General features: G+C 46.6%; 1 protein-coding gene across 1 annotated transcript; it reads right to left on the bottom strand.

The window, feature by feature from the left end:
- Window positions 1-11041: 11041 nt before the first annotated feature.
- LOC119101589 (uncharacterized) lies at window positions 11042-97586 on the bottom strand. Its single transcript, XM_037224941.1, has 8 exons — window positions 97148-97586; window positions 53829-53960; window positions 20061-20188; window positions 19467-19716; window positions 18026-18079; window positions 16893-17008; window positions 16367-16434; window positions 11042-12487 (listed from the first exon to the last, which is right to left on the bottom strand). The coding sequence occupies exons 1-8, from the start codon at window positions 97584-97586 to the stop codon at window positions 12340-12342; spliced, it is 1335 nt and encodes a 444-aa protein (XP_037080836.1). The 3' UTR covers window positions 11042-12339.
- Window positions 97587-106377: the final 8791 nt, after the last annotated feature.

Below are 106377 nucleotides of genomic sequence, written 5' to 3' on the forward strand. Positions count from 1 at the left end.
ACTCAGCGCCGGCTTCAGGTTTCAAACCTCACCACCGCCCGCACACGGCCCAGGCCCAAGCGGGCATGGTCCACGAGAATCGGTCAACGCCGTGTCAAGGCATGGGCCTCGGCAGCCTGCGACCTCCACGTACCGTAACGATGATCAATAGTACTGCCTCGCTGGAAATTCCGGTTCTGCGTCCGGCTCTCATGTCAGATTCGGCCTTCCAGACGGCCTTCAGCTGGAAAACCGATCCGTGCTTTCAAGCGAAGGCTGAATACAATGTGCAGGATAATCTGGTTGCATATGAAGGCTCTTGATGGGAAAAGCGTCTGCATACGTGCCATCGTGATGCCCTTATGCCTGAAACAATTGCAGGTTTATGTACGCCATCAGATGACCATCGAGAAGTCTGTTCACGGCCGTGACATTATCCGCTGTATCCCAGAATGCATTGATTTATGCTTGTATAGGATGGGGGAGCACACCATGCGGAGGCCGTTAGGTCGACATCACTCCTTTATCAAAGGCTGGGAACCTTGGGCTTTGGAAAACGCCGAACGTAAAGGCACATCAATTGTGCGAACTTCATATTGCTCACGACAGCCGACACGTAATCGTAATCGTCACATCAATACAAACATTCATATAATTTGGTAAAGCTTCATTCAACACTTCCTCGTTCCTGATCCCTGTACTACTGTCTCCATCCGGACGGGAACACCTCTCTTAGTCTCGCTGTAAACCTGTTTCTGACCATGAAATAAACCCCCTGTTGGTCCGCATAGAGTCTCCTGCTTTCCACATTACGGCGATATCAGCGGCGAGGGCCCACTGGTGTGCCATGTGCCCTAACCATTCATCTCCCACTACCTCTAAACAAACAGAACACGGACACTCTCCTGGCCAGGACGGGGCTCCTTGCATGTTTTGACTCGCCACCGCACAATATGCTGGTCTCACTGAAATCTCCTATCGTTCTTGGCAGGACTTAATGATTCCAAAATGAAAAGAAACCTTGTCTCGGACGAAACGGAGGTGTTCCTGGCTGAGAGCGTGTCCGAACATCATGATCAAGGTCATAACAATAGCCATCAGTTGACCTCAGGCCATCGTATACAGGGTGTTGCGCCAGTTCTTGATCACCTTTCCATCATATTTAAAACGCATCGAGGTAATGTGACATTTTTTATTCACAGCTGACGAGCCGCTTTCATTTCTAGCCACCAGGAAGTCCTATTTAAATTGCCATTCACACTGGTTTCTGCAGCGAAGCCCTCAGCCCCGCGATGCTCTTGCAGGGGTGCTTTTCGCTGCGGCGTGCTGTCAGCATGTCCCGTCCGTTTCCGATGAAGTTCATGTCCAGAAGGCTCCCGGCTATGCCTTCTTTCCTAGAACCCCGGCAGGTGCGCCTGGCACCATTATTGCGCTCTCTGTGTCGTGTGAGCGAACGTGCTGTCTTGCATGAAAATAGCCTGGCGTGGCATGCACCATTTTCCTGATCTGCGGAGCCCATGCTCGATGTTCGTGGCATGGATTCAGTGAGATGCCTTTTGATTATCCCCTTGACGTGGAAGTCTGTGTTACCAGTCTGTTTAGCGGAATACACCATAGGGATGGATTCATATGTCTCTCAAAAAATTGGAGTTCCTAGAAGAAAGAGGCAAGAACTGCTAATTGATGAAGCAGTCCGTGGAGTACGTTGTAAGTAAACATAAGGCCATGTTTGTGAATAAGCGGCTTCTTATATAGCAATATTGCATTATGTGCCGACCATGGCATTCATCAATTCATTTCATAAAGTATTCCATGAGATGAGCCAGACAGCGGTGGTAAAACCTGTCGACTTGATGGATAAGTTTGGCGGATAAGACGGCCAAGACCAAAAAGTACAGCACACTATGCAAAACATGACATGAGATCCTCAAACATAGCTATTATGCCTCCATGGTAATACATTTCGTCACGCAACGCCCGCAAACGTTTGCTTTAAGGCTACAGACTCTGTGAAAGAAGTCTAGACATGGGGATTCATCTGGCCGCGAGGCCATGTTTTAATCGCTGCAATGCGACTGATATGAGGTGTGCGGTGACTTCAAGCGCACCGTAATTTTGCAGGTGACATTCACATTGCAGTGGCATGAATGCTTGCCTAGGGCTTAATTTTTGACCTTGCTTACTTCGTTGGCGATGCCGCGATTCAGCATCCTGTCCTCAGCGTAGAAAGGCGTTGGCAGTTCAGGGTGAGTCGGTGGGACGATCCGATCAAGGAATAAATTGACCTGTGATTATCCAAACCGCCTTTTTAAGACAACAAAAAGGTTGCTGACGCACTGAAGCCGTCACAAGCGACCAGTCTTCTTCCCTTTGACAAGGACCATTTCTTTTATGTCGAAGTCTGATGACACTCCTCATGAAGAGGAATAACAGGAGGTGAAAGTAGTTCTGAAATGCCAATTTATGGCATTTTTGCTCTTATTCTGATTGAGAATGGGTACCAGTCACACAGATATTCAAATCAGGGGTGTTCCTACTTCTTATTCAGTTCAGGGATGCAGCCCTTCCCCTTAAGTTTGTGGAGAAGTGCGCTAGTCTGGGAAACATCCATATTTTGGGGCTCATTGCATGATCATTCCCCGCTCCCAAACCTTTCTTAAGAAACTATGCCTCCCTTGAAATGCAATGATTTCATCGATTTTTTATGGCATTTAAACAATTTTTACACTTCTGAACATATGCTGCTGGAAATTTATACGAAAGCCAATGATGTAGGCCATCAGAAGGCAATGAAAGTGAGCAGTGGGATGGTGTAGCAAATGTAGGCAGTGAGGAGGGGGGGGGGGGGGGGGTTACAGGCTGCATTGCCATGTCCCCCTTCACCAACAGTTTTGCTTCAAATAGCAGGATGTTTTATGGTATTATAGTCCAACCGTCCTATGAGATCAGTGAAAGGCTGGCATTTGGTTGTCTCTGAGGACGATGTTTACTATTTCCTGATGATATTCACTGATCCTGTAAAAGGAAAGCTCTGGAAGTCATTCATTTTGCAGTCCTCATTCATGTGCATATTTTCTTTGCACTTGTGAGCATGGCATCGCATGGGTGCAAATATGGCATAAATAATATGGTGTTTGCTAACTATGAGCTGTGAAGTTGTCCTAATGGAGCTTTTAGCATCATCACTGTAGCATTCAAGTGCAGGTTGTGAATATCCAGCCTACACTGATAGGAGAAATCAATATAGTTTGCGTGGTGGTGGCGTAATGACAGGAGTGCCAATTTGTACGCATAATCAGGGGCAGGTAGCAGCCTACAATGGGCCATGGTCAATAGATAAAGTCTAGAGAAGATGATTTTGTGTTGCAGTTAGCTTTTTCTCTTACTTTTTTTTGTAACTTTCCAGCTGGTTTCCGGAATGCTGGTTGGTAGGGGGAGGGAATCATCATTAAGGGTGCCCAACCCGACATAAATATTGGGTAGTTCCCCAGAAATAAAGTGAATTGATGCTCCTGCATTATACATGACAAACATCACAGATAACCCTAGATTTGCATGTTACTTGCATGCGGAGGGCAATTTTGGATTCCTTGTTGAATTTCTCTCAATGTTTGGAGGCTGGTAATGAAATATGTAATTCATGCTGTAGCAGCTCATGATATGAAATGCAGATTTAAAGATTAGCGTATATGAAATAAATAAAGAGGGATGGCAGCCAACAATACTAACTCTCACCATAATACGCTGGTGTGTGTGTGGGGGGGGGGGGGGGCATTCCCTGACGCTTGCAAACCAAGACACCTCGCAAAAATCAAATAGTGAACTCATGAGACAGGTAAGACAAGACAGGACCACCCAGACAGAACGCAGGACCACCCAGAGAGGAAAATATGGGAATCTACTCTTACAAAAAGTCGGGAACCAAATCTTAACGTACAGGGCTCATTATGGCCGACAATCCGAACGTGCTGAGTGTCTTTATGTGTGATTGGTGCTAGCTTAAAATCGTTAATGTGCGTAAGTGATACCTGACGCGTGATGTGCGATGCCTATTCGGTTAAAATCGTTTGCACGTATAATTGATTCGCGATGTGTGATACCTGTCTACTTCAACTCGCTTGCATGCTTGAGTGAAGCGTGATGCGTGATGCCCATTTACTTGGATTCGTTTGCATGCACACGTATGTTCGCGCATTCTGATTCTTAGATAGGCACTTTAGTGTGATAATCGCTGGCAATCGCCCTCTGCTTAATCCCCTGAATTTTGGTTTCCTGTAAGAACTGTGGCTTGCTTAAAAAAACTGAACAATCGAGTAGGATCATCGGCAGACAAATTTGAATTCACTTCTGCTACTGTTTCGATAAAAGCATGCTGCCGAAATATCAACCCAACTATTTTTCCATTCTCCTGGTTTTTATCCGAGGAATAAGGCTAGTACTACTGTCTTATCTATGTGAATTATGTTCCTCGCTAATGCACTGAGCAAATTACGTAAACATTGATCTGTCTTTAACGAGATTTTTATTGATTGGTAAGAAGTTTCCTGTTATTATTTGACCCCACTATACCAAGTCGAAGGTCAAATTTTCATGAAAACCAAATATCAGCTCTATGTTCATATATATGAGATCATGCAGCGTTGTGACTTGGGACGTAAAGAGACGTGCCCCTTGTTTAATTATAAGTGCAATGGCATGTAGTTTCGTCTGTTTGGAGCCGATATTTGTAGAGTAGGGTTTCGTTCATGCAATAGTGCCAACCCTCCGCGCGCGGTCCGCTTTATCGTTGCTGGCCGCCCGCCACATCCGCCGGCTTCGAATCGTCTTGCATTGCTCGTTAAAAATATTGCTACTTTCAAACCAGAATTGCTACCCTTTTGAGTCCTTTTTGGTTTTAAAATGCGTGCAATGGATGCCCCAGAGGCTACCAAAGACTTGAGCGAGACTGCACAAGATGCCGCATTAGTATCCTCAGGAAACCGTGGGTGGGGGCGTCCTATCACCACCTCCTGTCAGGGCGAGTAACATGTTCAGAAAGAGCTAGCCGCTTGATGTGAAGTTATTGACAAATTTTGATGCAACTCACTTGTTGGGGCACGACGACAGGCTTCCCCCAGTCCATACCAGTCGCGCCAGGCTTGGAGCATGCCTAAGGTGTGGTGGATAGTTTGAAAACGGTTGAGATGGGGCTCGGAGCGCAAACGTGATTTTCATAAGGGGCTCGTGGAGGCCCCATGTGTGACGTCATTTCCAGTGCCGCTTTCCACTTGTTCGGAATCTGCCCTGCATTCTGCTGCCCTGGCTATCGAGGTCCTTTGTTGTTTTTTTCGGTCGAGGAAAGCAAATCCAGCCGTAGGTCGTGTTGAGACGTGGGGCCACGACAAGTCCCGAAGGTGAAATAATACTTCTGTTGTGATTGAGCTAACTCATTAGTCTAGGACAGGTGCGCCTGTTTTTCTAGCAGCAGCACTCATCTTGACATTTGTTGAAGGACAGTGTACAATTGAACGTTTCGATTATGTGCATGATATTGAAAATTGCAGTGATGAAAGAGACTTTCAGTGATAGGCTGGTTACTGATGACGTTACTGGGCATGGCCTTAGTTACCATGTTGCCTTATGATATCGCATTACGCCACTGGCGACAATTTTTCCTCCGCAAATTTGGTCGGCGAGAAAAAGTACACGTTTACCACCCCTGGATTCAGCGGTGTCGCTTTATAAAATTGGTTTAAGGGCTGAACCAATGAAGTGGACCCAGCCTACCGTCAAATCCTGAGTTCTTCTCTGACGTGAGCCACTTCGATTCGCGTCCTCAAGTCAAAAACACATTTGGGTGGATTCAGAATTGTTTAAAATTGGGCACTGACTTTTCTTTTGAAACCGATGTGCTTGTGGCAGTGATGATAGAGGATTCTAACTGCACTGATACAGATGACGACAATTGCATCGATAGTAGTTTGTTTAATTACCTAGTGTATTTGTGGCTCAGACACGTGCTGTATTTCATTGCCCAGTATTCTTTTTTTGTTCATGTGCAATGGCGGGCGCGGGAGGGGGGCAGAGTCTTCATTTAAGGGGTCATGCGGGTGTTCTCAAGCCACCCATAATGTGTTTGGACTGCCAATAGTCGGAGCCGCTTCCACATGATGCGTGCTAACATACGCATACAACATGCGAATGCAGGTTGCATGGCTGCGGTGTGCTCATCTTGGGCGGAACAGGTAGAACTTGGTTTGCCGTAGCTAATAAGAACCGGAATTCGTCTTTATCTGCAAACTGTCGCGCTCCCATCGCTGGCATAAGTGAGCTTGAATTTCAACTTGCTCATTGATCTTTCTTAAATTGCATTTTTCCCCACGATTTCTCAGTCCGACACGTCCGCGGTCTTCCAAAATGGCACTGTCTAACGCATATGCAGCGTCGTGACAAGGGAATTCCAAGGAGTGACGTTACATTTTGGTAAAAACAGCTTAAAATGAGGGGCACATGAGCCGTCAGAAATGTTGTTTGTGTCCTGCTGTAGTGTTCGCCAGTCAGCCAGGAAGCCAATGTGCTCAAACAGCTTAGCGTCGTCGGCGCACGCTGTTCACATGGTTTAGTACGGCGCAATGTTAGCTGTGAAGCTGCTCTTTGCTTTACTTTTATTGATTGAAGGTCCGCTACCCTTCACCATATTAAAGGAAGTGCCTAATCTTTCCATGGGGTTTTGAGCTGAAATAGCCATCTTGAAGATCATTCGGTGCTTTTCACAGCCCTGCCGTTCTTAAGACCTAAATCACTCTAGTTTTTGTGCTACAGGCACGCGAAGATGTGCAAACTTTTTCGGAGAGACTATTTCAAGGTCGCCAAGACATCGATGACGTTGCAATAACAGAATTCAAATTTTGCGTTCCCTTTAACCATGCGGCGATCAAGGCAGAAATATATCATTGTCTAGTTTCTCATACCTGGCCCTCGTGGTTCGTGAACACGATTTCCAGATATAGTGGTCGTCAATTGGTTCGCAATCAATGTTGTGCAAGTACGATGACGTGATGGTGAGATGATGTTCAGAACTTGGTGACCCCTGCCGAGGAGGTCGAGACATTGTGTGGGAAATAAAGCATCACGACGAGAACGACATTCTTATGAATCATACCATCCGTAAGAAAAGCTCGGCTCAATCGTTCATCAAAATATTTAAGTTTACGTAACAGCAGCTCGGGACATGCGATGAGATCCGATATATTCGCAATGTATAACGGGTGATCATTTTATTCTTGGTCAGAACCTGAGCCCTAATTTAGCTGATGTTCTGCGCCATAGAACTACATTTTATAGATACCCTGGTGTGCTCGATGCGTTCAGTGGTTCTTGGTTTACATTTTTATGTCATCAGGGCGTGCATACCTGTAAATGCATCCACCATCATTTTTCGAGCACTTTTTCCGCCTCGACTTAGCGAATTGTTCCGCTGATTCTATTCCGGAACTGGCTGTGAGAGCGAGTCCACCAGTCCAGCAGGTACATTTCTTTTCTCGATGGGCTAGCACACGTCATGTAACGAGTGAAGCTGGGACGAAGAGGAAGGGTCCACGTCGCGTGCGATGGGTACATCGGCCTCCTCCAGCAATGGTAGGGTCTCACGCACGCAACATGAGCTCACGAGATCTGGCCAGAAGGTGGACTGATCGTGGAGGTGGTGAACTTGCAAGAATAGCAGGATGGCTTGCAAGATGGTGGAGGCATTTAGTTCGTCCCGGTGGATCAGTTGGTTAAAGTGCCCGTATTCCGATCCATCCACCCATGGCAGGTTGGGTTCGAGTCGCTTTAAGGCGCTCGCTATTTGCCGTTGGCAGGTATGGCCTGCGGCCGGTGGCAGCGGTTGCGCTAAAGGTTAGTTGACGTCAGAGGGCAGGACGGATCGTGCCGAGCATTGCGGCACGTAAAGCTTTCGCCACTAAATTCTGCCGTTGCCTGGAATTGCGCAATCTGATTGTGGGGGTCAGGGCTCACGCAACAAGCACTGCTTAGCGTGCGCGCTGATACCCGAAATCCATCCATTCAAAGGGTTCGGATCGAATTTATAAAGAAGAAAATGGCAGTAGAATTTTTTCAGATAATTGCCGTGGAACGATGTGCCATGAATATTGTTCCTGCTGGGCACGGTCAGTGGCTGAACGGTCCCGTCGGGCTGACAGCCCTGTGGGACCACTGGTAGGAGAGATGCGTTGTTCCTGCGGCTCCCCAACGGAAAAGGTAGGTTTCAGCGGCCTGTGCGGAAACCTATCGTCCTCCAAAGCGCTTACTTCAGAGGGGGCCTCTCCTTCAGCATTCGCACAGTAACCCACGTTACCATACATTTTGACACTTATGCATGGAGAAAGATTTGGCATTTGTTATAGCATCCCTGCCATGTCCTTTGGACATTGCTTTCCAGGGCAGGCTCCAAATCTTTGTCCTATTTTGGCCTGCCTGAAGTTTCGTGACTTAAGCTTCGTCCCATGCTCTCGGGATACCTCCTCTACCCTACTTCCTCTGCCAAGACGATTCCGCATAGTGCAGTCACATGCAAATAAGGTGCTCTGGGAGCAGGGGGCAAGCATACCAGGTCCGGGTACTCAAGCAAACCACCAGATAACAAAGACTCGGAGCCTATCATGGGAATTAATGTCCAAAGTTCACGGCAGGGATGTCGTCATGGATGGCAAATCCTACTTCACATGTAACAGTTTTGAAATGTCTGGTGATGCGAGTTGCTACATCTGTATTGGAATAGATGCCCCTCTCAAGCCAAGAGTTACGGAGAAAAGTAGGTTACCGCGCCAGCCGCTGGTGTAGTGAACTGTACCGTGTTAGGCCATGAACCTTGGCATTTTCAGCCTGATGCAGATAGAGTTTAGCAAAACACAGCAATGGATTGGTCTCAACGAGATCTTACGACTGGTGCCAGTTTCAGTTTTTACGTGAAACTGGCACCAATGCTGTATATTTTCTTGTGTGCATGTTGCATGTTAGGCATGCATTGATGATATGTGACGTCATCAATATAACAACGTCGGTCCGCCGAGCGCGTTCCGCGGCATTGTCGGTTGCCGCCCGCCCGCCCGTTCAGGCCGTAGATCGCGGTTAAGTGCAAGGTTATGAACGACCATTGGTTGTGTTCTGTCGTGAGAAGCTGATTGGCTGGAAACATTGTCTGTCTTTTTTTTTAAGGCGCTGTGCGGCTTTTCGAAAGCTCTACTGTGGAGACGTCTATGGTACTAGCGTTAAAAAGCCCTGCCGATCTCGGTGACTCGTTGTTTGTGGATACCCGAACTGCAGCTTCGGATGTCAACGGAGAACGTTGGAGTGACACATGTCAATGATTCATCTGTGGTTTTCTGCTGCTAAGGGAAACAGCGGCTTTGAGGTAAGATTTCAAACATCGCTGGTAAAGGCTTCACACACCGCCCTCGTGCCTCAGGCTTAACATACTGGCTGGTGGACAGACGTGAGATAAAACGTTTTAAATGGTTACTTTATTGTATACAGAGCTAAGTAGGAGGTGGTAGAAGTTTTCAAAAATTGTATTTGTTTCTGTTAATACCACATTGTGTGGGTTTCACACGAACTTCCTGAATCATTTCAGGAAGTGCGAGTTTTGCACTGGAAATAATTAAGCAAAGATAATGAAGGTCGCCAACGCTTCCACCTTATTGTACGATGGCGTCACAAAACTCAAAGTGATATTGTTTTTGAGTGCTTGTAAAACCATGTTATCAGTAAATACACGACTTTAGGGAAGCATTTTTGCAAAATGCGTAGAGGTAAGGGAGGAGCAGCGCATGAAAGAAAATGGCTAAGCCGGCCTCCGAAATGCACTTAAAAGGTTTTCCCCAGATTGATCCGCTTTCTTTTCCGAGGTTGGAGCAGGGGTGTAGGTTCTCAAACTTAGGATGGGGGGGGGGGCTGAAACCCAAAGAATGATGATGAAAAAAACTGATTAATGAAAGAATGATACCTAAAATAGGAATCTACATCAATGGATAGGAGGCACAATTCCCCCTCCCCAAATGAATAGGAAACTACACGCCTCTAGGCTCGTTATGTTATACTAATTAAGTATTACTTTATTTGTAAGCTTACTATCTTGGTCTTGACCAGCATGCGATGTCTGATGGCCAGCAAATAATGCTTCAGTGCAAATGAAACGCCCGAAACGAAAACGTTCGATGGTTATGACGCATTTCAATTCAATCGTTTTCGTTTTTGCTGTTCATCGCGTTTAGAGTTATATTGCGACAATTTCTGACAGATTTGGCTCCTGGTGACAAGTGAGACGGCTCAAAATTTTGTCAATGACAGAAAAGACACTTTTCTACCTCTGCATACCGGCTGGCGTAATCCTTAACGCTTGTTCTAATTCAAAAGCGGCAACTTTATACATGGGGTGGGATGCACCCCACATTGCTTCCCAATCAAATGATGGTAGTTTGTTTTTTTTACTGAGAAACGTATTTTCGTTGCAAGGATTTTTTTTTTTGACCTTTCATCCATGGTACTACAGCAGCAAGCTGTGAGAACTGTTTGCTGCCGTGTACTAGGTTATACGAGTATGGGGGATGTCTCAGCCTTGAAGCTTAATGGAAGGTAATTAAAGTACCTACTAATTAATAGGAACATTTTGTGGCTACCTATCGCGACTCCATAAAGAGTTTTATATTCTGCTTACGTAAGCTGAACCAATATTTCAAACTAAGCCAGATTCTGATTGGGTTCTCGGAGGGCCCGCTGGATGATGGTATATGACATTTTTTTAGGGTCTTCTGACCATTGTTGGCCTGCATAACGTATGTGCTGAGCTACTCTAATAACAGCAGGATGATCAGTGGACATCTCAGCCATAAACACACTTTAGTGCTGTAACGGAGCCGTTTACCAAAACGGAGCCGTACATAACGTTACAGAACGTTACGGAGCCGTTCAGAGCCCTCCGAAAAGGCTGTCGTGAAAACACCGAAGCACCTGCTAATTGTCCTGCTTTTGTTAGAGCTGCCCATCACTATAAACGACTTACTGGCAATTAACCATAGGCCAACCATGCTTTAAATGTTTATAAAAGACAAATAAAACGTCGATATAGAAAACGGAACAACATTGAACAGGACCTTTCGCTGCCGTCGGTTCCAAGCAAGCACAAACTATTGCCCATTTTTTAAAGATCCATTTGGGCAAATGCACCAGTGTACATATGTATCACATTCATGTTTCACAAGTCTGTCGCCATACCCACCGCACCATATAGTTTAAATTCAGGGCCACTAGCTTCAAGTTCTTGTCGCCACCGATGATATTTAGACGTCGAGATGCATAAGAGCTTGACGAACAGCTGACAACACCGACCATCCGTAATTATGAGAGCCACAAGTACGGTTGGGCGCCTTTATTCACATTTAAGTACTTTACCAGCTGAAAGCCGCTATTTTGATCTGATGAACCAGCTGGTGCAGTGGCACAGTTCCCGATACATGAATATGTGCGGCACGCTGCTCGATTTTTTACAAGTAAACAGAGAAATCATTTCAGCTGAATTTACTATCTGGTGCGCTCCGGTAAAGGCCTAGCGACACAGGCACACGTGTTTGTCTAGGCATGCCAGACAGCAAAAAGAGAACTACACTCACTTAACTAACGTACTACCTGCTTAGTAGGAAATACTACCAATAATCATCTTACATTTAACGCGATGGAGGCGACTTAGACACCAAGTTTGGCTAAGTGCTTCGGAAAAGTAGCGTATCACAAACGGGAATCCTAACAATTCTCTTGCGCCCGTCAGGAGTCAGTTCACACAACGAGCTATAGTACGACGTGCATCCGCTCACACTGGGGTTGTCAGGCGACCACTCCCAGCAGGTACTCCCTCATCATCCAACTAGCCACACACATGCACGCAAGCTGGGCAGGACAGAATAGCTGTAACAAACACCTGCAATGTTCTTGAATCTCACGCATACGAAAACAAGCCATACCTAGCCGATGACATCCTCTATATGCGCTCAGCCTGCATGAACTAAACGCACGATCGCCACAAGCCATGCGGGCTCGAGATGCAAGCAAATAAGCCAAACGAGCCGTGCCAAAGCATCGGCTGTCGCCCGGCCGCCACCGCACGCGTGCCTGGTTGCCCAGCGCTGCCTCCTAAGCGGCCGGGTACGCGGCTGGACGCTGCTGTCGGCCGGAGCGAGTCCCCTGGATGAGTCCGGGTGCTGTCCAGTGGCACGAGCGAGCCCCTGGATGGGTCCGGGTGCTGTTCAGTGGCACGAGCGAGCCCCTGGATGGGTCCGGGTGTTGTTCAGTGGCACGAGCGAGCCCCTGGATGGGTCCTGGTGCTGTTCAGTGGCACGAGCAGCGGCCGATGCTGAGCAGGGCCCGCTCGTGGCCGTCCTGCGTGCGGTAGAAGTGCTGCTTGCTGTCTGACGCCACGCAGCCGAGGCTTTGGAACTGCAGCGACATCAGGCAGCTGGATGGGTCTGAGGGGTCGCTGAAACAAGCAGAGTGATGTTAGTGGGCCTACTATTGCTTACGGGCGAGCGCAATAAAGGCTGGCTATGTTGGGAATGAGCAAAACAGCTCGTAGCCAAGGCGTACAGCTGCTCGGCCAATTATTTTGTTCGGATTGCTAGCATGGCTCCTCTCCATGATTTAGGTGATACCGCACATTTCTGCATCTTCCAACTGACAATGACGATCTGAATGTGTACGTAGCCGGCTATGACCGCATGACTGTCGGCATTGTAGAGCAGCACTGTTGATATCTAGGCTTGCAGTCGACGGCGTCACGCAGACAACGACTACTTCATGCTTGCAATCTTGACATGTCGACGGCAACGTCCCAGATGGAGAGTGTTTCTCGGCCGACGACGGCCGACGGCAACGTCCGAGTGTTTCTCGGCCGAACTGACGCCCAAACCGGTGTCCTGCTGCAGACTCCACCCATGGCCTCCCAAAATTGAGCCGTCACGCTGGCGCCACCCAGGCGCCGTGTGAAGCGCGCACAAGGGACTCGTCGGACGGCGGGGCGCCGACCACCACCAAAAAAGGTCACCTCAGGTCACTGATGCAGCGGTGAGTCAGCGCGAGAAGCGCCGGCCTTCCCTCCGAACATGGCTGCGGCAGAGGAGCCCTAATTGCTGATGGCGGCCGGCTGTGGGGCCGCGCCGGCGCTGGCGTTGCTACCACTGGGGACGCGGCGGGATTTCCGAGCCGCGCCGCCTTTAAAGGTCTGCCGTCACCGGGGATTACGGCGTCCCCAGAGGTCGGCTGCAGCCGGCCTGCGCGCAGCAACATTCCTCGCCTTCTTGGGGATGGTGCGCGAGGTGGACTGTTGGACGGGAATCGTAAATATCGGGCTAGAAACCGGAGAGCAGATCTTATTGCTCACGGTAGCGTGCACGCCAAAAGAGGCGTTGGATTAGCGTGAGGCTATGTGCACCATTTCTTTCTCTTCAGAACTCGATGTGTAGCTTCCCAAGCTCATGCAGCATAGTAGCGGGCTGGGGAAACTCCAGTGCAGTAATTTGCGCCCGTCTATGGGCTGCCGTTGACTGCATGCTACTTTTCCCAGATCTTGAAGTGGCGATGACCCCGAATATTGCTCGTAGCTGCCATGTCCATGTTTGTATGTATTGCATGGCGATTGTTCTCGCTATTACACATTATACGCAATGTGCATGCTTGCAAAGCTGTACGATAAAGATCTGGGCCGTTATGTATCCTACGAGAATGCGCAATCTGGGCACGAACAAGGTGCCTCGTGACGAATAAAGATACCTGGAAGAATGCATAAGCCGTGAAGCAATTACCATAATCAACGCAATATTAGATCAATTTCATGTAACACTTCATCGGCTGGGACAGTTCGGATAACAAAATAGCAAGCTTATACAGCTAACAATCCATTTATCCATAGCTCAGAACTGGTGTAGTTTGATATGTTCGGCGAGGTATGGCATGTATGACGTATGTTGAGCGAGGTATGTCGAGGTACATTTGTTCGTACCCCATAAACAGGAAGCGTCTCACAACCACCCCGGTGTTCCTTTTAAATCATGTATTGTACCCAGAGGTTCTCATTTGAATTTGCACTCCTTTGTCTTAGAAATAAATTAATCGTATTGAGCTTAACGACAATAAAGGATTTCTCCTGCAATCCACGACAATACACAAAAACCTTGGTAGCGCGACAACAATTTAAAATAAACATTTATTTGCTGCAACTTAGATGCTTTACCATGAGGCCATTTCAATTTTACGTAGATTTTGCATAAAGAGGCTATTTCATAAAAACTTTACCCTTCAATGACACTCGACTGCAAAGCTGTGATCGCATCAAAAGAACGCAAAGCCAGGCTGTTCATTCCAAGACAAAGTTGTTAATGCCCACAAAATCTATACGGTCACAAGTTAAGGAAAATGTTCCATGCAAACGTTTCAAATGCTTCAAACTTGAAGAAAGTAAGACAAGTGCCAGCTGTGATGAAATAAGCTCATATTATTGGTGTGCTTTAAAGTGCAAAAAACTGCACTATACCTTGTATTTTCACCGTTAAGAAAATATGTTTACTAATACCTCAATGTTTGATTACGTCACGCAACGTTTGCATAACATCGGAGCCGTTGCCACACTAGCCGTGTCAGAACCGCCACTGTAGTGGACGGGCTGCCATAGTTGCAGCACTTCAACTTTCCGAGGGGTGGCTTGTTGATTTGAGCGCATTTGCTGAACTCCAGTATCTTTAGGTACGCGTGTTTGGCCCTTCCTCGTTGTGTTTTGGTACATTTGTCTTCGATTTTATGCTTTTTACTGGTGTTGTCACACCCGGTTATAACATTTTTATTATATTCCTTGATTTCAAGTATCATTTCTGTCATAACGAGCGCCGCCGCCTGTCTTCCTGTATTGTTTGTCTCAAGTAGTGGCTTGCGTTAAAAAAACATCAGGTTTCTTTCCAAGCATCCACACGTCGCAATCCTAACACCTCGATTTCATGATCCATGTACGTCAAAGTTCAGCCAGACACCACGCGGTGATATTCAAACTTCAGTGAAGTTTCCAAAAGAGCTTTGGGTGGCTGAGCCGCATGACAGTACAGCATCGCGAAATGTTTCCTTTCTAGAAACCGTTACTAGGCGACAGGCTTGAGCGCGCCAGGTTTAAGTGACATCACAGTGTTTAGTACTAAGACGACAACGCATCGAGAAATGGGCCAACAGGTAATAGAGGTACATGGGGTACCTGAAAACCTTCATTGTACTTTGCTTAAGAAATTACGTTCATGCGTAAAATATGTTTCAACGGAACGAACACGTTCTTTCTCCCACTTGAGGTTCGTCTGTGCCAGCAGTTCCCGTCCGATCCTCAACCCGCGATTAGCGTCTTTTTCGCTGCTCCCTCATTCCGCATCGCCAGCATTTACACCATTTGCAGCCCAACAGATATCGATGCACCGCTGCCAGAAAAGGCGCACTATTTCGCAATGTCTCGCGCTAGCACCCAATATTAGTACGCCCAGCCACCTTGGGAGCGATGACTAGCACGCCATTTCCATGAGCGGTATGACAGGCCGCCCACGGGCCCGTCGCCTGACTGATGTTTCCGGCCGCCGTCACAGAGCAGTGCCGCGCTGACGCGCGACTGCCTGTCGGCCGCTCCTGGGTTCACCGGGGTCACCGCTCATTACATCTGCTCACAAATTAAACGGCCGCAGCTGCGGCTGAAACACGGCTATTTATTAGCCAGCAAAACGGCACCGATCACCGCCCGGCCACTCCCCGCGCCTCGTGGGCTCCCTCGGCATGTCGAATGGTAATGAATCGGCTCCTCCGATGCTCGACAGGCCTCATAACCAGCCGGAAACGCGGCAGCGGCGGCGGCCACCATCCTAGCCGCCCAGCCCACCAGACCATCACCGAGCGCAGAACAGCGCCGGAGACTGCGACGCGGCACAAGGCAACCCCGGAGACTGCATGCCTGCAGCAGCGGCAGCCAACAACGCGAGGGTTTCCGCGCGTTAGGCAAATCCGGAATATGGGGTCCCTGTGCGGATTTACAATCGGTGCAAAGAACTTCAGGTGCGTTTGTATCTGGCACACCGATATCCCATCTATTTCATCCCATTGAGCTGTAGGCTGTGGCACTGCAGGATATGACTTTAAAGAGTAGCTGAAAGGGTTTCAGCAAGCGAGTCTGCGCAACGGCGTTTGATTAGACCGGCGCCACAGTCACACCGATGACAAGCCAGTCGGCGCCATCTCCCTGGCGCCGGTGAAGGCGAATGCATATGCGGAGAGGGTCTCGTGCTGTTCGCCTGGCGTCTGGGCTGGTGGCCCGATCCCGGACTGAGATAGGGGATAGCCTCACCTCCAGACGCAGTCGCGACCCATTTGGTCCGGCGTGCAGGCTCCCACGCACTGGCCGACGTCGACCTCCTGCAACAGGAGGCAGAGGAGCCCGCTGTTGACTCGTCCTGGCGGCGCCCTGGCGCGGGCCGCGGCGCCACCTCGCTCACAGGCGGCGTCGGCACGGCGCGATGCGACGCATTGTTCGTCGGGCGGCTGCTGTGCCGGTGCTATCGTTCAGACGATCGGGCGGCGCGTGCAACAGGCGCGTATGTTGATGGGGAGCAAACGCAGGCCGCGCGTCGTGTGTGGCAATGTCTGGGACATAAGTTACGGGCTGTTGAGCGTTTTTTTTTTCTTCAAGAGATTCAGGTGTCCGGGACAGCCAGATCGCAGTCATTTTGGTGATCAACTGGACTGTGGGCCGAGGAAATCATGTGGCACCAGTCCGCGGCACATTTGTGCTCGCCTTCGCTGCGCATCGTAATCTTCACGCAAAGTACAATACTTAGGTGCTCACTGGCTTTAAGCCAGTGCTTGGAATGTACCTTGATTCTGGGAGCAGCTGTGGAATCAGTATAGTCGTACACTTGCTCCATCAACGACATCCGGTAACATCCGTGAGTACAGATGCACTCCTCAATGGCGGATACAACTTCCGCGCCTGAAAACATCATTGTATTGTATTATGCATCAGAATGAAACCTTGTAAGCCTTAAAGTGTTAAAACGAAGCCTGATCACTTTTATGCAGAAGCGTAGCTGTGCAGGTCCGTCTGTAAAACAGCGTGACTGACTCGGGCTCAAAGCGAGCGGTATCAAATCCCTTACCAAGAACTTTCTTGATCTGTCATTTGAAATTGTAATGTTCTCGGACGTGCTCAATCAGAGCTCTAGCTTACGGTTGTCACAAAACATTTGGAGACAGGTGGTCTGGTATAATAGCAGACCGCTCCCATCTTACTGAACTTTGTTACATGAACAAACTATTTCAAATTTGTTCTGCAATGTTTTCGCACTTTTCTCGAAAATGTATTAATTTTTACTTGATATGCGAGAAAAGTTGGGAATATTAAGATGCTGTGTGAAATTCCTTTCGGGCCTTTGGTGACAAAAAACATGCTGTCTGGCAAATATTTAATGCAGCGCACGTTTACTGCTGGGCGTTCGCGGCTACACAGATCTCAAAGAAATATCACACAAAACCGCTGGTAAAACATTTTGTTTTTTGCTAAGACTGCTTCTTGCCAATTTATTCATGACGGACAGCAATGATGCGAGCGAGCTACTTTGCCGTACAGTCTTGGATTAGACATATCGTTTAAGCCCGCAAAGGATATGGGCCGCTACCAAACACTTAGTTGTATGAAACAGCCACTTGAAAGCTGAGACTCAGATGTTTTCCTGCAAATAATTCAAGGCGCATTATTACCTTTAGATGTTATTACACTGGCGAGGTCACATCTTGCCTTGCTGTAAGTAAATTAATTCCCACAACAATAATATCACAATATCAATAATCACAGTACATTCTGATGTGCAAGTAATGAAAAAGTTGGCGCCAGAGAAATATGAAATACGATAAAACCAAGGCGTTAAAGCTAAAGTGGAAGTGCCATGAAGTGACCACAACGAGGCACAAAGTGACTTCCAAAACATCTCAGGCGCAGGATTCCTCTCACCATTTGGCCCATCGATTGACACTGTTTTGTTCCGCAAAGGTTGACAGCTGTCATCTGAAAGAAAGAAGCAGTGAGGCGCGTACATTTCGGTGGCTTACATTCAACGCATTTTCAGCCATTTGTCCCACAGTTTATGCTGCTATTTAAGCACTGCAGTTGCTCAAGGGTTTGCGCTTGCTACATCGCGTTCTTATTTTTGTCGTTCCAAGAGCGGGTAAAACATCCTGAATTCCAAACGCGGTTCTAAACCTCGCGGGCAAACCCAGGCACAATTATGCCACCTTTGTACTTTTCTTCGCCCGTAATAGTACAGACTTAAAGGCTACAATGTCGGTGATACTATGTGACGCCCGTTTGCCAATTCGTCCGCGCTTAGCCCAAAACTTTACTGATAGTGATAAAGTGACGAGGGCTGATACACTGGTAAAGTGAAGTGGACACTACTAACAGAAGTCAACATGCCCAACGAATGGGGAGGGCATATCGTGGCGTTGTCAACATTCAGCTAGTGTGCAGGTGCCCGATCCCTTTTACATCGGGCCACTGAATACTGCTGCACAAGAAGATTTCACCCAAACGCTCAAAGCGTGGGATGATAATGAGATAGAAACAAAAAGAGAGCATGAGATAGAAGCAACTATTAAGTTACACACCTTCGCAATCAGATATTTTAATTTTCGGCTCTATATGCAAATCCAGGTATCAGCAGCACGAGTGTCCATAAAACGCCTCGATGGCCAGTATTGGCTGGCCATGACCTGGCTTTAGTCTCATAATTTGCGGTTTGCATATGACTGCGTGCACTGACTTTATCATGACAGCTGCTACGAACACACGGGAAAAACCTCTACGAATCGTGACCAAAGGTAATGAGACTTATTACCAGGCCTGCCAGGTGAACGAAAAGACCAATTGGCCAAAATTTGTGCGGTTTTGAAAGAAGGCATGAGTAGATAGCCATATTTTTATCAAGGAATGTTGGTAAACAACATTCGCCTGGCTGGCCTGCGAGAGTCGTCTTTTCCTGGCCGATAATTATTTTGTTTAACATGCCGGCTGGCTTTCTCATTAACAAATTATCCAATCTGGCACCATTAGACCCACAGGGTCCTTGACTCAACACATGCAGAACGAGTACGAAGCCTTGCAATACAATTATCCGACTCCGATTAGTTAATCGAGGGGATCAGACATTCCTTTGCCCGGCCCCCGAACACTGTAAGTGGCATGAGATGTTCTCTGCGGCGACCCCGGCAGAGCTATCAGCCACCCGACGTGATCGGCATCGCCACTGCGTCAGCCCCGCAACGCTCAGCCGAGGCGCGGGCCGGCGGCGCCGATGGGTGACGTCACGCAGCAGAGACGGTGAGCGATGGCGCCTCGTTTCCGGCGGCGGCCGGCCCATAAGCGGGGCCGCAGATCCGGGACGCGCGTCACTCACCGACGCCGGGGCAGTGGCCGGCGCACCCGCCCACGTCCAGCGTGCGCTCGTGAGGCGTGCCCGGGTGGAAGGTGACCAGGCGGCGGCGGCGGCGGCAGCCGGCCGGCCGGCGCACGCAGCCGCACCGGCGCGTCACCTCGCTGGTCACGGCGCCTTCCAGTGTATAGTGCCGCTGCATGGCCGTCTCCAATGGCTGGCAGTGGCTGGCCAGCCGGCACGAGGACTGACGCTGCTGAAGCCGCCGGTACAGCTGCGGCAAGACACAGGCGGGCGTGAAGCATGACTGACGGCAGCTGGTGGGGGCTGTCATTCTGATGTTGCCCACCTACGGGCACAGCCTGCCGCGCTGCGTCTGGTAGCCACATTGCCTATTTGTGTGTGTTTTTTGGCAGGGCTACAGCTCACCTCATAGTGAAAGCATTCGACGGCTGAACAGCATTGTGAGCATGTGAAGCCATTTAGGGAGTGTCGTGACATCACCAGCCCGGCACGGGTTGGTACGGACAGCACAGTCGGCGGCCGGCCATCGTGGGCTGGCGTCACAGTCGTTCGGCTGTCACCTTACCGGCGTTCCTGGCACCGCCCGTCACCCACCTGGATGGGATCAGTGTCGCTGTGCTCCTCCAAAAGCTGGAGGAACTCTTTCCTGGAAAGGCCCCCGATGTGGTGGCAGTGCCGCCGGCACTTGCCGACATCGACCACCAGGTCTTCGCCCGACGCGTCTGCAACGGCAAACAACGTCCGCGCTGTGACGGCTTCCTGCGCGAACAGCATACACGGTTTTGGAAGTGCTGAAGGCTTAGAACTTCTCCAATCAGCTACTTTCAGCCATAGATATTCGAGTCGAACATGCAGCTATTGGCAGATCGCGGGGCGGAGGACAGGAGAAGGTAGTTCCTTATTTTAGTTCAGGAGGCAAATGTTCATTTTGTGGATAAAGCTTGAGGTCAATTGCCCTGTGTTTTACAGCCCAGGAAACACAAGGCTGATGACATCAATATAAATTATGACGGCATAGGTCATGCCAGGCTACACGATTTTGGACAAGAAGTGAGAGGTTGTCAACCCCACCCGACAAGCTAGTCCGAATGCGAAAAGCTCATTTGAGAATTCATAGGTGGCTGGCTTAAGTACATAAGTAGAGTTCATCGGACAAGACAAGCATGGGTCGCAGCACCCTGATGCTAGGAATAGGTTAACTTGTCACAATAGCCACCATAAAAGTTTGTGCAATAGTATGTGCGTATATATATATATATATATATATATATATATATATACTAGAATGGCGGCAGAAAACAATAAAAACGTATTCATAACCACCTTTTAACCATGACCGATGATGACTTAAGACACAAAAACACGCATAAAATCCCGTTGAGATGTCTCAAATGTGCAATAGTTTTAGTCCCGCTTTGAATGCATGGTAAATGAAGCCGTACAGAATCGAAATAACATTGCAGGTAAAGCTGAAATTGTCCGATGTTCAGGAAAATCATCCGTGACTTTGCTTAGTAGAATAACTTATTTTTATAGCAGCATAAACGTTTCATTAATCGCGAGACAATATTGGCATCAACTTCCAGGTCTTTTTGGCAAGGCTTTATCTTTCTTAGTTTGAAAAGGGCAAGGACTCACATCAGCCCTTCTATCTGTCCGAGTTATTAGAAACGGTACACCAGGATGAGGGAAAAGGGGAGTGTTTCACAGTTGAAGATATTGATATAAGTATAATAATGATAAAAAGTTCACTTGTAGTTCTTGGTGTGCTTTTAAGTGCAAATATTGCTCTCAATCACACAACTTCAACATTTGACAGATCTGCTCCTCTCTAGGTCGTCGCTTAATAACGTCATGGAAAGGTTTTTATGAAGTCAGAGTCGCTGCCAGATTGATTGTGCAAGAATTGCCACTGCAGTGGACGGCGGACTTATTCGTGACACTTTGTCACATGATGGGGTTGGTGTTTTAATGAGTAAGCTTATCGGTATGTGCATTCGTTTTGGTGCTTTCCCGTGGCGTTCTTGGTTTTTGTTCTGCAACAATGTGATTTTCACTTTTTGTTGCATTCTCAGCTACCGCGCTTTTCTAGACCTCTGGAAAAGACAACTTTGTGTAATTTCACAACATAAAAGCCCGCGGTCACGTGGGCATTGATCTGCACCCGGCAGAGATGGGTGTCACCCCAAACGGTATTTCTGAGGCCACGGAAAATGACGAACGCAACACCTTAAAGTTTCGGTAGCCTTTTCCCACTGGTATTCGCAGTAGTAAGCTGTGAAATGGCCTAACCACGCGCCCACCATGGCTAGTTCTACCACATACGCAAGTGTTCAAGATGCTGACAAAAAACTGCATGATAAAACAGACATGCAAAAACCGAATTTGGCTAATTGTCAAGAAACGCCTTTGGTCGTCACCACACCAACCACATCTTTCTCGATCCGTGCATAAACAGCCACGTCGCCGAAACAACAAATGCAAAGTGATATAATAACTGTATTTTCACAATTGCTTGTGCCGCCTTTGACGAGTCAATCCTTTATGTGACTTAAGAAAGTGGATGTCAAGTAACAACTATCCTAATTGGCCGTATTCCACGAATCTGATCTGTGGTACGTTTCCGACACAAGGGAATGCTTTTGTTTGACGATAAGTAAACTTTCACAATCATCGGTCCCCATGTTTAAAAGAGCGTAATAGGATTAAAGAGAACTCAAGCGTTCGCATTTTTAAAGATTTTGTGAACGAAATCAGCGTAGTGTTTCGCTGAGTGAAATCACCAGTCGATTTTAATTGTACTTTACATTCCTCTGATCGGATTTTTAGACTCCAAGATAGGTAGTGGTTTATATATAATAGTGGTTTTGGTTACACACCAAGTGGTTTTGGATTAAGTGGTTTATTTTGGTTATGCATTCGGCCACACAACCATCATTACCAAAATGACTACCATGCATTACATGCAACCTTGACGTTCTTCGCGGCCAAGGTCAGGTCAAGTCAGATCAGAAACTTGAGAAGTGCGGGTTCTTTTAATTTCGATATTGGTTTATCACTTGGTCTACCACAATCATTCGATTACCTAAATAAGCTTATTCTAAGACCTATAGAACGCATACATAGATGCGTCAGCCAAGCTCTCGCTCAGTCAAGATTAGGAAAAACTGGCAGACCAATCCACCTTGGGAAAGCAGGTGACGACTTCTTACATGAATGTTGCAGAAAAATGGACGACGCGTATTGCTCGTGCGCAAAGAACACGAGCAGCAGTAGCAGCGGGGACTGACGTGAGCATGATTAGATGCAGTGAGCAGAACAAATGTTATAGCAGTAGTAGCGTGGTGGCATGTCAGTGTGCTCGTCCTGGCGTGGCGACGGCACCCAGACATCGTCATCGGTATTCAAAAATGTGAAGCTAGTGAATGTTCACAACTTACTTCTTTGAAAGACCAACATAAATCACATGGTGGTGTACAGATAGAATAAGCATTAAAGAAGGGTTTGGACATGCACTTTCTAGGACCTTTTCTTATTTGGGTACGTTTGGTTCTGACGTCGCACTGCCTCTACTGCAACCACGGTCTATACTTTTCAGACGCTGAATGCATCGTAACTCAAGTCCAGGAGTCTGAGGGTCCCAGTGGTAACCGAAACATGTGGTACGAATAAATGCGATACGAAGACTTGCGTACTCGAATTCCTGCGAATACGAAGATCTGCGGGAATAAAGTTTTGCGGATGAAAATATTTGTGTGCAAAAGTTTGCGTACATGAAGCTTTCCGAATGCATTTTTTGGGTACGCAACTTCGCCGATGCGAATATTTGCGTACAAATATTTGGGATATTTTGGCGAGAATTTACAATGCAAATATTTGTTTACGCAGGCTTGCCTACAAAGGTTTCAATATGAATATCTGAGAACAGAAGTTCCAGTACGAAGATCTGCATACAAAGCAATGCGGTATGAATATGTAAATGTGATGAGGGTTTAATGCACGTTTACGTACAAAGAAATGTCTCACAAATAAATGCGGTACGAAGCTTTTCTCAGTAATGTCTTAAGACATATCGGCCCATTTCAGACAGGTGAATGCGTTGGAAACTTTTAAAAACAAGCTTCAAAGCGTTTCCAGAGATTTCAGCGAATGCGAAGCACTTTGACAGAGAAATGATTGTTTGCCGCAATTTCATTGAAATCCGATGCTACGCCAGGTGCTTTCAACTGAGGTTGAGAAAATGGATTATTTAAAGACATGTTTACTTTATCCATACCTTTAGTTAACTCAACGTCCAGGAGAATGCCGGGTTTGGCAATCATTCACGTGGATCCATCCTGGGCGTTGGATAGTGACTGCGCCATTGATGTTTATATACGTGTGGAGTGGAGCGAGGCAGGCTTTGAGGAGCATTTAATTCGAGATTGATTTATCGTGGAGGTACGCAAATTCTGTACGCACTGCATGCCTATCAACAGGGACGCGACCAGGATATGTGAGTTCGTTTTGTCGCTCTACCTCAGACATGCTAACGAACTTTTTATTAAAGATTCGTTAAGAAGAGCTCTGCCATCGTGCATGGCCGCAAAGCATGCTCTTGCTTAAAGCCACTCAACCGCAGTAGCCAAGAATCGCTGATAAAAGTTGTGTACATTGAAAATAAAACATGAAAACTTTTTACAAAGCTTTTTAAAAATATTTTGCACTGTAATCCGCTGTGAAAAGGGCGGTCAGTTGTATTTACAATGAAAAAACGCACTGAAAAGCTTTTAAGAAGCCTTTTTAAATGCTTCTTTCAATTTTAGGTAGACACTTGATACGCTGACATGGGAAACGTTCTTTTCATGCAATTCTTTAAATATGCAATAAGTAAGCTACGTGCATCCAGCTAAAAAATAGTTGTATTAGGTGAGATTCTTCAAAAACATTTCTTCAGACCATGCCTATTTCACCCAAATTCTAGGAAAATACTAGGCCTGACAATCAGCAAAGTCGATTGCATGAGGGCGTTGGATGGTTGCCGCGTCATCATTGTTTATATCGGTGCTGTGCACAGAAAGACGGGCTTTGAGGATCCTTTCACTCAAGGATCAATCATTTCGGATCATTTATCTCGGATTGGATCGTGTTAGGGTATGCCAGCCTCGTAAGCTCTGTATGTACTAGAGGCAAGTTCTGGAAGCACTGTAAGTAAGCTCTGTAAGTGTTGCATACCTATGAACAGGGGCACTGCAATGATACAGGGGTGTACTTTGTCGCGTCCCCATCAGAGATGCCACTAAATGTATTTAAAAAGCTCTGAAAAAGTTTGGTAGGAAGAGATCTGGCATCACACCAATCCATAAAAGTCTTATCTTCCTCAAAGCCGGCTAACTGTAATTATATCAAACCAAGCGTAGTTATAAATGTGTTTTTAAATCTCCTCAGGCCATTTCTAGCCGAAAATCGTTGATAAAAGGTGTGTGGTTGGAAAAACACGCTGAAAGCTTTCGATAAAAAACACCGCAGTCCGTCGTGAAAACGGCATTGTGAATCATTTGATGGAATCCATTACAATTCTGCATAGCGACCAGAATACAAAAAAACGAGTATTTCATATGATAAGACTGTTTTACCGGGATTGATCAAGGTGTTAAATATGTGACTTTTGATATAAATGTAGCTTTAACACTTTTGCTCTATAAGTACCATGTTGGCTTGAATACACATGCATTCAATGGGTCAAACCAGATAATATGTATACGTACGGCGCTTAATACTGTGGTCCATGAACTTTACCATTCCGGGTTGTCCATGCTTCTGACAGAAGGCTGCTTTCACAAGGTCATGACATCACTGTTTCATCTCTGCTTCTTCTTTCAAAAGCCGTGAGCAGCCACTGCTATACCTGATTTGGAAATTATCGGAAATTAAATGATAAATCAGGGTAGTCGACAATTGCATGGAATTGTGTGCGTTGCCGAACAGAAACAGGCATTGCAGTGACGGTCGGCTCTATCGTACATGCTGACGTTTGGTCTCCACCGAGCTTTTGAAGAGACATTTTACTGTGGGTTTTGGAAAGCACATGTCCAGAATCGCACGTTAAATATGGAATGTTTCTTTGTTATGCGTTTGATATATTTACTAGCATTTACCAGGCGCTTTCGCCTGAAAAGATGGAAAAAGAAATGAAAAATCCATGCAGAGCTAGAAGACTTTGGCAAAAGTGCGTAACCTTAAAGTAACGTGCTGAAATCTAGTGAGCTAGTGTCCATGCCGGTTCTATTTACCACGACACACTGCTAAAATGCCGCCATGTTCCCCACTATATTACCAACTCGTGCTTGGCGAAACGTAAAATATTACGTACTATCTCTCCGGACATGGCTAACTCGCGGCAATTCGACCCTCCCCCTCAATGCCTTTTCCAGCATCACTTCTGACCTTTCATCGCATAGCCGCACCAAACTTGGCATGTATATAGGCAACTGAATTGTGAATCTTGTGGTGCACAAAATGAGATGCATTGAGTCAAGTCGTAAAGTTGCTGAAACATAGCTGGTCAAAGTCGGTCAGCAAGGGTCATTTCTTGTTAATCGTTCGATATGATGCGACGATGTGCTGCACAGGGTCATACGTCTCTGAGATAATTTCTTAGACAATAAGCAGCTTAAATTTAGAATAGCAATTAATTTCATTGAGCCTGGGTTAGGTATGGGGGTTAGAAGGAGGTCAAACCCGAACTGCTTTTCCGCTGGAGAACATGCTTAATGGGGCAGTTCTTTTTGTGCTCATTTTCAAGTTCTAAATTACCGGAATGTCGACAGGCATTATATTTGAACCACTTCTGTGTCAGAAGATGTTACCAAGTGAGAATAACCCTCACCAACTTTTGTTTTTAGGAACATAGCACCTTAATGTTATTCTTCATGCTAACCTCAATTCAAAAACCAAAGAAATCTCGCAGATTTTTAGTCACCGTAACCTTATATGACCTAATAAGGCTATCGACCCAAACTGAATACCAGTGACCTTTTACTTAAAGCGAACGTTCCACATTTGATAATAGCGAAGCAGGCATCAGATATGATGAAATAGGCTCACTTATACCCGTTAGCATACTTTTAAGTGGAGAACACTGCACAAGACAACACAGATTCTTTGCTTACTTAATAAACTCCTCAATACTGCTTTCTTTGATTACGTTATAGTAACAACACTTGTTGACAGTCAATTGACGGCTGCTTTATCTGGAAATCGTGCTCAAGAACGCCTGATATGAACGATTCGACACTTACATCTTACTTGGCCTTGGTCCTACAAGTTCAATGGAATGGCGAGATTTGAATGGCGTATTAGTTGGTCAGAAACTGGGGGAGTTTAGGTGTTCAGAAGGGAAGGGCTGTGAATTGCACCGACTGATCCTAGAGAAGGCTATTTCAGTTCAAAACCCAATAAATTCAGTTAAATTCAGTTGAATAAATAAATAACATAATATTACTATATATAAACTATGAATATAATAAATAGTATAAACAATAACAAAGCTAAATAAATTGAATTCAGTTATTAAGTATAAGATAAATAAATGTGGGGTTTTAATACAGTCCCTTTAAGACAGGTATCTAGGTCGGAGGCAATTGCATGAGGAGGTATGGAGGCACTTTGGACACCAATGCGGAGTTTGGGCTTATCTGACACGAACTTCAAGAACTAAGGATCCCAAAACTTGATACAAGTGAGTTAACACACACGATGACTGGCACGATTGGTACGATGATTCGCAATAAGGTTGGCATGCACGCCATTGGGGCCACACACAGGGAGCAGATGATAGTGATATCTGGATCCACCCTAGGCCGCTGCTCGCGGATGCATATCCTAGTGAAAGGGCCAACGGGGCGCAGATCTTCGCAAGTCATGTACTTCAAGGGTGGAGGTATGGATCTCAGATAATTTTCAATAACGTTGTTTGTCAGTGTAAGTATTATAAATCGCATATCGAGCTAGCACTCACCCATCTTTGTTACTTCAAATATAGACTGCCCTGCCTCCCGAGTCCTGAATGTCAGCCGTGCATTCTTGCTAATAAGTTTATGGTGAGTTCCTACCACAAACATAATGTTCAAAATGGATGCTGCACTAATAAGGTGTTATGTTTCGCTGTGGGATTAATTTGGGCATTTCAATAGAGTTTGGAACAGTCTTAGTATGTGGGAATGATATATCTGTCATTTAGACGTGAAACTCGGAGGTTTCACCGTTCCATAATTTCTCTTCTGCAGCATAAATTACTTTCTGGTGACTCAAATTGCTCATCATATGTGTCCTTAGTGCAGAGAAGTGATTATTTATCATTGCAGACTTGTCGAACTTTTCCCTTCCGGACCAACTGCTTTTATAACATTACCTGAGGTAAGTCCAGATCACATAATGTTTGACATCAATGTGAGTCGATTCTGGTCTGATTGCAATCCAGCATACTAATAGACATCAGTCAACAACCGCATGAGAACTAAATATGATATGATATAGCCTTTAACTGCAATATGGCCAGCTCCTTAGATGCTGATCTACAGCAGCAACACTAGCAATAGTGGCGCCATCTTAAACAGTGCATCTCTGGTACACCGAGTCCAAACACAAGGAGGCATTGTTATCACTCCGATAAAGTATGTTTTAGGTATGCTCCATTGAGTAATGACTGTCTTCTCTTCACGTGATGCAATGAAGGTATGGCTTATTAGAACTACTAGACGTTCATATTAATAGTTATATTCGTTGCGATAATTCGAAAGGACATGACATGCGCCATGCCACGAGCTCAGAACAGCCCATGTGGCTCCATCTCTTGACGACCATCAACATCATTTGGGCGCATGGCGCGACGAAAGCCGATTCCCGATAATATACTTTCACATGATGGCTATTGTGCATGAAACCGTTACATAGTCCCATGTGCCGTCATTGTCAATTACTTCGTGGCATTTACCATGCAGACTATCAACCACAAAAATTCAGATGGCTATGAAACAAATATACCAATGTCTTGCATAAGCATTGAACTAAATTACTAGGCTACCTTACACAAGGGTAAGGCTTTTACGGAAGGTGGGCAGCCCGTGGTAATAAATGCTTTCATCAATATCTCTTTACCTTAAAAATTGTCCTGGTGAGAAACATCGAGAGAAAAGTTGAAGTGTTCTCACATTGTCCTTGTTTTTAACTACGCAGTGTCGCAACATCACCCCAAAATATATGTACGTGGAATTTCCACGACACGATAACCAAAAAGCACATTGGAAAGGATTTACCACCTGCCGTAGCTATTTTCCATCGACATTGTAACCTGTTACCGAGCCGTCAACCTGGAGAAACCCGCGAAAAAATGAGGTACCAGCACCTGTTAACAACATATTACAAATGCCCGAAGTATATATACATTGCATGCATGACAGAAGACCACACATGAATTAGGAAGATTATCGTGACGTTCCCTATCCAATGACGATGCCTGCGCATTACACAGTGCACATATATAAACATAGGATTCAGATGTGCGCGTTGTGGGGATTTAGAGTATGATGTAGGTGCGTGTAGGATTCGTTTTTTTCTACCCACACTTATACAGGCGATGCTTGCGCACTACTACCTGACTAATTGCTGCACGCTGAGCCGGAATTCGTCATCACACAAATATACAAAACGGCAAAGAACGTAGCAAAAACAAAACAAAAAACAAAAACCACAGTGAATGTAGAACGTAGGACGAAGAACGCAAATGGCGCATTTGTTTTGCTATGCTGCATACGTACTTTGGTGTAATTTCTTGCGCATTTAAGCGTCGTCCACCACTCTCAGGTCTACATTCGAGCATTTGGATACTGAGTCGGGAGTTCTGCGTCGCATTCTTCCTCGTGCCAAAACCGAACTCTTCTTCTTGGCACGAGACAGCACACCCGCGGGCTTTCCCCTGCCAGCGCACGGGCCGGCGAGGAGACCATATAGGAGAGCCGGACAGCAAAAAATATTTGGCGTGACATTTGACCGCCATCTGAGCTGGGACGCACACATCAGTGATGTAGTCCAACTGTATCGCACTCTTGATCGGTCTTCGCCACGTGCTAAATTTCCTCCCACAACGAATTATCTGGCCATCGTGCAGCGCCTATTCATTTCGAGCGAGAGACAATAAATTTCAGCTCATGGGAAGGAGTCAGCTATTAAAGGGAATGTTCCACACTTGGAGATATTGAGGTGGGCATCATATGTGATGGGAAAAGCTTATTTGTAACTATTGGCAAGCTTTCAAGGTTCAAAAACGACGCTAAGAAGCAAAATTTCAAAGTTTGTAAAAATGCGCTACATTACGTCATTGTTTGATGGCGTCATGGAATGGACGACAGCAATACCTGGCAGCATCTGGCAGCCAGACCTAAAGAATATCTCAAGACACACGAAAGCTGGCGCCAACCGGCCATTTTCGTCGCGGGGGCTGTGTCGGGCAGCGGATTATTCCGTGGTTCGTTTGTGGATTTTTTGTCCTGGTGCTGGCCGTAAGAAAAGCCTTGATGGACTGTTTGATATACGCAACATAGCGATCACCAGCTGCTATGGCAGCTATTATTAAAATCAAAACGCGATATGCTGTGCTGCTGCTGCTGTTGCTATGTTGTTGATTTTGTCAATACTTTATTGTCAACACGTCGTCGCCTGCAGTGCTATAGTCCTGACATTGATATCATGTGATGTGCACAGTAGTTGCTTTCTTTATTGTTTGTAACTGGAAATACGGTGTCATGCGAAAATTAATAAATTTGTAATATTGCCATGAATCGACAGCCAACACATTGCTTTTGCTATGGTAAATATGGTAGCGTTGGGCTACCAATAATTTTTTCCTTAGGATTTTTTATGTATTTAATAGTTAACCCTGATATAACCATTGTGCTGCAATGACATTATTGCTGTTGATAGCCCTTTGGCATTGTTAAATCAGTTGTTACCAGTCATTTATAATTATAAGCTGCTGTCTCATAGGCTTGACATAGAGTAGTCAACCAATGTGGTACATTGTACAAAAGCACAGATCAACGGCTTCATTGTGACACTACCTCAGTGCTGTACTGTGGCATGACATAATGAACAACAAAATCGTCTTTGTACTGCAATCCATGCTGATTTTATAATGAAGTCCACCATGAAAAGATGGGTCAAGTGTGCTCTCTTGTATTGACTTCCCATCTGACATATGATTGACCAAAAATACATTGTGGTGTATTGATTTACTGGTGCGCGCGTCTGGGCGTGCCTGAGCGAGCGAAATTTGTGAAGACGGTACAATGTGCATCCGTCATAATACAGCTTTATACTTTCAGAATTATTTAGGGAAAGACAATTTCGCAAAGCCATATAGTGTAAACCTTTGCTGAGCATGTGCATTAATGAGCTGCACGCACCAGCCGCTACCGCCAAATTGAACCGCTGATATGACATGCAATGGATTAATTACATGCTGTAATACCTCAATAGGTTCAAAATGTTTGCAAGACCAGAATGAAGTACCAGCTTGTCTTTGTACACCCCTGCAACATAGTGCCAGTGTTTCTCTTAGTTTGCCAGCATTCCTTTGTGATATTAAAAAAACAAACATAAGGTGGAGGTAAGCATCGATATATCACATTTTATGGGAGTCAGTAGACTTAAAGAATACCAAAGCAATTTCCTCTCTCAGAAGTACAAGCCTTGCACAGAAAACGTACAAACCTAGCACACACACTCCCCATCACATCAAGATCAATACAGGCCACTAGCACACACCACCAGTGATCGCGCACATTTCGAGCCTCCGATTCGCACTCTTTTGTCAAATAAGTGTGACCTCACATTTACACAGCTCGCGGAACTATCAAATTGCAGGTTTCCTCGCAATTGCCGCACAGATTTTCAGTCGTAACACCGGATTTCACCGTGACCTCCCTTCCAAACAAAGTTCCAACCGGAGTTCATGGTAATGCGGCTCAACGGGTTCTACTTGTAGAGCACAATTTTTGGTTCAAGATTTAAATTTGTGGCACCATATGTGTGAAATGTCTAGTGAAATATATGTCTAAAATTACTGTAATGTTTCCCTAATTTAATAATGCCTTGCTACCCATAAACCGGTGCAATGTTCTGTTTTCCGGTACACAAGGCGTCAACCGAGCTGTCTGTAAGAGATACGTTAGTAGAATAAAGAAACGCCAGCAGCGGAAAAAGACAGATTCGCCATCGTGTCGTACTTTTTATAACTTTCAAAAGGGTGGCCGTTTTTGGGGCGCCGTACTTTTTTGAAGAAAAAAAAAACTGGCGTTCTTTTTTATGGTATTGAACTGTGGCCTGGAAATCAGGAAAAATGACCCACTCACTAGTGCCGCACAACTCGAAAGTGCTCACGCTTACGTCCACGACACGCATTTAGCAGCGAAATCTTGCTAATAGCCAATCATCTTCCGCGCACTGTATCATACGTGCAGCATCATCACTTTTACGAATGTACCAGCAGCCATGCTGTTTTGACCATAAGCAGAAGCAGCCTGTAAAATCACGGCGATTTTATGGCGTTTCTATGACATCATCATTGCGGAGGCAACTTTGAAATAGGCTCCAAATAAACCCCTCACACTTTTGCGGGCGTGTAACTCAGGAACCAGATTGTCTTGGGTCCCAAAAAGGACATGAACGTGAATTGCGTCAAAAAGTGCTCAAGATGGCTATTTCAGTTCGCAACCCCATACAAATGTGGAACATTCCCGTTCAGGGCACCAGACTGCTACATGTAGTGAGCATCGCCACCCGAGTAGTTACTGGCCTCCGAAAGTATGACCACGCGTCTCGCGCGCGGAACGACCGCCTCGCCGCATGTCATGTAAAAACTGTTATCGTTGTGCGTAGAACCCGTTAGCTTGTGAGCAAGGTGGACCTGCGAATCTTACCTTATTTCAAACATGTGCCGACGCGCGGACTTGTGAGCGTTCTACGCGCCTGGCTCGGGACCTGCGCCGCTCGGCAGTACACGGAGGCAGGACAACGGTGTTTCACACACCGCGCGGGCTATGTCGTGGACCAGCTGCCGGCGGATGTCCGACGACTGGGTCCGTCAAGTTTTAAACGACGTGTTGCACCTTGTTTTCAATTTTCGTTTGTTGTTACAGCAGACGATTTGATTAGTACTAATAGTTTTCTCAAAATTCTTCTGAACAGCTCAGAATTTTAGTTTGAAGTAGCCACTCCTGCGGGAGAAATATCGTTCGACTCCCTGCTCACCACTACGAAAGCAATACATTGAATTTGCTTTGCTTTTTCCAACATGTGTGTTCCGCGATGTTCGCAACACACTAACAGCTTAAAATACTTATGTAGAAATGCTACGAAAGCTTGAAACACTCTGTTTAGACAGGAATATATTTGAACAGGAAGCTACTATCCTGCGAATTCAAAAATACGTTGTAATGCGACCTTCATTCCTTCCCTATGGATTTAACCACAGTGGCTCTTTTCAAGGCGCACTTTACATGGGAGCGTTTGGGAATGGGAGCATCATTTGACCCAGGTGACGCACTGGCTGAAACTTCAACCAATGTGCTCCTCGATAACTAGAGCATGCGGTTGGCCCCCTGGCCAATCAAAAGCGTTCTTTTATTCGCGCCAGTAGAGGTGCGCATGGTTCTCATCTTGACGACGGTGGTCACGACTGCAGGGAAGAAGCGTAGCGCTGTTAAAAATGTTGATAGCATAATTGGAGCCCGAAAATGATTGTAATTGATATCCTTGTTATGCCTTCACGGCGCTGTAGTAGCACTTTTCAATGCTATGATTAGACGTAGCTAGTTCTGAGGCTTCACTAGAGTATTATTTTGAAATGTGCTCCAAATGTGGGGACACACTCTTCAAGCACGCTGTCAAGTCGTTCTTTGCTCAACAGGGCTGTTTGATGCTGTATGTATCTACATATGATTGCAAACTTTTATCCCTTACCACTTTCTGTTGTTTCTGACTCACTGCCCTACGTGTGACAAATGGTACGTAATAGCCACGCTTTTGTGTGTGGAGTGTGAGCTGATGTCAAAAATTATAAGAATAATGACCACCGGCTGACCTCCTACGTAACCGTGGGACGGTTGAGGGCCCACACGCTGCCGGCTCAAGTAATGCCTGAGGGCCCACCTGTTGCCGGTTCATATAGTTGCTTATGCATCGCCTGCTGGCGGTTCATGTGATGGCTGCCAGCTGACCAATTACTGGCCCACATGATGACTCACAGCTAACTGTTCGCAGTATTGTGTTTGCATCCAGATCACCAGATCATCATGGATGTTGCAAGTTTGTACGGTAACGCTCCCACTAAAGAGGGTGTTCTGTTGGCAAAATGTGGTCATGAGTCTAGTCGAGGAACCCTGGACATGTCCATTTAGCATCAGAACAGTCGACTGTTCCGGCTTCAATGGAATCGCATGCATTTCAGCTCTCTTCCATATTCTTTCCAGGGGTTTCAGGCAAGATGAATCGTGCAAGAATGCCAAGCTGAATACCTATGCAGCAAGACACTTAAGACGATCTAACTTTGTCGCTGGTGATTGCATCTTCCTACTGCTGGTTATGCTAAGTTACTTACCGATTATCTAAGGTTTTGGGGTAGCTTTTCTTGAATTTAGTTCTTTAGGCTACTGGTACACCAATTTTGAACGGTGAACCGTCTGACCTGACCCATGTAGGGAACAGAAGTGGTCGGAATAGACTTCCCACAGTCTTAACGCCACTTTCTGCGTCCTCAATATTTGTCCTGACGTGTCAACATATGTTTTAACTGCATCTATCGAAACAACCACTTTTGACGCTTCGCGACCTCTGGTGGCCTTACATTGGCTCAAACATTTTGTGTGCATTCTTTATAGTTTGTCGATACCTTTAAAACGTCATTTTTGTTTTTTTCATACTGCGTCCGGAAATTGGAGATCCCAGGGGAAGTCAGCTTCCCTCGCGCTGGGCGCGCATTAAAACGAACCTTCCATATTTAAAGATATTGAAGCGAGCATCAGACGTGATGAAACGACCTTACTTATCATAACTTTTGGTATGCTTTTAGGTGGAAAAGACGGCTCTAGGCAGCACAGTTTGTGTTTAGCAAATATGTTCTTCAACGCGTTATTGCTTGACAACGTCATCGTAACTTGCACAACATTTATGTAGAGTCAATTGGCGCCTGTTAAGATATCGTTTCGCCAAGGGACATAACCTTGTATATATGTTGTTCTGAAGCAAAAGAAGTACGACTTTCAGAAGTCCTTCGAGGGTTCCGGGATCTTCTGCTATTGTTTAGATAAAGACAGGTTGCCGAAATATCAACCCAACTATATTTTCATTCTCCTGGTTTTTATCCGAGGAATAAGGCTAACACTACTGTCTTATCTATGTAAATAATGTTCCTCGCTAACGCACTGAATAACTTGCGTAGGTATGTCTTTCTTGCAAATTTAGTATTTGACCTGGTATAATGAGGTTAATTATTGACCTTAAAGCCTACAAAATAGTGCCAATCGCGAGGCCTTAGTGGGACTGATCCGCTGTTTTCCACCAGACCCTATCTTTATAAGTTTGGAAACGCGAGATGGTCGCATCAAACCCTTCCCCCCCCCCCCCCCACCACCATAAGTTTGCGTAATGCAAAACGGCGAATCAAGGCGGGAGTTAAAAGCGTGACGCCTATGATGAACATTCACTCATGGACCACATTGGCACATTGCTTGGTGATTCGGAGAGGATATTGAAGAACCTAAATAAGTGCCAGAAGAGGTAATGTCCCTTCCAAAGGTACAGTGAGCTCCACCAGAGGCTGTGGGTACCCAGGAGCCCAAAGGGGCTGTCCACTCCAGCACTGTGAGTGCCAGTACATGCACAATGAGGTATAGCACTATGTCCCCTTTTTTGGTGACCAATTATTTTCAGATGAGGAAAAATCCTTCATTGAACAGTCAGACTAGCAAATATGTTGGTCAACTAACAGCAGCAATAGCAAACTAGCAAAATGAACTGTAATGCATTTTACTGCGACTGTATCTGGCATTACATGGCCTAGCTAAACGCTTTTAGGTCACTGAGATGACGAAAGCTGGATATAAAACCTTGCAAAGCCTGCGAATCGATGTGCATGATGCAAAAAAGTGTAGCAAAATGAATGGGACTAATGCGAGCAGTCCTGCAGCTATACAAAATAAATCAAGGGCATGCTCCTTGTTTGTGTCACTTTTAGCGCCCGATCACTTGTTGCCTTTGGACTAACATAGTCAATTGCATATCTGGCGCCCCCCCCCCCCCCCCCCCTGTAAGAAGCGGGTTCCGCAAAGGTTTTCAACTGTCGTACATCAAAGCCGGGTACATTGATCTAGGGATTCATGCATCACTTCTCGTCATGCCGTTCGTTTGCTCATACGCTCCGCGATAAAGAGACCGCGCAACCCTGCACATGGCGCATGAAGAAGACTAAGCTATCACCCCCCTAACACACCGTCTCGTTTCCGTGGACACCGGTCAGCACGGCCAGGGTTTCACCGATCCGGGAACGTCTGGGCTCCTCAAGCAGTCAGCCGGCAGCGGCAAGGGCTGATTCAGGAACTCAGCAGCGTGACGTCAGAGACAGCAGATAATTCTGGACCGAGAGCATCCCTACCTGTTTATCGACTGTCAAGTGAGTAACAGCATGACACATACTCCCCAGCTCCTGGCTGGCCGAGGCGGAAATTCTTAAACAAAAAATTGTTGATTTTGCCTGAGGTGGCAGGCCTATAACTGCCACACTGAATAAATTCCATGACTCACATGCCAGCAGTGCGCAGGTTGTAGTGACGATGATTTATATGACGTCGATCAATCATCCTTAGTTGACCAAGCTTCAGATTCATCAGTTACTAGGAAGTGAATGTCTGTCAAATCTACACTGACTTCGGAGAGAGCCGAAGGGATGCGCGAGCGCGATGTTGTAAATATTTCCGAACTGTCCAGCCCGTACCGTGGTTCATTTAACACCAGTCAGATGAGAGCAGGACTCGGGCGGAGATCTCGGTCAGGATACGGGGATGTCTGGCGGTTTGTCTGCACGGTGCACGCGTTCTTCTCCTGCAGCGGTGGCACGTCATTTAATTTTTGTGACCAGCAAAAATACTTAGCAGTTGTCGATTCCGCGATAGATGACGGTGGCAAACTTAAAAAGCTCGATGTACATGTCAGCTTTTATTTAAAGCGACGCAATTTCACGCACCATTTTCGGCTAAAGCGTGTTGCAGACATTGAAATAATGTTTATTTACTCGCGCCCGGCCGGGGTTCTGAGACAACTGTGCGCTGCCGGAGGGGGAGTTGATTTCCCCCATGGAAACTCCGAATCCTCAGGCGACGTCTGAGAAAAACCAAAAGATCGTTTTGAAAGTCTCGTGAAATCATGAAGAACGCAAACCAAAGGTTTGCCTCGGGTCAAATGTGAATCAAATTGGGTCAAATTTGACCCACCTTGGGTCAAATGTGATGCCGCCATAGGTCATACAAGGTAAAAATGGTTGCTTCCATATATGCGGTTAAAACCTATGTTTACAAGTCAAAATGGATATTCGGAGCGCGGGAATAGGTGTAAAATTTGTGGGGAGTCCATTCCGAATATTTCTGTTGCCAAACATGGGTCAGGTCAAATCAGGTCACCGTTCAACACTGTTCTACCAGTAGCTTGCAGGGCAAATATATTTTTTTACAACGTGGTTCTGCCTAACGTTTGCTTCATTAGGTGCGGCTGTAGAACAAAGGCATTCCAGACGCAACAAATGTCATTTTAGGGTGGCCTAGGTCATCTGAAGCCAACTTTGGTAAGATGTATAAGCCATCAAACGGAAAAAGAAGTACTAGACGGGTATGTATGACCAGTGCCATACAGTTCCGTAGTCAGAAATATTGTGTTTTACATGTACAGGTACTCAAGACACCAAATCTAAGATACATAGTCCCTTCCACGATTGGCAATGTATCTGTAGCAAACTGAGAACAGGAACGTTGGTACATGAAATTAGACGTCATCAGCATCCCAAATACGATAAGGAGGTGGCTACACGCGTCGCTTTCGTTTCTCTAGCCTCTCTGCTACTGACAACATAGGTGATTGACCTTGGATGACCTCATATTACTTTGCAGTTCTCATATGAGCTGCTGTGACCAAATTAGGCACCTAAATAATATCGCGGCATGTTTCAGAAGAATATTCGAATGTTGTGTTGAAAGTTACCAAAAAAAATGTGTATTTTTAGTTCAGCAGGCATTTTGCAGAATGTGTTCATACAGACAAGTCATAGCCTGGTTCAAGGTCATATGCTCTGTGGTCGCATGATGACTTTGCATGCAAGTATGTATCCTTTCCCTCATATGCAAACACGTTAGCTATACAAAAATGCATACAGATATGCATTATTCACGTAAAATAGGAAGACTTGACCGAACATCATGTTACTGACCTCACATTTTCTAAACAGATGGAAATAAAAATGTTATGTTCTATACGTTCTATTACTATAACGTTTTTGAGCTGTGCCAAATGGTCCAAAAAGTCATGCGTGGTCAAAAAATTTTTAGAGGCTGACCTCTTTGACCTGATCTAAGCCAATGATATTAGTAGGCCCAAACCTCAGATTTGCACAAAGGATACTAAATTAATCGATAAGCAGGTCCTAACAATTTTGAGTCACTGTAAGCATTCCTGTATGAGCTGCGCTCGAAAAACCATAGGGAAAGGGGCGAAATCGACTTCCCCGACCGAGCGGGTTCGTACACATTGTTTGATATAATTGCGGTTCCATGTCAGTTAATTTTATCCCAAAACTTTTCAAATCTTTCAAAAAACATTCAATGGCACGTCTGACGCAAGCGCGAGAAAATAAACTTACTATCCTTGGCGCGTACTCGTTCATAGGTCTGCAGTATTTGCAGAGCTTGCAAACTTAAATATAACCCACGATGGATGGCCCTTGAATTTAATGATCCTCAAATCCCGCTTCGCTCCACACCCCACCAATGTAAATAACAAAGGCGCAGCCAGTATCCAAAGCCCTGGACTGATCCCCACGGCTGGACGCCAGGTCTGGTTCTCTCCTAAGACATGGGTTGCACTAAAGGCATGTTCAGAACAAAACGATTCCATAGAGTCTTGTTTCTTGTGATAAACGTATTCTTAGTTAAAAACACGTGACTTTGCTACTAAATGTTGCTGAAATTGATTATTCACTATTTCATCATCATCATCATTTCATCATCATGATGAAGCTATTTGTTTCCTTGCCAGTGTTAAGTGCATACTAAAACATCATGGACACATTTTTTTAGGGCATAACCATTGTAAAAATGGTTGTTGATACATCATCCTGAGGTCCACAGCTAAGGCTAAACCATTATGTTTTACCTTCAGAACAGTGCATCTCACTTTTCGTTGGTGGACGGACAAGTGAGTCATTAGTGAATGAACGTCTGAGAAAGGGGGCGTGGCAGGGAAGTCCTGTTACTTACCGAATACTATTATTTACACTGCATTGATCTTAAGCATTTTCCAAAAGTAGGGAGCCATAGCTCCCTGATGCTCCTTTTCCTACACATATGAAGAGGTCACGCACCCATCTGATGCACGCATTCCGGTCCATGAATCACACGCCTGACAGTGCGCAGTGCAAAGCAGTAGCAACACTTAAAGCACATGGTCTCATTATCGGTCTTGACACGATCACGCCACTTTGTCCTGCCACTCCTCCCGCCATGGTTTCACTTATTGCATGTTTCTTCGGTATGGGGGGGCAGGCATGACTTTCTAAACACGGGGGGAGATGCCAAGCTTAGTGGGGACTCATAGCGCTGATTTAAAACTTTCCGTCAACAGCCTTCTATGATGGTAAAAGAAAAAGCATGCAAAGCTAAGGAGGGACAAGGCAGGCCCCGTTCCTACGCCACTGTGAGTTTGCGCCGCCCATGTTCCTCAGAATGCTCCTCCAGTGGTCCATCTCTAACCGCTACAGAAATTATACTGAATACTCTGAGGATAGATTTATTTGTGTTCATTCAGACCTCATCCCTCTGCCAGATGAGAAGCTCACAAGTGTAGCTCCTGGGCGGCGGCAGCGGCAAAGCCAGCCGGCGCGGCAGCTACAAGTAAGACATCAAACACCCCCACGTCGAGTGGTTTACGTCTACCTTGCGGCAGCAGACGACAGATCAAAAGTTGCAATACGGGCTGATAGAGCAGTCAGAGGGTTTGAGCGTCGCTTCAATGCACCAGTCACCAATGAAGTTGCATGAACTCAGATTAGCTGACAATTGCAATTGAGCGCGTTCAGAGATGAACGGAAGTACGACGATGAGAATCTGCAATCAAATTCATATAAATTTATAACATAAAACCAAATGGAACACTCCAGATACATCTCTTGAAGCATAATTGATGTAATTACCCTGGTATCGGCAGAAATTGCAGCTAGTTGGACCTAAGGCTGCGCGATTGATGCAATAAAGAGTGCAGATACTGACAAAGCGCAAAATTACTTCTGCAGGACAACAGTATATTTCGAAATAATTCGTCAGTGTTCTCAGCAACGCAGTTACCTCCAACCCTTCTAACCAATCCATACACTGGTCATGAAAAGCCGAGTGTTAGTCACAAACTATAGCAAACTATAACAATCTGTGTCTGCGACAATCCTACACAGCACGGCCGCACCTGCGTACTCGCCGTTGAGCTGCACCCTCCCGAGCTCATTTCGCGCCCGTGCCGCATCGGTGGACAGAGCATGGACCGCCAGGGGGACGGGGATCCCCCGTGAGGACACGTGACACCCTGTGCAGCGTGTCCCTCTAAAAATGCGCATAAGCAATTGACAGCTGCGGAAGTTATTGGAGTGTTTGGTTACCACTACACGCGAACTCTTAAGGCCGAAATTGACGGCGAGGCGCATATGATTGATAAAAGCCATGAGCACCATGATCTTTGGTCAAGTCGGCATTTCCTACGTTTCCTTTATTGTAAATGTATCGTTGATATGTTTTAATGTACATCCGTATCATGATTCTGACAAACAATGATATCACCGAGAATAGAGACCTACCAGCATACTACTAGACCCCCTGAGCACATTTCATTTTATCCTAAGTACGGTAATGACCTAGGCTCACTAAGTTTGCGCGCAGGATATTTTCCTGTTGCTTGTACATATCTTGCAACTTTGGTGTTTCCGTCCTTTATACATTTTCCAGATCACATTCGGCGGATTTGTCTGCGCACGCTCCAGGAAAATGGCCTCCAGGCCTTCCAGTGTGTGTGTTGCTGCGTCTCATTGGGTATTCGTTTTTATGAGAAAAAAACGCTTAAAGATCATGGCGGTGTCAATTTCACCTCTTTTTCGTTCACAACCATGTCATGGATAACTATCCGGAAGCCAATGATATCTATAAAATATTAAGATTGTCTTCGGAGGCTGGGCTTCGTGAAATAGAAGGCGGCTGAAGCCCCATTTCTCGGACTGCATGGGTTTTTTGCTGCTTTTGGTGGCTTTTATCTATTTTGAGTGATGTGAGTCACTCACTGAGAGCCGTGTCACGACCAAGGGAGCATCGGGGCAGGCTCCAGGTGGGATACAAAGCCTCTCCCATAGAGATAGCAATTCTGCGACTGTGGTTTGCCGCCGAAAACATCAGCTAAGACACAGCAAAGCAAAGTTTATCCTTGTTGCACGTAAACCCGTTTAGTAGTTCTCTAGGTTTTTCTTTAGTGTAAAGAGGTGTCATTTCTGCAGGGCTGATGGCCCGTGCAGCTCGCGGGGCATCTGAGAACGTGGGTGAGGTCCCGGCAGCTTGACTACTAGACTCTAATTGGCCGTGCGGCATGTCTAAAGCTCACTGCAGAATGTCGCTGGACGCGTCCCAGACTGCCCATCCCACGGGTGTGTTTAGGGGTGCAGCGTCCATAATGCGGCGGCTGTCGTGAGCAATGCCCCGCCGATGTCCCACATTCCCGGCGTTTCATTCGAATGCTAGTCACGCCGCTGCTCGCATGTGTTTCTCGGTTTCCGCTTATGCTCGCTTGCAATTGCACTCGATCTGCTTCATCCGCCGCCTGTCGAGATCTCCGTCCACATGACGCTGCGGCATCCGGCTAAATTCACCCCACCGCCTGCTAATCCACCGCTAGACGTCTGGCGACAGTCTGCAGCGCCTTCGAAGCGGGCGGTCGGCCGCCAGCTGGCCGCGCCTAATCCCGCCGGCCGTCTTATGTTCTCATCAAAGGGAGCAATAGCTCACGAGTGGCGGGCGCCCGCCGGGCCTGACTAATCTGGCTGTCAGGAGAGCGGGGAGTGGCCCGACTGGGCGGCCGCCGTTATTAAGATGCATCGGTGCGCTGCCGGCCGGCCCATACATCAGGGCCGAGCCACGTCAACAGGTGATACCAGTTTGTAGTGGGTGTGCTCCCGGCGCATGAGGAGCGGATCAGCCCTGCCCGGCCCCGCCGTCGGACCGGCGGAGCGCGGCGGCAGGCCTGCAGGCGGGCAGCGCGGTAATCTGGTGAAGTAACAACCCGCACGGCACGCCCGCACCGCTACAGCGCGCTTCGCCACGGCGTGGCATGGCATGGCGCGGCGGCTCCATGGATCCGTCGGCCAGGACAGACAGCGTCACCGGCACATGGATGAACAGCAGCACGGCCTCGTGGTCACAGGGGTCATGAGTGTCGGTTCCACGGAACAACCTCTAACGCAATACCGCCAGCCAATAAACGTCGACAAAACGACAGTGACTGCAACAACTTTAAGTGACATTACTCATACGTTTGAAAATTTACAGCGCAAAAACTTTCATGCGACATTGCTGATGATGCAAGAACGTCTACGCGGCATTGCTTCTAATACATAAGCTCACATACGACTAACCTTCTACGAGAAACACTTCTACGCGACGATATAACTCTGCGAAATGCTTCTGGTGCGAGAATTTCTACGCAACATTTCTTCCAGCGCAAGAATTTCTAGTGCATAACCTTCTGCGCAAGACAAGTGCAAATGCAAAACTTCTGCGCACCATTTCTTCTAACGCCAGCACTGCTAACGCATATACTTTCCCGCGGCAAAACAGGCAACTTAAGAAGGCTAGTAAAAAAAGAAAAGAAATTGGCTTCGTGCTGTAAGATAAAACGTAAAAAAGATGTTGTATCCCGTTGAATGTAAAACAAACATAATGCAATATACAATGTAAAACAAAGGTTGTGTGAAATATTCACCTCCACCTTACTTCGAACGCAAATGTTCTTGATGCGGAATCTTTAGATGACAAAAATTATAATGCAAGAGCCTTACAGCATATTCAGAATGACGGCAGTCTTGTTTAAAGCGCGGCCGTGACCAATCCAACGGTTCTGGGCTCACCGAACCCCGACTATTCTCACACTGACCATTCTGATACATTCGTACATGTCGAATAAAACTGATCCTAGAGGCAATTATAACTTAACTGTACTGAAGAGCTTTCGCCAAGCATACTTAGTTTTCCACCAAGCATTTTCAGCCACCTCTGCGGTCTATCTTAATTTGTGTTTGTCAGCCTTGGTCCTTACCATTGTATGCCACTTCAGTACCTTCGATTGCGCCTTTCTGATACGACCTCGTCCAACGCTGACGTCCCGCTCCGAGTTAAGCTTAAGTCACGGAAGAAAACAAATGTGTTTCTTTCCGTGAGAAGAAGCCAACCGTTTCTGGTTTTAAGACTAGGTCAACCGATGAAACCCAGGTCAGGTCAATGACCGCTACTGCCCGTCCGTCTTCCCTTCTGGTGATGAGGATCGTGCTCCTGCCAGCAAAAATATATCATCTCGGCTTCATATCTCTCGTCCAATGAACAGCAAACTGAATATGTTTCTATCGGCGTTAATTCGGTGTCGGCTGAGTAGAGGCCCTCAAGCATTAAGGAGCTGTATGCATGACCACCCTCTACCCGTTTTTTGTCCGCTGTACTCACCGGCTACCTGCCCGTTTGCATGCATCTTTTCGGCACCTAAGTAATAACATTTTGAAGAGTTTCCGGAACGTTTACAGCACACGTTGCGCTTTTACACATTGATAATGGTAAATGAAATGGAAACTGTGCAAGCATGACAAAAAGGGTACAAGTGTCAGAAGCACAGTGTCCTATTCAGTTCGGGAGAGAAGATTATCACCCTAGCTTGCGCTAAAGCCCTCCCCAGCTTTAGGAGGAAGAAAGTTGGTCAAAGCCGGAAAGAAGCACTGTTAGTGTGCTGTAAATTCTTGGCCGCCGAAATGATGCGTACATAACAATACACCAGACGAGCGCGAAAGTCCCAACAATCATTTCATACCATATACTTAAAGGGAATGTTCTACATTTGTATGGCGGTTGGAACTGAAATAGCCATCTTCCGGACATTTTGATGCAGTTCACGGACATGCCCTTTTTAAGACCCAAAACGCTCTGGTTCCTGAGTTACACGCCCGCAAAGTACGAAAAGGCTCATGTACAGACAACTTCAAAATCGCCTACCGATTAATGACGCTGTAGAAACGTCATTAGATCCCCGTGATATTACAGGCTGTTTTTTGTTTATGGTCAAAACAGCATGGCCGCTGATACATTCGCAAAGGCGATGATGCTGCACATGTGGTACAGTCCACGGAAAATGATAAGGTGTCAGTAAGATTTTGCTGCTGAATGCGTGTCGCGAAAAAATGCGTGAGCAATTTTGGGTTATGCGACACTCGTCGTGAACGGGTCATTTTTTTCTTATTTCTAGGCCACAGGTCAATGTTATACAAGAACGCCACTGTCTGCAAAAAAGAAGGGCACCCAAAAAATGGGTACTCTCCCGAAGTTACAGAAAAGAAGACGCCACAGCAAATCTGTCTTTTTTCTCCTTCTGGCGTTTTTTCTTCTTCTTCTAACGTATCTCTTACAGACAGCTCGGTTGGCGCTCTTCTGTACCCGAGCACAGAACCTTGCACGGATTTATGGGTTAGCGAGGCATTATTAAATTAGGGAAACATTACAGTAATTTTACATATATATATATATATATATATATATATATATATATATATATATTCATCTAAGTATTTCACACATATGGTACGACAAATTTAAATATTGAACAAAAAAATGTGCTTTACAAGAAGAAGCTCTTGAGCCGCATTACCATAAATCCCCGTTGGGACTTTGTTTCGAAGGGAGGTCACGGTGAAGTCCGGTGTTGTGACTGAAGATCTGTGCGGAAATTGTGAGAAAACCTGCAATTCGATAGTCCCGCGAGCTGTGCAAATGTGAGATTACATTTTTTTGACAAAAGAGTGAATCGGGGGCTCGAAACGCGTGTGATCACTGGTAGTGTGTGCCAGTGGCTCGTATTGGTACTGATGTGATAGGGAGTGTGCGTGCAAGGTTTGTTCTTCTGAGAGAGAACGTTGTTTTGGTATTCTTCAGTCTACTAACTCCCATAAAATGTGATGTATTGATGCCTGCTATATTAATGCCTATTGATAATGATGTCTGCCTCTAGCTGTATGTTTGTGTCTGAACAGGACAAAGGAATGCTGGCAAATTGAGAGAAACACTGACACGTTTATTGCAGGGGTGTACAAAGGCAAGTACTGGGGCTGGTACTGGTACTTCATTATGATTTTGCCAACATTGTGAACCTATTGAGGTGTTACAGCATGTAATTAATCCATTGCGTGCCATTTTATCAGCAATTCTTTTGGCAGTCCGGACTGGTGTGCGCAGCTCATTAATGGACATACTCAGTATAGGCTCACATTACATGGCTTTGTAAAATTGTGTTTTCCTAAACAATTATGAAAATAGAGCTTTATTGCTATTAATACACATTGTACTGTCTTCGCAAATATTGTATGCATGCGAGCATTGCTCCTGAGTGATCAATGTCGTAGTCACTGCAACTTGTCGGTGGTAGCTGGGTGCTGAGAAGGGTGGAAAAGTATTGCTGTTGGTGTCTTGGATAGCACTTAATAAAATGTTTATCATGAGCTTGGTGTGCACTGGCAGCTTCATCACTTCCTTGCATTTTGCCCATCCAACCATAACTACATGTACTTGTCTCCAGCCTTGTGCAAGGTCAGCATGTTTGCAGGGTCTTTCCACCACATATAAAATGTTCCCGTTATTTTTTAGTAAAGCAGCCTGATGGTTACACCATGTTGCATGACCATGGAAGTGAAAGATGTATTTGCAGCTTTCTCACCTGCGTTTTCTGGATTCCCGAAGCATACTGAGCAAGTGATGCCACTTATTGGTTGTCCGCTTTGCTGAAAGTGATTTGTATATTGTATCATGTGTTTTTGGTCAGTCGTATGTCAGATGGGAAGTCAATACAAAAGTGCATGCTTGACCCATCTTTTCATGCTGGAATTTATTATGAAAGCGGCATGGATTGCAGTAAAAAAAAACATATTGTTCATTATTCATTAACAACATGCTTTAAAAAAACATATTATTCATTTGTCCGTCCCGGTGGCTAAGTTGGTTAGAGCGTCTGCATTCCGACCCACTCATCCGTGGCGGGATGGGTTCGAGTCGCTTTAGGGCGCTCGCTATTTGCCCTTGGCAGGTATGGCCTGCGGCCGGTGGCAGCGGTCGCGCTAAAGGTCAGTTGACGTCAGAGGGCAGGACGGACCGTGCCGAGCATTGCGGCACGTTAAGCTTTCGCCACTAAATTCTGCCGTTGCCTGGAACTGCGCGATTGGATGATGGGGGTCAGGGCTCACACAACAAGCACTGCTTAGCGTGAGCGCTGATCCCAGAAATCCATCCATTCAAAGGATTCGTAACAATTTTTTTTTAATTATTTTAAAAAATAATGTCATGCCACAGAACAGCATTGAGATAAGGCCAAAATGAAGCTATTGACCAGTGCTAATAGGCAACGTACCACATTGGTTGAGTACTCTTTGTCAAGCCTATGATATAGCAGCTTATAATTTATGAATGACTGGTAAAAAGTTATTTAACAATGCCAAAGGGCTGTCTACGGCAAGAATGCTGTTACACTACAATGGTTATATCAGTGTTAACTATTAATTGCATGAACAATCCGAAGCAAAAAACCGTTCTTGGTAGCCCAACCTTACCACCATTACCGTAGCAATAGCAATGCTTTGACAATCTATACATGGTAACGGTACAAAATTATTAATTTTCCCATGACATCAAATTTCCAGTTACAAACAATAAAGATCATGCTACAAATTTATTAATTTTGGCACGACACCCAATTTCCAGTTACAAAGAATAAGGACGGTGACAACTGTACGCACCACATGATATCAATGTCAGGACTACAGCACTGCGCAACGATGGGTCGACGATAAAGTATTGACAAAATAATCAACAGCATAGCAACAGCAGCAGCAGCACAGCATATCGTGCTTTGATATTAATAATCTGCCATAAAAGCTGGCGATCGCTATGTCGCGCAAGTCAAACAGTTCACGAACGCTTTTCTTACGGTCAGCACCAATACAAAAAATCTACAAATAACCCACCCACCAATCCGCCCCCCGACACAGCCCCGCGACGAGAATGGCCGCTTGGCGTCAGCGCCATTCCCTATTTTTTAGATATTCTTTAGGTCTGGCTGCCAGATGCTGCCAGGTTTTGCTGTCGTCACAAGCCCACTTCATGGCGCCATCAAACAATGACGTAATGGGGCCCTTTTTATAAACGCTGAAGTTTGGCTATTTAGCGTCGTCCTTGAACTTTGAAAGCTTATCAGTAGTTACAAGGAAGCATTTGCCATCATATATGATGCCTAACTCAATACCTTCAAACGTGGAACATCCCCTTTAATGTTTGGCAAACGTCTCACCCAAACAAAAACTTATGCAGGTACTTCTTACGACCTATATCCAACTCAGCCCGTTCCCCATATCACATGGGTGCCGTTGGGTTTATCCAGCCCGTGAAATTGGCTACAGGTGAGGAGACCGCGCAATTTTTTGTCCGTTTCCATGTGAAAGTTACTACCGAACTGGTTAGGATTTGCGCTGGTGTCTGTAGACTAAACTGAATAGCTCGGTCCCTTATCAGTCGATGGAAGCCAAACGTGCAAATACACCGCTAAAATCATTTGGGACCTGCACACAAAAAATGACCAAACAGTTTAGGTTTTTATTCAGTCCTGTGGTACTGAAAAATGAGCAGCTCAGTGCCCTCACTAGAGACCAGATAGTTTGAGTTCCATGTCACGTTGCTTCGCTTCTCCCAGTTTGCTCAGTTGGCTGGTACCAAGCCCCCGCATTACTGCATTCTGGTTAGCGCTACTGTGACGTCATCATGGGACTAAGTCATATAGCACCAATGCTATGGCGGCGTGGAAACGCTGTTCGTTGCGGGCTGGTTTAAACACAAATATATTTATAAGCCGAATCGTTTTTGACCTAGCACGTTTCATGAAACATTTCCAGCTGAGAAAGAACGTCGGTTTGCAACAGAGCTACAAATTTATTGCTGAAATGCGCTTTCAGCCAGCCCCCGACAGACAGCTGGGGATACATTCTTTTTCAGTGGTCTATCCCGAATAACTCTAGCCGGAAGTGCTTAGAAACAGTCTGTGTAAAAGAGTACGACATACAGCAACAACGACAACATGGGATGGAGATGAGATACGGCGGGCCAGACGGGCTCGCAGCACCCTGGGACGCGCTTCGAGAAATTGGAATGCCCATCCTGTAGCCTAAGGGGGAGCGTTATTAGGATGGATGCAGGGCTGGCCTGCCCTTATGGGCGAAGTGTGTGGTGAACCCCGGGGGCTGAAATACAGTGCGTGTCATTTGAGTTGAAAAACTAAAGTGTCCTACAAAATGGGCCGATTTCTGGCAAGTTTCGACATTTCTGCCAGCCAAAGAGTTGAGGTACATATCTCAGCTCCGAAATAGTCTAATAGGGGTACTTAAGGGTGGTGGCGGTATTATTATCTGTGCACCATTTTTATTTAATAAATCCAAAATTATACATTTGCAAGTTAACCAACACCTAGGAAGATCATAGCACAGCAACAGTGAAATTCTTGGCACCTGCCCTCCTCTTATTACCTTATTTTCACATTTCACGGTACTGATGTGCGAAAAATATATGGGCAGCCATTGCCCATTAATCAATTCCATGCAACCATTATATTATATTTTTATTTACACGTGAATATTCCTTTTACAAAAACGCATCACATATAGATGTTCACGCGCGTTACCCTCGACGAATATAGTGTGGGTGATGCAACTAGAAAACGTGGTTTAGTAGGATCTATTTTGCAATCCGATCCTAGTATTGATTTGCCCTTAGCAGGCTTAAAATGCAGAATTATTATATCTATTCACATAACATTAAAATACGTGTGTAGAAACGGGTTAACGTTCAATTCAATGGTGAAATCATTGTTTTTATCACGGGTCTAGTATCTACCAACCTTTTCGTAGCACCAATAAAAAACCATACTGCGGGCTACCAAACTTAAGTCCCATGGTGACGTCACGTCTGCGTATCCTCTAGTAGCCTTGGTTGGTACGCCCACCTTCTGATTCACCCGTCCGTGGCGGGGTGGATGAGAACTGCTTTAGGCGATCGCTCTTTGTCCCTGACTAGGATGGTTTGCGGCCGGTGGCATCGGCAGCGCAAAATATCAATGGCGTCAGAGGGCACGTCGAGCCGTGCCGAGAACTGCGGCACATCCAGCTTTGCCCAAAATTCTGCCGTTGACTCAGAATTTCACAACTGAATGTCAGGTAAAGGACTCGCGTACCACATACTGCTTCGTGTGTGAGTGCTGGTCTTAGATATGCATCCAACTGCAACGTGTGGACCGCATTTCAAACGAAAATGAGTGTAAACTACTCAGCATTCAGTCCATGTCTGTACAAAAAAACATGCGCAATCTCCGACTACACAACCGATAGGTTAATGAGCAAAGCCTGATCGGCTGGACCGGTCGGTTACCAAGTGCTTGGATGCTGCATACACCAATCAGTTACTGATCTACGACCAGCGGTCAAATCGAGTGCTATGGAGCTAAAGCTGATCAGCTGCGGAGGAGACATGTCTACTTTGATGACTGAGATGACGTCTCTTTATTCAGCAGCTGTGATCATGCTACACGCTGTCTAAGGTAAACGAATGTGTAAGTACCCATATTTAAAGCCATGTGTTTCCGAATGCGTGGAGTTATTGAGACAGACCAATAAAGAAGAACCTATTCATACCACAGTTGTTTTGCGCTCTTCCCCTACAGGCACACATATGTTGCAAATTTGGAAATACACAGGCGTGTGCAATGCATTCATGCGTTCATCGCCATAGAGGTAGACCAATGTTGTCGAGCATAGGTATGTAATAAAGGTATTTTCGTCTAGGATTTTGAGCATTGCAAGCGTTCGCACTATAAACAATGTTGCATCAAGCCATATCTTGGGAACGCTACCGTACAAAGCATTCGTGTTGGAAGCACTGTCGGGTACCTAAATACTGGCCGTCCTGGTTGACCGAGGCACCACCTCATGGTGAAGGGGTCTGTGGAGCGCACCGAAGAAGGGCACACTAATTCCTAGTGTCGCACCATTATGACCGCAGGGAACGTGAAGACACAGCCAGCGGTGAGCACCGAGGCCGGGCGGTGGGTCGCACGGGTGGGACGGCTGCTTACCAACCGCGAGATTATGGGTTCACCGCCTGAGGCAATCAAACGTTTTCAATACTGGGATAAGTGTACCTTCATGCATGGCTACGCACCTGACATGCTTAGGCTCCTCTTAGGATAACATATCATCTAACAATGGCGGGAAAACTGAACTAACTGAACCTTGCGCGTAAATTGGCACCAATGACAAGGATAATGATAACTGTATTTGCAGCATTCTTTTTCCACTTCCCCTCCAACATTACATTAGGCGTGAGGGACATCGCCGATGTGCTGATTAACCCTGGCACGGCTTAATTGTCATTTATATATATATATATATACATATATATATATATATAAACTAAACATATTAATTATATATTAATTGAATTAATTAAATTGATTTCAAACGGTATGTCTTGCGAGAACTGCGACGAGAAGAAGCACCAGATGAAATCCGTTTAGACATCTGGAGAGTGCATGGCAAGCGCGGACATATCCAGCCTCTATGCCGCTCCCCAGCTATCCGCGCTGTTTTGGCCAAGTGACCTCGCATTCACTCTCGCGGGCGCAGTGAGCTTAACCAGCTGTCGGTCCAGGCTTCAAATGGCCGTCAAACACAGATTGGCCCTGTATTGACGGTCTGTCGAGTGGCAAACCTTGTATGATCCAAGTGAAACGATGAAAGTATGCGACGAGCTGGCGCCACGCTGACAGCGTTGGCGAGTCAGACCCGTGGCCCCTACGTACTAATACCTCCGATTCAATCTGGTTGTGGGTAATGCGTCTTGACCAGAAGACTCAACAGGTGAGTGATAAGCTATGCATTCAGAATAGGATCCGAGTCACGGCTATGGTTTGAACTGGAGGCGTACCTGTCGGCTTTAGCGACGGCATGTACGCTTCAAAGGGTCGGTTGAACAAAGGATACGTGTTTCCAGCTTTTCCCTGTATTTTGCAAATATCTCCTGATTGCCAAGTAATTGTCTGCTTCAAGATTTAACGGCGACTACATCCGGTAATTGCCCAGGTTAAGCCAACTCCTCGCCCCACCCTGCCTCGCTCCCTCACCTCTCTCGCCTTGTCCTTTTTGGATTTGCAGTGTCAAGCACTGCTAGCTGTGAGTTACTCCTACCAAAGTTCTTGCCAGCGCCTGTCAGCTTAAATAATAAAGCATAAGATAACATGTAGAATTCTGTTGAAACACTGCAATGATCTGTCAAACAGTTTATCCGCCCTAAAACGCATGTCTTGCTACAATCACCATTACTAGTTAAGCAAAGCCTATGCTGGGTTTTAAGGTGTGCTCCCGCACCTTAACAGCAGCTTGCAATTTTTTACCCAGAACCGGTTATAGGATTGAGTTAGGAATCACGAGACTCTCCATTCAATGAAGGTTAGAATCCCTGGCAGTTACCTGATATCGAGAGAAAAGAACTTTGCTAACAGAAATAGTGATCTTGCTACTGTCTCCGTCAAACGTGATGCGGCACCTGCTTGGTGTCAAGATAAACATGCGGTACACTCACAATAATGCATATGGCGCTGGCATTTCGTAGGCGTGAAGCAGTGAGCAGAGCCTGTCTTAATGCAAACCAACCAGAAACCTTCATTTAAGTCGGTTGATCAGGCACAGCCAGTTTTAACTTTGACGAGTCTAATCTAATGACATCCACATTCAGCTTCATGCGATTTTGACGATGTGTTGCAATTTTTCAGCCATTTCCATGTATTTTGTGAACTATGTTTTTTTCTGCAACATTCGAATCTGTCCCCACGTAAACCACTATTGTTTATTAAAGAGACATAGGAGGCCAACAAATTGAAGAAAAAAATTGGACATGGATCCCAGGCCGGCAAGGATCTCAACCACCCGACGTTTCATCGACGCTGGATCGACATAACTCTGCTAAGAGCAAATGGGCACCGCATTGGCACAAATATGCTTCACCGCGCGCGGCAGAGCATGCGCATTTTGGCGCAAACCACTATAAGGCGCAAACCACTGGTACACCGGTGTCAGGCTAGTTTAGGATAAACTACTAATCACAAGAACTAAATAAGGGCTTGATCCGACCGCATGGCGGTCGAGAATGCCATCTACAAGTCATCTAGCCAGCTCAACACCGTCCAATGAATATGGACGCCAGTAATCCACCGGGGATCCGGCAATGTCGCTTGAAGAAAATAGCGTAAGACAAGAGTTGCTAAGCTCTGGATCGAGAAAAATTTTACCAGGAAAATCACACAAGCGTGGAGCACAATCTACCGTGGTAAACATGAACCTAAAATGCTGACATGATCACCTTGCTGACATACAGTACAAACGCACGCAAACACAAATATATTCACTTTTTACGCCGACAGCCTCGCGCGCCCTCAAATATTTTGAAGGTGAGTTTTGTTATTGTTTGGAATTTACATCATAGGTGATGACGACTAAGGTGACGTGCCCAAAAGCCCCCATTGGCCGCAGTAGCGCCAGATAGGAAAAACCTGCACCGGACGGTATGTGTTCGGCAGAGTGTGTGCGCATCAAATATGTGTACGCATGTGTGCAGTTGGCCATGGGCGCTCGAGCGCAACCCATGGCTCCGCCTGCGTTGGACTATTAAATACTGAGGAGAAAGACCCCAGAAAGAGGAGCGGGCGAAGTTGCGACACCAACTGCTCCCTGTAGTAAAATGTACTGTTGACGAATTGCTCCCAAAAATCCGCACCGTCCAGCCTATAGATGTGGCAGTAACTGAACTGGGAGTGGCCACTGTGGCCACTCTCAAAACCGTTATGGTATGCAAATGGAGGCCTTAACTCAGAGAAGTTGACGCGTTATCACTGCACACACGTACAGCTCAGTTCACTGGGACCAATATCTTAACAAAATGATTGCGCTTTACATAATGGTTCGGTCACGGTCAATACAAACGTAAACCACTAAAGTTGTCAAGCGTGGTCACACTCACTACAAGGCCAAAAGTTTTCCACTGAAAGCGATTGGTGAATTACCACGCGAAGACCATATCGATGAATGTCTGCCAGCCAAGCTCTCATGAAAAAGGACTTTCCAATCCATTAGTGAGACAAATTGGTACGAGCCAATGTAAGTGCTCGGTCATATTAGTTAGGTTTTGATATCCGCACAATGATGATGAATCCCTTTCACGCTTTTATCAACCCGCCCGCCCAAAAGTACACATATTCATTAGTTTCAACTCGGCTATTGCATCATAAGTAAAAACAGTGCACTTGATGCTATCTTTGTTCAAGGTGCATCCATTTTGATGTTGTACAGTCAGAGTGGACAAGTGAGAAGTAAAACGTGTAACACGCGCTCTCCACAGCGTGCTGTATGACGCACAATGTGGCGCATGGCGCGTGGCGCGTGTCATGTAGCGCGCAAGCTTTTCAACAAGTCATGCGGGTCTCTAGTTAGGAGAGATGTACTTTGGACGACCACGTGATCCGCCCCGCCTTGTGAGACCTGTCCGCCATGCGCCCAAAGCCACGGCCGCGTGCCGTGCACTTGAGTCTCTTCGGCTGCACCGCAGCGCAGGCTAGCGAACCGCATGAGCTGCAATAGCATCTCAGCATCGACGTCAATCTACCCCTGGCCGGGAATAGCCCCTGCCAACACGTGACCCAGGCACTCACCGACGCCGACTTTGATGAAGTGTTGCTCGCGCCGACAGCAGACGTCCAGGGCGGCGTCGGCGGCGTCTATTTCCAGGTGCGGGGGCGCGGCGGCGGCGGCGACGGCGCCGACGGCGCGGGGGGGCCGCACCACTTCCAATCGCGAGCAGCAGGAGCGGCGCGAGCCGGACGCAAGCGGGCCGCGCGGGCCGACACATGGCGACGGACAGACTGCGCGGCACCGGCGGCCCGGCTCCAGTTACCCTTTGCCGGCGGGCGGCCGGCAGACAAGGCCGCTGACAGCGGCGCCGTCGCCACCTGCAGCCGTCATTGGCTGGTGTCGGCGGCGGCAGGCCCGGGGCGCTGCGGCGGCGCGAGCTACCTCACACAGCGCCGGCCCCGTGCCGGGCCGCAGCGGCGCCGCGCGAGGCGTACCGCTGATGGGCGCCGCTCAGAGCTATCGCCGGTGCGTGCCGCAGTGGCAGCAGCCCTCTCTAGCTCTGCAGTCTGGTGGCGCGTGCGGCTGCCTTGCGTTATGTTACGGGGTCTGTCGACTGAAGATGATTCGAAACTGCAAACTGAACGGCGTAAACTCAAAGCTTCCTAAAGACGGGGTAGATATCTAGACCAAAGTATGTGTAGCTAAGCCTACTTTGCGCAAAGCTATTCGCACGCGCGCGGTAGAGGACATCTGATATCATGTGCGGTGGAGTGTGCGGGGGAGGGGGGAATTCGTCCTCTGTACCATTTCAAGAACTGAAAGAGGTAGAGTGAGGACACTCACATAGTAGGTGGGTACTGGAAGGAGCTTTGTTCTGTGAAAAATTATTGACCATAGGACAACGTCTTGGTGGTCAAATGAAGTCAACCACGTCAAATTCGAAGCATTTTTCGTGGGCCGGCTCGGGGTACGTGATAATCGCCGCGGCTTAATTTCAGTGTACCGATTGAGTGGAGGCATACATGCATAGCCATATATATATATATATATATATATATATATATATATATATATATATATATATCTCTCTCTCTCTCTCTCTCTCTCTCTCTCTCTCTCTCTCTCTCTCTCTCTCTCTCTCTCTCTCTCTCTCTCTCTCTCTCTCTCTCTCTCTCTCTGTATATTTGGAAAATAACTATATATGCATACACATCAACTTAGGACGCGGGATATTCTTTGTACATATTTTGTTAAAAATCACAGCGGACTCAGCATTGATGATCTTTTCTATGTTTTCTCAATAAATATGATGACGGTTTTTGCCTCTTCTCGATGTACGGTTAAACTTTCAGAGGATATCCGCATCAGACATTTCTGAAAACACCATGCGTGCGATGTCGAGGCCGTGCACCACCAAGGTGCACGTCCTATGCCATAAAGGGAAGATGTTTACCAAACAGATGGTATTGCAATGGGTTCACCGTTGGGTGTCCTGTTTGCCCAAGCCGGTTGAGCAAGAATTTCTTATCGGTGATGTCATTAAGTCTCGTATGCACGTTCGATATGTCGATGGTATTTTAGTAAGCATCAAAGATCTTGCCGCTCTGAACACGTTGAAAGCCAAACTAGAACTTGAATCAGGCCTCAATTTTACCATCGAGGTGAGTTTTCGGAAGGTAATAATATTTTTTTGGACGCATTAATCAACGCTTCAAACAAAACCTTTGCAACCAGCGTCCACTGAGAACCTGCTGACGCCGGCAAATGCCTGAACGGGGAGAGCATGTGTCCCGACAGGTACATCAGTGTTATACGGGTTCCAGATGTAACACCCGTCAATTGGCTCTCAATCAATGCTGTGCAAGTTACGATGATGCAATTGATACGTAGACAATGACGTATTAATATACGTCATCGTCATTTACCCCAATCAATGACGTATTAATATATGCATTAATATTTACTTAACAGATAAATTAGGCTGTCTGGAGCAGCTCTTCCACCTAAAATGATACTAATGGTTAAAAGTGATCTTATTTCGTCATGTCCAATGCTCCACTTCAATACCCTCAAGTGAATAATGCTCCCTTAAGGCTTCTGCACGCATGTTGGTGCTAAGCTGTTAAAGATAATGGCACAGTAGACAAACGGGTTTCGGTATTTCCGGAGCAAGTGTTTGGGTATGTTAACTACCAAATGGACATTTAGCATCTGATCTGGTATCACGCTGTTTACTTTAAAAGAGGCAAAGCGAGTTGTGGCGAACTACGACTGGTGATGTTGGAATCCAAATCGCCATATTTTACGTACGTGAAATGCATTTGCGAGGAACACTATTCACATAGATAAAACAGCAGGAATAACATAATCCTTCGGAAAAACAGGATAATGGAGATAAAGATGCTTTAAGATTTTGGCAACATGCCTCTATCAGAACAACAGCAGAATAATTTTCTGATTTCGTTTCGATAGAAGCACATTACCGAAATATCAACACATATATATCTCCATTCTCCTGTTTTTTCCCACGAATAAGTCTACTACTGCCGTACTGCTATATTTTACTTTGGCGCGTGCTCTTTTGCGTGATGTTCCCTTATTTTGCATCGTGCCACCCAGCATATGAGTCTCTTTACAAATCATCGATTGCCAACTCAAATATTTTCTGCAATGAGGAAGGGCAATGTGTAATATGTGTTGCCTGTCAGGTTATGGACTCATCAAATACAGGTTTAACCGTAACTAACGGAAGCGACACTGCGTGTTGATCAAATTGCGCACAAATATATTTTCTCAAACAGTAGTAAATAAGGCACAACAAGATTAGTTGGCGCAATTTATGTCTGCGGGCAACAATTATTTCCGTGCGCATTCCACTCATTTTTTTTCGCAATGTAGAACGAGCCAGTCGTGGTTCACCATATCTTGGGTAAACACAAGGGAGGGCAGCATCTGTGCTGTACATTTCAAGCGTATCACGATAACGTGAGATGAAACGCCCGCTGCTGAGTGCTGTTCAGGACGCTATGTTTCGAGCGTGCCGCCCTCCTGCTGCATGGAAGTAACCACATGACCTCAGTCATGCACACACAACGTTGCTGTTGTACCATATCTTGGCTTGGCACTTTGTGGGGGGGGGGGAGGTTGTATAATTACATTATAAGATACGAAACCACTGTATTATTCCATGTGTAGAAGATTGGGACAACTATTGCAAAAATGACAGGTGAAGCCATGGGAATTATGGTCGAAAAGATGCACGTTGCATCAGTTTATGTTCTCTCGGAGCTGCAGACTGAGCTTCAGCATGATGTGAACGTTGGAAAGCTGACGACTTCTTCATACAAGGAACTCCAGTTCGAGAAGCGCATATTTCTTTCCTTACGGGCTGTCTTTCAGGGCATGGGCTTGATGTTACATTTACGTCAGAAAAGCATCAGCATAAATCAACGTCTTCAAAAAGTATTGGCAAATCCTGCGTTTGCCCTGCCAGGGGGATATCTCGTTGCGAAAAATGTAATTATTACTTTTCAAGCACAGTAGGTTTAACACGCGGCCGGGTGGCCGGTTGGATGCCCTTCGCTCTGGTGGGGGTCAATTTGACCCCCTGAGGTCTCACGAACTAAGAGAGCCAGAGACATAAAATTCACAAGGTGCATTGCCTTGTACCTGAGCTCACTAAGGTCAACGCTTGTGTTTCCCAGGTCATGAAATTCGGTCACATAAGGTCAAACAAGGTCAAACCCCAAGTTGGTCTCCAAAGTGCCCTGCGAACCTAGACACCTGTTCGAGGCAAAACGTCACATGCTCTTTTCAGGTCAGTGACCATGTCTGACCTTTCGAAGTTCATGGTGGCCAAAATCATGCAAGACTGCTTTGAGCTTCTCATTTGAATAAGCGATAAATATCACGTTAAGCAGCATGTTCCTAAAAACAAAATGTTCACCCGGGTAAAATTTTCACATGGGTCAGTAAACTATTCTGACCTTTGAGAAGTCCATGGAAGATGTACAATGCGGTTCCTGTTATGAGTAAATTTGAAATGAGCATAAAAACTGCCCCGTACAGCAAGCCCTAGAGTAATAAAACATATTCGTTTGACCTTGATCTGACCTTCAAACTGACCTTAGGTCAATTGAATGTGTCTATTCAATCACTGCGTTACCTAAGTGTCTCAGCGATGCGTAGCTGCGTCTAACCCTTCGTTGTTGCATCAGATTGAACGATTCCCTAGAAATTCGCAGAACCGACTTGACAGAATCCGTGGCCTGACTTTGGCCTGCCGTAGTTCAGTTACCTTACAAGGTACACCTAAATGTTTAATGCCAAACGATCCTTTTTTCAATTGTCTACAATGTAAAATTTGGTGCGGCTGCGTCGCGCCGTTCGGAAACCATTCTGGAAAAACCTCCAGGGATCAATTTGACCTCCACCCGAGCGCGTGTGAAGGAAAATACCGCACGGTAGGATAATATAGCAAGATGAGTGGATATAGAGGCAGCAGCCAGCATGCATTTCTCATTTTGCTGGCAATGTTGTACTTACAAACCAGACAACACCTGATACTTAAAGTGTTTCATACTAGACTTAAAGTTGATATGATACGCGTTTTGCTTGATGAGGTTTGCGTTTATCCCCAGTGAGAAATGTGATGACAGAAGTCATGTTATTCGCCATGTTTTGCATGGCTGCAGGTTGAGTTTGAAACTATCCACTTACAGACAGCTCCGCTAAATCCAGGTCAGGCTTTGAACTCATCTTAAAACTTTTAAAGTTTCAAAGTGAATCCTGATACGACATCACATGTTTTAAGAAATAGTCCTCACTGACAACGATCTCCCAGAAAAATCCCATGTCAGCCCAAGATCACATAGCATTTTTCAGAAACAAAACTTTCCAAAAGATCCAGCAACTTAAAGGGCCTTTTAAAGCGATTTCAAAAAGTTGATGGATCTTGGAAGGTCTTAGACTCATATCTTAGAGAACCGATTCCGGAAGATTTGGGGGGGGGGGAGATCTTGGTACATGGCTATCTGTGATGCAATTAGTGCCCCTACGTCAACAAAACCATATGAAATATAGCCTGGCTACAAGCCACGGATGATGTAAACAGGTCTCACATTCACAACGGCTTTTTGTAGAATATGATCGGGTGTTCAGAAAACCGCTTAAAACCAGGCCACCTGAACAGGGCGTCAGGAACATCAAAGAAAATCCGCTAATGAAATCTGCCAAGCTTTGCTTCGTTGGGTGTGTCTGGCTTTACTTGCCCTGAAACCATTGCATCATACTGTGCGAAGTTAGACCATTTGGTCTTCGCTCTGTCTCTGTGCATAATCTATATAGCAGGCGTGTGACACAGGTACACACACACACACACTCACACACACATATATATATATATATATATATATATATATATATATATATATATATATATTTGAGTTAGCAACAAATGTTTCCTTCGCTTACCCCCGTGTTCTACAGCTTGGTCATGTTAAAACGCTGCATCCATTCAACAAGACACGTCTTTCAATTAAAAAAACGAACATGTGCAATAACTTTGTCTAGTAGGCTGAGAGTCAAGCAAATCACTCCACGAAATATCTGCAGCACCCGCGTGCCAGAGACACATACTATCGTGAATCCAAATGAACTACATACCTGTCGCAGTCATCATCCCTACCAAGTGCACTCTGCATCAGATGAGGCGCGCCCTCCAGGAAGCTTACAGAATACCAAAGGCACCCGCATGGGATTGGTCGCAGTAGATCCGGGTATAGTAGGTCTCCGGTACGATGTATTACCGGGCTCTGAAGTCATCCTAAGGCGAACACGGGATCGGGCAATTTTCCTGGTGAAGAACGTCGTGGCTAGAGCACTTCACTGATTGCATATATCCGCGGATTACTAATTTGACAACGGATCGGACTGGATCGGACTACACCTTTTCATCATCACATGGATTGCAGCTCCGATTATGGCAAGGATTTAACGGAATGAGGCCCAATAATCATCCTTGTGCTACGAGGGAAGGCCTAACGGCCTCACCCTTACTCCCCTGAATTATTATTTTTTGAAAAACTGGGTGACCATTAAAGAGAAAATGCTTATTCGAATAGCTGCTGGTGTATGACATAGGTGCTGGCTCACTATCCTGCCAATGTTAAGCACTTCTCTCCAAATGGTTCGTGACTTACGAATTTATAAAGATGATGTTGGCCAGGCGCTTTGACAAATCGGCCATTACTGTTCATTTGTTGGCATATGGAACATCTCGCTTGTGTTATTTTAAAAATGTAATCAGTTTTGATAGCGATCCCGGTTGTGTCTGGAGTTTAGGAGTCAGATCATCTGGGGTCAAGCTAGGTCAGACCTGTCCAACTACCTTTTTATTTGGGACTTATGGCACCTACACATACCATCATGCTTTATCGTAATCCGCCGCATCAACGTCATTTGGACAAGCACTGTGAGAGCAGTTGTAGCGAATTATTTGTTCAAGTTCACGCCGGGTCAGATATTTGAAAAGCAGGTACTTAAGTACCGACAAGCATAGTTTGCGCAGTGGATTATGCAATGCTGTATTGATGGACGTGCTTAATTGGTGATGGCTTATTTTTCAACGCGCTTTGACCATGGGCACTTGCGTGCAAGCGCCACTGATCTTCCGAAGATCGAGCAAGGTCATGACGTTGAATTTTTGGTGCCTGCATGCAGCATCTGAGGTGACCTGCTGTCGGCTGCCATTGCAGTTGCAAGATGTGTCTGGTACAGCAGCTTGAGTGCCCCTGTTAAGTCATGCGCTGCATTGCAAAGCATTTGCGTTGTCATTATTGTTGCAATTTTTTGAGATATTATGTGATCTCGTTTGACCTGACACCGACCTTTTGCACTTTTTGATACCTCATTCATATGGAACAGTTGGTCATATTGCATCCAATGTCGTCTCACTCGAATTCTTGAATTTTATTTTAAAAGAGACACAAAATATTAGAATACTACACCTGATCTTAATATATGTAAGCTCAGGTGAAACATTTCTAAGCCCAAGGAAAACAATACGCACACTCTACCCAGGGAAAACAATATGCTTATATATGCAGGCTGGAAAACAATGCATAAAATCAGGACGAACCCATAGTATAAAATACTGGCACACGTCATCCCTCTACCAGACAATAATATAGGTAATCCTAATGTGAATGCTGATTCCCATAATTATTAGCTGTTTTGCTCAGAATACCAGTGAAGTCATGGCACAAGAAACTTTGAGATGACTGGCACTGCACTTCCTACAACCCAGTGCTACAAAACATCCTAAAGGGATGTTTACCATGTCATTGTCAATCACCGACGAGTAAGTGGATGGGCCCACGCGACAACCATGTGTTTTCGCCGGCCTCTTGCCGAGTTACCTGACAGCTCTACCAGCTCATCAGACTAGTATTGCAGGTTGTAAGCATCACGAAAATCGCCTATATCAAAATCGGGCAATTGACACCCGCAGGAAAAACTGCGAACGCAAGTTGCCTTATTTGTCATTACATTGCCGACTCGCCGCGACGTGCTATGACACCGAATATGGAAACAGTGGATTTCATCTGGGGCCTGATGACCATTATAATCAGCACGCCCGACACACTTTTTCTTCGGACACGCCTCACGATCCGGTTTACCCGAGTCACAAAAGTTTAGAGGACCGAAATTTGTGTTATCATTTTAAAAATTTTGGGACTTGCTGTGTTTAAGAATGCAGATTTCACCGGAATAAAGATAATGTCGCTCCGTTTTTGTCAAGTAGTGGTTCACTAGATATCAGCGGGAAATGGGCTTTCCTAAACATATTGGAGATTTTACATGTAAACGCATTGCAGTAAGTCCACGACCTGACACGCCAGGTTTCATAACGCGGGCTGATAGAGGAGGGAGGGGCTCAGTTCAACTCCCCTGCTGTTTCCACACTAAGAAACTTTCTGGCGGGAAAACAGCTGATTGTTCTCGACGAGATCTCGCGATTGGTAGTGAGTTTTATTTGCTATGTCAAACATTGACCTCTCTAGACGTAATCAAGCGGAAATTTTTCTGAAAATAAAACTGGTTCTGCCTTCCATTCCCAAAGTAACAAAGCAATTCGATGCAGCAGTATGAAATCTAAACAAGCACGTTTTTCATTAAAGGATGATTTCCAAATTTGAAGATCAAGCATCAGCTAACATGAAACAGGCTCAATAGCTCAATGATAACCATTGGTATGCTTTGTGGGAAAGACCGCTCCAGATAGCACAATTTCTCTAGTTAGTGAATATGATCCTCAATATCTCAGTGTTTGATTGAATCATCTCATCTTTCATAATATTGACTGAGAGCCAATTTACGGCTGTTACACCTGGAAAAAACGTATTCGCGAACGCCAAACATGAACGACTCGACAAATATAGTTAAATTGACCTTGATGGGCGGATGGCTGATGGAATGGCAAGACTTGAGTGACATTATTATGGCATCACGAATGCTTGGGTGACCTTGAAATAGTACGCACGAAAAAGTCTGCACATCATCGCGGACGTGTAGCCCAGCAACCAGAGAGGTTCAGGTCTTGAGAAGGGCAGGGCTGTGAACTGCACCGAATGATCTTCAAGATGTAGTTCAAAACTGCATGCAAATGTCGAATGTTCCCTATAATTTTGAGCATAATGGCATTTGGTGTTGTGTGCTATGAGCAGATGTTTACGCACGTAAAGCTCAACAATGTCAGCGAGCCGCGAACAATCGCCGGATTTGTCAATGGCCGCCTGCCGGCGCCAGCTGCGGGTAGTCGTGCATTATTCTCTTAAGCTTTGGCTATTTAGAAAGCATAGATGCCACAGACAAGTCTTTGTCATAAGAAATTAGGCACCAATGATGTCCCTGAGAATACTGAGAACTTGGCTTCGACTACACGCTGTGCTGGATAGTTATCCTCAGGAGCTCTTAGGGAAAGCGGGCCGCGTGGACCACATATTAGGGCGAGTGTAAATAATTGGATCAAGCAAGCCTCATGGTTCTCACCATTGTCTCAGCAGAGATGTAAAGAAGGAGCTCTACTAAGAGAGGTCTCCGTTAAAATTTTACCACGTGAGCTAGTTTCAGCCTTCGCTCGTTAAGTTCACACCACAAGTCATACCGCGTGGCTGATTTTCAGGGGCTAAAGTAAAGATAGATACATTTCTGAAGTGTCTTGTGACATTTCGTGAAGCATAAACCCGCATTTCTGTTTTAAGCCCCTATTCATGGGCACACCCACATGTAACCTCATTTCGTCAAATCTCGACTAAAAACCGGTTCGACACCCATTCTATGCTGTCACCTGTCCGCAAAACTGACCCATGAAGTTCTCTATTCGAGTACCAGCGATGCTGACTTCACATGCCACCCCTTCTGTCAGCTGCAAAGGATGTGACATCGCTGAGCTCATACCTTGCATGCGCTAGAAAATACGCGAACCAGCAACAATCCAACCACGGAAAATTGATGCAACTGATGGCTTAACTCAGTCATGAATTAACGAATTTAGCTGCGGTTATACCTGTCCTACAAATGAATCGATTTTTCATGTCATTTGTCAGCCAGTTTTTTGCTGTTACTTTTTTGCAGCCAGTGTAAGCCTCGAGTTCTTGCAAACTCCCGGCCCCCTGATCTAACGAACAACGGAGCGCATAAACAGATCGGCCTGGTCATTGACTGATTGTTCGTGACATCATGCGCCACATGGACACGTAGGACGCCTGTTTTCCGCCGGAAACCCATCGTTATTACCTCCAGTGCAAAAGCAAACCGCTTGTTTGAGTCCGCACTGACGCCTAAAGGCTAAGCCCCACATCCTGCTGATTCCTCATTTGTCTCCAGCTTACGCGACTCTCCTCCTCTTGCGGTATGGAATGACATACACAAGCCGATTGCACACATGAAGTGCTCAGTCAGTCAATAAAAAGAGAAAACTGCTGGCACAATTTTGTCATGAAGGATCTGAGGCTATGAAATAATCAAATGATGCTTGTGCTACAACCACAGACCGGTTTACAAGTTGGTTCAGGTCAGACACCAGCACCACTTCCTTCAAGACGTGAACATGATCAATGATTCCTTGCGACACTTAGCACATGATAATAAGCTTGTAATGTGCGTGTGGTTTGAATGAGCTACAATAGTACTTGTCACTGCAGCAGTTTGTTGTACACACATCCGTCCGTCCTGGTTAGCGGCCGTGAAACGACCCTGACGAATTTAGATCCTTTTCATCGCCAGCTTGAGGACATCTGCTTCTAATGACGATCATTTTGACCAACTCTTAAAATCTTAGACTTTTCGGTGGAAAGCCTCTGAAGTGGCCTCAAGAGAACTCTTAAGCTCCATTTCACCATCTGACGATCCATGATGCAAACGATTTGCATGAAGGGAAAGGCGCGGGCAAGTAAGACTGAAGCCAGATTGCGGTACACATAATAACTCACTTCATGACATAACATAATGATGAGGCATGACATGGCTTGACATAATTTCACTCCAAAATGCAAGTTCCAGGCTAGACAGGTCACATGCATAATGCGCAAATTATTTCCAGATATGCTTAGCTGAACTTGCGTATTAAATGTACACGAGGCTCAGATTCGAGACGTGGTTGCGCCAAGAACCCTGTGCGCTCTTATGACCTCTGCAGCTGTGGGCGCTGCATGCCAACGAGTTCGCGGTGAGATACGCCGCATTGCCTTGACCAACATCAATAGATGGATGGCCGTTGGCACCCATCTTGCCGAAACGTCTATAAACAATGTATCTTTCCGTCATGCGCCACTGATTACACGCCCCCATTCCACTGGCTTGACTGATCCGGTGTCCCACTGCCAATAAGCGTGCGCAGTTAAGTTTCATGTGCAACGCTGTAAATAATTTTGGGGGTGGCAAAATTACCCATACAGCGTCGCATCTGGACGTCCCTTCTGACTTTCTTCGAATATGATCGCATCAAACGCTTAGCCGGCCCGACCCGGCTCGGCCGGAATGCCGAAGCTCCCTTGCCGCTGAGGTGGTGTTAAGACAAGTTCGGCCAGCGACGTCACTTGTCGCTAAGAAGTCCAAACCTTCGGATTGCGTAACCAAACCAAACTTTGAATTAAATCACGGGTGATCAGGCGTTTATGACATTGTGCTGTCCCAAATCAGATCAAACCTTTTTCAAACATTTCTCTGAGTGGATGTGGAGGCGTCGCGATCTGTTGGAGTCTGTGCCGATCGACTGGCAAGAACCTGTCCGTGCCACCGGCCATCACAGCGCCGCGCGGCTATGTCCCAACCAGCAGCACCGCGCTCCCGGCCGGCGCGGCCGCTGGTAAGCACGAGCTTAGCAGCAGCCACTCTGCAGGGCACGTGCAGTACGAGCGCCGACGCCCAGCGTGGACAGGTGTGTCTCCGTGTGAGGCCCGAGCTTGTGCAGCACTGAGCCTCTCCAGCCGCCGCCGCACCGCCGCACCGCACCCCACTCGGTCGCTCCCAGCACGCCCGGCCGGTTATAGGCTGGCCGGATGCCAACCGGTTGTCACACTACAAGCTGTCCTCGCGTGTTATGTCACTGCAGGCGGTCGGCGATCCGAGCGAATGTTTTAATTTAGCTGAAGATAGCCGCGAATGATTGTTCAACACCGTGCAGCTGGAGCAAGACATCTTGCAGTGTTTGTAGCGCAGCATCTCTAAGTTTTTGTGACAGCACTTATGTGGTGTTTTGCTTTTGAGTTTATTTCAGTTTTTGTTGGTTTTGTCCCGTTCGATGACACGGATTGTTAACAAATAAGCGTCCCCAGTTTATGATGCAAGCGACCAAAACTGGCATGCTTCGCCGAGAGGCAGTCCAGTCCTAACGTTCATATATCAAATCTGAGACCGAAATCAACCGTGGCAACGTCAGGAATGCCAGAGACGCACGGCGGGTGGCTATTTTCATCAAGTCATGGGTCGCCGCCGGCTATTCCGGGCAGGGCGCGCCAGGCCGAGCCCACAAAACGCAGCTGTCCGAGAATAAGCGTCAGCTGAGCAGGCCAGCCGGCAGAAATAGCCGGCCACGAGGCACGGCCCACACCGCCCTGTCCCCATGTCATAACTCGCATCCTATTTCGGAGCAGGACCGGCGCCTAGCACGATTTATGTCTGAATTCCGGCGCGAAATCGCCGGCGAGACGGAGCTGAGGCCAAGGAGGACTACGCCTCGAGGCAGAATTCGGACATCGTCCATCACACATAGCAACCAGGAATAGGTAGCGTCGTCGACCGGCGACTTACAAGCAGGGGCGTGGGCGGGACATTCTCAGCAAACGAGCCGCAAAATTATCCCTGAAAAACATTTTTATTTGGCTTTGCACGATGTAATGTGTGTCATTAGAGGTACATACGCCATCAATACAGGGGTGAATAGAATTAGTTGTATTTGAAGGCTATATTCCTGGACAGTGTTTGTATGTGTGTTTTCAGCGCCTTTCTGGGGTGGCGCAGTAGGAGGGACAGAGGAAGCAAGTGTATGCATTGGGCCCTCATGCTGGGAAGCGCCTTTGTCCCTTTGTTGAACCAAGGTTTTGCAGCTGACGCGAATCGCTAGCATCAGATGAAGGAGGCTCCCATAGCTGATCTAGAGGGTGGCGCACCTGGCTCAGAAGGATCTTCTGCAACCAGAAGCCCGAATCATAAGTCGTGAATCATGAATCACGCGCCGACCGTTGTCAGTAAGGTAGCCCACGCCCCAGAGCAGGTGGAACAGTTGGTCAGACTGCCGTCCCCGTCGTGTGTGCCGGTGTACGCACACAGTGTTTTGGACAGTTAGTCTGCCGGTCGTCGTCAGGGTCCATTGATGCTGAAAATGAAGGGCTGGTGATTAGCTTCTAGGCATGTGTGTCCAACAAACTTGACAAACTGTGTGGCGGGTACGTTAAGATAACAAGACGGGCACGCATGTGTTTTGTGAAGTTGAGTCACTCAACTTGACGAAGCTAACGACAACACTGCAAAATCGCATAAGGCCGAAGCCAACAGGGATACAGTCGGGGGAGGGGAGAGGGGGGGGGGGGGGGGGAGGGGAAGAGGGGGCGTCGGTTTTTAAGCCAGGTCTGTGATTCAAGCATCGTTCAAAGCCGGAGCCAAAGCCAGGTGTTGAAAATGGTACCAGGCCAGACCCAGTTGTGAAAATGGCATAACTGGAAGCTGAATTTGAAGCCATTGAAACAAAACTGCCGCTTGACAAAGCCGAAGCTGAAACTGGCTTTGTCCCAACAATTGTCCCTTACAGCATAACTGAACACCTCCTAACGTTGTAAATTGCTTGTGGAAAGCGATCGTAATCTGACACGCGAGCATAGCGCAGAACATTCGATTGCTATCACTCTAGATCCAACCGCTTATATATTGCTTGTTTAGCAGGAAATTTGGAAACATTTTAAAGTGGAATGGAGACCTCCGTCTACAAAAACTTCAATAATCCATCAAAACACAACTGCGACAAATGATGCAGGGTCTGTGACTAACAACAGACATGGCATGACCAAGATGATGGCCCCCTGCGTTTTTCTGTTTCGATTTTTGCAGATTTTAACACCAGATGGCTCCATCCAATCGTCATGAACATTAATCGCCAGCCGCCAATCGTCATGAACATTGATCGTCAACCGCCAATCGTCACGAACACCGTATGGACAGGGGCTGCACAGAACGACGCTGAGGAGCACCCCACATTACAGGGAAAGAGTGGGCACTCAGTGGAGTCGCCTGACTGCCGGCTGGTGTATCGGATGGCCACATTTCCTGATCAGAATGCAGTTTTGGGACTTTCTGGATCAAGGAGAGTCCGCATTGATCAGAAGGACGCCACTCTGGATTTTTAATCGTCGATTGTTTTGCATGGATATTAACGCATATAACAACTTGATGACGCCAGTGCCCCACATGCCGCCAGCGCCCCCTCCCCTCGAATTTACAATGCCCAGGAGGCTCCATGTGCTGAGGCCCCATCACGTCCAGGAGGCTCCCTGTAAAATCCTATCAGCCCCTCCCCCTCTCCTCCCAATTCAAAACCCGTGGCTCCGTGGCTTCTTGGTGATTTGTGTTTCGTAATGGGGCCAAGTCAACGATGAGAGAGCGAATGCCACGAGTGAAGTACAACGTTTCCCATCCCGTAATGGAGTGGGGAAGCGCAAACCGGGATCCCGTACTCGTGATCCCGGTTTCGTGCCAACAAATCGTGCAGGCCTGTACTCAGTTGTTGTTTACATGAGCCACCATGCAATTTGATGTGACCTCCCGTTCCAAATTGTTGTCTTTTTCTGCAAGCGAAGCGACACTTTGTGTACGTTCGGGGGGTCTGAATCACCCCTTCCCGTCCCTCTTAATGCTGACTTTAGTCCCTCAATGCTCTTCTAAGCCTCCCCCCCCCCTGCATATAAGCAAAAAGGAAATAACAGGCCAATGAAATGTAGCAAGCGTCTGAACTACTGGTACACCAAGTACCTAAGCGAATCACTACCGACATCATCATCACATACCGTTACTATCACAGGGGCTTCAAATGCAGGCCCATTTTTCAACGTGGAAACAATTTTGGATGCCCCGATTTTTGAAAATGTCCTTTTACCCTCCTGGACGCAGACCAATGTGGCCGAGATCTAGGGATAGATTATGGTTTATGGTGGACTAGGTCAATGGTACTGGCTCAGCCCCAACATATTTTAGAAAGTGACACCCCTGCTTGAAAATCAGTCACGAAATCTTAATCGATGAAAAACTACGATTCAGTTGTGTTCATTTACGCGTCTGGCGCACTTTAAGGCGGTTAGGAGCTACGTTTGTCCCTACGAGCCTAAGCAATTGTCTGGGCCCGCGTTCCTTTTAGCCTCGAGTGTCCAGTCCCGTAACTAAGTGCAAAGAGATGGTCATAGCCTCACGGCCCCTTGGATCCGCTTCTTGCCCAGCGACGGGGGGACCGGGATGTCAGCAGCATCCTGTTCCAATTATGGGAGCCTATACACACACACACACACACACACACACACACACACACACACACACACACACACACACACACACACACACACACACACACACACACACACACACGCACGCACACACACACACACACACACACACACACACACACACACACACACACACACACACACACACACACACACACACACACACACACACACACACACACACACACACACACACACACACACACGCGCGCACGCACACACATATATATATATATATATATATATATATATATATATATATATATATATGCGTACGCACACACGCCCGTGTGTGTGTGTGTGTGTGTGTGTGTGTGTGTGTGTGTGTGTGTGTTGTGTGTGTGTGTGTGTGTGTGTGTGTGTGTGTGTGTGTGTGTGTGTGTGTGTGTGTGTGTGTGTGTGTGTGTGTGTGTGTGTGTGTGTGTGTGTGTGTGTGTGTGTGTGTGTGTGTGTGTGTGTGTGTGTGTGTGTGTGTGTGTGTGTGTGTGTGTGTGTGTGTGTGTGTGTGTGTGTGTGTGTGTGTGTGTGTGTGTGTGTGTGTGTGTGTGTGTGTGTGTGTGTGTGTGTGTGTGTGTGTGTGTGTCTGCGGCATCTCACCCGCATACTGGTTTTCTGTAGAAATGCATCGCTTTCTCTCACGATCCATGGGCAATCATACCGTGCGTGATACTTAATTTTTAGGCTTTAATGATAGCTTCTAATCACTCGCTTATTAACATAGACGTCTGGGTGACGTCATGGCGTCATTAAAAGGTGATTTGAGTGCAGCAATGCACACCTAGCTTCACGATTTATTTATTCGCAACCTGTCTTCTATCACAATCATGAACGCAACGGACGTAGTGGATGAGAGGTCATAGCCCAATCGACCGCACCTTGAGAGGCAGAGTACCGGAATGAAGCGATGGCACGCCAGATGTTATGGGCAATGTCTACGTTACGAAATCTTCTAATGCGACGCAACGCGGTCATGGATACGAAGCCCGGTCCAGCATTGCAGTGAAATGACCATGGTAGTTTAATATCCTTGGTTAGATGACGCGGTCACCAAACTGATACCATCTTTACATGACGTGGGACACTGTCGTGGTTTGCAACATATGCGTCAATATTTACAGCTCTGCATTCAAGATACAGAATATTGATCATAGATGCAAATGGATCAAGATACAGAATGTTGTCATGATCTTGCACACATGTTGTTAGACTGGAGCATGTTGTGCCGAAGTGTATGAGTTCTGTTTGAGAGCCGTATGACTGGAAAGTTAAATGTTTGCCAGGTCATTTGTTGTTAATTCGAAAGGAATTTGCTACAATATGAATGGAAAAGCATGCCGAGAATTGTGAACATGGGGCAAGGGGCAAAATAAGCCTTCGCTTAATGGGAAAAGAGAGGTCTTCGGAGAGCTCTAAAGGCTCTAAGTATTCTAGCTCTAAAACAGCCACGTCTCTTGGCTTGATGCTAGTGCAGCAGCGTTCGACAACAATGTTACTTTCACTTTCCAATGATATCTCATACGGCTATTATATACAGCCAAACATCAGTGATGTCTTGACAAGTGCTTAGTATGCTATCAATGCAAAAATACTGTCAGGCTGAAAGCTGTGTACACAACTTTCTAGGCACGTGGAACATTATATAAAGTGTGTCTGAGATTCCCACTTCTGAGAAAAATTCCACGGAGCATTTAACGTTCAGTAGGATTCAGTTATAAGCACAACCACTCGGGCATTGATGTCTTGATCTTTCCATTCAAACCCGGCCATCTGAACTTTGTATTTGGAATCCCACTCGTCAATGCCTAAAATGGCAGAGATACAGCAGTGTATACATTATTGAAGGTGTGTCATAAGACACACAGGCTTTAAGGTCTGAATGAGAGTAAACCAACAGGAATGCAATGCAGCTGGTGCTTTCGTTGTTGCTGTGGTTAATCGTCAGCTGTTGCATATTTCACAAGTCGAGTCTTATCATGGACGAGGCTAGTGATGATGCTATCAATGTTAACGACAATGACAAGAGGTTGGAAAGCGATGGCGCCAATCGATGGAGCTTTTGCTGGCAGAAGAGAGAGAGGGAGAGAGAGAGAGAGAGAGAGAGAGAGAGAGAGAGAGAGAGAGAGAGAGAGAGAGAGAGAGAGAGAGAGAGAGAGAGAGAGAGAGAGAGAGAGAGAGAGAGAGAGAGAGAGAGAGAGAGAGAGAGAGAGAGAGAGAGAGAGAGAGAGCCCAGCACTGAGATCCACAACGGGTGAACCAATGGGAGAGACATTGTAAAAGGGAAATATGCTGCAGCTGGAATCAAGCATGTGCATTCTCAGCCGTCCATGAGGAAGTGAAATTCGTGTTTCAACTGGATGATATTAATATTGTAATTCACAGCTTAGCGTAAGGGGAATTTACGTCCACAGGCATTCTTCCAAGGATATAACTCGTATAGTATAAAGAAATATACTACGCAACAACAGCTTGCAGAAATGACATTGGATTCCAGGCTCTGTTGACGGCGGCTGACAACACATGGCTAGTTCACTCAAAGCAGTGTAACCCGTGTTCGAAGCTCGTCGGACAGGCATGGTTTCGCCTTACTCGGTGAAGACCTGCTCGCCCATGGGCTAGTCCAAGTCTTGCATCACCACACTTTTATGGAAAGTAATCACACTAGAGTCAAACAGACAACGGCAGCGGATATCCCTCTTTAAAACGCAAAGGATAGGGATCATTTTACGCGGGTAAGGCTAGCCTTCAACACGTGATGCCAGGTCACTGCGGTGTAAATCGCGTGTGTAAGACTTATTTTGCCTGGACTTCTAAGAGAAGAAAAGTAAGACTTCTTCAGCCTTTTGCCTTTTTTTGCCTTTTGCAAATTTATCTGAAAAACAAAACAAACTGGAATCGAGCACGCATGGTGCATCGTAGCCACCTGCTAATATTCTATGACGTTGAGAACCCATATCGCTTGGTAGGATTCCTACGTGAGAATGAGTGACGTGGCTTACCGCAACATAAAAACGATCAACCAGACCCTGAACTCGCCCGCCCAATCAGTTTGCACCTGGCGTCCAGTCCCAGTGCGGGGAACCATGGCGGGCGCGCGAGCCGGCGTTACCAGCCGGACCGCCGGCCGCACGGAGTCGTCATCACGACGGGCGGCGTTGCTGCGTCACCGCGGACTGGCGTCATCACAGCGGGGCGTCAGGGCGGCCGCAGGCTCAGCCGTGGCCTCTCTTCCGGCGCGCGGCACGCGGCCGCGCTGGGTGCGGAGCGGCGGCCGGTCCGGCCGGCCCGGCCGCCGCCGCAGATTAATGGCCGCCAGCCGGTGGCACGTGCCGGTGTTAGACGAGCCGCTATTCATGAGCCGCCGATCTGGGAGAGACCGGCGCGTGGCCGGCGCCGGAAGCGGGCGTGGGCCTCGACAGTCATTCGCTCACCGCGAAATGAATGACTGCGGAGATGGGATGCACCGCAGTGGGTGTTTGTGACTTGGGCGCCTGAAGTGAACGGAGGCGGAATTTGGAGAAAGCCGGCGGCAAACCTCAGATTTCAGGTGGCGCATTACATAATTAAATAACGCGTTCGTTTGCTTGGGTCCACTCTCATTTTGTGAGGCGTGTTTAGAAACAAAAATGCGTTTTGAATTCAATCGGAAATACAAATAGGCACAGCAAATTGAGGCGTACCACGCCAGCGGTGTGCATTTGCATTCCTTTTAGACTACACTGGTCCATCCTCAGGATGATTTGGACTCGCAACGGGGGTTAGCCCAATAGGGTGTGCTACATTGTTAAAAGAATTGAGTATGCGTCACGCAAAGCATGCCTTCTTCGGATCTTATTTGATGGCAATGACCACTGTGCTGCTCAGGTATGTAACTGATCACTGATGTCAAGACTTAACAACACATTAACATTCTTCAAAACGAACTGTACTAAGTGTGTAGAGAAAGTGCCTATTTGGGCGTGGTAAACTTAATGGGCACTTGGTCCGCCTTCTCAACAGTCAATTATACGTTCTCATACCATGCAGCTGCAGTAGAATAGGCGCATGACGACACTACAAGCATTGAAATGTGATTATCTACGAGGCAGTTTATGAAGTACCATGGATGTACATCACAGGGATTAAATAATCCCATCCAATGTATTCAGCGAACATCACAGTGCCCGTAGATTCATGCGACACGGATTCGCGTACAGGTCTAAGCCTTGTTCACAGATACTCCGGCATACCAATCAGCGACGTCGTCAGTTCAAGACGGAACTAAAGTGAAGGAACTAAATACACTATCTCAAGCGCAAAAGTAGCGTATTTATACAAAGACTAGTGTAAGTAACCAGACAAATTACGCCGGCACAGAAGAAAATAGATAAACTTAACTGTAACGCACCGGAGAATGCAATGGATTTCGAACTGAACGAATTAGCGGCAGTGTCCTAGAATTGCCGACTTTGGGTGTAAAGCAACACCCTGTGAGGAGGAATTTTTCGCTCCTTTTCCCCATATTTGGTGTGATTTTTTCACTCCTGCCTGACATTGTCTAATCGCACATGCTAAACCCCTATTTCCCTTTCTGAGGTTTTCAGATGTCATCCAAAACCATGCTCACTTGAAACCACCAAGCATAAACGAGGTTCCACAGAACCAGAGCATCTATGGCTATGTCGTGCCTCCCCTACATCTGAATCATGTCTATGTATGCAGAGAGCAAGGGTGCCAGGTACCTCCAAGCCCAAGAACCCCAGCGACCCCAGCCGCTTGCACGCATTAAGTTTGGTCTGCTTACAAAATGCATCACAATCTGCAGCTGTGCGCCAAATCCAAGGTTTTCACGCATCCCCTATTTTTGGTCTCACCACCACACCACGAAAGCAGAGCCTGGAGCAAACACAAGCAAGGCCTGGCAAATAATTTTACTCTAGGTACTTCTTTTTTCCTGAGGAAACTTGACCACTATATTACATCGCTCCCGAAATGCACGAGTGAAAAGTTCAAGAAATTTCTTTTAAATTAAAGTCACGAGATGAATATCACCACTTGAACACTTATATTAACAGATTTTAAGCCAAATCAGCTGGTGACAAAATTTTGCAAGAAAAATACCAGTTTGTCTGTTTATTTACCTACTTATGTTTTTCTTGGTATCATACCAGTGTGACACCACTTTATTCTTTCTACCATCCATCTGCTGCTTAAAATGTTGACCAATTTCTCAGCAAGATGCTCCAACTGCAACCTTGTTCTTATTTCATTCATAAATTGGACTAATTCGCCAGCCGCCCAAGCATGTTTGATATAAACCCAAGCGTGAACAATTCACAGGGAATGAAGGAGACAATTTGAAGCACGGAACTTACTTTTAACGCCATTTTTGCCCTCTTAAACCTTCGGTTAACTGTTTTCTTGGTTCATGGTGGTGCTCAATAAGGTTAAATCCAAGCTTTTTGAGTGTCTGACTTACCAGGCTACTTGGCAAGGCTTAGAATGGCCTTCCCGAATGCTGCCTCTATATGGCAGCATTAGAATATTCTGCCACATGGAGCCTTAGGACAGACCAGACGCAGCTAATACAGAAATGTCTCATGAACAAATTCTGCCCTCGGGAGATGTTTATCATGCGCACCTCTTGTTTCGGAATTTAATCTGGAAGGTTGGTGGGCATGATTGATATTTATATTTCGTAGGTGAGTCGGATGATTCTGCGTGCCAGCAGACCATGCAAAAGGTACTCAATTTTTTTTTTGGGGGGGGGAGCAGGAAGAAGCCGGCAAGTCTCCTCTGGGCCAAGTAATTGCTTGCCTTACCTGCTTTCAACACATGATTGGTAACCGGAGCTAGCCATTTTCTGTTTGAATGCATCGAGTTTTGCCATAAGACAAATTAAGATGCCACAAGGCATGCAATGGGCTTATTTTGTTCCATATTCTTGGTCATCTGCCCCAAAGTTCTTAAAGTGGTCCCTCATGGCTGCTTTAACCAGATGTTTGCTATAGTTGTCACGGTTTGCTGACCGGCAAATGACTGTACTGTATATATGCACTATATTTTTAACACAGGGATACTTTAAGATGCTTAGCAATTATAATATGTGTTAAATATTGGTATGTAGCAAATAGTCAGACCACCCCATTTATAATGTGAAGCCAACATCTCAAACTTTGTCATTAAATATGAATAAAGAAGCCCAAATGGATGTATTTGTTGCAGCTGAAAAGGCAAGCAGCAATACTGGCATGGCCATCTAAAAGTTATGTTATTTTTGGAGAAGAGATTGTTTTGTGTAGCATACCCATTATTGGCCTTGACATAGGCTAACCATGACAATCAAAATAAGTTGTTCAAAGTGATTTAAAGTGTTTTGATTTGCATGTTGTTAACTTTGTCCAATGTCAACAAGCATGCACAAATGAACTGAATAAAAATGCAAGTTGAAACCAGCCAAAAACTAGCTTTAAATATCATGTTTTTATCACAAGTGCTGCTGTCAACAGAGAGGTGAGTTGAGATGATGTTCATCATATGGGCTACTCTAAGTTAGGCTAAGTTGGTCAATTGCGTGGCAAGTGACAATAGGAATTGTGCAAGAATCAGTAACTCACAACTGCCGCTGTGATACAAATTGGTTATACAGGATGAGATGATGTACGGCCTCTTTAGGTTAGGCATAGGCTACTTTCATGAAAATAAGCATTGGTATTTTGTGAGAAACAGTGACAAAATGTTTGTTTTCCCTGACCCCACCTTAACAGAAGCCAGAAGTATGTCTATTGTGTTTGACTTGGTGATGGGCTGATGTGTAGGGGTCCAATATTTTTATGTTTAAGTGTTTTATGCTTGTTAAATTTTCTGTTGTTATATTGTTATTGAATTCCTTCGCTTTGTTTTGTTTAAAAGTGCTGTGGAGGGGAATTGAAAAGTGCAGCATCAAATTGTTGGTGTTAATAATTTGTTATGCTCATAATACTGTCATGAAATTACTATGTTTTAACACACGCCCGGTTGGCCGGCCAGACACCCTTCGCTCGGGTGTGGGGGTCATTTTGAACCCCCCCCCCCTCTGAGATCTCGTGAACTAAGGAAGCTAGAGACACCAAATTTACAGGGTGTCTTGACCTATACGCGAACTCACTTAAGTTACGGTTTCAGCCTCCTAGGTCATGACCTTCAGGTCGAATAAGGTCAAACAAGGTCAAACTCCAGGTTGGTCTCCAAAGCGCCCCAGAACCTAGGCAACTGTCCCTAAGCCAAAGGTTACAAGCCCATTTGAGGTCATTGACCTTGTTTGACCCTTTGAAAGTCATGGTAACCAAAATGATACAAGACTGCTCTGCGTTTTTGTTTGAATAAGCGACAAAAATTACGCTAGGCGGTGTGTTCCTAAAACAAAATGTTCGACTCGGGTCGTCTTAGGTCAATGGCCTGTTCTGATCTTTAATAAGTCAACTGAAAATGTATAATGCAGTTCCTGCTGTCAATAAATTCGAAATGAGCACCAGAAACTATCCCATGCAGCAAGCCCTAGAGTAATAAATCAGGTTGGTTTTGAAATTGGTCTGACCATCATACCTGACCATAGGTCAACGTAACTTGCTCATTCAATATTTGTGGTGCCTAAGAAAGCACCTCAGATATGTACGTCTTCGTCAAACACTCCGTTGTTGTACCAGATTGAACGATTCCCTGGAATTTGCCTTCGCTGAAACCATGGGCAGACTTTGACCTGTCATAGGTCAGCAACCTTACAAGGTACATCTAAAATTTGTATGTCAAACGATCCGCTATGCAATTTTTTACAGCTATGCAAAATGTGGCGCGACTACGCCGCGCCTTTCAAAAACCATTTGGGAAAAGCCCTCGGGGGGGTCAATTTGTCCCCCCCCCCACCCGAGCGCGTGTTAATGTATTCTGTTTCACTTTAATGGCCTAAGATATTAAAAAACGAGATATTTTTGTCAGGTTTCTGATATTACGTCCATGCCAACGCGAAATAGATGTATTTGTTTGTTAAAACATCCGTCACGAGCTCATAAGTTCCGTCTTTTGTGAATTGATTTTTTCACTCCCGCACGGTCTTTTTCCGATGGAATTTTTCACTTCCACCCTAGTTCAAAAGCGATTTTAGCTCCCTGATTAGCGGGACTGACTGAGTTTCAGCAGGTCGTATGTCCCGATCTCTCAGTGGGTTAGAGAGCCAGCCTCTTTCGCGCCTCGTAGCGGAGAGCAGGCTGGAGTTGCTCGCATGTTTTGCACGCTCGGAAGTCGCTCGCTATTTGCCGGCCATTGGAATGCTCCACGGCCTGTGGCAGCGGCCGTGCTAAAGGATTACTGACGTCAGAGGGTGGGACGGAACGTGCCAAGCATGTGGCACGTTAAGCTTTCGCCGCAGAATTTTGCCGTTAACCCGGAATTTAGCGCTCGGATGGTGGGGTCAGGGCTCATGCAACCGGCAGTGCCTGACGGGACGCCGCTCCCAACAAACCGTCGAATCAAAAGACTCGGGCTATATATTTAAAAGAACCATCTCGACAACACTACAACCTAACCAGCACCAGGACGTTCCTCGCCGTTTCAACGATGCTAAAACTTTGGATATCAAAGCAAATGCTATGAAACGTGCGGTACCATAAGGGAAACTGAATTTTCATACCAGAAAATCTGGACCAGACGTGCATAAACCCGCTCCTTGCATACAATGTGAGCGCCAGAGGAGTATTTGGTAGTCTTTCCTTGTGAGGCAGAGTTTTCGGTTTTGCTATCACCACGGAAGAGATATCCGCTGCATGTAGAAGAAAAAACCATTTCAGCACGTTAAAGAGCCTACAATTTATTTTAGTAGCGACAACTCGTTTCCACTGCTGAGTAGCAGCTGTCAACTGATTGGTTGTCTTATGGATACAGCCGTCTTCGGGCTCCCTGGTGAGCCGCCTTTACGAGATAGCACCACTGGATTTACTCTGGCCCACGTGACAGGCCCGTAGGCAGCGTGAAAAAGCAATATAGGCAACGTCTCTGGAGCTGCTGGATGTTCACAATACGCTCACAATAGATACGCCTATAGGCCTATTTATGTATCGCAAACATCCAAGCATTTTTTCAGTCGGATAGAACGAACCCCCTAGTGTTTTGACTATTTCTTCTTGTTGAGTATAAATGTTACGACCTCAGCCTCTAAGAGGACAAAACGTGGCCTCTGAAAGGACGCCGTTTGGCGCGCGCGCGGGTGCCCGGTTGAACACCCTTCGCTCGGGTGGGGGGGGGGGGGGGGGCGATTTCAATTCAATTTCAATTCGATAAGCCAGTGGCAATAGACTTATTCCTCGGAGAAAAAAACAGAAGAATGGAGATACCGATGTGTTGATAGTTTTGCTTTTCCTGTTATTTCACTTCTGCTTTTCGTTTCGATAAAGGCATGTTTCCAAAATATCAACGCATCCATATATCCATTCTCCTGTTTCATTCTCCGAAGAATGAGGCTACTATTATTGTCTTATCTATGTGAATTACGTTCCTTGCAAAAGCACTCAACAACCTGCTCAATTTTAATTTATTCGGTCAATTCAGCAGGTCAAACCCCTGAGATCTCAGAAATTAAGAACGCTAGAAACAGCAAATCCATGAGGTGTGTTGGCCTGTGCACGAAATTGGTGTCTTAATTTAAGGCTCCTGGTCATGACTTATGTCAAATGATGTCAGAAAGGTCGAACCCCAGATTGGTGTCCAAAGTGCCCGCAGACCGTTTCATGCAACCACCGTGCACCTAGATACCTGTTCTAAGCAAAAGAGCACTGGTGCCCATTTCAGGTCAGTGATGTTTTTTTATCATTTTAAGGTCATAGTGACCAAAATCATACAAAATAGCTCAATTTTTGCATTTGAATAAGCGTCAAGGATAACACCAGGCAGGATTTTTCTAAAGGCAGAATGTTGACCTGGGTCATTTTAGATCAGTACCAAATCTTACTTATATTACGTCCATGGAATAGGTATAATACGGTTTCCGTTATCAGTAAGTCCAGAATGAACCCCAGGAACTACCCCATACAGCAAGCTCTAGAGTAAAAAGTCTGGTTTTGATGTTGATCTGACCTTCATATCTGATCATATGTCAATGAAATTTGTTAATTCGATTGGCGTGTTGCTTAAGAAGCCATCTCAGAGATGTTTGACTTGGTGCAACACTCCGTTGTTGCATCTTATTGAAAGAATCCCTAGAAACTGTCTTTGCTAAATTCATGTTCTGAATTTGATCTGCTCTAGATCAGCGACCTTACGAGGTACATCTCAATTTTTGATATCGAACAATCTGCCATTCAAGTGTCTACAGCCGTGCAAAATTTGGTGCGGTTGCTCCGCGCCTTTTAAAAATCACTCCGGAAAAACCTTCCGGGCGAGAAATTAAATCTCATTCGAGAGCCTGTTAAAACGCGGGCACGGGGGGCCGGTTAAATGCGACGCGTTCGGGAGGGGCTTCACATTCACCCCACTGAGATTTAAAGAACTAAGGAAGCTAGATACAACAAATTCACAAGGCAAGTAGGCCTTACATCATATCATCTGCGTTCAACTGTGACGCCCCTAGGTAATAACTTTCGGGTTAAATAAGGCTAAATGAAGTCAAGCTCCACATTTGTTTCCAATGTAACCACAGACATTATCATGCAACCACCTTTAACCCACATACCTCTTCGAAGCGAAACATCACTGATATTTATTTCAGGTCATTGCCTTTATTTGATCTTCAGAACTTCAGGGTGACCAAAAACATTTGAGATCGACTTCGTATTTCAATTTCAATAATTGTCTAGAACTACACCAGGCGGTATATTCTTAAAAACAACAGGTTAATTGGCGTCAATTAAGGTCAGTGGTTCGCTCCGGTCTTGATGAAGTCTAAATGAATTGCCTATTAATGCCATTGTGATAAACAAATTAAGAATGAACAGAAAATTTACCTCATAACACAAGTAGTCCAGGAACCGAGCGGTTGGTTTTCATCTCTGTCTGATTTGCATAGCTGATTGGGGGTCTATGAAACTAGTTGTAATCTTGCACTCAACAGCATAGTTACCTCAGAAACCATCGCAGAAATGTTAGGCGTTGTCTCACACTCCGCTGTTGCATCAGACTGAACCATCCCTTGGGAATTGCCTCTGATGGCAGCCATGTGCCAACTGTGACCTGACATAGGTCAGCGACCTTACAAGGCACATTTATTTTTATACCAAAAGAACGGCTGTTTATTCGGCTGCAGCTTTTTTCAAGTTTGGCGCGGCTGTGCCGCGTCGTTCGAAAGTTATTCTGGAAAAACCTCCGGCGGGGGGGGGGGGAGGGGGAGGACCGACCACTTACACCCTCAGCCGGGCGCGTGTTAAACAGAAATGTTCCCGTAACCTGATATTCCAGGCACTCAGTTAAACATAACATGATTGGACCAAGGGTCCAATTATACTGAGTGAAGTGACACACATCTGGGTGTAGTGCCCCTGGTGTCCACCACTTTTAGCTGAGCCTCATACACATAAACAATAACTGTAACATCACTGGCCGCCAGCACTCACCCCACGTCATTAAGCACATTATAAGCACGCAATATATGTATTGCCCGAAACTCGAAACAATATCTGGCACTATTTCATGACTGGATTGTTACAAAAGTGTTTCCTTCTCCCAGTATGCTGAGGAAAGGGAATAATTGGCAGCTTGGTCATAAAATAATGATATACATAATAAACTCGGCCTGCAGACGGAGCTGAACGCTAAAAGGTCTTGACCCTAAGTGGATCTTGTCGAGAAAGGGAGCTGGGCAGTAAACACAGCGAGGATCGTAGATCTCCTGAAGGCTGGGTGATTATTTCAAACCAACCTAATCATGTGTTCGTTCTCGTGGTGGCTTGGACGTTTGGTCTGCGTGATAATACTTTGTCAGCTATGCAAATGCACCCAGGTGCATGGTGGATCTGTATATGAGCTAAATGCGTCTTTGCTTTTATTTGGAAAATCATCTTCAGCTAATATGCTTTAAGATAAACCACAACTATTGTATGTCTGTTCGCAAAAATATAGATATTTCCACGTGGAGGTCATGATATGCCATCATATTGCCAAAAGTTAGCGCACCAGATGTTTGTGTGTAGGCGGTCACAATGCAACCAACTTCCGCCGCGACATACCGGCTGCCTACCAGATTTTGCACAACGATTTGGTTTAGTTTTTACTTTCAGCTATGTATGGTTATCTTAGCAGTGTACCGTTGTTATATGATCATCCTTCGAGCCGTTTTTCTTTTTTCAGCGCAGAGTCCATTTGGTCGACCGCCGCAGTCTGCGGTTGCCGCGCCCCAAGCGGAGATCTTCAGAACTAATAGTAGAGATGACGCCACTTGCCGGCGTGCATCGCCCAGCGGGATTTATCAGGCGATGCGAAAGAAGTGCGTATGGAGAACGTTTGTACGAAAAATGATCGCCAGAAAAGCTTTTTCGGGACAGGATGCGTGGGTGTTATGTTTATGACGTCAAAAATGCGTAGCGTGAAAGTCGCGCATAGGTTAAAGTTTGTGGGTAAAATATTCCGCAAGAAAAAAGGTGATGACGAAGATGTTCGCAGGTGTATACCGATGTCGAAGGTACGTGCGCAAAGTTCGCACGCCAGTGTTAGTGAAATATGATAAAGTTCTCTTGACAAAAGTTCGTGTGCAAAAGTTTGCATACAAATGTGCAAAATAAGTTCGAATTGAGATCCCCATTGTTGTTGCCTGGCCTCTTATTACGCGCCAGCACGGAAGTTAGAAATTCACGAAGTTGTGGACTCCAAAACGAATTGCAGCTAGTAACCACCGCGGCCGCGTCAAAAATTCTCTCAAGGGGGAAAGGTTCGGAGCTGATCCAAATGAGCTAAGTCACTCATGACGGCAGAAACGAAGGAGCCCTCTACGACCATTCAGTTAACTGTGCAGTGCTAAGTGACGGTTGCCTCACCTCGCGCGTCCTGCGACTCTGGCGAACGCCACATATTTGCATCAATCGGTCTCTGTTTTGGCCCAGGTAGTACCAAATTTTGACTTAGCCATCAGATGATGGCATAGCCGCACATGCCGTTTGTGATGTCGTTTTTGATCCGTTCAAGAAAAAAGTCTTGGAAAATTGAGAATGCTTCAAGTCTTTTTTCACGTGACACGAGATCATTGCTAGCTCCTGATAACATTCATAAACATGCCAGGTGAAGGGGTTCAGGACGCTTGCTGAATGATAGCGCGGATTTGTTGGATGTGTTTTGTGTTTTTTTTTAATGTTTTCACCAGGGTTTACCGGCGCGAACCAAACTAGATGGCTCAATGATGTGCTGGGTGCCGTATCTATTTAGTGCATTCGAGGTCTGTTAGTCTGTTTGCAGTATGCAGGTGCTGTCAATGTGGCTGGAGCTCGCTCACAAAATATTTAACTCCCGTTGCAAGCCATGGCAGTCCTCTATTAAGTTTGGTTGGTTGGTTGTTTAGATTACAGCCCTTTCGACAAGAAATAATCGTTCCAGGACTATGGGATGAGGGAAAATGTTTACCGGTGGGTAGACTTACGTGCGCCCGGGAGGCCAGCCGCCGTGCTTCAAGCCGCGCATCTGCGCTGGGTACCCGGTCGGGGTCTCTCTTCCCACAGGGCTTTCGGTTCACTCGTGGCTGATGCGTGCATCCTGCTTCGGACAAGCGGGGTGTCGCGAGGATGCAAATGAAGCGAGATAGAGGAAGAAAGGGACGGATGGTCCTCCGTTAAGTGCCCCCTGGTCCAAGAGCATGCGGTCCAGGAGCATGTAACCGAACTACGCAGGACTTGCCTTTTTACAGTCATCAGGGTGTGCCTTGATAATGTCGCATGTTCTTGCTTAGAATCTGTTTTTTTTAAATATGTTGAATTTATTCGAAACTGTGCAAATGACATGGTAGTCTTTGTTTGCCGACATTCCGCGAGGATTTCAAGATTTGGACGAAGTATACCGCCAAGTGGCGACATCTACACCATCAGTTCTGAAAGTGTCCGGTTGGAGCGCGGCAGCCGCAAAGTCCATAAGTTTCTCCGACTGGAACGCGCTTCTAAATACAGGTGGAAGGATGGCCGTGAAAAAATTAAAAGTACACTGAAACTGAATCGATCGCAAGATCGTGTAGGTAAGATGCTGGCCGTTGGTTAGCGTGAAAACCACGCAAGCAACACAGACCACCTCAACACCAAAGATTCGGGTGTCCTTGCGCGGAATCGTCCACGTAAGCAGGTGCCGTCAGCTGTATTTTGTGCCTGCAGTCGCTAACCTCAGGTATCAGTGTGTACATTCACGGGCTCAACCATCCGCACTGAATGTGAACCCGTGGTGATGAGGCTCACTGCCAGACTTACCACCAAGCTTATCGCCAGGCTCACCACCAGGCTCACCACTAGGCTCACCACCAGGCTTACTTCCCGGGTTACACCAGGCTCACCACCAGGCTCACCACCAGGCTCGCCACCAGGCTTACAGGCTTACTTCCAGGCTCATCACCAGGCTCACCACCAGGCGAATTTTGGTGGTGAGCCTGTCTATGTTCACGGGTCCACCGGTGCTGTTGATTATCTCCAGCAGTTGATAATGAAGGAGGAGTAAACGGACCCGAAGCCGATGATAGCGACTGTCATTTATTGTCGGCTAGCTGCACATTTTATAGCTTTAGCTGCCCGGCTTGGCCCGGATCGGCCAGTCGCACAATTTTAACATGCTTTGAATTTTGCAAGCACTAATTTTGTCACCATCAAGCAGCGGTATCATGACCTTCTCACCCAAGCGAAAGCAATAGGTGCGCAAGCAATGAGCTGAGAAAGAGCCAATGTCATGCCTTCCGAAACGAGTTTCAAGTACAGCAGCGAAGCGTTAGACAAAACCATACATCTCTAAATAGATTCTTAGGCAACATAACAACTGAATTTATAAGTTTCATCGACCTAAATTGGTCAAATATGAAGGTCAGATCAGGGTCAAATATGAAGATCAGACCGAGGTCAAAACCAGCCTTTTCCTCTAGAGTTTGCTGTATTGGGCACTTTCTGCTTATTTTCAATTTTGTTGATAACAGGAACCGCATTACGCTTCTTATACGGACCCCTTTAGGATCAGAATAGGTCACTGGCCTAAAATGACCAAGGTCGACGCTTTGTTTCCGGAACATGCCGCCTGGCGTACCCCTTGACGTTGACTGCATATGACGATTAAATGCAAAAATCAAAACCCTCTTGCAGATTTTGGTTATCATGGGCTTTAAGTTAAACAAGGCCACCGACCCCAACTGGACACACGTGACCTTTTATGGAATAAGTATTTAAGGTTATGGTGGCTGCATGGAAAAGTCTTGGGGTACTTTAAACACCAATCTGAAGTCTGACCTCGTTTTACCTTATTTGACTCTAAGGTCATGACCTAGAAACCTCAAACTTTGACACTAGGTAGTTCACGTACAGGCCAGCTAACCCTTCGAATTAAGGGCCTCTAGCTCTCTTAGTTGCTGAGATCTCAGAAGGTCGCATTGCCTCCGGTATCGGCTGGCTCAAAGGAAGCCACCGTCCTAGCAATGTCGTCTGCAATGTTGCGCCAAAACATTGAACATTAATGCCCTTTGGCGTGCTAAACTCAAGCAAGAACGATATTGTGATGCGTTGATAAGGACTACGCGTGTGCATTTCCAAAGGAACCGGGTATATTTACTTCTGTTTAGGTGCCATTTAACTGCATTCAGTTTGGTACCTTTGATCATATTTTGTCTGTTCTGTTCTTTTTTATAACCTCAGTCGTCCCCCGTCGCAAAAAAAGCGGAATTGCTGGTACATGCGAACTGTTCTCCCATTGTCTAGGATGTGGTTAGATAGCTCAGCGATGTCAACGACTGCTCGCAGGAGGGTCAAGATGCCCCTCCCCGAATACTTTTCTGGAATATTTTTCTAAAGGCGTTGCGCAACTGCGCCAAACATTACATAGCGATAGATAATTGAAACACAGATATGATTATGTAAAACTGATGTGGCTTGTAAAGTCACTGAACCATGGCAGATTAAGGTCAGGCCGTGGCGATCAGTGAAGATAATTTCAGGGGTATCAGTCTATTCATGGTCTTCTGAAAGGTCAGAGTAGGTCACTTACCTAAGATGACCCAGATCAACATGTTTTTAAGAAACATACCGCCTAGCGTAATCCTTTACGCTTACTCCAATTAAATAGCCAACACAATCTCGTAGGTGCTTGGTCATCATGATCTTATAAAGGTCAAATAACGTCACTGGTCTTGAATGAACGAAGGCGAAATTTTGTTTAGAACGGATATCTAGGTTCAAGGCAGTTACATTAGGAGATCTGAGAGCACTTTGGACATGGATCTGGAGTTTTATCTTGTTTGGTCTTATTTGACCAGACGGTTATGCTCCAAGAACGCCAAATTTGGACACAAGTAAGTTCGCATCAAGGTCAACACACCATGCGGATTTATTGGCTCTAGCTATCTTAGCACTTGATATAGCTACGGGAGCGCGGTGGATTACCTTGTGCTGAGGAGATCCAGCGAAGATATGGTGCTGCATGCGAACGCCCTGCAAACTCTGTGTTATCCGTATTTCCAACTAAAGGATGCCATCAGAGGGTTATGGCATCACTGCTTCATATCACTGCCACTTCCACTTAGAGAAGCTATCACCAGTCGCTGCTAAACCTATTATGAAAACTGCGAGGAGCTCCATAACTTGGGAAAGCTCCAAAACAATATGGCATTATTCCTTCGCTGAAGGGAAATTGATGTTGGAATGCCGGCTAAGTCTGAGTCTACACTTTGCTATCCCACCTGAGCTTTGTCAACGAGCCTCCCGAACTACACATCATTACTTAGAAAAAGCTAAGCCATGAGTCTCAAGAGCATGGAACATTGTTTTTCATGCATGACTTGATTGCTCGATTTACAGTAAACGGATGACTGCCAGCTGCGTTACGAGCTGCAACTCTTAACACGCTTCCGGGTCGCCGGCTAGATACCTTTCGCTCGGGTGGGGGGTCTGTTTGACCCGCCCCGCTGAGATCTCGGTAACTGAGGAAGCTTGAGACACCAAATCTATAGGGTGCATTGACCTGTACGTGAACTCACTTAAGTCAAAGTTTCAGATTCCTAGGTCATGACTTTCGGCTCAACAAAGGTCAAACAAGGTCAAGTTCCAGGCCGGTCTCCAAAGTGCCCCCAGAATGTAGATGACGTTTCTAAGCAAAAGGTCACATTTTCATTTCGGGTGAATGACCTTGTTTGACCTTTTGAAGGTCAAGGTGACCAAAATCATACAAGATTGCTTTGAGTTTTGCATTCGACTAAGCGACAAAGATAACGCTAGGCAGTGTGCTCCTAAAACAAAACGTTGACCTGGGTCATTTTAGGTGAATGACCTATTCTGACCTCTAAGAAGCCCATGGAAGATGTATAATGCGGTTCCTGCTATCAATAAACTCGGAATGAGAACCAGAAACTATCCCATACAGCAAGCCCTAGAGAAACAAAACAGGTTGGTTTGGACGTTGGTTTAACATTCATACCTGACCTTAGGTCAATTTGATTTACTCATCCAACTGTTGTGTTGCCTAAGAAAGCATCTCAGATATGTATGGCTTCGTCTAACACCCCGTTGTCAGATCTGATTGAACGATTCCCTAGAAGTTGCCTTCGCTGAAACCATGGCTTGACTTTGACCTGCCATAGGTCAGCGACCTTACACAGTACATCTAAATTGCTGATGCAAAACGGTCCGCTATTCAATTGTCGACAGCTATGCAAAATTTGGCGTGGCTACGCCGTGCCGCTAGGAAAAGAAATCGAGAAAAACCTTCGGGGGTCAATTTGACCCCCTCACCCGAGCGCGTGTTGAGGAACGCCCGACATACCAGCGAGCAAAAATAAAAGATTCCATCTAGATGATACCAACTTATTCGATTCTAGGTACTATCTCTACCAAGCCAAATATCCTTTAATTCACCCAGACACGACGTATCTCACTAGTGTTCCAACATCATTTGGCTGATGACGGTAGACAGGCAGCACCATCTGCAGATGCGTGATCATCATCATCTGCAGATACTGACTGGACCGCCCCATTGCTGATCGCTTCAAAGGCCCCCGGAAAAAGTATAGCGGAGAACGATGCCTCTCCCTTCGTCTTGAGAGCTTGAGCCATGGATTGAAATCCCTCGAAAAAAAATTATTCCGCTCAAGCAATGGAAAAAGCATTTGGCGCCGTGACTTCCTTATTGTAACATGATCAAGTTGGCAGACCGATTTTTAGGTTACTGACAGGCCCTGATCTTGTCATTAGAGTACTTTCAATCCGTAAATCTGAGGCGATAGCCTTATTATGAATGAGTGTGACTAAAATGGCCTTCTTCCATGCTAATTCTTTTCACGAAACATTCTAACAAGCGGCTTATCGTTTGGTTCGATGCAAGAACAACCGAAATATGCGTGCACTGTTCAAAATGACAACGGTGCGACCACAGTCATGCATTGTCAACAATTCCGCCGTTGACACGCACCGTAAACCATGTTATATAGCAAGTACATCGTCCAGCCCGGTACGAAGCTCCTTGCCGGTGGGAGAGGGCAGCGATGGTCGACGGCAGGCGGCTCCAGAATGTGGTCGCGCGATTCGAAAAGCACCATGAATGGCGCGGCTGACATTGAATAAGGCGACGGCGATGGTGTGACGAACGTCAATCCAACATGCCGTCCACTCCACAGCGTCAACCAGGGCGTCTTCTGTTGAGCGACAAGGCCTGTAAGCGTTATGTGATGGGGCTGAAACAGAAGCTGCCGCGAGTCGAGCAAACGCGTGGACGCGTGACGGACACAGCAGCAGACTGCCGGGCGCAGCTGTGTGTTCCAGCAGCGGCGTGTCGGAGACAGGAGAAGCCGCGTGTCCAGTACTGGAGTGGGTGCGTGTCCGGCGCTGGGGTGACCGCGTATCCAACACAGGAGGAGTCGTCCAACATAGAAGTCATTATATTCCCCGATTGGTGACGTCATCAAATGCGACAATCCAGAATGGGGTGATGCGTCACAATATAACTCCATCTCAACAGTGCATTTATGCCTTGGTTGGAGCTCAAGGCCGAAGAAATCCGAATTCTAAGGCCTTGAGAAATCCGTTAGAGCCAGGGTGGTAAAGAACTGTTAGAGCCAGGGTTATTTGCTTTCTTGACCTGCAATCATGCCACCTTGCTATGCTTTTGGTTGCACCAGCAATAGCGTGAAGGAAAATTTAAAGAGTTAAGATTCTTCCTCATTCCTAACTCCTAACGCGATCAGGAGCGGAGAAGGCTTTGACTGGCGGCGATCCGAAGGAAAGGAGAGCCGTACAAGGACGCTAAGATATGTTTCACGCATTTCGTGTCTGGTACGTATAACACAGGTCAAGATTTTATCTTATGAATTGCTCAAACGCTAAACCGGTAAACCGAAATGATCCTAACTGTCATGGATTACATACAGACTGTTTAAGTTTAGCGGCACTGGTCACAGTAAAGTTTTCACTGCTGCAGCCTAGGAAAGGTTGTTTAAGAGGGCTTGGGTTTCCTTCAAACTAGTTCATAGTTTTACTGGTAATATCACTTTGCACGACGTCACTATAATGCCATACCTATCGGCTGAAGGTTGTAGCTTCGGCCACCAGGATGCCTCATGCCTCACATTAGCATAACTGTTACTGGTTTGGTGGATTTACTCCATATATGACATTGATTGGCTTATGGCCTTATGTGAAAACTTGATATACTTACCGTTTTATCCACAACTATTTGATACTTAACTGCAATACTACACTTGCTAACACTAACAATTGCATTTTTATTTTCAGGATGTCCCGCCAAGTGGCGAGACAAGCAGCACCCAGACTATGTGACATCTAAATTTTAATTCCCTGTAAGTCATATGTCTGTTGGCGACCCACAGAAAAAGCTTCGAACTTACCATGGCGCCCCACAGATTTTCCAAAGGTCCTCCAACACTGAGCATGTGTCAGTTGATTCCCCAATTGAAACAACCCAAGGTGCTGGGAAGTGTGAGCATGTGAAAAACACATTCAACTTCACTGGAATAGTTTCAGATGGTGAAGGTGCTGATGGGTCGCAGACTCAAGCACACCTGCCAACAGCAAAAATCTATGCGCCGGCGCAAGGTAATGTGGAACAACTGTCATCATGTTTGCTGTTGGATGCGTCAGGCTCTGCAATACCAATAATACTTATAATGTTATTACAAGTAAAGGCGAATATTTTTAGAAGAGATCAGTTTGATCACATGTAGCATTTATGCAAAGCCCTTTTATCTTGTTTCTGTACCTATGCTCTATGAAATACCATGTGCTTACCATTTTGTGGCAATGTTATGTGCGCTTCAGGATGTGATCCAAACCCTTATTTATACCAGATATATCTGGTGCTGATAAGGTTTACAAAGAATGTCAACCATTTCCATTATTTGGACTTTGTCCCAGTTATTACCAGTGTTGCATTGTCCTTACAAGCACTAAACAGCCACAAACCCTGCACACCAGTAGACTCAAAAATTGAAAGCGATAACTTATATGTAAGATAACCCTGTTTACCAATAGATACTAGGTACAGCGTGCCTACAGATGCCATACAATCTTGTCTGTGGAGCTTCACTTGGGCCCATTTGACGAACTGCGTGGGAATGAGGAGAAGCTGAAGTTTTATACTGGTGTCCCATCTCTTGCAGCATTTCTGTTTCTTTTAGGCATCATGTACATCTCTGCCTTCAGTAAGTTTCATGGCTTGTCATTTGAATCCGCGTTACTGGCTTTATTACTTATACTCAAGCTAGTTTTAAGCAATAAAGACATCGCGTACAGGCTAAATGGCAACGTGATGTATATGGTGACGATCTTGTCGACATGTCTACCCATCCTAGCCAGCGCTGCAAAAACAGTTCAAAATTTGGCCAACAAAAGAAGCTGTGCGAGTAAACCTACCATCCTGCTTTCATCTGGTAGGGACAGAGCTTAGAAAAACTAGGGCTGTTGTGGATTGCTTTGAACTTTTCACTGAAAGGCCAAAATCACTTGTAGCAAGGGCCAAAATATGGAGCAATGATAAGAGCCATAGCGCCATAAAATTATGTCTAGCACCATAAAATTGTTTTAGACATACCACCATCGGGCGCAGTGACATTCGTATCAGAGGCTTGGGATGGAGGAGCAACCGACAAAGCTATCACTCTGGACAGCGGTCTGAAGAACTCAGCTGAGCCATATGACATTGTCTTGGCCGGCCGGGGCTTTCTTGTCAGGGATGAGATGACCGTCCTTAACGTCAGGGTCCTCACACCCCATTTCACCAAGGGCGAAAAGCAGATGTCTCAAAGGGAAGTACAGGAGTCTCGGCGCATTTCGCGTGTCAGAATCCACGTGGAGCGTGTGATCGGTCGTCTCAGGAGGCATCCGCGCATCCTGAATAGTGCTCTACCACTGAAACTAGTCCCGCAAGTCGATAATTTCGTTGTGTCGTGTTGTAGCACATTGGACATGCACAAAGGTGTCGTAAAGCTGATGGGCGCGCCGTGCTGTCAGCCGCGCGCCCGTCGCCGCCGTGCTCTGCCATCCTCGTGTCATTCCGTGTTACCAGCGTACCCCGCCACTGTCGTGTTCTGTAGGACGCACGCCCGTTGCTGGCACGTCCGTTCGTCTGCGCGTCATAGCTGTAGTATTTTGTGGAACACCCGCCAAGCTGCTCTGGAACATACTGTCTGTCTTGTTGGTGTACTTAATTGCATCATTTTCGTGCGATGCAAATACATATCAAGAGTGAGTAGCCGGATACTGTACCATTAACAGAGCTGGAGGGAAGACGGTACGCTATTTTATAAGCGTAAGTCGAGGTGAACAGGGGAGCGAGTGGTCGACGCCGCCGCAGGCAGTAGAGGATGCGCCTGTCACCTCATCCGCCTGGCGCGGCGTGCGTCAGTATGCATGCGCGCCGGGCACGCACAGCACGATCCCGACGTGTTCCCAACCCCAGCCCCGACACCCCCCACCACTACTGCCTAGGTACGCTTCCATCCTATTACATCATCTTCGCCACCGTCGTCCTCCCTCGGCTAACAGGAATAAGAGGCGAAAGAGAACGACGTCAGCCGGAGGGAGGACGGCCGATACAGAGCCAACTGCACGACAAGGGCGGAGGTCACCAGGAGCCCGGCGCAGGGTCAACGAAGGATACAGTTTGTTTTCCGCTGCTTGCGTTACCAGCATCCGGGGCATACGGCCGGAGGTCCTCAGAATTTGGCGAGTGGACCGAAACTCGTAAAGGCAGACATTGCTAATCGAGACTTTTTGGCAAACTGTATTGTACTGCTACAAAACATACTAGAAACAAGCTAGGCAATCGCGGCACACATGCGACTGCAGTAAAGTGCCAGATGAAAACGGCTTTCCTGTACTGGCGGGAAGCGACAAGCAGCGGCTGCTGACATCTCCAAAGGCCTACCTGGAGATCATTGCAGGCAGCACCTGCTTGACATAATATGTCCGGAGGGTGCTGAACATGCTCTTTACATAAGAGTCATCTGGCGGTACGACGAGCAGCAGAATGCCCTTTCGCGTGAAGGTAACAAACAAACATTCACTGACAGAAGCCAGAGCCATCCGACTCTGCAATTGAGCAAAATACTTGTGACTCCGAGAGAGATGACCGTTAGAGTTAAAGTACGGAGCCTCACTAGGGCCCTTATCCCGGATACTGTACGGACACTTGACCTTCACAACGCGCTTATTGGGACAACCAGGACACTCGCACATGAACATGCCGTTGGGGCTCGCGCCAAGGAATGGGTGCTACTTCTTGACAATGAGTCCGGAGCGTTCAAAACGAGCATGAAGGTGTGACAAATCTTTCTCCTTCGTCAGCATCCCAATAGCTACCACTTCGCTGTCACGCCCCCACTGGAGAGCAGGGGGACACCGCATGCCTTTGAGGACCGTTTGCTCCTCGCAAACGCGATCCAAGAGGGAACTACTCTTGGTGTGGGAACGCATGTGGGCCATCACATCACCAAAGATACTGGTGGTTAGCCTGCCATGACGATGGTCAAACCAGAGTTAAGATGAGCTTTGCTCCCTAGTTTTGGCCTCCGATGCTGCCAGCTCATCCAATTGATAACTAAGAGGCATACGGTCTACAAACTGTTGGCAACACTCATCAGACACAGCAGAGCAACTATTCAGGTGGCTAATATTACACATCTTAGCCACAGTGAATAGCAAACCTGAAGTATCTTTAGAAGCATCAGCCTCATCCAGTGATTACATAACCACACCCATGCTGTGCTCCAAATGCCCTGATCTCCTGGATCTGGACATTTACTGATGGTTTGGGCTGAGCAGCAGCTGGCCTCTTTCTCTTACCACATAGGCGGGTTAGCTCCATGTCTGATACCTTAGATGCAGTTATATTCTTCCGAACAGAGCTGTTCCACCTGTAGGCCTCACTAGTGCATGATGCCTTGTTAAACCACAGCATCACATTAGCTTGGGCTTTGAAGAGGACATCTGCAATATGCCTGCAGGTTTCATACAGCCTGAAAAATAATGGAATGATGTTAAACTTGGTCATGATGTTAAAGAGCACTAGACACCTCTGCCATGTAAACCACTGGTCCAGTAATTCATATACAATATTGCACATTTTGAAAAGAACAGTTTTCAAAACAAAAACTACCAGGAAACATTTTGGTTTAGGGTAAGTAACTTGGAGTTTTGAGAGCAAGATGGGCCAAGCACAGTATCAGTGCATTCAACCTGCACCTTGGCTCAGTCAATGTGAAAAAAACTGTTTATCATTGTAACACTATGCAATCTTGATAAATGCATGTGGAACATGCTCCACTATGTCTTAAACATGCTATCACATCTGATGTATGCTGTACACATGCCACTTACCCAGCCACGCAGGTACAGTGTGTACTAAGGACTTCGCCGTTCCTCTTGCTTGGTGACCATGCCACATAGGGCTCAGCCTTTTGCCCAACGCGCTGACTCGGCAGGACCTTCGCCTTCATGAACACAGTATTTTGCTTTGCCTCAGCTATTCCAATGCTTTGAACAACTCCATTCTCAAAATGGTTGTGGGCCTCCAGGGCTCGGTAAGCCTTCAAGTCTTGATTTGCATAGAATCCCGCCTTAAGGACACAGTACACAAATACCTCTGGAAAAGTAACGCTGGGCACCGCACTGAGGTCTCTCGACCACTTCTCCGCCGGAATCTGGTAGTATGGATCCGGCAGCCGCGTGCCATTGTGGGTGAACTTTTCCTCATAGCGTGCACAACCCGTAGGATTGATAGGCTCGATCAAATTTTGTTCCCTCTTAGCCATAATTTCCACACAGAATCACCTCTCAGACTGCCACAGCTCACGAAAATCATATGCGAGGACGCTCGCCGCCCCGCTTTCTATCACCCCAGCAGAACCGGCAGACAAAAATTAGCACCACTTTTTTATAAATGACGTCACAGGTAATCACCTCAAATGGACCGGTCGCTTCTCAGGCGCAGGAGCGGCGTGTGTCCGGCACAGGAGAGGCCATGTGTCCGACCCAGACCTGAGAAGTACTGGTTCCGAGCTGCGGAATGCTGGTGCTGGGTTGAGCAAAGCTGTAGATGGGCTGATGCGCGCTGAAACCTGAAAATTATATAAAAAGGTGCTGCATTGATCACATTAAGCAAAACGCTTCCGTAAAAGGAATGTTTCACATTTGAGGATATTGAGGAAGGCATCAGATATGGTGGGAAAAGCTTGCTTGTAACTTTTGGCAAGATTACAAGGTTCAAAAACGACGCTAAGAAGCGAAATTTCAAAGTTGGTAAAAAATCCGCCCCATTACGCCATTGTTTGATGGAGTCATGGAACGGTTTTGTGACGACAGCAATAACGAGCAGCATCTGGCATCCAGACCTAAAGAATACCTCAAATCACACGAAAGCTGACGTCAACCGGCCATTCTCGTCGCGGGAGCTGTGTCAGGTGACGGATTAGTGGGTGGTTTGATTGTGGATTTTTTTGGTGCTGGCTGTAAGAAAAGCTTTGGTGGACTGTTTGACATACGCTACGTAGCGACCGCCAGCTTTTATGCCAGATTGTTAATATCAAAGCACGATATGATGTACTGCTGCTGTTGCTGATGTGCTGCTGGTGATTTTGTCAGTACCTAATTGTCGATCCATCGTTGCCTGCAGTGCTGTAGTCCTGACATTCATATCATGTGATGTGCACAGTAGTTACCTTCGTTATTGTTCGTACTTAGAAATGCAGTGCAATGCGAAAATGGATGAATTTTTAACGTTGCTATGAATTGATTGTCAAAGCATTGATATTGCTGTGGTAAAGGCTGGGCTACGAATATTTTTTTTTTTGCTTAGTATTATTTATGCAAATTATAGTTAACCCTGATGAAACCATTGTGGTGCTATGACATTCTTGCCGTTGATAGTCCTTTTGCATTGTTAATCAGTTGTTACGAGCCATTCATTAATTAAAAACTGCGGTCTCCTAGACTTGATAGAGCAGTCAACCAATGTGGTACATTGTGTTATGGCACGGGTCAACAGGTGCGGTACTACCTCAGCGCTGTACTGTGGCATGACGTAATGAACAATGATATGGTTTTCGTGCCGCAATCTATGCTGCTTTCATAATAAATTAAGTAATACAAAGATGGGCCAAGTGTCCCCTCTTGTATTGACTCTCCATCTGGCATATGACTGACCAAAAACACATGATACAATATACAAATCACTTTCAGAAAAGCAGACAGCCAACAAGTTGTATCACTTGCTCAGCCTGTTTTGAAAATCCATAAAACATGGGTGAGAAAGATGCAAACACATCTTTCACTTCCACAGTCATGCAACATGCTGCAGCCATCAGGCTGCTTTACTAAAAAATAACAGGAAAATTTTACATGTGGTGAAATGACACTGCAAACATGCTGACCATGCACAAAGCTGGAAACATGGCAAGTGCTTGTAGTTATAGTTGGAAGGGCAAAATGCAAGGAAATGATGAAGCTGCCAGTGCACACGAGACGCATGAAAAAAATTAAAGAGCGCTATCCAAGACAACAACAGCAATACTTTTCCACCTTTCCCAGCATCCAGCGTCACGCAAGTTGCGGTGATGTCATTATGTTACTATGTCATTGATGCCTCAAGAGCAATGCTAGCCTGCATACAGAATTTGTGAGGACAGTACAATGTGCATCAGTACTAATGCGGCTCTATCTTTTCAGAATTCTTTTGGGAAAGACAATTTTGCAAAGTCATATAATGTGAGCCAATATTGAGCATGCACATTAATGAGCTGCACTCATCAGCCCGTACAGCCAAAATAAATTGCTGATATAATGGCACGCAATGGATTAATTGCATGTTGTAGTACCTCAATAGGCTCAAGATGTTGGCAAGATTAGAGTCAAGTACCAGCTTGCCTTTGTACATCCCTGCAACATAAGTGGCAGTGCTTCTCTTCGATTGCCAGGGTTCCTTTGTCATGTCCAAAAACAAACATAAAGGTAGAGGCAGGTATCAGTATATGGCATTTTATTGGGAGTCAGTAGACTTAAAGAGTACCAACATCACATGTACCATGTTGATCACATGTACCATGAGTACCATGATCACACACATTTCAAGCCCCCGATTTACAGTATTTTGTCAAATCAGTGTGATCTCACACTTGCACATCTCGCGGAGCTAGCAAATTGCAGGTTTTCTCGCAATTTCCGCACATATTTTCAGCCATAGCACGACATTTTACCGTAGCCTCGATTCAAAACAAAGTCCCAACGGGGGTTCACGGTGATGCGGCTCAAGAGGTTTCTTCAAGAAAAAAAAACGCCAGTAGGGGAAAAGGACAGATTTGCCGTCGCGTCTTCTTTCTTACAAGTTTCGGGAAAGTGACAGTTTTTTACTTTTTATACTTTTTTGCAGACAGTGGCGTCATTTTTTTTATGACGTTGACCTGTGGTCTAGAAATAAAGAAATGACCCGTTGACGACGAGTGCCGCGCAACCCGAAAGTGCTCACGCTTACGTTTGCGACACGCATTCAGCAGTGAAATCTTGTTAACAGCCGATCATCTTGCCATCTTGCTGCTTGCAGAACGTGCCAGCGGCCATGCTGTTTAGACCATAAGCAGAAAACAGCCTGTAGCATGGCTGCGATCCCAGGACGGTTCTATGACGTCATTAATTCAGAGGCAACTTTGAAATAGGCTCCAAATGAACCTTTTCTCACTTTTGGCGGGCGTGTAACTCAGGAACCACATCGTTTCGGGTCTTAAAAGGACATGGCCGTGAACTGCGTCAAAAGTTCCTCAAGGTGGCTATTTTAGTTCAAAATACCATACAAATGTGGAACATTCCCTTTATAGACTTTGCCGTTATCATGACAATAGTCGCGACAACTGCAGTTTCCGCGGTCAGGGGCTGCATTTTGAGACTACCAAGAAAGAATAAGGTGTAGTACTGCGACAACACGATGACAGCGTATTCGGACTCGGCAGTGGTAAAAATACACATCCTTATTATATTTTGATTGTGCAACAATGCCACTAGCCAGTGTTATTAGACGGCACGATTTTGGTGTCTGATTCCTCTTCCCACCCGGCAAGCCTTTTCCGTGCTCAGCTAACTGCAGCATCGTCTCGGCGTGGGTACACCCGTTTCGCTGGGAAGTCATCGCATGCTTGCGCGGAACACCGGCAGATGTGGACACTGAAACTTATCCGGTGTGCTTGGGATGCGCGGCGTTCAGCCCTGGACCCTCGACATGAATCACGCTCACACAGCGTGGTCCCCGCAATCCGTCAGCACCAGTGCTCACCTGCGCTGTGGGACGTTCTCCGCAGACGATCGGGCAAAACATTCGCCTGCGCCCGTTCATCATCTTTGGGCAGAGCAGAAGAAGAACCCAGCCATCGGTAAGCATGCCGAATAGCCGGAGACTGGAAGTGGTCCTGTGCACGACTGGCATATCGGCTAGTCCCAGTGCCTGGGTTAGATTCGCTACGACGTTCGGAAGTACAAAGATAAGAAACAGCAGCGATAGGGCTGCGATGGCATAGAAGCCCTGGAGCTGGAAGAGCTTTTGCTTTGGATGGCTTCGTACACTTGCGTGATCACATTTGATTCGTTTTCCCTGTCGCCAGCCGACAAAGCCAACGAACAGGTTGACGCATAAGCAGGGCAGGTATGTTGCGAGGACAAATAGGGACGCGGTTATTCGGAAGGCGGGTGGAATGGACTCCCAGTGGTCACACACGCTGCTGTCGTCCGCCCCGAACGCTACGCGGAGCGCCATCCCGAACACCCAGAAGATCGCCGCGACGAGCCAGGAGGCGGCGAGCAGCAGCAGCCGATGCCGGTCGGTGACGATGTCGAAGTAGCGCAGGCCGTGCACGACCGTGACGTACCTCTCCACACTCAGCGCCAGCAGCGAGACGACAGTGGACGTGCCAAGGGCCGATCTCAGCAATAGCAGTGACGCGCACGCCCAGCCCGGCGGCGTCGGCAGCAGCCTCAGCGTGCCCACCAGGGCCGTGATGACGCCCATCAGCACCTGAGCCGCGGCCACGCTGGCCAGCAGTCGGTACATGATCGCCTCGCGCAGCTGTCGCCGCAGCAGGATAGCCACCGCCGGCACCGCCGAGTTGGCAGCCATAACGAGGCCGGCGGTGATCTCGGTCGCAGCCGGCATCCCGTCGGGTAGCGGTTGGGTTGCCGAGTGATGCCGCCGCTCCGCCGGCCGCCTCCTCTGCCTTCCGGGTCGCTCCGTCGCTGATGCAGCACCGCGTCGGCAATAACGCACGTCCGCAAGCCCCGCTTCGAGGGACCGCCTTGCGGGGGATATTCGCTAATGTATTAAGCCCCACAGAGTTAATGTGCTAAGCTCCACAGAACTTGTGGCGATAACATTTTTCCCCGATAATGGCATGTTTTTAGGCTTTCTTTTAGTCGCAAAGTTGACATCCACGGTATTAGGACGACACGGATAGAAGGCAAGCTCTCAGAAGGTATATAGCAATCGACAGTAAGGTCTTGGGTACACATCGTTGTCCCAGCAGGGGCACAGCCAGAGCCTTGGTAGGGGGGGGGGGGGGCACAGGGTTGACAAAGGGTCTTCCATTTGATGGTAGAAGCCGCCCACTACAACCCAATTTCGTTCTTGCGCCCTTATTTCGAGAGAGCACGGGTTTCTTCCTTTACATTTATTTTTAACTTCTGTAACTTAAACAGAAGCCACACGCTAACAGACGATGCAGTTGTGTTTGCATTTTAAGTTCAATAAGCTGAAGAAGGCGGGCGCGAAATGACCGCATGTAATAATCCGCTGGTAATATAAATTTTACAGAGGTTTGATGGATACTTCTTTAACGGATGTAACAATAATTTGCCAAGACTCAAGGGCTTTGCCACAAAATCTGTGTTTTTCAGACATTGGGGTCCCCTTGAAGATAGACTGTAAATCGAAATAGTCACAAATATGCGTTAACATGGCCAGCTCATCTTTGCCTGTAATGTTTATTCTTCAGTAGGCATCAATTTATGAGAAATTGAACATGCGCGCTCTTAAGTCTTCGAAACGAAACCCAACGTTCGGCTTTACAGTCTCCCGAAGCAGCAACGTTGGCTATGCAGTTTGCATAAGGCCGTGGCCAACGGGCAGCCAGAAATGATGCATTCGAAATAATCGTCTTTCAACAACTAAGGACATCAACTCGAACGTTTAGAAAGCAGTGATGAGTAAAGGTAGCATCAGGGGCCCCTTTATACACTTTCTGGGCGACCGAGCAAATGGGCTCCCCCCCCCCCCATCCTGACTTGAGCTCCCCACGCCCCATGCTCTTCTGAGCCCCTCCCCATGAGTGTGTTGGAAAAAAATGGTGAACAAATGAAATGCAGAAATTTTCCTGAAGCGCTGGTACCCTGGATACACACCCATCTGAAAACATCACTGTTAGTTCTATGTTAATTTTGTACTACGTAGCATCCTGTACTTGCATACCTTACATGCTGTTGTCTTTCCAATTATCTGGTGGGTTAAGCCGGTCCGCAGTTATTGGTGAGTTTTTCACGCAATAGCGTTTAGATTAAGGCCACACAAATTAAATGTCATACGCAACAGCTTTTAAGTAAAAGGTAACTGGTCGCATTCACCTGTTTGAATGGGTTGCAATCTATAAACGGGAGTTTTACAAGTATACAATTAGTTTTTCACCCTTCTCTTATTTTTCGTATACTTGATGTATTTTTTAACAGGGTCTTAAACAGCATTTCACAAATGCGGGGCGGAGGAAATGGGTGGTACAACCCACAAATAAAAACCAAGTTAACACGCGCTCGGGTAGTGGGGTCAATTTGACCCCAAAGGCTTTTCCGGAATGGTTTCCGAACGGCGCGGAGTACCCGCGCTCTTTGAACTTTTGAACTTTGAAATTTGGTTTTGAAAAAAACAAATTTTGCAGAGCTGTAGCTAATTGACCAGCGGATCGTTTGATATCACGAACTTAGATGCAATTTGTAAGGTCACTGACCTACGGCAGTTTAAAGTTAGGACATGGATTCAGCGAAGTCGTTTTCTAGGGAATAATTCACTCTGATGCAACAACGGAGTGTTCGACTAAGGCGTATATCTCTGAGACAACTTTCACAAGCAACGCAACAATTGAATGGACAAATTCAATTGACCTGGTGTCAGATATGAAGATCAGCCCAAGTTCGAAACCAAACCGTTTTATTATCCTTCGGTTTGCTGCATGAAGTAGCTTCTCGTGCTCATTTCGCCTTTAGTGTTCACAGGAACTGCATCAAATATCTGCATGGACTTCTTAGAAGTCAGAATACGTCACGGACCTAAACTGACTTAGGTCAGTATTTTGTTTTAGGACCGTACTGCCTAGCGTAAACGCTGCCGCTTATTTAAATGCAAACTCAAAGCAGTCTTGTATAATTTGGTCGCGGTGATCTTCGAAAGGTCAAAAAAGGTCACTGGCCGTATATGAGCATAAGACCTTTTGCTTAGAACAGAAGTCTACGTTCTGGGGGCACTTAGGACACCAACCTGGAGTTTGATCTTTGTTGACCCTGTTTGACCCGAATTTCATGATCTAGAAACCGCAAAGTCTGACCCAAGTGAGTTCACGTACATGCCAATTTACCCTGTGAGTTTGGAGTCTCTAGCTCTCTTAGCTTCTGAGATCTCAGCGGGGTCACAATGACCCCCACCTGAGCGAAGGGTATCCGACTGGCCACCCGAGCGCGTGTTAAGGGTGGCGTATATCCATTAAAAAGAAACACTTGACGTCGAGGTCACAAGTTTAAGTGATCGAGATCTTGGGAACAATCAGGTCTTAGGTCAACCGCGTCGGCTGAGCCCCCATCAGATTCGGAAAAAGTGGAGCCCCTGGGTAATATCTCTATTTCGCGTGTGGTTACAACCCGATACTTCTTCATAGAACGTTCACAAAATTATACAGGCTGCATATAATCTTTGAACGATACGAACTGGTTGTTTGGAAAGATTATTTCGCGATGGGTGTTGTCGCGCGCCCGACGCGCACCGCCTAGTGTTAGCTGCGGCGGATAACGCCGCTCGGTTCGACAGAAACTGCAACCCCGGCGATCCGTTTCCCATTCATCATCGGCAGCCCCTTCCATCGACCTCATTTCAATCAACTGTACTGAACACTAATAAGGCCCTTTACCTTTTTACAAGTGCGCTTCTGACGGGACGCTTTGCCCCGTGGGTAGAGCGCGGGGCAAATAACGGGTACATAACCGTCCCGGCCAAGGGCTCAGGAGCCATTCCGCCGCCCCCTCCCCACCCCCATCGGGAAGTCTTCAAAACGTCCAGGATTGCGGCGTTCGGTGTTCAAGATATACCGTCCAAGATCGCAACATCCAGCGTTCATAACGTGCAGCATGTATCCAATGCCGCACTCCCATTGGGGGTGTTTGTATGGTCCACGCGGGCAACGTCCAGTGTCGCAAAGTCCAGAGTCGTAGCCAGTAGTCAGTAGTCAACGTCCAGTATCCCCGGCACTCAGGCTAATTTGGATTCCTGCGCCTAGATGACACTACAGAAACATTTTTGACTCCTGCCGCTTTTTCCCTCTTTGTCAAGCGATGGCACAGTCAACCTGGCATTCCACCGATGATCACGTGATGCGTACAGTGGAGTACGCTTACTATAAATTATCCCGACGCCTAGTGGCCGTGTCCGGCCTGGGCGCGTCCACGCCCCGGGGCTCACCGGCGGACGGGGCGCAGGCGCGCCGGGAGGAGCCGTGGCCGGAGACGTGGCGGGCGGCGCGGGCTCGGCGGGGACCGCTGCATCCGGGGGGCAGGTGCACTCTCCCACCACGCCGCTGCTGGCGGGGTATACTCGGTTGCTTACGGGCCCTTCACATTGGTATCGGGCTCTTTCCACTAGCTTGGAGGACTCGTGCAGTTTCTGGGGCCCATATAAGGTAATGCACCGAGACACTCGATGCTCAGAGGCCCTCTCATCTATGTATCTCATCTATTCATCTATGGCTCTTCCCCATTTGAGCTTAATTGATGAGGACCGTTCACTCGTCAGAGCCCTCTCTGTTAACCTGCCCGCTTGATCACACAGGAGCTTTAATTCACATACACTGGTCTTCTGTCATTACCCTTGCTCAGAGCATCCTGTGCTCCGGCCGGACCCAATATGTTAGCTTACCAGGGTGCTCCCAGTCACTCAGGGGTCCCGCCATATTGGTGTTAGGTTCTTCTCGATTGTAGTTGGGAGCCTTCACTGTTGACGGGAGCCTCTTTGTTGGCCTGCCGCGGCAGTTTTGATCGCTTAGGTGCCGTCCTTATTGGTCTCGGCTTTTCCCATATGATAAGAGGGCCAACACCGTTGACGGACAGCTAAATCTTAATAATTTGGATTGGGGCTTTTCATCTTACCAACCGATGACTGAATTTGTGGCTATGCCGATACGCCGATGAATTTGTTCTTGTAATTGCCGAGCTTAATTTTACACGCCGCCGACGCCGCGCATATCATTTCCGCTGTTTATTGAATTTGTCGAAGTTGTTTTTCTTGTACGTTAAGTTTTCAACACATTTTAAAGGAGATAATATTATGTATTCCCTTGCAACAGACAAGGCCAAAGTTGCTTAAGTCCTCTGCTTAAGTCCTCAGCCGCCAGCTGATCTCATCAACCACCCGGCTAGCCGTACATACGCTAGGAATTAAGCTTGTGCTTGATTTTGATGGTATTTAGCAGCAAATTTTAGTGCATGTGGCCATGTTTTCTCTGAATACTTAGCCTTAATATGACAGGATCCACCATGTTTTCGCGGAATGAACAAGCTCCATGTATGCGCTTGCATCGCACGCCTAGCTGTCTTGCGTACAGTAAGCTAGGTCCCCGTTTACAAACTGCATGCATATGAATATTAAAAATCGGGCCGGAATACGAGGATTTTTGGTGGATAGAACCCTGAACTCTTGGAAGCCCACAAAGTAAGATGCCTTCTCCAGTTTTCTAGCTTTTTTCGCGGTGTGCATGTGTGGAGATTAAGTTACGGTGGAGTTTACTGCTTCCGATCACTTCGTTAAGGTGTCTCGTTAATTCTGGCCGGTGCCTTTGCCTGAAACACACTGAGCGTTTAATAATGATGTTAATATATATATATATATATATATATATATATAATAGATATTGGATGCATGTATATCTGTTGGTCTTTGGCAGGAGACATCATTAGCGCCATACACTGTGGATAACACAATCGACACAGCAAATCACAACACTGCATGCCAATCACCCAGTACCGGCGCCATTTACAATGTCTTGTCCCTTGCCTAAGTGATTTATTTGTGATGCTGCTCTAGATATAAATCATTAGTTTGATTCTGGTATTGCGTGTAGATGATAGAATTCCAGTGTTTTGTGTAAGCGCTTTGCGCGCGAGGAGAGTATTGTGGTCGGGCTGTCCGTGATTACTTGGTGCCCCTCCTTGAGGTGCTCTGTGAGACGTCGGAACAAAAATGTTGTAGTTGCACCATTGTAGGATACGGAACCTTGCAGCAACACCTGGACGCGGTCATCAGACGGGTGGAAATGACCACGTATCGGAAATCGGTACTTTCCGACGCTTTATGAAATCAATGGGTATGCGTGTAAAAGGTGTCCCGTGCCGGATGTTTTACTAGTGCAATTTTTAGATTGACGGTCGGCACGGATTACAGAAAGGCGCAATGGGAAGACGCAATGGCGTAATCTCTCTTGCTCGTAATGCTGCAATTGCTAATTCCGTTCGTAGAATCAACTGGTCAGCCAAATGAACTACACTGGTGAAACGTTCTGGTCGGCGGCTGAAGGGCATTACGTCCCGTCCTGGAGTCCCAAGCGGCTTTTAGTCTGGTGATAGCCCGCAGGACCGTGCGGAGACCCTTAGAAGGATGCGTCACAACCGGTCCTCTCCTCGATGCGGCTGGCCCTCTGACTGAGACATCCAGCAAGAGATCGGCGCATGGGCCCTCGCTGAGCAAACAGACCACTGGCACAGGAAGGCACAGAACAGTCGCACGGGGCCTCCGATCAGTGCTAGAGCTACTCTAACATTTCGGTGTCCGGCCTTCGGGCACAGAACAGTCGCACGGGGCCTCCGATCAGTGCTAGAGCTACCCTAACATTTCAGTGTCCCGCCTTCAGGCTGTGATCCCTCCATACGACCTCTGACCTGCCCTTCGGACTCTTCAATCGCGCTCTTGACCTTCGGCCCCAAGGGACCAAAAAAGGTCCCACGGAGCCTTAGAGGTAGGGTGGGGAGAGTCGTGCTTAACTCGGTTCCCCGTGAAAATGCAGCTTAAGGGGCCATTTTAAGTACCCCTGGAATTTTGAATCGCATTGAAATAAATGTTTGGGCTGATTGTGATCTTTCAATTTTAATTGGATGCTCATAAAAATAGATGTTATAATGCCCTGCAATCAAGGTTCTTGACGCGTTTTCAGCAAAAGGAGCCGAACCAGGATTTCGTCAGAGCGTAAGGCAGGGCAATTGTGGTGCCCCTGTATTTCGGTGCCCCTTGAAAGGGAAGTTTTGGACCACCTTCATTTGTTCTTTCAATCGCCCACTAGCATTTAGTGTCTTAAGGAAATAATGCAGTAGTGGTCCGAAAGAAAAGCGTCCCTTGGCCAAATGGGTCGATGCAGGATTTCGTTAATGGAGAGACACGGGAATTGTGATGACTCGTCGTAAAACCCCAATGTGAACGAAGGCTGTTGGTGCCTCTTTCCCTGGATAGGGTGCCTCTTCCCTGAACGGTCCGATTCAGAACTTTCCAGAGTGAAAGGCCCACCGATTGCGATGACACTTTACTTTGGTGCCCTTTTATAATTATGGTTTTGAGCTTTGTGAATGATTCGCTTTGATATAGTACCCTTTGAAAATCAAGATGATGTCGCCCCGCAGGGAAGGATTTTGTGCCTCCTCGCCCAGGGGCCCGATCCAGGACCTTACCAGGACGGAAAGCTCAACATACTTATGCCCCTGGAATCCATGGCTCTTTCAGAATAAAGGGTCAAAGCTCTTTCTGGTACTCTCTGGAACTGAGTGCTTCTCGAAAATAAAGGTTATGTTGCCCCGAAATGAAGGATTTGGTGCTCCCTCGCCACATGAACCGATGCAGGGTTTCGTCAAGGGCACGGCACGAACGTCGGGATGCCCTGCAATTTAGTGTCTCATAAAAGTATCGATAATGTAGTTCCGACATACAGGTATGGTCAGAGACGGATCCAAACGGAGGGGGCACGGGGTCATGGCCCGCCTTGGGCCCCGAAGGGGCCTATTGTCTCCGAGGCGGCCATAGCCGGCCGAACAGGTGGGGTTTTTTAACACAAGACGCAACAAAAATGGTTATCCCCGAACTTCAAGGCGACCAAAAACAGTTGTAAGCGAAAGTGAAGGGCCTGTGAGAAGTCCAAAAAATTATTCAATGATTAGAAAAGTTGTGACCTGGAAATCTTAAGCGCCATTTCACTGTAAAGGTGCCCATGCTGTTTACGGGGGATCTATATGCGTACTTGCAAGATCATTTTGATAGTTGAGGAGCATTCCATGTTGCCCTTCACCTCCCTGCAGTTTCTTGGAGGGCCCTGCACTGCTGTTGGGTCCCTTCCTGTTAGCATGCCGGGGCACTCTTGTAAATCACGGGCTCTTCCAGGAATTCTTTCCATTCGCCAGAAAGGCTCTGTGAGCTATGGCCGGGGCTCCATATCTTAACCTGCCGGGGTATTCTCGGTTGCTCAGAGGCCCTTTACGTGGGTCTCGGTTAGCCTACCGATACGCTTGCGATATGCTCATGGACCCTCTACATTGGTCTAGGGCGTTTCCAATTCTCTGTCGCTTGCTTAGGGCCCTACACTCTTGTCGAGTGTCCATCTGATGGCCTGCTTGGGCCCACTCAGTCGCTCGGGGACCCTCCACACAAGGTCTTGGGTGTTTTTTTTCTGAATGGGGGCTCTACGCTTGTGGGGAAGCCTATCCGGTAACCCGCTCGGACACATTTGATCGTTCGGGGCCCTCTACATTCGGCCTTGGGCACGTGCTATTTGAAAAGGCCCTACACACTTTTCGGGGCCCCTCTGTTCGCCTCCTCGGCCACACTGGATGGCCCGAGGGGCCCTGCACACTGGTGCCTGATATTTAAATCTAGGGCCCTCTGCTCCTATCGGGGTCATCTGATAACCTGTTCGGGTACACTCCATCTTTCAGCGGCCCTCCGCACCGGCTTTTGGGTATTTCTTATTTGAATAGAAGGCCTTACGCTCTTGTCGGGGCCCCTTCTGATCAGATCCTCGAGCCCATCCGATCGTTGGGAACTCTAAATGTGGTTTTGGGTACTTAATTTTGAACGGAGGGCCCTCCGCTCTTTTCGTGGGCCCTACCTGCTAACCTGCTCTGGTGCACTCGATTATTCGGGCTTCCTCTACATCGTGTCGTGGGTATTTCATATTTGAACGGAAGGCCCTACGTTCTGGCCCAAGCCCCATCTGTTAACCTGCTCGGGCACACTCGAATACCCGGGGGCCCTCACGTTGTGTCTTCGGTACTTCCTGCCTGAATGGAGGGCCACACGCACTTGTCGGGGGCCCCATCTGTTTGCCTCATCGGCTTCCCTGATCTGTTCGGGGGCCCTGTATATTGGACTTTGGTGTCTGAATTTAGGGCCCTCCACTCCTGTCGGGGATATCTGATAATCTGCTCGGGTACCCTCCATCTTTTGAGAGCCCCCCGCACTGGGGTTTGGTTCTTATTTAAATGGAGGGCCCTACTATCCTGTCTTGCCCCTTCTGATAACCTACTCCGGCACATTCCATCGTTCGAAGGGCCATTTGCATGGGATCTTTGGTGCTTCCCGTGCGAATGAAGGACCTTACGCTCTTGTTGGGAGCCCTATCTGCTAACCTGCTCTAGCACACGCGATCATTCGGGGGCTCTCTACGTTG

This window comes from Pollicipes pollicipes, unplaced genomic scaffold, assembly GCF_011947565.3.
Source record: "Pollicipes pollicipes isolate AB1234 unplaced genomic scaffold, Ppol_2.1 Scaffold_2555;HRSCAF=2994_pilon_pilon_pilon, whole genome shotgun sequence".
NCBI lineage: Eukaryota > Metazoa > Arthropoda > Thecostraca > Pollicipedomorpha > Pollicipedidae > Pollicipes > Pollicipes pollicipes.

Coding starts and splice junctions, on each gene's coding strand:
- LOC119101589 (XM_037224941.1), bottom strand. CDS start 97,586: ATGCCGGCTGCGACCGAGATCACCGCCGGCCTCGTTATGGCTGCCAAC. Junction 53,961..97,147: donor GGCGGACGACAGCAGCGTGT/GTGACCACTGGG, acceptor CGCGATTGGAAG/TGGTGCGGCCCCCCCGCGCC. Junction 18,080..19,466: donor CGGCCACTGCCCCGGCGTCG/GTGAGTGACGCG, acceptor TCTTTCTTTCAG/ATGACAGCTGTCAACCTTTG.